This window comes from Aquarana catesbeiana, linkage group LG10, assembly GCF_042186555.1.
Source record: "Aquarana catesbeiana isolate 2022-GZ linkage group LG10, ASM4218655v1, whole genome shotgun sequence".
In the NCBI taxonomy this organism is placed as follows: domain Eukaryota; kingdom Metazoa; phylum Chordata; class Amphibia; order Anura; family Ranidae; genus Aquarana; species Aquarana catesbeiana.
This window is the reverse complement of record NC_133333.1, coordinates 145,562,053-145,706,231: the sequence shown is the minus strand read 5'-3', so window position 1 is coordinate 145,706,231 and position 144,179 is coordinate 145,562,053. Positions and strand designations below refer to the sequence as shown.

The window sequence follows — 144,179 nt, the reverse complement described above, 5'->3', positions numbered from 1 at the left end:
CCTTCCTCCGCTCACAGATCGTACGTAATACGCACGTGTGTCACGTTTTATACACACTGCGCATGCGTGTAACTCCGCCTGCCCCTGACGTTCTTTCTAGTCTATTCCCCGCCCCTTTTCGTTCAGCGCAGTGGGGGAAGAGCACATGGCGGATACACAACAGGTGCGTGCTAATTACAGCAATGAGGAGGAGGAAAGCCCGGAGCCGGAAACGTCCCGATCCAGAAGGAGACGATTTAAGGCCTCAAATATGTCCTTTGGGGAGATGTTGGAGATGGTGGACATCCTGAAGAACGCCGACTATGATGGGAAGTATGGACCTTACCCCAACCCCAATGTCAGAAAGGCCAAGATCATGGCGAAAGTGGTCAAGAGTCTGCACCGGCATTTTGGGGTACGTCAATCGAAAGATCAGCTCAGGAAGCTGTGGTCGGACCTCAAATTAAGAGAGCATGAGCAGTACAGAAAGATCCGGAGAGTGCTGCAAAAAAGTAAGTAGTTGTCCTGTGTTCTTATTCTTTATGTTTATTACGTTCGTGCTCCTCCATGTGCTTTTCTTACAAGTGTACATTTTTAAATGGCAACTTTCATGTTCATGGGCACATTATTCGTTCGTATCAAACATTTTTCTTTCGGCCTATAAAACACCATTGTTTTGGCCATATGCATTTGGCCACATTTTTTACGCCCTACTTGTATGAAACTAATTTGGTTGTGTAGATGGCTTTGTTACTAGAATGAAATGCTTCTGTGTAAGGAGAGGACACTGAGCAGCTGTTTTCACATCTGGACACTGGAGCACTAGTGTGGGACCCCAGAACACCCTTTTTATTAGGGGGGGCACACAGGTGCTCCAGTGTATACTATAGGGGGGTCTCCATCTGTGAAGCTTGTACCAAACAGGTAAAGTATTGCAGCTTGACAAAGGACACTGAAAATGCTACATTTCAATTGTACCCCACTTCCAAGCAATGTTTCCTATTTATAGTTCTGCCATCAAATATCTGTGTGCTAAGTATAGCATTTTTGTTTTACATAGGGGAGAAAAGACTCGGAGGACACCCCTCATCCGAGGAGACCACAGACCCCCCACCTCTGGAAGAAGGGGAAATACCCCCAACCCAAGAAGAGCAGGAGGAAGAAGACGTGGTGGAACTAGTCACCACAACAGGTGAGTGTCTGCGACCACAGGCTCAGGTAAGAGATGGATGCCGGCATATTTTTGATACCTGTTTTTTTTTGGGTTTCTCTCTTTTAAGGTGATCGTGATGTTGTGGATCCAGGGCATTTCACCTCTGAAAGTGCACAGATCCTGATCAGGGAGATCATGGGCTGTAATTTACAATTGGAAAACCTCAAGAAAAACATCAATGATGTTATTAAAAAAAATAAAAACATCATTGATGTTTTGGGGCGAGTTTAAAACCCCTCCAAATCCCTTTGTTTTTTGGTGTGCTACAATGTTAAAAATGTTTTAGCGATTTTTAGAAAAGCCAAATTTGGAGGATGCACACAGTGTGTCAACATGTGCTATCTGCCATCACGGGAGATCAATGGACGCGTTTTGGGGGTCCAACCCCTTCCTCAATAATAAAGTAGCTGAGAGGAAGGGGTTTCTCCCCCAAAACACGTCCCTTGATCCCCCGTGATAGCAGCTAGCACATGTTGACATTGGGAAATTTGTGTGCATCTTCCAAATTTGGCTTTTCCTGGGGTGACTTCACCCCATCTGAACGCAATATCAAACACAGTTCCTAAATACTCATGCCTGATATTGCCTTCAAGTTCTACCAAATGTGAACTTTGTAAGTTCTAGATTTGTGTCTTTCTTGTTGGTTTTACACATGCCTGTTTTATCTTAAATGGACATTTATCTTTTTTATAATGCTACCCCAAAAATTGTTATACAATGGTTTGTTTTAAAAACCTTTTCTAAATGCACATGTGATTGTGCAGGTATTAAAAAGATTGTTAATCAAGAATGTGTGGATTATTGTCTCAACGCTACAACACTTTTGTGGTGATGTAATTGCTGCTTTATGTGAAAATGGGGGTTATTTCCTAAGGGCAAATCCTCTTTGTACTACAAGTGCAGTTTCAGTGCAGTTTCAAGTGCACTTGTAGTGCAAAGTGTCTTTGCCTTTAGTAAATAACACCCAACAGTACTTTGTAAGGTTGCACAATCACGCCTTTTTCAGGACTCCCCATATTTCTGTCAGGGTCAGATAAAACAAACACAAGCAGTAAATGTCAACAAAGATTCGCTTTTTTTTTGGTTTTTATTTGATAAAGGCTTCACAAATTTGCTGGCATATTGATGGCCCCCCTACCCGCAAAGAACTCAAGGTATCTTAACCGGACATCACGGGCACTCAGGGAGGGCAAGCCAGGATGGCCACTTTCAAGCGCTGTCAGGGTTGTTTCATTGATCATTCCGGCCTCAGGCCCAACTGAGCCAGCATAGTTGGCAGAATGTTGGAGTAAAAAGTTATGTAGAACACAGCACACCAGGATTATATGATTAAGTTTATACTTCGCCATATGGATGGGTGTCAGAAATAGGCGGAACCGGCTGGCCAGGATTCCAAATGTGTTCTCCACCACTCTTCTGGCTCTGGCTAGCCGGTAATTAAAAACCCTCTGTTCCGGGGTGAGGGTCCTCATCGGGAATGGCCGCATAAGATGGTCCCCCAGCGCAAATGCTTCATCTGCAACGAAGACGAATGGGAGTCCTTCCACATTGTCTTCTGAAGGTGGCAAGTCCAAGCTGCCATTCTGGAGATGCCTGTAAAACTCCGTCTGGGCGATGACTCCACCATCGGACATCTGGCCATTCTTCCCCACGTCCACATACAGGAAGTCGTAATTAGCCGACATCACCGCCAACATCACAATACTATTGAACCCCTTGTAATTATAATAGTACGACCCCGTGTTGGGTAATGGGACTATGTGGATGTGTTTCCCATCAATTGCCCCTCCGCAGTTAGGAAAGTCCCACCGCTGGGCAAAGTGGGAGGCCACAGTCTGCCATTCCTGTGGCGTGGAAGGAAACTGTTGAGGAAAACAAAAAAAACTTAGTATTTTTGCACATAAACATGGAAAGCAGATTGGACACAAACATTCTTGGCCAACATCCAGATAACATTTATTTTAAGGGGAATTTTACAACACCAAAGTATAAGGTACACCTATCATATTCCCCCTCCCCCCTCTCATGGGCCATTTCTAACATTATAGGGGGGGGATCTTGGACAGGTAACCCTCTCCACTTCATTGAGAGATGAATGCCTAAATACAGGGTATTACTTGGAACTGCCCCTCCTTAGTTACACGATTGGCAGCCCATTGGACAGGTAAGAAGTGTCATAATACAAAGATATAAATACACATTGTACACATTTGAGCACATTTGGACATTCTGCTATTACCTATCAAGATAATAATATAATACAAAAACTTTAAACAGTACCATTTGAAAGTATACAGGCAGGCCCTTGCACTACATGCTTTGGGGAATTCATCCATACATCTGACCACAAAAGAGGTGGGTATAGTGTGTATGGGTTTGGCAAAGTCAGCAGATAGATGATTGAGGATAGATAGAGAATTGGTATCAGCTGACTTAGCAGTTGGGGGGAGGGAGGGTTAATAAAAATGATTTGGGGACACTACAAAAAAAGCCTCTGGCACTCTACCTGAATTTAAAGCACAAATCACATTTTTAAACATTTTAGGGGGTGTTTGGGGTAAAGCACTACTATGGAGCTGATAAAATACATTGTTAAGTGACTACATGAGGTGAATATAGGGGCAGGAGAGCATGCTGGGGAGGTAAGTGAAGGCAAATATGTATGAAGGACTAAAAAAATAATTACATAAAAATCCAGCATGAATGAGAACAAAAGGGACATTCACAGCATTATCCAATCATGGCAATTAGGGAATGAGGAAAGAAATAGAATATATTAGCAAACATTCAATACAATAAAATGTGATATTAAAGGATAAAAATCTTACCTTCATATACTCCTTCTGCAGGACCTGGATGATGGCAGAACAGGTCTCTGGGATAATGATCCCCAGAGCCTGGGGGGAGATGCCTGTTGAGAACTTCAAGTCCTGCAGGCTTCTCCCTGTCGCCAAGTACCGCAGGGTAGCGATGAGCCTCTGCTCCGGAGTGATGGCTTGCCTCATGCAGGTATCCTGCCTGCTGATATAGGGGGTCAGCGAAGCCAACAAACGGTGAAATACGGGGTCCGTCATCCTGAGAAAGTTCCTGAAATCATCAGGATTATTCTCACGGATCTCACGGAGCAAAGGCATATGACAGAACTGGTCACGCTGAAGCAACCAATTCTTGGTCTATGAACTCCTCCCCACCCTGTTCATGGACTGGACTTGTGTCAAGGTTAGGACCCCAACACCAAGCCCCCGCACAGCACGAACTCCACGAGGAGTACGTATACGCAACATGGCTAGAAAATGGTCGGCTGCTCAGAACGAAGCAACAGAACACACTGAAGAACAGCAAGGCCTGTGAAGAGCGACCTGAAAAACAGTAACGAACGAACAAGAACACACTGACAAGTCAATGGTACTCGCTGCACGCACTGAAGAGCAGATACACAAGCACAAACTGAACCGCAGAAAACGATCTAAAAGCCACGAGTCTGAAAAAGCGTGAATTGTCTCTCACCAAACTTTTACTAACACGAGATTAGCAAAAGGAGCCCAAAGGGTGCCGCGCTTGGTTCTGAACTGGCCTTTTCTAGTCTCGTCGTACATGGTGTACGTGACCGCGTTGTTGACAATCGGAAATTCCGACAACTTTGTGCGACTGTGTGTACGCAAAACAAGTTTGAGCCAACATCCGTCGGAAAAAATCCTGGGATTTTGTTGTCGGAATGTCCGATCAATGTCCGACCGTGTGTACGGGGCATTACTGTTTTACTGTAATGTTACTTTGTTTTATTGTTAACCATCATTTGCTTAGCAGGTACGCCATTCAGTTGCAGCGCGGATTTATATATCTTGACAGCAACAGCGTTTGCTCCCACGATACATAAAGCCGTGACTCCAGCGCTGTTACATACTTCAGCATATATGCCGAAGCGTGGGGGCAGCAGAGGGCGGGAGGATGCCCCCATGCTTCGGCATATATATATACGGTGCATGTATGCCCATCATTAGAAGTGGGTGGATGAAGGGAGGTATTCTAATGGTGGGCATACCCACCGATCAATCTCTTTTTTTCGTTCAGGCCACAGGCTGCATGAAAAAAAAGTTTACAATATATGCCCAACAAGGACTAGCAACGTACTGGTATGTTGCTGGACTTTGAGTGGTTATACCAGAATGATGCCTGCAGGTTTAGGTATCATCTTGGTATCATTCTTTTCAGCCAGCGGTCGGCTTTCATGTAAAAGCAATCCTAGCAGCTAATTAGCCTCTAGACTGCTTTTACAAGCAGTGGGAGGGAATCCCCACCCCACCGTCTTCCATGTTTTTCTCTGGCTCTCCTGTCCCAACAGGGAACCTGAGAATGCAGCCGGTGATTCAGCCAGCTGACCATAGAGGTGATCAGAGACCAGAGTGGCTCCAAACATCTCTATGGCCTAAGAAACCGGACGCTACGAGCATTTCATGACTTAGATTTCGCCGGATGTAAACATCGCCATTGGGAAATTGGGAAAGCATTTTATCACACCGATCTTGGTGTGGTCAGATGCTTTGAGAGCAGAGGAGAGATCTAGGGTCTAATAGACCCCAGTTTTTTCAAAAAAGAGTACCTGTCACTACCTATTGCTATCATAGGGGATATTTACATTCCCTGAGATAACAATAAAAATGATTAAAAAAAATAAAAATGAAAGGAACAGTTTAAAAATAAGATAAAAAAGCAAAAAAATACTAAAGAAAAAAAAAAAAGCACCCCTGTCCCCCCCTGCTCTCGCGCAAAGGCGAACGCAAGCGTCGGTCTGTCGTCAAATAGAAACAGCAATTGCACCATGCATGTATCCATGTACTCGGCCTAAGATCATCTTTTTTATTTCATCAAACATTTGGGCAATATAGTGTGTTTTAGTGCATTAAAATTTTAAAAAGTGTGTTTTTTTCCCAAAAAATGCGTTTGAAAAATCGGTGCGCAAATACTGTGTGAAAAAAAAAAATTAAACACCCACCATTTTAATCTGTAGGGCATTTGCTTTAAAAAATATGTATAATGTTTGGGGGTTCAAAGTAATTTTCTTGCAAAAAAAAAATATTTTTTCATGTAAACAAAAAGTGTCAGAAAGGGCTTTGTCTTCAAGTGGTTAGAAGAGTGAGTGATGTGTGACATAAGCTTCTAAATGTTGTGCATAAAATGCCAGGACAGTTGAAACCCCCCCAAATGACCCCATTTTGGAAAGTAGACACCCCAAGCTATTTGCTGAGAGGCATGTAGAGTCCATGGAATATTTTATATTGTGACACAAGTTGCGGGAAAAAGACATTTTTTTTTTTTTTTGCACAAAGTTGTCACTAAATGATATATTGCTCAAACATGCCATGGGAATATGTGAAATTACACCCCAAAATACATTCTGTTGCTTCTCCTGAGTACGGGGATACCACATGTGTGAGACTTTTTGGGAGCCTAGCCGCGTGAAGAGTGAATCAAAAATTTACGCCCTTAGAAATCCTGAAGGCGGTGATTGGTTTTCAGGGCCCCGTATGCGGCTAGGCTCCCAAAAAGTCCCACACATGTGGTATCCCCGTACTCAGGAGAAACAGCAGAATGTATTTTGGGGTGTAATTCCACATATGCCCACGGCATGTTTGAGCAATATATCATTTAGTGACAACTTTGTGCAAAAAAAAAAAAAAATTGTCACTTTCCCGCAACTTGTGTCAAAATATAAAATATTCCATGGACTCAACATGCCTCTCAGCAAATAGCTTGGGATGTCTACTTTCCAAAATGGGGTCATTTGGGGGGGTTTGTGCCATCTGGGCATTTTATGGCCTTCAAAACTGTGATAGGTAGTGAGGAGTGAAATCAAAAATTTACGCCCTTAGAAATCCTGAAGGCGGTGCTTGGTTTCGAGGCCCCGTACGCGTCTAGGCTCCCAAAAAGTCCCACACATGTGGTATCCCCGTACTCAGGAGAAGCAGCAGAATGTATTTTGGGGTGTAATTCCACATATCCCCATTGCATGTTTGAGCAATATATCATTTAGTGACAACTTTGTACAAAAAAAAAAATAAAAATTGGTCACTTTCCCGCAACTTGTGTCAAAATATAAAATATTCCATGGACTCAACATGCCTCTCAGTAAATAGCTTGGGGTGTCTACTTTCCAAAATGGGGTAATTTGGGGGGGGGGTTGTGCCATCTTGGCATTTTATGGCCTTCAAAACTGTGATAGATAGTGAGGAGTGAAATCAAAAATTTACGCCCTTAGAAATCCTGAAGGCGGTGCTTGGTTTTCGGGGGCCCCGTACGCGGCTAAGCTCCCAAAAAGTCCCACACATGTGGTATCTCCATACTCAGGAGAAGCAGCTAAATGTATTTTGGGGTGCAATTCCACATATGCCCATGGCCTGTGTGAGCAATATATCATTTAGTAACAACTTTTTGTAATTTTTTTTTTTTTTGTCTTTATTCAATCACTTGGGACAAAAAAAATTAATATTCAATGGGCTCAACATGCCTCTCAGCAATTTCCTTGGGGTGTCTACTTTCCAAAATGAGGTAATTTGTGGGGGTTTTGTACTGCCCTGCCATTTTAGCACCTCAAGAAATGACATAGGCATTCATAAATTAAAGGCTGTGTAAATTCCAGAAAATGTACCCTAGTTTGTAGGCGCTATAACTTTTGCGCAAACCAATAAATATACACTTATTGACATTTTTTTTTACCAAAGACATGTGGCCGAATACATTTTGGCCTAAATGTATGACTAATATTGAGTTTATTGGATTTTTTTTTATAACAAAAAGTAGAAAATATAATTTTTTTTCAAAATTTTCGGTCTTTTTCCGTTTAAAGCGCAAAAAATAAAAACGGCAGAGGTGATCAAATACCATCAAAAGAAAGCTCTATTTGTGGGAAGAAAAGGACGCAAATTTTGTTTGGGTACAGCATTGCATGGCCGCGCAATTAGCAGTTAAAGCGACACAGTGCCAAATTGTAAAAAGTGCTCTGGTCAGGAAGGGGGTAAATCCTTCCGGGGCTGAAGTGGTTAAGGAAGGATCCAGTTCATCCTGAAGCTTTGTATAGCACATAAGCATTCAGCAGAGCCAATTGGAATAAATATACAGACACTTTTTTATACCAGCGTCTTCACCCATGTTGGGGGTAGATGTTTTCGGCCCATGGTCAATCATCACTCTGAGAACTCGTGGTGGACCTGCCAATAGTAAAAGGTGGGCTGTATTGTTTACCTGTCTCAGAATCCGAGCAATACATATAGAAGTGATCGAGTCTTCCTTCACCTGTGCCCTCTTCTCTGTCTCAAGCAGCTGAAATCTGACTGTAGTACCAACTTTGTTGGAGCGTGTAAAGAGCTGCAGCTGGACAATTTCCTGGCCAACAATGGATGTACTTGGTTGTCAAGGTAACCAAGGGAGGATCGACACAAACCTTTTACTCGACCAATTAAAGATTTAGTACTCCTTTTGCCAGGTGAGTGACTTAAGCAAGGACTATCCATGCTATTGGCTTTGCAGGGAGTACATTGCTGCTAACTACAGGAACTACAGATTTTACTTGGAACTTTCACATTCTCTAAAGACGTCATATGTCGGACTACTAAATGTTCTTCAATTCAATAAACTTATGTTTATGTTTGCTTGTTGCATGTTTTTTTGTTACAGGTTCCAGGACATTTATCAGTACGGGACTTATTGAATATATATATAAAACTTAAGGTTATGATATCTAAAGATTTCAGACACGGAGTGTTGTGTTACACTATGTGATTTATTGTCATTTCATCTGTGTTACACTATTTGCATTATTATTGCTTTGTGTAGTTAAGCCGTCTGCCTCTGTCTAAACTGAACCCTCTCTCCCACCATACTTCTCCATATCCCCTCCCCTTTCTTCTATCTGGTTCATTGCTCAGTATTCCACCATGCTCTATTCATCCTTCCATGTGGCTAACAACATCAACGTTTTTCTACCTATGAATATCCTACATTAAACGGAGCATTCGAAAGCCTTCATCGTCTGTCTCCTCAACAGTGAGTTTATTCATCGAGTTAAGCTGTCTGAATTGATGCAAGCAATACAAAAGTTCACCAGGTCCTATAAGCCCTATATATCGCTGGAGATAAAGTTTATGGCCTTGTAGTTGAGTGAGAACAAGGAGAATATTTGATTGCTTTTAGGGCAGGGGTAGGCAACTTTAAAAAGGTGGAGATCTACCTGAACAAAATTAACTGCTTCAGCCCTGGAAGATTTTACCCCCTTCCTGACCAGAGCACTTTTTGCGATTTGGCACTGTGTCGCTTTAACTGACAATTGCACGGTCATGCAACGTTGCACCCAAACAAAATTGACGTTCTTTTTTTTCCCACAAATAGAGCTTTCTTTTGGTGGTATTTGATCACCTCTGCGGTTTTTATTTTTTGTCCTATAAACAAAAAAAGAGCGACAATTTTGAAAAAATAAGCAATATTTTTTACTTTTTGCTATAAGAAATATCCCCCAAAAATATATAAAAAAACACATTTTTTCCTCAGTTTAGGCCGATATATATTCTTCTACATATCTACAAATCGCAATAAGCGTATATTGATTGGTTTGCGCAAAAGTTAGAGCGTCTACAAAATAGGGGACAGTTTTATGGCATTTTTATTATTATTTTTTTTTATTAGTAATAGCGGTGATCTGTGATTTTTATTGTGACTGCGACATTATGGCGGACACATCGGACACTTTTGACACTATTTTGGGACCATTATCATTTATACAGCGATCGTGCTATAAAAATGCACTGATTACTGTGTAAATGACACTGGCAGGGATGGGGTTAAACACTAGGGGGCAATCAAAGGGTTAAGTGTGTCCTAGGGAGTGATTCTAACTGTGGGGGGGGTGGGCTTCAACTCACATGACTGCGATCACTGCTCCCGATGACAGGGAGCAGTGATCTCTGTCATGCCACAAGGCAGAACGGGGAAATACTTTGTTTACATAGGTACTTCCCCGTTCTGCAGCTCCGTGACATGATCACCGGGAGACTGGCAGACATCGAGTCCGCCGGTCCCACAGGCATACCTCCAGCGGGACGCGTGCATCCGCTAGCCACGCCCATTTTCCCACCGCTGCCATTGTGCCAACGTATATCGGCATACAGCTGTTGGCAAGTGGTTAAAGAGATCAGTGCAGTGTCCTTTTTGAAAAAAAAAATAATAACTAGCAAATCCTAACTAAATAGTAAAGGAAACTTATAAAAATATATTAACACAAATGTCACTTTAAAAAATATAAACTTAATATTAAGTAAATCTACCTTAAAAGTGGACAGCGTCACTTAGTAGAGCATTGGACAGTATCTGTAGAGCAATGGACAGTGTCAGTAGAGCAGTGGATGGTATGTGACGCGATCTACCAGTCACCTATCCACGATCAACAGGTTGTCAACCCCTGCTTTAGTGGATTAGGAAAAAGTTTTGTTTCCCCAGCTGAAGCAAATTGGAAAATAAGAAAAAGAATAGCACAACCAAAGGAAACTGAGAGGACTGCTGCTAGGCATAAAAAAACTCCAACTGCATGTAAATGACAGCTGATATAAAGTCCACACTGTAAAGTCCACCTAGGTGCGAGGTCCAGGGATGTCCAAGAACACATCAGTATTAACTCGATGGCCTGAGGAAGGAGCAGGCATGCTCCGAAACGTGTAGCCTATCTCACCACATCTGGAAGTGATGTCACATTTGCCCTTCCACTCTGCTGTGTGTTCCACACTGATCCAGGAAGTTCTTGGGGCCTCCAGGACAGTGGGCCCAGTGGCTCACAGTGCATCCATCCAGCGAGTTTGGGATTGATGTCAAGCCTTGCTCCATACCTTTGTGAATATAGGGCTCTGTATATGGAGATTTTCTATTTATTTAATTTTTTTATTGGTTGAATGGGATGGACTTGTGTCTTTTTTCAACATGACTAACTATGTGGCTATGTGATTGCTTCTTTTATGTAGAGCTTTTAAAACCCTACAATTACTTGCATCCTTGCTTTAAGTGCAGAGATCGGAAGGCCAAATTCTGCAAGATATGTAAGAAGCCTGTTAATGATTCAATCTGCCAGCATCTTCCTAAAACAAAAATATCAATATGAACTGACCCTTTAATTTTCTTCGTGATAAATTTATATCAGGTCATGTATATACTGTATGGTGGAAGGGCTTGTAATAATGTATTCAGTGATTGATTCTGTTTTCAAACTCCACATTAGCACGTAGCTCTTAGCAACTTCATTGAATAAACAAATCAATGTGATTTCTAGAGCCCAACACAAATTGATCTTGCACATTTTCCTGAAGCAAACTAAATATTTCATAATTCATTACCATGAACTATATTGAATAAACTGCTGAAAAATAAATAAGGAAATAAGTCACATCTAATATTTGAATGCCAAAAGAAAAAAAATTACATCCAGTTCCAGTATGGTAATACTAGAAAGATTCTGAAAGTCTCAATATTGTGTATCTCAAGCCTAAATAAAATTAACAGTTCAAATTTAGGCCAGCACAGCCCCTGCGAAATTTCACAGATTTTTTTTCATTACACTCAAACCCAGGTGGGAAAAGTGGTATTCTCCAAACAGGGGGTCGGTAACCCATCGATTGTGATCTACCTGACGATTGCGGGTAGGTAGCTGGTAGATCGTGTCCCTTTCTTGCCGACCCCTAGACTGCTCTTCCCACATATTCAGAGCGGTGCAGGGAAGGAACAACATAGTATGCTGTGCCACTGACAAGCAGAAGGAAGGAAAACCTGGACAGGATGGCAGGGGTGGCATTTACTGGAACTGACTCCCTGTAGGTCCCTGTTGCAGCATCTGAAAGCTGGCTCCTCTACCTCTCCACCCTACCACTTTCAGCTGCTGTAGGGGGAAACTACAGGGGAATTGGTTCAAGTAAATGCCACCCCCACTGCCTGTCCTGTCCAGGTTCCTCTTCCTTCTGCTGCCCGGGCAGCCCTGTCCCCCCCCAAAACCACCACACCCCCATACCAGTTTTCCCTCCTGTCCCTCCTACTGGCTGCTGCAGGTATCATTTCATGATTCATGATGGAGAGCAGGCAAAGGGGCTTGTGAATATGTCATGTACCAACCCTTTCTTTTTCTAAATGAAAAGGTACCGATCACTCACAGTGTTCATTCCTAACTCAAGATAGTAAACTGTGTTTACTATGCTTCAGTTTGTAAATGAGCAGAGAGAGTCTGTGCAGAGCTCTTCCTGTTCATTCATTCTGTGCAGCTCAGGCTGATATTTCACCAAATACACACACACACACACACACAAACAGGGTTGTAAAAAAAATTGTAGACAATAATTTTAAAAAATTGTAAAAAATGATAATAAAAATACAATAGTAAAAATAAAAACCTACTGTCACCATTCACTGCCCTACTGACACCATCCTCTGCCCTACCAACACCGTCCTCTCCCTACTGATTGACACTGCCCACTACCCTACCAACTCCAGCCGCTACCCTACTGACACCCTCCACTACTCTATTGGCACCGTCCACTGAACTACTGACACCATCCACTGCTCTACTGAACAGAGAACTGGACAGAGGAAGCCAGAGCAAGCAGCTTCAACTCTCCTGATCTCTGCACCCCCTATGTTAATTAGGAAGTTCTTTGTTAATTCCAATAATTGAGAATAGGAGAGGTCCAAGAACAGAACCTTGGGGGACCCCGACGGAGATAGGAAGAGGAGAGGAACAAGCAGAATTGTAAGTGACACTGAAGGTGCAGTGAGATAAGTAGGATGATAGCCATCGAAGAGCACCAAAGGAGTAAAGTTTTTTGAGGAGGAGGGGGTGGTCAACCATATCAAAGGCAGCCAAAAGGTTCAGAAGTAGGAGTACAGAATAGTGTTTATTGGTTTATGCTGTTGGTAAGTCATTTGTGAGTTTTAAAAGAGCAGTTTCTGTGGAGTGTTGAGGGCAAAATCCAGACTAAAGGGGATCAAGAAGGTTATTCTTAATAAGGTGGTCACTCAGTATGTTGTAGACCAGGCATTCAAGGAGTTTGGAGGAAAAGGGGAGCAAGGAGATGGGGCGTAGATTGTTAAGATTGGTAGGGCCCAAGGAAGGCTTTTTAAGTATGGGGGTGACTAGTGCATGTTTTAGAGAGTTGGGGAAGATGCCAGAAGAGAGGGAGAGATTAAAGATGTGGATTAGAGAGTATCCAAGATAGATGACCTCGAGAATAAATCTCGCAGATATAACTTCAGGATTAGGGGCCTTCCTGAAACTGTCACGGATGTGAATGCTGCAGTTCTCTCTCTCTCTTCAGGACCTCATTCCAGATATTCCCTCTCGCAGATTGGAACTGGACAGGGCGCATAGAGCTCTGGGACCCCCCTGCTCCGACGGGCTTCAGAGAGATATTGTGGTAAAACCCCCACTATTATGCGGTCAAGAAGGAGGTCATGCAGTGGGCCCGCTCGGCCACACAACTAAAGATCCAGGATCACTCTATCCAAGTCTTTGCAGACTTATCCCCATCCACAATTCAAAAAAGGAGATCACTCAAACCACTCCTCTCAGTACTTTCTCAAAAGGACATAAAATATTGGTGGCTGTTCCCATTCAATCGTAAATTTTCATTCAAGAGCAAGTCGTACACCTCCAAACTTCAGGAGGGAGAAAAACTCCTCTTCCACCTGGGACTCATCACTCAGACGCCGGCTTCTCCACCTTCAGGACCCGCCACAGTAGCCTCTAAACAACAAATGCCCACGAGCTCGCTTACTCCAGTATGGCAGAAACCTAAACCAAAGAGGTCCAAAGACTCAGCGCCTACCTGAAAAGGCTGTATCCTTCTGTACACATTTTGGTCTGATCAGACCAGATCAAAATGAGCACACTCATTTTTTGGACTCTTCATTTTTGAATGACTCCAGCACGGTCTCTTCAAAGCCCTTGTATCTCCCCCTCTTTTTTTTTCTCTATTTTTTTCCCCTCATTGGGGGAGGAGGAGGGGAGTTTTTGTTACCCCTCTCTTTACATATTGCAGACAATTTAGAATATTATACTTTATCTGAGGTTTAATTGTTAATGTTTTACGTAAGTTGTGAATACCCTGGGTGAGGGGCTCTTAGGCTAGGCGGCCACTGTTGTGGGGTTAATCCGGACCTCTTTAGGCAGGACAGGTTGCAAAATGGAAACTATTTGAGGTGAAAGGAAAGGAGTAACCCTAGTTCCAGCTTACAAGGCCGGAACAATCCATCACTGAAAATATCGTCCCCTCAGGGTACTTTCCAGAAGGGGGGAGGAGGGAGGACAAGGGTGGCTAAAAAGATAGCCAAAATAATGGGTCAGGCCTATCAGGGATACCCAGGTTATACTTGGGACTATCCTGATGGTTCACCTGACCACCACGTTCACCTCACTCTCCATCCACTATACCTTTTTCCCCACCCACTATCTAGCCTCTCCACACTTAATTCCTTTGGACCCCTTACTAGTCCAAACAGGTTATGCCCTTCACAGGGCTGTTATGTTTCAATTTTTGTGATTGTGTTGTTAATATATACCACTATTGTTCAGTTCTACTCTTTAATGTTTGTTATAATAGAAGGGCAGTGCAGTCGGAGCAGCTTACTTGTGCCTATTCCTGACCAGGCAACATGGATTTCCACTCTCCCCTAGACAGAGGTGCTTCTTCTCTGGTAGAAGAAGACTTTACTAATGTTCAATGCTCTGTGATTCCCTCTACCCTCTTTTTTGCTCACACTTTTCTTTCTTCTAGAAGTCCTGCCGGAAACTCTCACTTCTGCGTCCTGCCTGATATGAATCCTGAGCACCTGGGCAACTCAAACGACTCCCTATCACAAGACCCGCAGGTAAGTGGCTATATGTTGATTGAGCTCCTTCCCTATCTGCTCCATGGCTAAGGTTGACAAACCACCTCCCTCTTTACGAACAGCATCCCACAACACACAGGGTCTGAAGTCTCAGGTCAAAAGACAGAAAATTTTTCAATATTACCACAACCAAAAGATAGATGTGATCCTGCTTCAGGAAACTCACTTCCCAAGATGGTACAACCCTAAGTTCATCCACCCTAAATACCCTACTTTTTTCCTAGCTACAGCGGAAGATAAAACAAAGGGGGTAGCAATACTCTTTTCACACAACTCAAAATTTACACTCCAGACAGAATTTAAAGACCAGGACGGTAGATTTATCCTGCTCAAGGGGGTACTATATGACCAGCTCTACTCTTTTGTATCTTACTATGCACCCAATCAAGGACAGGCAAAATTCTTTGAGTACATGTTCAAGAAGCTGGGACCCTTGCTCGAGGGCACAATTGTAGTTGGGGGGGATTCCAATATGGCCTTTGACTCAGGACTTGACAAAAAGCGCCCGCTGGGAGCCCAAACAACTCATCCTCCCAAACAAAGCTTCCGAATAGCTAGACTCATTCACCAACAAAAACTAACAGATATCTGGAGAGAACTCAATCCCCAAACACGAGACTTCACACACTTTTCACACCCGCACCAATCCTTTTCCAGAATTGACCACATTTTCTTGTCCACTATGCACATATCCCTAGCGCAAAAATCACTCATAAGAGACTCAGTGTGTAGACCACTCTATAGTTTTCCTTCTTTTACAAAGACCTCGAGGCCCTAGAGGACACAGTCACTGGAGGCTTAATCAATCAATCCTTAGTGACCTGGTGAGAACTACTGAAGTTGAGAGAGCCATCAATGTCTATTTTCTCCTAAATGACATGGAAGGTGTAGCCCCAGAAACATTATGGGCGGCCCATAAAGCAACCATTAGAGGGAAAATTATTCAGATCTCTTCTCAAATCCGCAGAGCACACAGACTTGACATAGATAAACTAGAAAAGGAATTCCTTAATACTTGTAAGCAACATAAGAGGGACCGTAAATCCATGCCAGCAGCTAAACTAGACGAAGCTAGATTAAAGCGTTAAATCTAGCTCTTACCTCCAAGGCGGAAAAGAGTCTACAATGGAGTGGAGCCCGATTCTATCACATGAGGGATAGAATAGACTCGATGCTAGCTGCTGGTCTAACTCCCAAACCTCGCTCTCACACTCTTCCAAAAATTTACCTCCTTAATGGCTCGGGGATGCATAACCCACAGAGAATTATGGGCGCCTTCCATGATTTTTATATAAATCTTTATAGTGGAGGGGCACAGGAAGACCGCACTAGCACGAGTCCTTTTTAGACTTTCTACCTATCCCCAAACTAGAAGACAGCCATATAAAGGAATTAGAATCTTCAATAACGGCTGAAGAGGTAGCCCTGGTTATCAAAAACTTGAAACGGGGATTTGCCCCTGGACGTGATGGCTTCTCAAATCCCTACTATAAAACATTTGCACCCATCCTTTCCCCATACTTTGCACGCTTCTTTAATGCATTAAGAAAGGGAGCTGCTCTGGAGCGCTCATTTAATTCAGCCTTTATCACCGTAATCCCGAAACCAGGGAAAGACCCAGGGGAGGTTAGCAACTAGAGACCCATATCACTGATAAATAATGACCTGAAGATATTAACCAAGATTCTAGCAGACAGAGTTTCTTCCTTCATAAGCTTATATATTTACAAAGACCAGGTAGGGTTCATCCTGGGCAGACAAGGCCCAGATCAGATTAGACGGGCAATAGACGTTATTTCGCTGTTGCGCTCGTGATGGGATGGGAGGCAACCACAAGACAGACTTCTTTTATCTATAGATTTGCAAAAGGCCTTTGATTCTGTCTCCTGGCCTTATCTATTTAATATCTTACAACGCTGGGGGTTCGGCCAGAACTTCACCAACATTCTAAGAGCAATATACTTATTTCCCGAAGCCTGTGTACGGCTTCAGGGATACTATTCAGAGCCAAAGGAACAAGGCAAGGTTGCCCCCATCCCCCTTGATCTTCGTAATAGTGATCAAAACTTTAGCAATAGCAATAAGTAGCTACCCGGATATCCATGGTGTCTGTTGTGGCCAAAACACAAACAAATTTGCACTCTTTGCAGATGATCTGCTCCTCTTCATCACATCACCACTTATCCCCTTACCAAATGTCTGCCGCCTATTGGACGACTTTGGAAAAATCTCGGGACTCCTAGTCAACATGTCAAAGTCAAATGCCCTCAACATAAATCTTCCAGACTCATTAGTCTCCCGACTAAAAAGCTACTTTCTCTTTTTATGGAATGAGAATAACATTCCTTATCTGGGGGTATATCTACCACATAGTATAGATCAAATATATGTAACCAACTACTCGTCATTATTTAAAAAACTGGAATCCGATTTGCAGAACTGTTCTCAACTCAATCTATCTTGGCTGGGGAGAGTACATTCCATAAAGATGACATTGCTCCCACAAATCCTATATCTGTTTTGAACCCTACCCATACCTATTAAAACAGACCATCTGCAACGCTTCCAGGCGAAAATTATTAGCTTTGTCTGGGGTTCGAAGGGACATAGACTAGCTAAGGGGATCCTTTTTCGAGCCCGAAACAGAGGAGGGATGGTTCTACCTAACCTACTCAAATATTACCAAGCAGCCCAGTTAGCCCAGATATCGATTGTTTACTCTCGGCTTGCTAAACCCGATTGGGTGCATATGGAAAGAGAAGCAGTACCACAATTCACGCTAGACTTCTTCATGTGGAGTAACAAATCTCACACTTCCTACACTCCATTTGGGGAACCAAACCCTTACCACCCAGCATCACACCATATGAACGTTGGTGCAGCAAGATTACGGAGCAGAGGGGAGGGATTTCAATGATATATGAGTCACTTTCAGTAGTGCACACTAAAACAAGCTATATGCTGTTAGAGTTCCCCAGACGACGCCATTTGTGGTGAAACGTACGTCGGGAGGTTGACGCTCTGACGTCATCGCCATCCTAGTGTGGACGGGTGCTCGCTATGCCGGCCGGCTATTTGCTGTTTTTAATCTACTTATGTAAGTTTTCTCCTTTTTTTTACTAAACTGTCCTGCCAGTATTACACTATGGTCAGTTTCTTTTCATTCACATGCCTGTGAGACGAGAGTTTGGGGTCCTTGCTACATCCTCTTAGCCACGCTGTATGCAGTCAAGTCACACCAGCTGGATTTTTCCATACCAGGACGGAACATAGGCTGGTTTTTGCTTGCCTTGTGGTAAGCGCAATATTTGTGCGGTGGCGGATCACTGAGTGTGGTGTCTCTTTCATCTTTACCACCAAGTCTGGTTGTGTCCATTCATGAGCTTCTCTCTGTGACTGATTCTGGTCAATTATCATATATAAAGATTTCCATCTACCACATATGGACATCACCTTTTGATTCACAGTTATATGTATGGACTTATATATATTTTTCTGATTATCGCAATGTTTCACATACATACATGAATTTTCTAACAGGTCTTTGGGACATCGATATAAGAATATTTCACATATCTTATTCATATATATTTTAGCGCGATTATTTCTTTTTCTTTTGTCATTTTGGTGCACATCTCACTGTTTAACTGCTGCTTTTTGGGGGGTTTATCGATTTAGTGGTAGCGCAGTATTTTTTCTTGTTTTTTATGGTTCAAGCTATATGCTGGCCAGAGAGAAAGATCTTCAGCAGAAATGGGAGTTGGATGAATGGCATAGAGCAATAACATGGTCAACCGGAGAATTACTCAACACGTCCTTGATGGAGGCAGACTTAAAAGTTCTAACAAGATGGTACCTAGTCCCCACCAGACTAGCAAACTTGTATCCATCAACCTCCCCCCTATGTTTCAGAGGATGCGCACATATAGGATCCATGGTCCACGTATGGTGGGAATGTAGGGTTCTGGGATAGAATCTTTACGATAATCAGAAAGACCACTGGTCTGTCCATTCCTAAGTCCCTTCACATAGCATTGCTGAACTTTCCAATCGAAGGAACCACTAAAAGTAAGAGGAGTCTCATTCACTTCATCCTCCTAGCCAAACTGATGATAGAGAAAGCATGGAAAAAGCCCACTGTTTCAAGTACCCTGGCCAAACAAAAAATATCATGGATCATGGCCCGGGAAAAGATGGTCAGTATCCTCCAAGACACAGTTGAAAAATTTAAGGCCACCTGGGAACCATGGGCTGACTACATGCACGTATCCCTAACACCTTCGTAGGACCTGATTAAAATTTGTTAAGAGTAGCATTCCGACAGGACATCTTATTCTTTTCTTTTTCATTTTCCTCTCCACCCGATCTATTCCTACCCTTTCCCTTTTCCACCCTTTTTTCTCTTCTTTCCATCCTTTTCTCACTTTTACCGTGCATCGAGGGCTACCAAGTTTAGAAGGTACCATCCCCCCTAGTTCTATTTAAAAAACACATAACAGAGCCCACCTTGGTAGGGAACAAGACAGTCATCCGATGCACAAGGGGCAAAAGTGCAATGATCGGAACACTGTTCCATAAGGTATATCTAGACTTAACTTCCCAGCTGGAAGTCTACGGGACACATCCCTTGTAAGGATAACGTTGATGTATCGTTAAGTGATTGAAATATCCTAATTAGTAACATGCTTTACTGCCTAACCGATGTATGAATGTACCCACGGAAACCTGTACACTCTGTAATCACACTTTTGTAACCTTCACATTATTCTGTCTGCATTATGTTTTTTATTTGCTTCTTTTTTTGAAATCTCAATAAAAAACGATTGAAATAAATAAGTTTAACAACCTTGTCTATAGTAGCAGGGTTGAATAAGGGAAGTGTTGTTTGTACCTGTTGACATGGGGTTTAAGTGGAGGGGATATCTGTAGAGTGGATATTTCATCACAAATCGAATCAATCTTATTTTTAATTGGCGGTCTCCTGGGCAGTGAGTGAGTTAGTGAGTGGAGGCAGTGGAAAACGAAATAGAGAGTAAGGCTGGGTTCACACCTATGCGAATTGGATGGGGATTTCCCCCCATCCAATTCGCATAGCAGGAAAATATGACTGGCTCTCTATGGAGCCGGTTCACATGTCCCTGGGGCAGCTGCGGAGCTCACTGCACAGAAACGCTGTGCTTCTTTGCCTCCGTTTCAGGGCCAAATTCAGGCAAAGATTCTGCCCTGAAACGGAGAACAGGGACGGACAGCGTTGCTGTGCGATCCGCGGCCAGTTTAGGTGTGAACTGAGCCTTAAAAGTAGAGAAGAGTCGATGGGGACTGGATGAGAAGGTGTTAATGAGAGTGATAAAAAAGAGCTTGGCAGTGTGGAGGGCAGATTTATATTGGTTGAAATCTTTATGAGACTTACGCCATAGACACTCAAGAGTGCAGCTATGTTTTTTCGAGACTTCTGGTGTCATCTGTTTGCCAGGGTTATAGGGGTCGAGGGCTGATTCTGTGTGTAGTGAGGAGGACGAGTTCATCCAGGGTGGAGGATAGTGATCTATTGTAGACAGCAGTGGCTAGATTGGGGCAAGACAGGGGTGAGATTTTGTCAGAGTTCGTCACCAGCAGAATAGTGAAGAGAAGGGTTGGAGTGGCAAAGGTTTCTACAGGTGATTGTAAGAGGATTGGAGGGAAAGGTGGTGAAAGACAGGGACAGAGCGAAACTAATAGGGCGATGATCAGAAAGAGGAAAAAGATTGTTAGAGAGGTTGCATGGAGTGTAGGAAAATACAAGGTTGAGGGTGTTGCCATCAGAGTGAGGAGAAGCCTGTACCCATTGCCTCAGGTCAAATAAGAAGGTTAGACTAAGAAGTTTAGAAGTAGCAGGAGTGTTCGTATTAACAGGGATGTTGAAGTCGCCAAGAATGATTGTGGGAATTTCAGAAGAAAGAAAGTAAGGTTGCTTCACTATGCCCTGTGAGTAGGTGCAGCTGTGTCACAGGTTTCACAGAGCCTGCCCTCTAAACTACAGAGGAGCTGAAATGAGGGGTTTCAGGAGCAGAGTCAGTACAGAAATCACTGATTGCAGGCAGCAATATACCATGGGATACGTAGTCCTTAAAAATTGAAAGCAAACAGCAGAGGAGAAGCTACAAAGCATGCAGGGAGTCCAGGAAGTTGTGGAAAGAGATGACCAGCAGACAGGCAGAAATCACAATTGGACACTGAATTGTCTATAATAACTATTGTTTGTATTGTTAATACAACACTGATGTTATAAAATTAAAGTGTATTATGTGACCAAAGAACTCCTTTAATTTAAAGTAGTTGTAAAGGCTGAAGGTAAAAAACCTTCAGTATGCGCCCCCCCCCCCCACAGGTGTCCCTAATACTTACTTAAGCCCTATCCCGACCCAGCAATGTGCAGGAGAGGCTACTGCTGCTGTCAATCAGAGCCCGTGAGGAGGGAGGGGGCGGGGCCGAGCCCCATTCTGTGTGTCTTGGACACACAGAGCCGGGCTTGGGAGCGAGCATTTACGTGCTGGCGGGGGGACCCGAGAAGAGGAGAATTGGGGCTGCTCTGTACAAAACTGTTGCACAGAGCAGGTAACTATAACATGTTGGTTTTTTAAAAAGAAACTAGGCCTTTAGTATTACTTTAACATAAAGAACAGACAAAAGCCGGTTTACACAAAAATATTATGTAGAATAAATCATTTGAAAATGTAAAGAACACCAGGTTAAAAATGGCTATGAGACACAAGATGGCGGGTAAACTTCTGAAGTGCAAGGAACAAACAGGAAAATATATGGATATTAAAAATATAACAAACATTTAAAAAAAAAGACGTTAACAGAGATTATCTTGCTTAAAGGGATAGTTCACCTTTACCAGAAAACTGCCTGTGCAGGTAAGGAGCATCTGTAGATAAAAACAAACTGTACAGCTTTGACTAAAGTGGAATAAAGCCCTTGCTATACGTAGGTGTAGGCCATTTTCATACCTTATGAAGCCTGACTGGAATACTTCCAGGACGTGCAAAGTATTCCTAGGACATTGCTAAGTGAGGCCTAGTGGTTACTGCTCACCTCTTCCATTACAGGAGTAACTTCTCAAATGCTGAGCTCAGAGCTACTGCATCAGTGAAGGGAAAGAGTATGTGAGGGGTTTGAATCGGAGAAAGAGCTCATTCCTGCAGTACTGTCTTTTGGCCCAGGCTGACAAGGCCCAGGCCTAGGGCGGCACGAGAAAAAGCCCCTCCGACCCGTCCTACTGAGTCCCGGCTCCCGCGGCTTCAACCTGTGACTGCCTCCCATCTCCCGTCTTGATGTAGTGCAGCCCTAGTAAATTTTATGGGCAGCAGTTGTTTGGGCGTGCTTGGCCGAGGGGAGTAGAGCGACTGGCGTCCCCATAAGCAGCCGGTGACTGGCTGCATTCCATCTGACTGGCGGAGCCTAATGCTCCGCCTACCCTCCTCCTGCGTGCGGCTTTCGTTCACGGCTGCATCTTCTCCCGGCCCGGGTGTCTGTGATGATGGGAGGAGGGGGAGAGAGGAGCATGAGGGGAACCCCAGGCAGTGGACACGACAACAGGTGAAATTAATTTCTATTGCTATAGCAGAAATTAACAGTGCTCATTTCTGCTATATTTTTATGTTTGGATCTCATCTGGATTTTTTTTAGCAGCTGCCTATAGACTAGATGTTTGTTTGATTCTCACTCTATTATTTCCACTATTTCCTAAAGAAGTTTGTTCACGTCTATTTCAATTAATTTATATTACTATTGTAATGTGCGTGTGCCAAGCAACCAATCACTTATTGCTCCATATGTAAATATACAGTTCATGATGTTGCAAAGTGATCTATGCTACAAACTCATTAAATAATCCACATTCAGTGAAAGTTCATGCACTGCAAACTTTGCAGTGCATGAACTTTCACTGAATGTGGACTGTTTAATGAGTTTGCATTGATTTTAGCATGTGCAAAGTGTCCCATGCATGCTGCAATGATTTCAAACTCATTAAAGAGGAGTTCCGCCTCCCCCCGTGTTAAAATTTAAAAGGTCTCTTTCACATGGGCAGTCCTCCTGATGGACTCAGCTTTGCTCAGCGGGGAATCGCTCCGTTGATCCCCGCTGAGCAGGTAGATGACAGGTCCATCTCCACTCACTGTGCAGGGACAGACCTGTCAGAGCCCCGCTGTCCTCTATGGGGGGTTCCAATGAAAATGGATCCGCCTGTCCATTTTCATCCGATCCGATCCAACAGACGGATAGAAAATCAGGTCTTCATCAGTCTGAATTTTGCAGACAGGATCGGATGGTAGCGGGTGTCAGCAGACATGTCACCGCTGACATCCACCGCTCCATAGGAGTGAATGAAGCGTCCGATCACGTCCGCCTGAAAAAGTGACAGACTGACCTGATCGGACAGCCCATATGAAAGGGCCCAAAGTCAGCAGCTACAAATACTGTAGCTGCTGACTTTCAATATTAGGACACTTGCCTGTTCAGGGTTCCCACGATGTCAACACCCCAGCCAATTTGTGGATTGGCTCTCGGGTGCTGTTGCCACCATTATGTCCCGTTCCCTACTGCACATGTGCGAAGCACGCTGCGCTTTCTGAATGGTGCGGAGGAGGAGGGGGTGTGGTTTACAGATTATAGGGTGGGTCTTAAACAGGAAGAGGTGTGGCCTTGACAGCGAGGGGTGGGTCATATTTAAATTAGGGGGTGCACGAGTTCAGTCAGGCCTAGGGCAGCACAAAACCTAAATACACCACTGCACTCCTGTGTTGGAAGAGGTGAGCAGCGATGACTAAGCCTCCCTTAGCAACGTCCTGGGAGTATTCCAGTCAGGCTTTATAAGGTATGTAAATGGCCTACAACTATAGCAAGGATATTATTCATCTTTAGTCAGAGCTGCACAGTTTGTTTTTATCTACAAACAAGCACTTACTGACCGCCCACCGTGGATATACGTCGGCACTTTGAAGAGGAGAATCGTTGTTATGGCAGCAGCTAGCTGCTATAACCCGGTATCCTCTTCTTCAGTGGGCAGTTCGCTTTCAGTCTGATTTTATAATTGGCGGGAGAGGGCCCCCCTCCCGCAGCGCTCCGGTCGTCTCCGCCGCTTACCGGAGCCACCGGTAGCGGCGGAGACGATCTCTTCCCTTTCCACTGGATGCCTGGCTGCCGAGTGAGGGGAAGATGGCCCCCACCTGGCTCTATAGCATTGGAGGGCGGAAGCGACGTCAAACATGCTCAATGCTCTTAAAGGGGAAGTTTTATTTTTATTTTTTAATACATTTTAGTGTAAATATGAGATCTGAGGTATTTTTGACCCAGATCTTATATTTAAGAGGTCCTGTCATGCTTTTTTTCTATTACAAAGAATGTTTACATTCCTTGTAATAGGAATAAAAGTGAGTAAAATAAAAAATAAAATAAATAAGAAAAAAAACATTTTAAAGCGTCCCATCACGCCAAGCTCATGTACAGAAGCGAACGCATACGTGAGTCACGCCCGCATATCAAAGTGGTGTTCAAACCACACATGTGAGTGAGAGCAATAATTCTAGCACTAGACTTTCTCTGTAACTCTAAACATGTAACCTGTAGAAGTTTTAAAAACGATACCTATGGAGATTTTTAAGGGTAAAAGTTTGTCGCCATTTTTAAAGCGTGATATGTTGGGTATCAATTTACTTGGCGTAACATTATCTTTCACAATATTCACGTGTAAAAATAAAAAATAAAAGGTAAAATAAATAAGAAAAAAAAAAGTTTAAACCCGCCCCGTCCCACCGAGCTCGCATGCAGAAGTGAACGCATAGGTGAGTAGTGCCCGCATATGAAAATGGTGTTCAAACCACACATGTGAGGTATCGCCACGATCGTTAGAGCGGGAGGCACGCCCGTGTGCCCTTGATCCGGAACTGCGGAATCACGTACAGGTATGTGATTTTGCACAGGAGAGCTGCCTTGCCGCCATATATATACAGTATATGGTCGGCAAATGGTTAAACGGTATAGACACTTATATTTAACCACTTCAGCCCCGGAAGGTTTTACCTTCTTAATGACCAGGCCATTTTTTGTGATACGGCACTGCATTACTTTAACTGCTATTAGGAACTCACGATCTGCATCTCCTCTCTTCACAGAACAGGGATGTGTGTGTGTTTACACACACACATCCCTGTTCTGCCTCTGGTGCCCACGATCGCTCGTGGCTGGCAGTCGCGAGCATCGATGCCCCCACAGTGCAGTTATCCCGTTTAACTGCTTCCGGACCACCGAACGCCGATATACGTCCTTACTTTAAGGACGGATATCATTGTTATGGCAGCAGCTAGCAGCCATAACCCCCAGTATCCTCGTGTTCAGCTGGTGGTCCGCTACAAGATAAAAGTGGTCTCTACGGTGGATTCGCTGCGAGATCCCTTTTATCGGCGGCGGGAGAGGGGCCCCCCTCCCACCGCGCTCTAGTGCCCTCCGCCGCTTACTGGAGCCGTCGGCAACGGCGGAGGCGATCCGGTCCTCTCTGTGGCTGGGAAAGGAGACGAGTGAGGGGAAGATGGCCCCCACCCGTCTCCATGACATTGCAGGGCAGAAGCGACGTCAAAACGTCACTTCCACCCATAGCTCTTAAAGGGCCATTTTTTTTAATGATTTTTTTAAATGACAATTTTTTTTTGACAGGTCCTGTCATGCTTTTTTCTATTACAAGGATGTTTACATTCCTTGTAATAGGAATAAAAGTGACACAATTTTTTTTTTTTCTAAAGTGTAAAAATAAAAGGTAAAATAAAAAAAAGTTGAAATCCGCCCCATCCCGCCGAGCTCGCGTGCAGAAGTGAACGCAGACGTGAGTAGCGCCCGCATATGAAAATAGTGTTCAAACCACACATGTGAGGTATCGCCACGATCGTTAGAGCAAGAGCAACAATTCTAGCCCTAGACCTCCTCTGTAACTGAAAACATGCAACCTGTAGAATTTTTTTAACATCGCCTATGGAGATTTTTAAGGGTAAAAGTTTGTCGCCATTCCACGAGCGGGCGCAATTTTGTAGAGTGACATGTTGGGTATCAATTTACATAACATTATCTTTCACAATATAAAAAAAATTGGGCTAACTTTACTGTTGTCTTATTTTTTAATTTAAAAAAGTGCGCTTGTAAGACCACTGTGCAAATACGGTGTGACAAAAAGTATTGCAACGACCGCCATTTTATTCTCTAGGTTGTTAGAAAAAAAGTATAATGTTTGGGGGTTCTAAGTAATTTTCTAGCAAAAAAAAAATGTTTTTAACTTGTAAACAACACATCTAAAAAAGAGGCCTGGTCCTTAAGTGGTTAAAGGAGCCAACGTACAGCTACGACGGTTCGCGCCGACCTGCTGCAGTATAATGACTGCGGCTGGTCGGCAAGTGGTTAAGTGCTTAATGTTTATATAGCTATGCCTGCAAAAGGGGCCAGCCTGAAGTGATGTAGCAGGACTTAATTCTCTGACTCAGGCTGGGTTCACATCATTGCGAATTGGATGCAAATTGGATTCGGGCTGAAATTGTACCTGAAACGGTGAACCAACACGCACCGGACCCCTGCTGTGAGCTGCATGCAGGTCATATGCAAACTCATAGTTGCCAACATTGCACATAAAATATGTGGGACACTTTTTTGGCTGTAGGCGGAGCCGTACAATAATTAGGGGACGGGGCATTCATTGGAGGCTTGGCTTCGTGTGGCGAAAAATGGGCGGGGCTTACACAAAAGTGGGCGTGGCTTAAATGGGCGTGGCTCAAGAGGGTGTGGTTAGAGTCTGAGATGCGGGAAAGGGGGAGAGGGGGAGAGGGGGAAAGGGGGAGAGGGGGAAAGGGGGAAAGCAGGAAGAGGGGAATGACGGGACAGCAGCCCCAGATCCTACACAATAGAAATATGTGTATTCTAGAAAGTTTAACAATCAGCAGATAAAGATACTCCAAACGCCTGGTGTTAGCTCTTCAATCATCCTGGCACCATGGTTGTTATGGTGTCAGGATGATTGAAGCGCATTATTTCTATTATTACATTGTTATATAAAATTAAATCATTCAACTCACCATAATGCCGAATCAGTGGGATCTCTGAGCATGTCACTAGCCACGTCACCTGCCACCAGCAGAGTCTGTCCTTGCATCAGGTGCCCCCGGCAGAGTCTGTCCTTGCATCAGGTGCCCCCGGCAGAGTCTGTCCTTGCATCAGGTGCCCCCGGCAGAGTCTGTCCTTGCATCAGGTGCCCCCGGCAGAGTCTGTCCTTGCATCAGGTGCCCTCGGCAGAGTCTGTCCTTGCATCAGGTGCCCCCGGCAGAGTCTTTCCTTGCATCAGGTGTCACCAGCAGAGTCTGTCCTTGCATCAGGTGCCACCAGCAGAGCAACACTGTATCCTGGCCTAGGCCGACAAGGCCCAGGCCTAGGGCAGCACTTTGCAGGGGGGCAGCACGGAAAGAGTCCCCGCTGGCTTGCGCTACATTGTTAGTGCAGCGCCAGTCTTATAGGGCGGACTGGGCTGAGAGGCAAATTAGTCTAGCACCCCCATAAAGTGGCCGTACTGCTTCCGGTATGCGGGTGGCCGGTATTCCACAACTGGGGGGGGGGGGGGGCGCTTCTAATTTTGACTGTCCTATCATCCTGGACCACAAACCTTCCTCACTGTGCTATATGTTTTCTGCTGCACCATTGGCATGGTTATATCTTCTTAGTCCTCTCCATAAATTATCAGAAATTTGTGCTTAAAGTAGAACTATAGGCAACACTTTTTTTTTCATTTTGGATAGAATAAGGGAGGGTTATAACCCCTGTCAGTTTATTTTTTTACCATCCCTGTCCCATTGCAGAGATTTCCCTTCACTTCCTGCCCCATAGCCAAACAGGAAGTAAGAGGAAATCTATGCAAATTAGGGGAATCCATTGCCCCAACCCCCCACCCCCCCCAGGCCCTCAGAACTAGTGTCCCCACTCGAAATTTCAGGGCGTGTCTTAAACAGCAAGGGGTGTGGTCTTGGCAGGAAGGGATGGGTCATATTTAAATTAGGGGTTGCATGAGTTTAGTCAGGCCTAGGGCAGCACAAAACCTAAATAAATCCCTGCAGCAGAGTCTGTCCTTGCATCAGGTGCCCCCGGCAGAGTCTGTATAGACCCCCTCAGTGCAGACCCCCTCCATCAGTGCAGACCCCCTCCATCAGTGCAGATCCCCTCCATCAGTGCAGACCCCCTCCATCAGTGCAGATCCCCTCCATCAGTGCAGACCCCCTCCATCAGTGCAGATCCCCTCCATCAGTGCAGATCCCCTCCATCAGTGCAGACCCCCTCCATCAGTGCAGATCCCCTCCATCAGTGCAGACCCCCTCCATCAGTGCAGACCCCCTCCATCAGTGCAGACCCCCTCCATCAGTGCAGACCCCCCTCAGTGCAGCCCCCCCTCTATTAGTGCAGCCCCCTTAGTGCAGCCCCCCCTCTATTAGTGCAGCCCCCCTCGATTAGTGCAGCCCCCCTTTATTAGTGCAGACCCCCCCCCTATTAGTACAGACCCCCCTCTATTAGTGCAGACCCCCCCAATTGGTGCAGCAGCACCCCTCAGTGCAGCCCCCCCTCTATTAGTGCAGACCCCCCTCAGTGCAGCCCTCCTCTATTAGTGCAGACCCCCCTCAGTGCAGCCCCCCCTCGATTAGTGCAGCCCCCCCCTCTATTAGTGCAGACCCCCCCTCAGTGCAGCCCCCCCTCGATTAGTGCAGCCCCCCCGCTCAGTGCAGGAGTGGCCGGCCGGTGTTCTGCCGAGAAAGTTCCCCTCGGCAAGTAAGGACCCCCTGTACTGCGCAGGCGCAGTGCTTGCGCAGTACGGGGCTGGGGAACTTTTCGGCTAGACACGGCGACGGCGGCGCCATGTCTTCTGCTTCAGTGGAGAGGGGAGGGGCCATGCAGCTAAAGAAGCTGCTTAATTGGCTGCACGGATCGAACCCCCTTCTTCTCTCCACTGACTTACTCAACACTAGGGGGAAGATCGAGCGGCGGCGCCGGCCGTCATTTTGCTGGAGCCAGCTGCTCCAAAAAGAAAAAAAACATTCCCGATTTTCCTTTGGGAAAATCCCGATTCGGGACAGCCTCCAATCGGGACGAGGATCCCAAAATCGGGACTGTCCCGGGAAAATCGTGACTGTTGGCAACTATGCAAACTGAGCGTAAAGTTCCACTTTAACGACTTGCCGACCAGCCGCTGTCATTATACGGCAGGTCGGCACAATCCCGCGAGCCGCCATAGCTATACGTCAGCGGGATAGCAGGCATGCGCCCGCTGCACTCGGGGGTGCTAATGCTCATGACCGGCGGTCGCGATGACCGCCAGCCACGAACGATTGTGGGCACGAGAGGCAGAACAGGGACGTGTGTGTGTGTGTAAACACACAAATCCCCGTTCTGTTCTGAGAGGAGATGCAGATCATGAGGTCCTAATAGCTAGGAACCATGATCTGTCATCTCCTATAGTCAGTCCCCTCCCCCTACAGTTAGAACACACAGTCAGGGAACACAGTTAACCCCTTGATCGCCCCCTAGTGTTAACCCCTTCTCTGCCAGTGACATTTATACAGTAATCAGTGCATTTTTATAGCACTCATCGCTGTATAAAAGTGTCCGCCATAATGTCGCAGTCACAATAAAAATCGCAGATCACCACCATTACTAACAAAAAATAATAATAAAAATGCCATAAATCTATCCCCTATTTTGTAGACGCTATAACTTTTGTGCAAACCAATCAATATACCCTTATTGCGATTTTTATTACCAAAAATATGTAGAATCCATATTAGCCTAAACTGAGAATTTTTTTTTTTTTTAAACAAATTGGGGATATTTATTATAGCAAAAAGTACAAAATATTGTGTTTTTTTTTTTTAAATTATCGCTTTTTTTTGTTTATAGCGCAAAAAATAAAAACTGCAGAGATGATCAAATACCACCAAAAGAAAGCTCTATTTGTGGGAAAAAAAGGACATCAACTTTGTTTGGGTACAACATCGCACAACCATGCAATTGTCAGTTAAAGCAACGCAGTGACATATCGCAGAAAATGCTGTGGTCATTAAGCAGCCAAATCTTCCGGGGCTGAAGTGGTTAAGGACACGTGAATGAAAAGGGTTAATTGCAGAGTCAGAAGGAATTTAGGGCTGTGTTCAGTCAGGGGATAAATGTGTTCAGTCACAGACTTCATAATAAAGTTGAAAGGCGAAACCCTTGAGCTTCCCCGCACAACACATAGATTTTTATTTGAACGTTCATTCTGTTTAAAAAACTTTAATGGTTTGAGACAAATGTTCAGCACATCCATTACAGCCCACCATGGTAGGACGTCAGGCACACGCTCACACATCTTATCGTACGTAATGTTCTATGCTATTCTGACGTCTGACATTAGACGTAAGCACGCAGCAGTGTCCAGACGCAGGGTCGGAGGTCGCGTACTGCGCATGCTCGGGATCTCAATGTCAGCTTTGTGCTTCCAGAGGTTAGCGTTTGTAATGTTGTGTCGGTGTGAGGAGGGGGGATTGTTACTATGGCAGCAAAATGTTTGATGTGACGTATAGACAGAGACCAGGCTGTGTAATCACTAGTTACGTGAATTGTCTTCATTTTCCTGTGTGTAGGGACGTGCCTGAGATTCCTAGCAGGGGGAGAGTCCAGACAGCCCAGGCTTGTTTCTTGTCTATGGGGATTGGAAGTCATAGGTGTACTAGGCAGGAGGTGTGCTGGTACTTGTAGTCCTTTATAGTGGACCTTCACTTCTCCAAGGACTTCCTCTCCCCTCTTACACAATCACAGAGAGGTTGTATATTTTAGGAAATGTAAATGATCTGTTTTTCTTACAGTGCAGCTGCCCACTTCCTGATTCCTCACCTGAGGCAGGATGACACAGAGATCGGCACTCGTTGCCCCCGGGGGTGTCCATGTTACACTCCCCCGGGCAGATTTATTATCAACGAAAAAGAAACGAACATGAGAGGGGTGGCAAGGGCTGCTGCACATGTGAATAAGCCAATAGGATTTATGTGGCTTCACACCACAACGCTGGTGTCATGTGCTACATGTACGCATTTTAACACAATGCAATTCTATTTAGAGAATAAAGCTTTTTATTGCTTTGTCCTTTACGGGGACTCATAGCCATGTGATGCGCATAAAAACGCATGACAACACATGTTAAAAATTTGCATCAACACACATAAAATGCACGCCAATAGAAGGCAATGCACATATATTTTTTTTTTAGCATTTTAATGCTTTTTTTCTGCATGTTATTTATGAACAGGCTCTGAAGGATTGCATGAGTTCAGACCTGCATCATGTCTGTGTATGCATGGGATATCACATCAAGTGTGAAAATCGGAAAGCAAAAGAGACCGGAGTAGCAAAAGGGCGGCAGAGGGGTGACAGCGCAAGGAGAACTTTGGCTGCAAGGAAGACAACGCTGGACTCCATGGACTATATATATATATATATATATATATATATATATATATATTTTAAACTATACAGGAACAGTTAGTTATTAGACCACATGCTGGATACAGCCACTGTTTTATCAAAACAGTCAATTTGTCAAAATCTCCAATTGTGTCACTTCCGGTGACTCTCCAGTAGTGATGGGCTTGGGCCTGTTCGAAATCCCACGTGCTGACGCTTCACACGGCTAATCGCAGGCAGTGAGACTTTTCCCGGTTCGCGGCTGCACAGATCTGTAAATGTCTCTCTCCCTGTGATTAGCCGTGTGCAGTGTCGGCTTCCTGGCGGGATCGGGCACGTGGGATTTCGAACACATCTCTACTCTCCAGCAGCAGTAATTGGAGATTTCAACGACTTGGCAGTTTTTTACTGAACACCGGCAACATATACACTATGGTACACAATATAATGAGTGGACATGAGTTAGTCCACCCACTACTAACCAACAACATGGCCGCCTCCAAGGCAGCAACAATTTTTTTACTCCTTACCCGGTGTTCTGTTAAAACAGCTAACTTGTCGTGTACCGTAGTGTATACGCTGCCGGTGTTCTGTGAAAACAGCCAACTTGTCAAACTCTTCATTTACTGCTGCTGGAGAGTCACTGGAAGTGACGTAACTGGAGATTTTGCCGAGTTGGCTCTTTTGACAGAACACCACCAATACTAGTAAATAGCTGTATGTGGCCGCTCTTGGGAAAACCAATTGTTTTAGAATAAACGTTTACACGCTGCACTGCCGCTTACAACTATTCACTTGTATGGGTGGCTGAGCATTGCTTTCACCCCATGCAGGACTACTACCTAGCAGTATTGTTGATCCATTAGCTTCAGGAAATTTTAGTCACTCACTGACACTGAATATAGAATAAGCTTAAAACTCCACTTGTGAATAAAGTGAAACTCCACTCTTTTTTTAAAATCTTGTGAGCAGAACAGATTGAAGAAGAGACACAGTATGACTATGGGGTTTATTTACGAAAGGTGCACTTGTAAGCGCAGTCGCTGTAGATCGCTGTAGATCTGAGGGGAAGCTCTGCTGATTTTATCATCCAATCGTGTGCAAGCAAAAATGCTGTTTTTTATTTTCCTTGCATGTCCCCCTCAGATCTACAGCGACTGCACTTCCAAGTGCACTTGCAGTGCAAGATTTGCCTTTAAATATCCCCCTATGGCTCTTCGCTCTCTGTACACTAAGCTGCACAGCTCATTGTACATTGTCGGCACACCCCAGTGTGAATGAGCCTCCTGTGTTCATGTGCTGGAGTTGCATCTTCTTGGCCCAGCCAATCAAGGTGGCAGAGAAGGCCAAAGCTGGGGAGAGGATATTGGTGCTGGCAAGGAAACTCATGGACATCTCCACACTGGAGGAGAGGTGCAGTTTGGAGGGTTTAGTTCTAATTTTAATCTCTCTGATTTAAAGCGGAATTAAACATGATTTAGCGGTTTGCCAAAACATTTACATTCAAGACATGTCAGCAATGATAACTGTCGCAGGTGCTTGTGCTCATACCTGATCACATGTGCAACACTATGGCAGCTACGAATCAAACAGGCTAAGGTGGCAGCTGCCCTTGGCTATAAACGATAGGGGGTTTTTAGTTCCCCTCAAATTCCAAATAAAGTATTTTAAACGGTTACAGAAATAGTTAGTCTTTTCCTTTTTGGGATAAAAGTTTTTCATAAATAAAAGGTGACCATTGTAAGAACCTCTGTCAGTGTTTAGTGGTTTGTCTCAACCCTGTAACTGCCACTTTTGCTGAACAGATTGGTCTGATAACGTGGAATTAACCCACCAATTTAACAGTTTCAAAAAACAGTTACATTTCCAGCATGCCAGGAATCTTAACTGTCACATTTCCTTGGTGGTCAACCAAACTGTCAAACCATCAACAATTGGTGTCATAACTGATCACATGTGCAGCACCTTGGCAGTTGCAGATCAAACAGAGGCCAAGATGTCAGCAACCCAGGCTGATAAGAATAGAATGGCTCACTTCCATTTAAAGGAAGTAACAGGCTTAAAGTGGAAGTAAAGCCATCAGTTTCCAAAAGCAGTTACATTCCCGGCATGCCGGGAATGCTAACCGTCACATTGATTGTGCTCTAAACCAAACTGTCAAACCATCCAATGGCTGGTGTCATAACTGATTACATGTGCAGCATAATGGCAGTTGAAGATTAAACAGAGGCCAAGATGGCAGCTTCTTTGACTGAAAATGATAGGAGGGTTTACTTCCATATTAAAGCGGAGCTCCACCCAAAAGGTGGTTTGCTTGTTTCCTACCACCCCCCCCCCCCCCCTCCGCTGCCACATTTGGCACCTTTCCGGGGGAGGGAGAAGCAGATGTCTAACAAAACCAGGTACCTGCTCCCACTTTCTGGTAACATCGCCGCAAACGTTGTGCAGCGATCTACATAATTTCCGGGCCCTCCTTCTCCTCCCCCCGTTGCCTTCTGGGAGACACACAAGTCCGAGAAGACAGTGGGGGGACCACTCAGAAAGCGCATTGCGACTTGCGCATGTGCAGTGGGAAACAGGCTGTTTCTCTTAATGAAGATGCCAGAGCCGCTGTACTGATCGGCTCGGGGTGCCGACATTGCGGGCTCCCTGCACAGGTAAGTGTCCTTATTTTAAAAGTCAGCAGCTACAGTATTTGTGACTTTTAATCCCCCCCCCCAGGCTGGAACTCCTCTTTAAGCTGGGTACACTGACCAAAAATCGTCAGGAACTGGACAACTTTTGGCCCATGTGTACAGCTCCTCATTTAACAGAAGCCGTTCTCACGATCGGCTTCTGTTAAATTTGCATGCTGGAAAACCAGCATCCAATCAGCACTCGCAGCCAATGGCCAAGAGCACTAATCACTGTGTTCTGGCGGGGAGGCAGTCACCCCATCAGAACACAGTAGCTCACCGGGGAGATTACTGCACTATCAAATGTGTTAGCACAGTGATCTGTACATTTCTTTTTTTTTTTTTTTTTTGTGGGGTTGAATGAAAAAAAAACTTCCTGTGTGCACTGGGCATTAGGCTCTATTCACACTAATGCGTTTTTTTATGCATTTTGCAGAAATGCATGGGAATTTTTTAACATGGGTTCCTATGGAACATGTTCACATCAATGCATTTTTGTGTCTCTGCGTTTTTGGAAAGGGTCGAGGACTTTTTTTTAATGCAAAATGCAGCATTTTGCATGTAATAGAATTCAATGGACCCACATCCAAAACGCAAGTACCGCGTTTTTGCTGCGTTTTTGCCACGTTTTGCGTTTTTTTTCTTTTTGTTTTTTTTTTTTTTTACACTGTATACAGTATAAAAAAACTGTAAAAAAAAAAAACGCGGCAAAAACACATGTTCAAAAACGCGGCAAGCACCGCAAAAAGCACTGCAGAAATGCTCAAAAGCAACATGCATGTATGTGAATCGAGCCTTACTGGCTGTATCACCAGGTGAAAATAAAGGAAAAAAATGCTTTAAGTCTAAGTTCACCTTTTCCATAAAATGGCCTGTGCATTCAAGGGATTCCAGTAGAGTAGATGTTAAAAAATTGTTCAGCTTTGTAAAATGTTCATTATTTTATTGTCATAACAATAGTCCATTGCCCTTGTTAAAAGCTGCTGCAGGTTTGGATGGGTTCTGTAATGCTAAAGATCAGGTATAACATTGACATATAAATAAACCATGCTCCTTACAGGCCTTCATTATCCATTTACAAGCGGAAAATAGTCTGGTCTCAGATTCAGAGGCGGCTTTACACTGCCCTGGATGGACACCAATGGGGTATTTTCACTTCAAGATTTATAATTAGGGCCTGTGGGGGGGACATGGTTTGTTTATATGTCAATGCAAAAAGATTTTAGTAATAAATATTCCTATTGCTTGTTTACATTGGTGGGATGTGTAAAAACTTTACCTGCTTTATTATAAAGAGTCTAACACTTCCCACACATGCTTTCTCTACATCTCTACTGTGCTATTGAGACAATGCCAGACTGATCAGACTGCCCGTTAATGACATATATATACAGTCAGGTCCATAAATATTGGGACATCGACTCAATTCTAATCTTTTTGGCTCTATACACCACGACAATGGATTTGAAATGAAACGAACAAGATGTGCTTTACCTGCAGACTTTCAGCTTTAATTTGAGGGTATTTACATCCAAATCAGGTGAACGGTGTAGGAATTACAACAGTTTATATATGTGCCTCCCACTTTTTAAGGGACCAAAAGTAATGGGAAGGATAAACAATCATCCATCAAACTTTTACTTTTTAATACTTGGTTGCAAATCCTTTGCAGTCAATTACAGCCTGAAGTCTGGAACTCATAGACATCACCAGACGTTGGGTTTCATCCCTGGTCATGCTCTGCCAGGCCTCTACTGCAACTGTCTTCAGTTCCTGCTTGTTCTTGGGGCATTTTCCCTTCAGTTTTGTCTTCAGCAAGTGAAATGCATGCTCAATCGGATTCAGGTCAGGTGATTGACTTGCCCATTGCATAACATTCCACTTCTTTCCCTTAAAAAGCTCTTTGGTTGCTTTCGCAGTATGCTTCGGGTCATTGTCCATCTGCACTGTGAAGCGCCGTCCAATGAGTTCTGAAGCATTTTGCTGAATATGAGCAGATAATATTGCCTGAAACACTACAGAATTCATCCTGCTGCCTTTGTCAGCAGTTACATCATCAATAAATACAAGAGAACCAGTTCCATTGGCACCCTCTGTATTCACTCTGGTGAAGTCTTCTCTTGATTGTTGACTTTGACACACACACACCTACCTCCTGGAGAGTGTTCTTGATCTGGCCAACTGTTGTGAAGGGTGTTTTCTTCACCAGGGAAAGAATTCCTCGGTCATCCACCACAGTTGTTTTCCATGGTCTTCTGGGTCTTTTGCTGTTGCTAAGCTCACCGGTGCGTTCTTTCTTTTTAAGGATGTTCCAAACAGTTGATTTGGCCACACCTAATGTTTTTGCTATCTCTCTGATGGGTTTGTTTTGTTTTTTCAGCTTAATGATGGCTTGCTTCACTGATAGTGACAGCTCTTTGGATCTCATATTGAGAGTTGACAGCAACAGATTCTAAATGCAAATAGCACACTTGAAATGAACTCTGGACCTTTTATCTGCTCCTTGGTATATGGTATAATGAGGGAATAACACACACCTGGCCATGGAAGAGCTGAGCAGCCAATTGTCCCATTACTTTTGGTCCCTTAAAAAGTGGGAGACACATATCCAAACTGTTGTAATTCCTACACCGTTCACCTGATTTGGATGTAAATACCCTCAAATTAAAGCTGAAAGTCTGCAGTTAAAGCACATCTTATTTGTTTCATTTCAAATCCATTATGGTGGTGTATAGAGCCAAAAAGATTAGAATTGTGTTGATGTCCCAATATTTTTGGACCTGACTGTGTATGTATGTGTGTATATATATATATAGATATAGATATAGATATAGATATAGATATATATATATATATATATATATATATATATATATATATATATCTATAGATATCTATCTATAGATATCTATAGATATATATATATCTATAGCAGGACTGCAATATTGCGACAGACAATCTGACACTAACTGTCACTTTTGACACTTTGTGGGGACCACTTACACTTATACAGTGATCAGTGCTAAAAATATGCTCTGTCATTGTACTAATGACTCTGGCTGGGAAGGGGTTAAACATCTAGGCTAGGTTGATCAAAGGGATAAATGTTTGCCTAACCAGTGTTTTTGTGTTTTCTATGTGGTTTACTAAGGGATGTGCTGGATTTTATACCCTGCTTCGCAGGGAAACAAAATCCAACTTATCCCCATTGACAGGACAAAGTTCTGCCTTGTTTACATAGGCAGAGCTCTGTTCTGTCTTTCTCCTCGCCAGTCAGCGGGTTCCAGCGATCATCCATTGGCCGGCATCCACTGATCAGATTGTGCTGTGACTAATCTCGGCCCGTCATACTAGGTATGTAATCCGACACAGGGGAGCCACTTGGCGTTATGCGGTCAGCTAGTGAGGTTAGGAGACCCATTACTCCCCAGTTAACGGTGTATCTCACATCCCATGAAATTCTCATGACAGCAAAAATAAATAAAAGAAAACTTTGTATCCCAACTTTGGTGGCTCCAGAATACAATTTTTAAAAAATAGCAAATGAAGAAAAAATAATATGGCGTGTACAATTGCAATACAAGTCATATTGTATTTGAATGTTATTAAAAATTACCTTTCCTTTTCAATCTGCAGCTCTGTAATTTTCTGAGAATGCAATGCAATATGGCTACCTGGAGTTGTTCTGCACACAGAGTGTGTACTGACCACTCTCCAGAAACATACATCACATTTCCTGCTTGTGTGATTGGCTCACCAATTTTCTCAGAAGTCTGCCTAACATACAAGTCAGATTTCAGGCATCCCCTGCAACAATAATGTAATTTTTGGTGAGATATTTCCAATAGGAATATGTGTAAAGGGATGCAGGCCCAGCAGATTTCTTCATTAGTGCCCATAGGCTGCCACAGCTGACTGATAATTTTGAAACCCCTCCCATTAGACCCTCTCAGCACATACAGGGATTTCTTCAGAATAACAAAAGGTAGGAATCTGCAACAAAGGTTGTTATAATCCTTGCAATGTACATAGATCACCCAGAGGGGAATGTTTTTTTCTCAACAAAAGTGGAGTTACGCTTTAAGGGAAATACCAGGTTTGTATGCACTAGCTAGTAGAGCTGCACAGTTAATCGTCAAGCATCGTTATCGTGATTAATCGTCAAGAATCGTTATCGCGATCTTGACTAAAGTGTTTCACAATTCTTTCTATGCAAAGAATTCTCTCTGCTCTTTTGAAGCCACAGCCCTCAAAAGAAAGGAAGAGAAAAACCCGGGCAGTCTGCCAAGAAACAAAACATTCTTTATCAGTTGAACTTAAGTATAAACATTGTAACAATTTGTCAATGGAATAGACTTTGTGTGTAAGTGAAAAAAGTTTAACCACTTAAACACTAAACCTTTTTCTGACATTTGTTGGTTTCAAGTTAAAATATTTTTTTTTTGCTAGAAAATTACTTAGATCCCCAAACATATATATTTTTTTAGTAGACACACTAGAGAATAAAATGGTGGTTGTTGCAATATTTTATGTCGCACTGTATTTCCGCAGCGGTCTTTCAAATGCAATTTTTTTGAAAAAAAATTAACCAGTAAAGTTAGCCCATTTTTTTTTTTTCTGTATAATGTGAAAGATTTTACGTCGCGAGAATCGTGATCTTTTTATTCTAAGCAAAAAAATTGTGATTCTCATTTTGGCCAGAATCGTGCAGCTCTACTAGCTAGTGGCAATAACAACTCTGGCCTATCATTTACATATACTGTTTTTATTGGTGCTATACAAAGTTTACTGTTTAAAACACAAGAACCTTCCATATCTCTTACTGGCACTATTTTTGCATTATAGATTTTCCTTCGCTTACACGCTCTTGGATTTGATCCATTCTTCCGTGTATAATTTGTTCATTAGTGTTGGTGTTTTCTTTCTTCCCTAGGGACATTGCTGGCCTTCAACATGTTGCACACAACCTTGGGGGCTCTCCGCACAGGGATTGGTATAGGCCATTCATTAACCCGCAATATGGGCTCACTTGCCGCTAAAATGGCCGAATATAGAAAAATGTGGAAACCCAGTAAGCCCAAGGATTGGAATGTACAATATCAGGAAAGATATATTCCTTTTTCTAGGTGTGAACTAGTGGAATATTTGGCTCAGGTGAGTGGGAAGTTAGTTATTTGTAATCCTATACAGTTTGACTGATATGGCTTTCATTCTCTGAACGTGTCAGTTATTGTCATTTTTAAAAGTGAGTCTAAGGCAAACAAATAAATACGTAATAGTGCTTGTGTCAATGGCATCAGATGAGGTGGCATCTAAAATCGTTTGGAATTCATTGATGGGTGCATTTAACCTGCAGTTGAGCTCTTTATGACCTGCTTCAAGCAGGGTTTTCATTCCCATCTTTGTATAGGGGAATACAAAACCCATCTGATGTAAACGAAAGCCTGTTGACACAGTCCCATTCATATAGAGAAACTGTTTTATAAACCATGAGATTTATCATTTTCATCAGTCAGTCTTGTGATTCAGACACTCCAGGCAGGACAGCACAGCCAAGCATGGACCTCCATTATCTTGGCACAGTTTACTTAAGAACACCCTCCCAGGCTTCTGATTGGACAGCAAAGGAGCTGTACACTAACAGGTCATCATTCTGCATTTTCTTGATGCTGCAGCTGGCGGGTTTAAATGTTATTGAAGGTTAATAAACAGAGATGGGCTCATGCGTGTTCGGGATCGTAGTCCCAAACAACCTGCCCAATCCCGCCAGGAAGCCAAAACTGCATACCGCTAATCACAGGCAGTGAGATATTTCCCGATCTGTGCAGCTGCGGACAGGGAAATGTCTCACTGCCTGTGATTAGCAATGTGCAGTTTTGGCTTCCTGGCGGGATCGGCCATGTGGGTTGGGACTACGATCCCGAACACGCCTGAGTCAATCTCTAGTAGTGAAGTGATTTCTTTGGACTTAATACTTACACATTGACACAATCATTTTTCTGTATGTTGGAGAGAGTGAAGAGCTTACTTTGGATGTGGTAAAGCAGTATTAAACCCAAAAGCAAACATTTTATTATATTGCAGCTTACCAATTCTTAGATGTGATGCTTGCATTAGATTTATTTTTTAAGCTTTTTTCTCGAATCGTCTTCCAGGGCAGCATCTGAGAGATAGGCTCCTCCTCCCTGAAACAGGAAACACATTAGTCCACCATTATAAATTTCACAGTCTTACCTGCGTGCCTCAGTTGTTTGTGTTTCCTCCGTACCCACAGGAGCTGCAAAAGAAACGTTTGTTATTTTACTTCAGTCTCTGTGCTAGTTGCAGGAGACTCCCTGCCAGCATCCCATCCAGCCCAGCGGGCCTTGGGAGGGCGAGCAGGGGCAGCATATTTGAGCAGTATTGCTCTGCCTGAGATTTCACCCCTACAGAGGGGTCTGCAATCATCCCCCCAAGCTGCAATAATGCACTGACATTTCCCCCATGCCGCTGCTCAAGGGACCTGCTGCAGTTTTTTCACCAGGGAACTCCATGTGCAAACTCTGGCAACATACTCCAAGACATGAAGACCGTACAGTGGTGTGGGTGCATGGATGCCTTACCACCTGATTACAGACGCTGCCGCGCCGGACCGGTAGGTGCCTCACGGCTTATATTTTGTTCCTCTCCTACCCCCGTGATGTCCGCACCCGCCGCCCACTTGATTGACGTTTTTTTGCCGCGATCGGCGTCCTCTATACACCGCGAAACAAGCCTCTCCTCATGGAGGCTTGGTGGGGTGTACCAAGATGGCGCCAGAGACACTTCCGGGTTAGCGGCCATTTTCCTAGAGCCTGCTTCCAGGGATACAGAATGGGCTATGGTTACATCATATCCCGGGGCGGGAATTTAAAAAAAAAAAAAAAAAAAAAAAGATTTTTAATAATAGCAAATATATCAATATACATGCATACTGCAGCAGAGTCCCCCTCCCTATTGGGCCCAGAAGGGAGGATACCAATTGCAGCAACATGTGCAGGTATATCCACCAACCTGCACGGGGTCAGCTGGGGGCGGGGCCGGAGCTTAAGCAGGAAGCAGTTAAAAAGGCCCCTCTAAGCAGAGGATCCTGGTGGCTGACCATGTCTGACGCTTCTCCACCCTGCCCTGCAGATCCTGCAAGCCAGGATAGCTCCAAGGTAAGCCAGAATACTCAAGAGTCACCTCTGTCTTAACCTTACTGTAAAACTGCCTACTTACAGGCAGCCTTTATCCGCCTACCTCATGGGGACCTTTTTTGTGCTTGATTTCAGGCAAAGACCTCTGAGGAAAGGGAAGTGGAAAGCAACAAAACATGTGCTTTGTGCAGCCACCGGTTTTCCCCAGAATGGAAAAAAAAAACAAAAAAAAAAACCCCTATATCAAAAATGTATAGACAAAATGGTGGCCAAAGAATTGCAAGGGTATCTGAAAGATCTGCTCAGCTCTTTCAACAAAGAAATACAGAGCACCATGGTGCCTCTACGCTCAGCTATTAAAAAGTTAGAAGCGCCATCAAGCGTCAGTCAGACCAATACCCCGTCTACCACCAGATATGCGTTCCTTCAGGTAACAGGGAACAGACAGAACAAGAGGATTCGGATGAATCCGAATCGGAGAATGAACTTTGCTCAGATTCCGATGAGGAAGATGCGGTTTCAGAGGGCAACATTATTTCTATCAGAATAGGTATTAAAGAACATAAATCCGCAGAACTTACAATACATGACAAGATGTATAAAGAGCTACAACCCAGAAAGCCTAGTACATTCCCTGTACACCAAACTCATAAAGATATCTTTAAAAAAAGAGTGCGAAGACCCAGAGAAGAAACTCTCTTCATACCAGCCACAGTCAAACGCAGACCCGTTTGCAGAGACGGACACCAAAACCTGGGCTAAATGCCCCAAAGTGGATGGTTCTCTGGCAAAAGTCACAAATAAATCTGACTTGGCCTTTGACGACGCCGGTACCTTAAGTGACCCCATGGAAATCCGGCAATAGCTTCCACCTGCACAGCCCGGACTTTATCAATCTGGCTAAAACAGCTTCAAGAACTTCTGGAGAGTGACACACCTAGGGAGGGCAGCACAGTGGTGTAGTGGGTAGCACTCTCACCTAGCAGTAAAAAGGGTCGCTGGTTCATATCCCAACCACGACACTACCTGCCTGGAGTTTGCATGTTCTCCCTGTGCCTGCGTGGGTTTCCTCCAGGTACTCCGGTTTCCTCCCACACTCCAAAGACATGACATCCTTCCACGGGAGACATTTATGGCGACAATAGACCTATAGGATGCCTACCTACATGTCCCCATAAAGGAGGGTCATCCAAAAATTCCTGAGGTTCGCAGTACAAGGGCCAGCAACTACGCCGCACCCTCAATACACAGCTCTCCATTTCGGCATCTCCTCTGCACCAAAAATCTTCACAAAGATAATGGCAGAAGTGTTAAAAGGTCTAAGACAACTAGGTATTGGCATAATACCATATTTAGACGATTTACTGTTCTTTGCTGACTCAGCAGAGGCCCTAGAAAGCAACCTGTGCACAAGTATGGCCTATCTGCAAAACCGGGGATGGATAATAAATGCAGAAAAATCACAGATGACCCCAAGCCAGTGAGTTGTATATTTGGGCTATATACACTGGACTCCAGACTAACGAAAACCTTCCTAATGGAAGAAAAGAACGAAAAAATCACACAGGCAGTAACCTTCCTAATAAGGACCAACGCCATAACATTCAGACAAGGTATGACTGTACTAGGACTGATGACGTCTTCTATTCCAGCTATCACATGGGCACAGATTCACATGAGACCTCTACAGAACTACATTCTGTCCCAGTGGGATGGCAGCCACTCATCCCTAGACAGGTCCTTTCCTGTTCCAACCACAGTCAAACTAACACTACAATGGTGGCTCAACCTACTTCGATACATCGAAGGACGCAAATGGGCCCAATCCAAGCCAATCGGGGGGGCACACTTGGAGGGCCTCTGCTCACAGGGAAAATTGACCTCCAAATGGTCCCAAGCCTCCTCAAGCATGAGAGAGCTAAAAGCCGTGGGGGAAGCATTAAAAGCGTTCAAACCAGCAATACAGGGGAGAAACGTAAAGTTACAATCGGACAATGTCACGACTGTGGTATACCTAAACAGGCAAGGTGGGACAAGTCCCGAAGCCTGATGAAGCTGACGGAGAAAATCCTACTATGGGCAGAATCAAACAAAGTCAATATCAGGTATCTATCTGAAAGGAACAGACAATACGCTGGCAAACTTCCTGAGCCGGAAGACCATAAAACAGACGGAGTGGTCTCTGAACCAAGCGACCTTCGCACAAGTCACTCAAAAGTGGGGAGTACCCGAGGTAGATCTATACGCCTCCAAAGCGATTGCAAAATCACCAACATTCTTCTCTCTGGACCCCATAGATGGCAACAGCAGTGTAGACGCCTTCTACCAGAGCTGGGTATGGCAACTATGCTATGCATTCCCTCCAACTGCCATAATACCAAGGGTGATTCAAAAAATAAAGGCAGAGAGAGATCAATGGTGATACTAATAGCACCGCACTGGCCACAAAGGGCATGGTTCAGCCACTTGAAAAACCTCAGCATCCAGCCTCAGCTGACACTGACGGACCAGCCAGATCTCCTATCGCAGGGCCCAGTCAACCACCCGAACCACAGAAGCCTGAAGCTTCCGGCCTGGGTACTGAAGGGGTGAGACTTCAGAACAAAGGATTGTCAGACAATGGGATCGATACCATCCTAAAAAGCAGGAAGCCCGGAACTAGGCCGATCTACGAGGAAGTGAGGAAAAAAAGTTTGTCTCCTGGAACAGAAACAAACCATATTCCAAAAGAGGAATAATCCTAACAATCCTGGATTTTCTACAAGATGGAGCAGACAAAAATTTTTCCCCAAGTACGCTGAAGGTACATGTTGCAGCACTCTCTCCTCGTTCATAGACACAAGACTAGCAGAGGACCCGCTGATAAAGCGATTCCTGATGTCACTCAAAAGAGCTAGACCAGCCAAAATGAATAGAACTCCAACTTGGGACATGCCCACAGTACTTAGAGGATTTCTTTTCCCTCCATTTGTACCGATGGAAGATAGCTCAGACAAAAACCTCACCTTAAAGACTGTACTTTTTGTGGCCCTAGTATCAGCCAGAAGAGTGAGCGAAATCCAAGCACTGTCTATAATTGAACCATACTGCCTAATACATTTAGACAAAATAATTCTCTCTCCAAACCCGGCCTTTCTGCCCAAGGTCCCCTCAACATTCCATAGAACCCAAAATATCATCATACTTTTGCTTCCAAAAACTATGGCTAGCGAAAAGAGACACACTCACAACAAACGCGATGTAGGAAACATACTTCGAAAGAACGAAGGATTGGCGAAGAACGATCTCCCTTTTTTGTCCTTTTATGCAGGAGTCAACAAAGGGAAACAGGCTTCCAAGAATACCATCAGCAGATGGATAAGAATGGCCATACAGACGACCTATGAGGCACAAAGCCTCACTCCGCCAAGCGGGATCAGAGCACACACAACCAGAGCCTGGGCTACCTCGGTCGCAGAGAAAGCAGGGGCAACTCCGAAGCAGATCTGCAGGGCAGCGACATGGTCGAGCTTCAGTACCTTCGCAAGGCACTACCGCATAGACCAGCTGTCTGACCAAGACCAGGCACTTGGTCGCAAGGTGCTCCAGCTTCTATCCCCACCCTAGTAAGTATTGCTTGATACATCCTCTCAGATGCTGCCCTGGAAGACGATTCGAGAAAATAGAGTTAGGTACCTGGTAACTCTTTTTCTAAGAAGTCTTCCAGGGCAGCACTAGTTCCCACCCTTGAAAAGACAAATACCAGGAACAACGGGGGAGCTTTTAAGATTTACTGAGATTTCCTTCTGTGCTTTAATACAACTGAGGCACGCAGGTAAGACTGTGAAATTTATAATGGTGGACTAATGTGTTTCCTGTTTCAGGGAGGAGGAGCCTATCTCTCAGATGCTGCCCTGGAAGACTTCCTAGAAAAAGAGTTACCAGGTACCTAACTCTATTTTCTTCTATTTGGTGAGCCAGCCAGCAAGTCTGTTGCTTTTCAAAAGCAGAAGCTCCCCAGCAGAATGTATAAGTTTACATGGACGAGACAAATCATTTAACATTGACAGGGGACTTAAAATGATCTTATTCAATGTAATTCAGTAATAATTCTCTATTGATATACATTTTTTAGGTCAGTTATCTGAATTATTGAAGCCAGAGAATCAGCATGGCATCTCAGCATTGCAGACTTTAGTTTCTTAGCTGTTTACACTCCTTTGGTGTGACTGCACCTGAATAGGCAACAGCCAATTTACTGAAATCTGATCTACATACCCTTTCTTGTTCTGTTACTCCAAATGTATTAAAGCCATTGGAATATAACCGCCTGGAAACTTGCGTTTTCAGAAGAGAGAGCTCAGCAATGGCAGCCTACTTTTTCTCAGTACATTATGATTTATTTGGATTTATTCTATAAAGCTGAAATCCAGGCAGATATAAAAGACACAAATTAGTGCAGTTCTGTAACAATGAATGCAGCATTAAATGTGTTTTGTAAATCCAAGCAAAATATGTATCTGACTTCGACTTTAGTGCCTGTGCCTCTGAGCTCAGATTAGCTGAGAGAGAATCAGCACAAGTAAGACAAGCCGGTGTGTTGCAGTGCAAGAAGCATACTAACAGAAAGAGAGAGCAGAGTGATAGAATAATGAGCTCATCTGTCTGCTGCTTCTCCTTTCACTGTCCAGTCACAGCTTGAGTGTAGAAGGTGTGGTGCAATGGTGCTTGATCTCAAAATGTAATGATTAGATCTTAACGAGATCTACAATTGCCTGGCACTGTTCATCTCAAACAAATTTTTAATGACCCCAGGGTAACTGATTATATAAGCAATTCAAGTCTTTCAACATAGTACCAGTGAAATAACACACATAATTCAAAATAATAAAAGCGCGTTTACTTAGATTGTAAAGTCTTGTGTTTTTTTTTTTGGTTAAAAATAACAAACGTGTTATACTTACCTGCTTTGTGCAGTGGTTTTGCACAGAGTGGCCCAGATCCTCCTTTTCTTGGGTCCCTTTTCAGCTCTCTTGGCCCCTCCCTCCTGTTGAGTGCCCCCACAGCAAGCAGCTTGCTATGGGGTCATCTGAGCGGAGCTGCAGCTCCCTGTGTCCACTCAGACACGAAGCTGTGGCCTGGCCCTGCCCCCTCTCTCTCCCAATTGGCTCACTGAATTTGATTGAGAGCAGCGGGAGCTAATGGCGCCACGCTGCTATCCCAGCCAATCAGGAGGGGCGTTCCGGGCAGCCAAATCTCTCGTGCAGCATCGCTAGATAGAGATGGGACTCAGGTAAGTATTAGGAGGGCTGAGGGGGGCTGCTGCACACAGAAGGCTTTTTATCTTAATGCATAGAATGAATTAAGGTAAAAAAAACCTTCTGACTTTACAACCACTTTAACTGAATATAGGCAGCAGAAAATAGCTATCTTTGGCCTTGTCCCTTCCACAGTAGAGAGGCTAATCCTGCAGACAATTTTTTTTCAGGCTTCTGATTTTTGATGGCCATGATGGCTGTTCTCTGGCCAGGGTATAATTTGGTTAAATGCTCAAAAACTTCTTCTTTGAAAAATAGCTCAAGCTCCGTCAGATTAAAAGGAGAGCGTCTGTGAACAGCAATTTTCAAGTCATGTCACAGATTCTCAATTGGATTTAGGTCTGGACTTTGACTGGGCCATTCTACCACATGAATATGCTTTGATCTAAACCATTCCATTGTAACTCTGGCTGTATGTTTAGGGTTGTTGTCCTGCTGGAAGGTGAACCTCCGCCCCAGTCCCTTTTGCAGACTCTTAACAGGTTTTTTTCAAATATTGCCCTATTTGACTCCATCCATCTTCCCATCAACTCTGACCAGCTTCCCTGTCCCTGCTGAAGAAAAGCATCCCCACAACATGATGCTGCCACCACCATGTTTCACGGTGGGGATGGTGTGTTCAGGGTGATGTGCAGTGTTAGTTTTTCTGCCACACATAGCTTTTTCTTTTTAGGCAAAAAAGTTCAATTTTGGTTTCTTCTGACCAGAGCACTTTCTTCCACATGTTTGCTGTGTCCCCCACATGGCTTCTCGCAAGCTGCAAATGAGACTTCTTATGGCTTTCTTTCAATAAAGGCTTTCTTCTTGCCACTCTTTATATAAAGGCCAGATTTGTGGCGTGCACGACTAATAGTTGTCCTGTGGACAGATTCTCCCACCTGAGCTTAGAATCTCTGAAACTCCCCCAGAGTTACCATGGGCCTCTTGGCTGCTTCTCTGATTAATGCTCTCCTTGCCCGGCCTGTCAGTTTAGGTGGGCGGCTGTGTCTTGGTAGGTTTGTAGTTGTGCCATACTCTTGCAATTTTCGGATGATGGTTTGAACAGTGCTCCGTGAGATGTTCAAAGCTTGGGATATTTTTTTTATAACCTAACCCTGTATTAAACTTCTCAACAACTTTGTCCCTGACCTGTCTGGTGTGTTCCTTGGCCTTCATGATGCTGTTTGTTCAATAAGGTTCTCTAACAAACCTCTGAGGGCTTCACAGAACAGCTGTATTTATACTGAGATTAAATTACACACAGGTGGACTCTATTTACTAATTAGTTAGGGGTATCAGAGTAAAGGGGGCTGAATACAAATGCATGACACACTTTTCAGATCTCTATTTGAAAACCATTTATCATTTTCCTTCCACTTCACAATTCTGTGCCACTTTGTGTTGGTCTATCACATAAAATCCCAATAAAATAGATTTACGTTTTTGGTTGTAACATGACAAAAGGTGGAAAATTTCAAGGGGTATGAATATGTTTTCAAAGCACTGTATCACTGAACAGATTGTTTAGAGTAGCTCTTACTAATTGTGTTGCTCTGTAGCAAGTAAGACAAGTAGGAATTATAATATTTGCTTAGTGCTATCAAAGATAACGTAAAATGAAGATTATATCAATCTAGTAGGGGCACAGTAAGTGAAAGTGAACCTGCAGCAGAGAAAGATCGTGTCTCCTCCCCTGCTAGGCAGGATTTCACTTTGTGGCTGTGCTGTGTAAGTTTCGGGACTGCATGGGCAGAAATTTAAATGTCTTTGACAGGTAAAACAGTTCTGTGTTTAGTTGTTTGCCTGAAGTTCAGCTTTAAATGGGAAGTAGATCAGAACTTCCTTTGTTCAAAATCATCCTTTTGATATAGAAATCCACTGTATGCTTTTTCTACTCACAAGCAAATTGTATTCCTAGTTATATAGAACACAGATACTCGGGTCTGGCAAGAAATCCATTAATGAACAGTGACCTTTCTATTTTTCCGAGTAGCCAGTTGCTTATTGCAATTTCTCTCCGGAAAAACCCTCCTAGATGAAACTATAAACTATGGCCAGGAGCACTTGTCATATTTCGCTGATTTACCTTTTGATCAGCCAGGCTTGGTGAGAACCATTACTGCTAAACTCATTAATTAATAGGAATCTCCTGCCTTAGAGCCATTCTTCCCCAACATGCAGGTTAAAGGCCAGATAGAGTTGGTTGTGTGGAATCCCTCAGGTCCATTTATTTATCTATATTAATTTCCAGAGATAGCCGTGTGTCCATCCACATCATTGTTAATGAGAACACTCATGATGGATTGTTTACAAAATTCTTCATTTTAGATCTGTTCACAGCTGTGTCATTGTATCCATCCGGTGTCTTTAGTCAGTTCATTGCAAATTAATAGGCGGTCATCGCTAAAATTTTATATGTAATTAAAGTTTTATTATATTGGTTTCAAGTCCCCTCTCCGCTGTTCTAAAAGTTGGCTAGTAGAGAAAGATGCAGGTTGCTACTGCTAGTGGCTTATTCACAATTACAATGTGATTACTTGTTCTTTTCTTCAGCTGACAGTGAAATTGATGCTTCTTGCACAGTACTTATGGAGAAATCTAGGTGCCTCTTAAAGGAGAAATGTGGGAAAAGAAAAAACACATACACCCCTCCCTGCTGCAGCTGTCCCCCGCCGACTCTAAGCACAAGAACTGAGCGATTACAAAGCTGCTGATCGCTCGGTTCTCGATCAGCCTGAAGCAGAGCGCGGTGACTGTTGGTCACTGGCTGTCCGCTTTGCTCCTCCAGCGCTTAATGGAGTGCCGGGCTGGAGAGGGGACAAGAGCAGCTGGCTCAGGGTCTCAGTGGCATGCTATGAAGCTGAGCCAGCTGCTGATCATGGATCTGAGTGGATCCTGTCATTATTGTTGGGAACTTTTCAGAGTCTTGGAGCGGCTCTGTGTTGTCAGCCTACAGCGGATTTTAGCTCGCTGTCAGCTGATTCTGGGTAACGAGAGCAGAAGTGCACTCCTGTGACCCAGAAAAGAAGTATGGCCAAAAAAGATTTGGCCATAGTTCTCTTTTAAACTAAAATTGTACAATTTAGCAGCAGGTAGCTGATGGCCTAAGAATTATTAAAATGCGCATGTGCGGCAGCCTGAGGTGAAGGTAATGTTACCTTAGAGCTCCGCTCCTTGGGAGTTTTCATCGGAGGACTACAGGTCCCAGTGAATCAGCAAATATTCCAAAACTGCAGAAAATCCTACCTAATACTGTCAGCTTCACTGCCAATGGTCTTGAGAGCTCCTAAAATGAAAATTAAAGCAGGAAAAACGAAGGAAACGGCACACAGGCTGGCGGCTGGAATGGCGGCGGCTTCCTCTTCCCCACAGCACAGCGGTAAATACACTGGAAAATCTTTACCTCACAGTCAGCACAGCGGTAAATACACTGGAAAATCTTTACCTCACAGTCAACACAGCGGTGAATACACTGGAAAATCTTTACCTCACAGTCAACACAGCGGTGAATACACTGGAAAATCTTTACCTCACAGTCAGCACAGCGGTGAATACACTGAAAAATCTTTACCTCACAGTCAGAAGACACAGGCTGCTAACGGTGAGTCTGAGTCTGAAAATGAATACTGTGAATTACAAGCTGCTACACAGTCTGACATCTTCAAAAAAATTGAATGTATGCTTCAGAAAGCCCTCAAACAGACTTCTGATCATATAACTGACAAACTGACTAAAGAAATTAGAGAACTAGGTCAGAGTACAGCTGACTTAGAACTGAGGGTTAATGAAATTGATAATTTTACACAGAACTACATGTCTGAGATGAAGGTACTAAAAGAGGAAAACCTTACATTACAAAATCGTTTAGAGGACCAAGAGAACAGAGATCGTCGATCGAAACTGCAAATCAGGGGAATCCCTGAATCTGTTCTAGACCTGCAGGCTAATATCACGGCGCTCTTTCAAGAATTATTACCTGGAACCCCTATTGACAGGTTCGAAATGGATAGAGTGCATAGAGCGTTAGCCCCACGCAAAATAAATGGTCCCCCGAGGAATATTATAGCTAAATTGCACTTTTACAGAACCAAAGAACAGATACCAACAGCTGCCAGAGGGAGAGAATCTCTTAGCTTCCAGGGCAATACCTATCAACTCTTCACAGAATTGTCCCCACTAACGGTTGCAAAAAGACGTGCACTTAAACCTCAACTCCAAGTACTCCAGAGAAATCAAATTTCCTATCAATGGGGATTTCCTTTTTGTCTCAGATTTACTCATTTGGAAACAAAATATGTTTGTCGCTCTTCAGAGGACTTGAAGTCAGCCCTATTTGATATGGGCCTAGCCGAAGCAATCTTACCAAATGACCAGTCTCATAGGCGCTCAGCTTTTCGTTCTACACAGCAAAACAAAGACCCAAAACCCAGCTATTCCACATCTTCCCATCAAAATCTTAACAAGCGAGGTCGATATGAACATTCACCACCAAACAATGAGGATTCAATGGACTTACAATCTAAGCCAGACTAGTTATTTGTCCTTGCTACTTTTTTCCAGCACAGTATGCTGACAGAGTTAATTAACTGGCCATATTCATGACTAAAATGAGTTATGGCTACATACTACTGTTATGTTACAAAAACATTTTTTTTTATATATTAACTTTTTTCTGTTTTTTTTTCCTCAAGTTTTTGAACTTTATTTTTTCTTTTTTTGTAACAATTTAAGCAAATTTTTTCCATGATAGTAATGGAATAGTTCCTGTGGTCCTCCGATGTTATACATCCCTTAGGAATTTCTTGTTGCCCTTTATTCCACCTAAGGACTCCTACCATTGTTATGGGGGTCTCTATTGGTGGTCCCGGACCCTCTCAGAGAGTTCTAAAAACTCTCCTGAGATGCTCCTACATCCTATTATTTAGCCTTTATATACTGCTAAATTGTCTTCATATTGGGTTTGTTCGATTCTCCTCTCCTTTTTTCTTTTTCTATTCTATTGCTTCTTTCTTTAATCTTTGCTATTCCCTCCTGACTCTCGGGTTGGTGATCCTGGCTCTCGGTGAGTACTCTGCTTGTTATGCTATAATATTCGCATTCGTTGTTTTATGGCTCCTATAAATATCTTGTCATTAAATGTACAGGGGTTTAATACTCCACATAAGCGAACCAAGGCTTTACGCTCTTTTGCTATGAAAAAAGCTAATATTATATGTTTGCAGGAAACGCATTTTACTGACAAAGTTTATCCCAAATTTCTTTCATCATTGTCACGGAACGCCCCACACTCCGCTTGAGTGCTTCCGTCATATACCGATTCCTAAGTTCTGGAACACGAGTCCAATGGATCTGGCTATAGGAACCCCAAGAACTAGACAACACCAGTCTTGGAGTACATCAGAACTACTCTTTATTTGAGATCTCCCACACATTTATACACCAGGATGACTCAAAGCTAACCTAATTAACATGAGCTCCAATAGGAGTCGTCCCGTCTCCTACATTGTATAGAGGACAATGTGATCAGCTCATTCAATTTACACACATTACCATAAACATCAACACAGGGTTAATTAGAACAAACAACAATGATTTGAATACCCTTAGAACCTAGACTAAACTTATTTACATTAAACCCATTATAGCTGACATCAGACAGGTGAGTGGAGTTGATGAAATTAGCATCTCCTCACAGTATGTGTCCCAACAGTATAATTCAGTCTTATCATTCCAATATGGCATATAACAGATTCCAGAGTCTGTGTGTTTTGGGGGGACATGGAGCTGAATCCAACGTAACACCAACCCCAGGGTCCCCAGGCATACAGCTCACAGAGAGCACCATTCCCCCAAATGCTAGGGCCCATAATCAAAAGGCAACAGGCTTGCATACAATCCTCTCCAACAGCCTCTGTCCCGGCCAGGTCCATCACATTTCTCCCCTTTCGGCAGGAGACTAACACAGGAGGAGACCCCAGACGGGTTGACTCCGAAGTTAGTCCATAGTTCCAGTCCTCTACTGCCTGTACCCACACAGTACCCCAAACAAATTGTTCCAAACAGAGTATTACTCACCCAGCCAACCTCTGCCTCTCTCAGAGAACATATCTGCCGCTGGGGAGAGGCCTGGACTGGCTCTTCTCCCTGGAATCCTTTCTGCCGCTGGAGAGAAGACAGGGTGTCTGGGCTCACTCTGTCATGCTGTTGGGGATCGGGGCCCACTGCCCAGCATCCCTGGGGTATACAGGTGGAGACTGAAGTCCCATCCACCTTCACAGGAAATCCATCCTCTGTTAGTTGAGGGCAGAGTATAGCAGTCCTCGGCCCTGTTGCCAGCCCTTCTGCTGGAAACCCCACACCATCTGTTCCGGCTAACTGTTGGAGAGGGAGGCCGACTGCCCCGCCTCCCTGGAACTCTGTAGTTGTTGCCGGTGCTGGGCAGAGGTTGGTAGCACTCTGCCCTGTTGCCAGCACTTCTGCTGGGGACTCCGCATCCTCTGCTCCGGCTAACTGTTGGGGCAGGAGGCTGGCTTCCTCCACTCCCAAACTGTGTAGCTGCCATTGGGGAGGTGAGCCGGCTGCTTCCTTTTCCATTCCCTCATCTGGCTGCTGGGACGACATGTCGATGGTACTGTCTCCCAGGTACACGGATCTTTGCTGGGGAGGAAAGCCCACTTCCTCCACCCTGGCCAACTGTTGGGGAGGGACAACACACACCTCCTCTCCCTTCTCCCCCTGTATCTGCTGCTGGGAAGTGATTGCCATCTTCTCAGCCTGAGCCTCCACAATTGCTGCAGGTGTGGGGCAGAGGTCTTGGACCCTCTGTCCGGTTGCCAGCACTTCTGCTGGGGGTTTGCCAGGTGGTTCCTCCTCTACAGAAATGTCTATTAAATCCCCAGTCTCTGGAATTGGTAAAAGTGTGGGACAGAGGTCTTGGACCCTCTGTTCAGTTACCAGATCTTCAGCTGGAGAAGTTTGTTTTAACTCCATAGATGCTGCTGGCAGAAAATCACATGTCCCTGTCAGTGTTGTGGGAGAAAGGCCGACTACCTCTTCTCTCAGGAAGGCTGAAGCCACTGTTGGTGCTGGGCAGAACACAGTGAACTTTGGCCCTGATAACAGCTCTTCTGCTGGAGGCTCATCAGGTTGTTCTTCCTCAGCAGAAAAGTCTATCAAATCCCATGTCTCTGCAACTGATGTCTGGGGATAGAGGTTCACCATCTCCTGTCCATGGAACCCAGAAGATGCTATCATTTCTGGGCAGAGATTAGCAGAGCTCTGCCCTGTTGTCAGCACTTCATGTTTGGGGACGGCAATCTCCGGATTTTCCACTGCCGATTCTCTGGCATGCTGCTGAACTTGTTCTAGCAGTTTCCTGTATGCCCTTTCCAGATGCTGTTCCTTCCTTAGCAAATGGTCCAGATCAGGTTTGAGCTCTGAAACCCCTGCAAGACCGAGCATAGACTCTCTATAGTCTCTCAGGTCCTCAAGGTCAGGTTCCCCTTCATCGCCAAACATAAAAAGATCTGTAAGGCTCTCCCACAGCAATCCAGGGCCGCCAAAGTCATATCCCTCCGGAGAGCATTCTGTTGTCTCCCCTAAATATCCCTCCTCTGCGTGCCATTGCAGAGCCCGATAACGATTGTCCAGCTCTATCTCCTGCTGGACCAACCTGTCCAACTCAGTCACCCATTGCTCCTGGGGCTGCTCTCCCAGGAATGCCATCCGCAATGCCCGTTGGTCACTGGCCCGTTGCTCTTGGGTTGGAAAGCACTTGCCCTGTTTTATACCAGCGAGACGGAGGGCTGCAATCCAGAGCTCCACCCGAATTTGCTGCCTAAGCTCCAGGTATTCATCCTCAGACACAGTCCTGGTGTATGTTGAAAGGATGATCCGCAGCAGCCCCGGGAATTCTGATGCCAGGTCCATATCTCCGCTGGGGTGACTGAAGTCTGCTATGCTGATCTTGGATCCAGTTGGAGGTTTGGATGTCCCAGACTTCAGGAAGCTTTCCCGCTGCTTGCCACCAATGTCACGGAACGTCCCACACTCCGCTTGAGTGCTTCCGTCATATACCGCTTCCTAAGTTCTGGAACATGAGTCCAATGGATCTGGCTATAGGAACCCCAAGAACTAGACAACACCAGTCTTGGAGTACATCAGAACTACTCTTTATTTGAGATCTCCCACACATTTATACACCAGGATGACTCAAAGCTAACCTAATTAACATGAGCTCCAATAGGAGTCGTCCCGTCTCCTACATTGTATAGAGGACAATGTGATCAGCTCATTCAATTTACACACATTACCATAAACATCAACACAGGGTTAATTAGAACAAACAACAATGAGTTGAATACCCTTAGAACCTAGACTAAACTTATTTACATTAAACCCATTATAGCTGACATCAGACAGGTGAGTGGAGTTGATGAAATTAGTATCTCCTCACAGTATGTGTCCCAACAGTATAATTCAGTCTTATCATTCCAATATGGCATATAACGGGTTCCAGAGTCTGTGTGTTTTGGGGGGACATGGAGCTGAATCCAACGTAACACCAACCCCAGGGTCCCCAGGCATACAGCTCACAGAGAGCACCATTCCCCCAAATGCTAGGGCCCATAATCAAAAGGCAACAGGCTTGCATACAATCCTCTCCAACAGCCTCTGTCCCGGCCAGGTCCATCACAATCATCATATCCACAATTCTATACTGCTTCAGCTACGGTTAAACAGCGCGGAACTCTCATTGTTTTTCACCGTTCCACTCCGTTTAACCTTGTATCCAAAATAACAGACCCTGAAGGACGATATGTTCTCCTAACAGGATTTATTTCTGATAATCCTATTACTATTGTGTCTTATTATGCCCATAACAAAAGCCCAACTGCTTTCTTATCCCACCTTTTTCAACTTATAGAAGTACATAAGTTTGGTACTGTTGTTATTTGTGGGGATTCTAATGCTACTATTTTCCCGTTCTTAGATAAATCTCCCCCTGGACCTACCACAAACTCAATAAACCTAACTTTTCAACATTTACTCACCACTCATAGCCTGGTAGATACTTGGCGAGAGATGAACCCTATTAGTAGGCGCTTCACTCATTATTCTTATCCGCATAACTCTTTTTCACGAATAGATCATATTCTAATCCCGTCAAGTATGCTACCAGAAATCATATCATCCAAAATCATTCCTTTTCCATGGACAGACCACTGCGCAGTATTCATTACCATTGCTTCCACAATTCCTAGATCACACGATACCACTTGGTGTATAAACGATTCAATTCTGACCCACCCTTCTCATCGTGTTGAGATTGAAAAAGCACTTTCTGATTACCTAAAATCCAATGATACAGACGATGTCTCTGCTATTACATTATGGGAGGCGCACAAGGTAGTCATTAGGGGTAGACTGATACAACAAGCAACTAACCTTAAAAGAGAACGCAAACTGTTGTTTGCAAAACTTGAATCTACCTTTAATGACTGTCATCAAACTTTTCAAACCTCCCCGAATGCTACCAACAGTACCAAACTAGAAAAAGCCCACCTGGATCTAGATCTTTTTCTTACTGATACCGCAGATAAACTTATAAGTAAACGCCAGCATGTTCAATATCGCAGGGCAAATAAACCTGATACACCTATGGCCAGAATGTTAAAAAATTTACAACATATACATACGCCTATCAGATTGAAAGTATCCCGGGAATCTTACACTAGTAACCCAGTGAAAATACTTGAAATTTTTCGCTCTAAGTTATCTAAACTATATTCTTCTGCCTCAAATTTTGATAAAACTAAAGCAGACACATTGTTCTCCAATATCACGCTTCCTAACCTTGATCAACAACAGAAACATCTTCTTGAATGTCCAATTACAGATACTGAAGTGCTTAACGCAATAAAATCTTTAAAATTGCGTAAAAGACCAGGCCCAGATGGATTTTCGGCAACATATTATAGACAATTTGCATCAATCTTAACACCTGTCTTAACTAAAGCCTTCAATTCGATCCTTAAAGGTAACTCATTTAGAACAGAGACTCTCACCTCTATAATAGCAATGATCCCCAAACCACATTCTGACTCCACCTCCTGGACTAATTATCGTCCTATATCCCTCCTAAATCTCGATATAAAATTAATTGCTAACATTTTGGCCACTAGACTGAATAATATTATTGGCCTACTAATCCATAAAGACCAAACAGGCTTTATGCCTAAACGCCAAGCTGGAGATAATATCAGGAGAGCACTCTTACTTATTAATGCGGCTAAAACTAGATGAATCCCAGCTTGCCTTGTATCCTTAGACATAAGGAAAGCATTCAATTCGGTTACGTGGCCTTATATGGAATATGTCCTTGGTAAATGGGGATTTGGAAACAATTTTTTAACCTGGGTCTCATCCTTATACAATAATCCTAGAGCATATATCAAATATGCAGGCTATAAGTCAACAATGATTGATATCAAAAGAGGCACTAGACAAGGATGCCCTCTTTCCCCTCTACTTTTTGCCCTAATAATAGAACCCCTGGCACACCTTATTAGAACCAATCCTGACATTAAAGGTATCGAACTAGGTGGTTATCACCATAAACTGTCTCTTTGCGGATGACATTCTCATATTTTTGTCTCATTCCCATATATCCACCCCTAATCTACTAAAAACACTAGATAATTTTGCCCAAATATCAGGACTACATGTTAATCCAACAAAATCAAATGCATTAAATATTTCCTTATCTCAATTAGAACTTCGGCAGGCACAAACTTCCTTACCCTTTACTTGGGTTCCAAAGCAGCTTCCATACCTAGGAATAAAACTCACAATCTCTCTTAAAGACCTTTTTGCGACAAATTACTTACCCCTCCTTAAACAAACTTCCGGCTTCCTGAAACAATGGGCTCTTCTATCATTGTCATGGTTGGGAAGGATTAATGCGGTAAAGATGTCAATCCTGCCGAAATTCTTATATTTATTTAGGGTACTCCCTATTTCTTTACCATCTTACTTTCTTAGACTTACTCAACGTAGAGTTATGTCCTTCATTTGGGGTACCATCAAACCTCGTATACCTAAATCTACGCTTTACCTTAATAAATTGAGTGGTGGTTTGGGATTGCCCAACTTTTCCTCCTATTTCTACGCCGCACAGCTAGCACTTATACCCAAGTATCATACTTCTGTAGAAGCTCCCCTATGGGTAGCTATTGAATCAGTGGAAAGTGACCCTATCTCAGTGGCTAATATGTTTTGGCTCTGTCCTGCTGATAGAATACATCTTTCTAATCCTATCACGAAACAGACCCTAGCAGTATGGGATAAATGTAAATGTGCACATAATCTTCAATCAACACATAATCCCTTGCTTTCATTTCTTAATAATCCAGCCTTTTATCCTGCCTGGAAATTCCCAAAATCATTCTCTGCATGGACCTCTACGAACCTGACTCGTTTATACAATCTTTCCTCGACTAAAGCTATTTATACATTTCCTGTACTATGTGAAACCTTTGGGTTACCTAAAACTGAAATATTTCGATATTTACAAATTAAAAATTTTTATGAACCACTTCTTAGTACAGGCTCAACTCTTAATCAAATGACTCAATTTGAGCGGATTTGTATAAGTGATCCACACATTAGAGGACTTATCTCAATATTATATTTCCAACTTAATATGATATCTAGTGAGTTTCTACCCTCATACACAACTAAATGGGCACAAGATATGAATCGAGTGTTTAATAAACAAGATTGGTCGAATATATGGTCAGCCACCAAAACTTCCTCTCCAAATTGTTTTGCTGTAGAAACTAATTACAAGGTTCTAGCACGCTGGTACCTTGTACCAGCTAGAATAGCTAAATTTGTCCCCACATATTCACCTAATTGCTTTAGAGGATGTGACACAGCAGGAACACATTTTCGCATATGGTGGCAATGCCCCGTAGTTGAAGAATTCTGGAAGAATATATTTCTTATGGCTTCTAAAGCCCTGGAAATCACGATTCCTCCAGATCCTGCAACGGCACTCCTAAACCTTAAACCCACAATACTCACCCATACTCAATTCCAATTGTTTATCCAACTTAGTACTGCAGCTAAACAAGCGATTGCCAAGGCGTGGAAGTCCCAAAATCTAATACTTGCTGAAGCTAAACACAGAATGAACAGAGCACTTTTCTACGCCAAGATGACAGCTATTGAAGAAAATAAAATAAATACATTTCGCAAAATTTGGCAACCATGGGTTAAAAACTACCTCCCTACAGATTTTGACCAATCTCTGTTGTTACCACACTAAGATATATATCATATTATTACTGAAATATATATTATATTTGTATACCTAATGAGAGCTGGATCATCATCCCGGGAAACTATCCTTCTTTTTTTTTTTTTTTTTTTTCTCTTCTTTCCTTCTTTCCATTTTTATCTCTCCTCCCTCTCCTTTTCTTTTATTATTTCCTAAAATATTCCTGTGGATACTTAGTCTAATAACTTGATTTATTTCTCTAATCTTACATCTAGAATCCCAACTAATGTATAGTAAATATGGTTGTAAGATATCTCTAAAATTACTTTATTTTATTAACTTATTTATTTATCTTTTTTATCATACTGCAAAGATCTTCTGACGATTGATATGTATCCATGTATTGTATTATTTTATTTCTTCTTCTGTGAAAACTCAATAAATATATTTAACAAGAAAAAAAAAAAAAAAAAATTATTAAAATGACCCTATTTCTTGTAGGAGATTTGTGAACTAGCAACTCCCTGAAAAATGATGTTGAATACTTACCTTTGTGGTGGGCGGTGAGCCCATTTTTTGCTTTCTGACAGAGCTGCTATATATGTATAGGTATCCCTTGTCTCTTTGTTGTCAAAAAGTGTGTTCCCTTCTGTGCACTTTGGTTACTCCAACTGGCCGCTATGCCACTACAGGACACAATAGTGATATAGCAGCTGGTGGTTGAAACCACAGCACAAAGGGGAGAAACACACTATAACATGCACCGAGGTGTTGGAGAGCCATGGGGCTTGCAGATTGCTAGATGCCAAACAATGGAGTGCCAGAGCTAATCACAACAAAACAAACTGAATTGATTTCATTCAGTAAAATGCTTGGTTATAGCAATGCAATTCACTGCTATAAGCAGTTGTGTAAAAAAATAAAAATCCTGATCACTTCTCCAGAGTAGTACAATGTTACTATGGTAACAATATATTGCTCTGGTCACAGTGTGTTTAACCACTTGCCGACCGGGCCATAGCCGAAAGACGGCTACAGCATGGTTGGCTTATTCTGGGAGGACGTCCATGAGCGTCCTCCCAGAATCTTGCTCCCGCACGCCCCCTGGGGCGCGCTCCCGGAAAAATCCTTGACCGCCGGGGGATCACGGTAAATGGCCGCTGGTAGCCGCCATTTACCACGTGATCACTCCGTCAAATGACAGAGCGATCACTTATAAACAAACCGCCGGTTCCTCCCTCCCCTCTATGTACCAATCTGTACAGTGCGAGGGGAGTGGGGGGAGATCGTTTGCAGCAGCGCTGTGGGATGGATCTGTAGTGCCCACAGCGCTGCTCAGTGCCCATACTCTGCCCATACTCTGCAGTACTCTGCTCATACTCTGCAGTACTCTGCCCATACTCTGCAGTACTCTGCCCATACTCTGCCAATACTCTGCATTACTCCCCAATACTCTGCCAATACTCGCCAGTACTCTGCAATAAATTTTAACAGAAACATTTTTTTTTTTTTTTTTAACCGAATAATTTTCAGTCTTTTTTTATTTATAGCGCAAAAAATAAAAAACCCAGTGGTGATTAAATACCACCAAAATAAAGCTCTATTTGTGTGAAGAAAAGGACAAACATTTCATATAGGTACAGTGTTGCATGACTAATTGTCATTCAAAGTGTGAGAGCACTGAAAGCTGAAAATTGGTCTGGTTAGGAAGGGGATTTAAGTGCCCAGTGGTCAGGTGGTTAAAAAAAATCGTAAAAAAAAGTAAACAAGTTTTTTTTTTTTTTTTCGTACTGTCACCAGTCATTGTCCCTGATCATTGCCACATCAGTTATATGATAACGGGGTATTGCATTGGTGACAGTATGTAAAAAAAAATAAATTGTGAACATTTTTATTTTTTTATTTTTATAATTTTCAAAAAATGATGACAAAAAATTATAACTTCAAAAAACATGCCATGCCTCTTACTTAATACCTTGGACTGTCTGCTTTCCAAAAATGGGTCATTTGGGGGGGTATTTGTACTGTCCTGACATTTTTGGGCCTCAAGAAATGAGATAGGCCATCAGTACATCAGGATTGATACATTTTCAGATATATACCATAGTTTGTGAACTCTATAACTTTCCTAACGACTAAATAATATACACTGATTTGGGTTATTTTCACCAAAGAAATGTAGCGGAATACATTTTGGTCTAAATTTATGAAGAAAAATTATTTATTGCAAAATTTTATAACAGAAACAAAGAAAAACTGTGGTTTTTTTTTTTCCAAAATTTTCAGTGTTTTTTTGTTTAGCAAAAAAAACCCCAAAAAACACTGGAGATTAAATGCCACCAAAAGAAAGCTCTGTTTTATGTGTTATATGTTTTTATGTGAGCAAAATGATAAAAAGTTAGTTTGGGTGTTGTATGACCGCACAATTGTCTTTCAAAGTGTGACAGCGCTGAAAGCTGAAAATTGGCCTGGGCAGGAAGGGGATAAAAGTGTCCAGTATTGAAGTGGTTGAAAACCTTTTTTAGGGTTGTACAGAGCATAAATTAGAACTATACACAGGTTTAAAAAAGGATAAGTGCCACAGTATATGTACAGCATGTGGAGATTGAGAAAGGATGAAAACAGTTTTTTTCACAGAGTATGGATGTACAGAGCAAGGTGACATACCCAGCTGTGGATAAGCACCATACAACCAAATTTTTTTCCCCCATTTGTTCATAAGAGATCTGTATGGCAGGAAATCCAATAATGGGTAAGTATCTATAGTTGATGTAAGCAGAGAGGTTCCCATTATGAAGATAAGAAAAACCTGGTTTTCTTTCTTGTTTTGTGAGAAAAGAACCAAGTCTTCCATTTTGCTGATATGCTCAACCTTAGGTATTCACATGGAAATTAAAGCGGACGGCGGTTAGAGTCCTTCTATTTTAAAGGAATACAGGCTGTAGCTCTTTATTTGTCTTTTTGCCTTTTATATAGTAACCCATAAAAACCAAGCTCTAGCTGGCTCAAAAAAATAGTATAACATTTAATATAGATACAGTTTTGCATGAACAAGTAATTGTTGGTCAAATTATCACATCACTGAAAATGGAAAGCATGCAAGTACTAAGGCAGTTAATGTCTGAACAAAGATGCTTCTGTCCTTTTGAGGCGAGAGACAGATGAATGTGTTATCAGTTGGAGTTCTGTGGGAGGTAAATAAACACACACTATTTAGCATATTTACGCTTAACATGAAAAGTATATCTTATGCTAAGTTACATTTATTTCTATTGGGTATGACATGTATTAACCACTAAGCGCAAATCGCCCTCATTGTATGTTGGTACTTTGATGCTAAATACTGTTGTTATGGCAGCAGCTAGCTGCCATATCCTCGGTATTTTCAACAGCGGCGAGCTGCTGGATTTCAGGTAAAAGTGGTCTCTGCAGCGGATTCGCCACAAGATCACTTTTATCGGGGGCAGGAGAGGCCCCCCCTCCCGCCGCATGTGTGTGTGTGTATATGTATATATATTCTTGGTTATTTCTCAGAGAATATAAATGATTACAAAAACTTTTCTTTCACTCATGGTTAGTGTTTGGCTGAAGCCATTTATTATCAATCAACTGTGTTTACTCTTTTTAAATCATAATCACAACAGAAACTACCCAAATGACCCTGATCAAAAGTTTACATACCCTGGTGATTTTGGCCTGATAACATGCACACAAGTTGACACAAAGGGGTTTGAATGGCAATTAAGGGTACCATCCTCACCTGTGATCTGTTTGCTTGTAATTAGTGTGTGTGTGTATAAAAGGTCACGGGGAAAGCAAAATAATTGTCAAAGGATCTGCGGGAAAAAGTAGTTGAACTGTATAAAACAGGAAAGGGATATAAAAAGATATCCAAGGAATTGAGCATGCCAATCAGCAGTGTTCAAACTCTAATCAAGGAGTGGAAAATGAGGGGTTCTGTTGAAACCAAACCATGGTCAGGTAGACCAACTAAAATTTCAGCCACAACTGCCAGGTAATGCAAAGAAAAGCCCACAAATAACTTCAGGTAAAATACAGGACTCTGAAAACATTTGGTTTGGTTATTTCAAGATGCACAATAAAGAGGCACTTGAGAAAGATGGGCTACATGATCGAGTCGCCAGAAGAAAGCCATTACTACGCAAATACCACAAAGTATCCAGCTTACAATACGCGAAACGGCACAGAGACAAGCCTCAAACCTTCTGGCACAGTCATTTGGCGTGATGAGACCAAAATTGAGATTTTTGGCCACAACCATAAACGCTACATTTGGAGAGGAGTCAACAAGGCCTATGATGTAACGTACACCATTCCTACTGTGAAACACTGAGGTGAATCGCTGATGTTTTGGGGATGTGTAAGCTACAAAGGCACAGGAAATGTGGTCAAAATTGTTGGCAAGATGAATGCAGTATGTTATCAAAAAATACTGGAGGAAAATTTGCATTCATCAGCCAGGAAACTGCGCATGGGATGTACTTGGACATTCCAACATGACAATGGTCCAAAACACAAGGCCAAGTCAACATGTCATTGGCTACAGCAGAATAAAGTGAAGGTTCTGTAGTGGCCATCTCAGTCTCCTGACCTTAATATCATTGAGCCACTTTGGGGAGATCTCAAACATGCAGTTCATGCAAGACAGCCCAAGAATTTACAGAAACTGGAGGCTTTTTGCCAAGAGGAATGGGCAGCTTTACCATCTGAGAAAATAAAGAGCCTCATCCACAATTACCACAAAAGACTTTAAGCTGTCATTGATGTTAAAGGGGGCAATACACGGTATTAAGAACCATGATAATGCTAGAACTATGATAATACTACGGTATTAAGAGGTATAATAACACAAAAACGTTTCTTTCACTCATGGTTAGCGTTTGGCTGAAGCCATTTATTATCAATCAACTGTGTTTACTCTTTTTAAATCATAATGACAATTATTTTGTTTCTGTCAGTAAATTTTGTAACTAAGTAGAAATTTTTTTTTTTCAAAATGTTGTTTTTTTTTTGTTTTTGTTTTTAGTAAAAAATAAAAAACCCAGCAGTGATTAAATACCACCAAAAAAAAAAAGCTATATTTGTGTGAAGAAAATGATAAAAAATGTGTTTGGGTACAGTGTAGCATGACCACACAATTGCCATTCAAAGTGCGACAGCGCTTAAAGCTGAAAAATGGCCTGGGTAGGAAGGGAATGTTAGTGCCCGGTAGGCAAGTGGTTAAAGATTTACTACATTGTAAGTGAGATATTCTTATTGTGTTTAAAGTGGTGTTCCGGCCGAAATTATACTTTTTAAATAAAAATACCCCTATAATACACAAGCTTAATGTATTCTAGTAAAGTTAGTCTGTAAACTAAGGTCTGTTTTGTTAGTTTATAGCAGTAGTTTGTTATTTTATAAACTTACAGCAGGCCGTGGCCATCTTAAGCGTGGGCATCTGAAGCCAGACTGTATTTCTTCCTGAATTTCATCCTTGCAGATCTCGCATGCTCAGTGCAGCACAAGCAGTGTAATAGGTTTCAGGTCAGGTTTCCATAGCAACGGCAGTGTCAGAGGAAGTTTACGCCCGTTCCCAGAAGGCATTGCAAACAGGAAATGATGCGATGGGCCACGGCCAGGGAGGAGGAAGTGAAAAATGAATACAGCAGATATACAGTAGGTGCTGAGAAAAAAAATATCCAATTTGTTTACAGTGCACAGTTTAGTGAGGGATGCTGAATAGTTGTAAAAGTGGGTGGAACTCCACTTTAAATAAGTTACCTACTGCACTATGAGGAAAACTCACTTTTCTCCCTGATATATGTAATTGACTATATCCTCGCCCGGTGGGCATACATTGTTCTGGCCTGTTTTTACTGGAGAATACTGTAAATCTCTGTCATACTGCATATTATGACTACCTATGATGGGTGTCATATATGTCCGGTGAGTAGGATGTTTGCCAAGAGCAGTGATGGTGAACCTTGGCACCCCAGATGTTTTGGAACTACATTTCCCATGATGCTCAACTACACTGCAGAGTGCATGAGAATCATGGGAAATGTAGTTCCAAAACATCTGGGGTGCCAAGGTTCGCCATCACTGGCCTAGGGGCTGGTGAAAAAAGGCACCTTGTTTTTTCCACATATGAATTGTTAAGAAGATCTACTTCACTTTCACTTGATTGGAGACATCTGGTGGCGGTGTATGGACATTTTATATTCAACAATCTATTTTTAGCATTTTATTTATGTTGGTTTGCACATTTAATATGAATAGGAGTGTGGTATGAAAATGTATTGTTATTGTTTTCCTTTTTATATTATAGACATTGAGTCTTACTACGGGCTGCTCTTTTTTTCTTATGATCTATTTATATTCATATATATATATTTTTTTTTTTACATATATTTCTTTTGTACATCCATTTTGTACTGATTGAAGGTTTTGCATAAATCTTGTTTTTTACTAATTCAAGACCATGTTGCATAAATTAATACACGGCAATGAAAGCTTTAGAAGCAAAGATATATTTTGGACAGCAAAATCCTAATTAACAAGAATTCAACTACAGGTGAGTGTAATTAGTCATTAAACAGGTGTCAAACAGCCACTTGATTATAAAAGGGCATTACTTAACAAAGAAAACCCCTTCCCATTTCATGCTGTCAGCAGTGGCACCACATGGAAGAGAAATGGCACAAGGCCTGAGAAAGAAAATTATTTCTTTACACAAGGAAGGTGAAGGCTTCAAGAAGATCAGAAAAGCTTTACTTATCAGTCAGAATACTGTAGCAAAAGTGATCCAAAAATTTAGCAAAGATTAAACTGCAACCATCTCACAGAGATGTCCAGGCTGTCCACCAAAGTTAACACCTCGACAGGAGCGTCTTTTGATGAGAAGGGTTGAAGAAAATCGCCATGCAAGTTCACTGCAGTTAGCTAAAGCAGTAGAAAGCTAAATTGGGGTGATTGTTTCCTGTGACACAGTACGGTGTACACTACAGAGGAATGACATGCATGGGTGTTGTCCACGAAGGAATCCTTTCCTAAAGCCCATGCACAAAAAGTCCGCCTAGAATTTTCCAGAGCCCATGCTGAAAAAGAAGACTACTGGGACTCTGGAGTGATGAGACCAAGATAAATGTTTTTGGAACTGATGGCTTCAAAACTGTATGGCTTCAACAAAGGTAAAGAGTACAAAGAAAAATGCATGGTGTCTACAGTGAAACATGGTGGTGGCAGTGTCCTTCTGTGGGGGCTGCATGAGTGCTGCTTGTGTCGGGGATCTGCATTTAATTGATGGTATCATGAATTCACAGATGTATTGCTCTTTACTGAAAGAGAAGCTGCTACGATCACTCCTTGCCCTTGGTCGCCGTGCACTTTTTCTACATGACAAAACGCACATCTAAACGCACATCTAAGGCCACTGTTGTATTTCAGAAGAAGAACAGGGTGAAAGTGATTAAGTGGCCACGTACTGTATGTCTCCTGATCTGAACCCAATCAAACACCTGTGAGGAATTCTGAAGAGACAAGTTGAGCATCACTCTCCATCCAGAATCCAGGCTCAAAAAGAGGTCATTGTTGAAGAATGGAAAAAGATATATGTTGCAATGTCACCAGCTTGTTCATTCCATGCCTACAAAACTTGGTGCTGTCCTTAAAAACCATGGAGGTCATACAAAATACTAAATGTACTAGTTTTTGTTGCGGGTGTATTCATTTTTGTATCAACTAATTTGAGTAAAATTGAAGATTTTGTAATGTTAAGTTTTATATTATTAACCTTACTTTCATGCAATGAGCTAAACAAATGTTTAGTTTTGTCAAAATTTTGGAAATTGTTCCTGTGTTCTTTGAGATATCGATTAAAATCTTACTCTTCAAAGGGGGTGTACTCATTTATGCTGAGCACTGTAAATAGAGCTGTTTCCTCAGAACTATCAATCAGATTCAAACCATCATGGCAGCAGGTGTGAATATGATTGGTGAGATTATGGAAGTAATCCATTGTTAGTACTGACCCTCTGATATATGAGACTCCTAGATCGCTGATGAAAATACTTGCTAGCACCACAAGTTGACTGTCCTAAACAAGTAGTTACAGTTCAAAAATGCTGCTCTTTTTGAGTACACCACAAGGTGACTGTCCTCAGCAAAGAGCCATCACAAGTGTCCACATCTCAAGAATGCTGCTTTAATAGAATACCCCACAAGGTGACTATCCTAAACACAAAGCCATCACAAATGGCTACATCTCAAGAATTTTGCTATTATAGAATACAGTGTTTTAGCTCAGTAGGTGATTATAGAACACAGTTGCAGAAATCCTGTTCTTTGTTCATTCCCCCCCTCACCTCTTTAGCATCACATAGTCCTCTTTTTCCTTCACTCTCCTGCCAAGAACGAGGAAAAGGAAAGCATTACCACAGATCCAATGAAACTGAATTAATATTTTTATTTTGTTTTACTTTATGTAGTCAAAACTGGGCTTGTACAAGATTTTATCTTATTTCTCTCAGACCCTTTTTACATATATAGTTTTATTTGTATTGATATCTTGTTTTATCCTATATATCATATTTATATTTGTACTTTTTATGTTGAGTTATTTTTTACTAACTAGGATGCAACACTTTAATACTTTTCAGGAATTCCACTCCTCTAGTGAGTTTGATAAGCAGACGTTTCTTTCCTTTGTCAAGCAGTTAGAAGGGACTCTCCTCCAGCCTTACCATGCAGTACTGGAGGAACTTCAGGTGAATGTTCTCTCTTTTTGGTTTGTTGCTAAAACTTTGAAAAATATATTTACAGGTAAATTTTGTTAAACTTCTACCATTTTTTCCATAAGCCCTGTAACCTGGGGGACAGGTAGTAGGTACAAAAGCTCCCTGGGATGAGCAGTCTTTCAGGCACAGATACCAAATCCAGTGAAATAGTGACAAACAGTGCAGTGTTTATTTGTGATATATACAAGTCTATATACAGGTGCTGTACAGTGTTCCAAAAAACAAATAGGAACAAAAATAGCCAAAACAAAACCTAGCCGTGTCTCGGCACTAACTAAACAATATTTACAGATCCTAACTACCAGGCTGAGCAAGCCTACAGCTTGTCAGCTTCCACATACCTTTTTGCTCTCCTACACAGAAGTTGTCTGAGTATCCCAGGCCAAGAGCAAAGGCTGTCTGCTCAGGTGAGCTTAAATTAGCCTGGGGGAGAGGACCAAGACCTGAACTGGACCATGGATCAGAGATCCCTGAACGTGTATGAGAGGAGCCTGGGAGATGTATAAACCCCGAACAGGACTTTTCCTGGCTCTCTCTGGGACGCTCTGCTACAGCCCCTTTTAGGCTTTCACAGATTCTGGCTAATCCCTGTCTTTACTTACAGTATATGGTGTTTGCCACAGGCCACATTTATGTTAGAAGTCTTCATATCTGACATTAAAGTGACTCCGGCAAAGGTTTTGGACATGCACTCCTCGGCTTACCTCTATACTCTACTCCTCTCCATGAGAGCTCAGTTTTTTTGCTAGTGCCCTGTAGGTGATGGGCTCCCTATGGACAAGTTTCTATACCTAACTAGCTCTCACTTACTTTGAATTATTCAATCAACTCTTCACCAACTTCTACTATAACTACAGAAGCAGTGCATGTGGATCATTGCAACCTCAGTAATACTTTGGTAACCATACCTGGGCCCAATACTGTGGGGATGGTCTGTAATGTTGCTTCGGACATTAGATCCTGCTTGGGCGTTCACCTCAGCACTTGGTGCAATGCATGTAATCAGCTGCAGGGTGCTATACAGGTCCAGAGCAGTGGTCCATTCCTGTGGTTTCCAGACCCTGAAGACCCTCACCGTGGTGACCAACATCTGGACCCATACAGGGACCAGTAAAGTGAAAAGGTAAGACAAGTTTGACCTGTTGTCTGATCGTTACTGTGGTCTTATAGCAAATATGAGACTAAATATCTCCACTGCTTGCAGTACACTTATTAGTGTCTGGGAATTGTGTTTGACTTAATTACTTATTGAGTGTTAAACTTTCATACTTGGTAGTAAAATTTTCACTATTCAGAGCTTAGTCTCAAGTTAGTCTTAGGTTGATGGCTAAGTGGTACATCATGTTGGATATGCAACAGCTTTTACTGTGCACTACAGCTACACTATTTGCTTCCATATACTGCTCCAGCCTCTCCACCCAGGAGCTCCATGATTCAGCAGCAGGATCAAATGGTTGAAAAAACCCTATGAAAGCCATGTGTGCTAAAAATCCACAATCCTCTTCGCCACTGTTATATTCCTTCGACACAGGGTCTCTCAGGGTGTTGCTAGCAATGCTGCCAGTATCCGCTCCGCTAGTTACACACAGGCTGGATGCACTTCTTAACCAGGGAAGGGTTTATTACTCACTTGGAAAGCAATGTACATTCTTATGGAGGAGTCATAATACAACAGGTCTAAGTATCATGCTGTTGCTTTCCAGTCCCACACACACTGTGATTGACGTCCTGGTACAGCCTCTCCCCCAGCATACATCAGGAGAAAGGGGTTAAGGGTCACAGTGATTCTGCACAAACATTACACAACCCAATAATAATAAAAGGCATCTATGACTTCACTCACCTTACACCCGTAATTGCAATAAACACACTTTATTAAATCCAAAAAGTAGTGAAAAATTACACAGATTAAAACATCCTTCATACAAAGCAATTGTGCTGTAAAAACATATAGTGCACCTCTGGATGGCTGTTGTATGACCATCCGGGGACAGCAACAGCAATGAGCCTCTGAAGCAGCCGACAGAGATCGTCGAAACTGGTCAGGCCACTTAGGTCCACCTCTGAACGATGACCTGCAAACGTTTACAAGGTTGGCAATATCAATTGGATGGGAGGATCACACCTCAGGACACTGGTGTCCTATGGACTTGAATTAATCTGATAAGTATCTTTACATTCAGAATGCAACAATACACTTCTGTGTGATTTTGCTGGATTGTATAATCACTTGTGATTAGCAACATGGGAAGTCTTCATAAGAGGACTTTCCATCTTTCCATACAGCAGTGAGAACAAGGCTATGAAGAACTGTGTATATATATATATATATATATATATATATATATATATATATATATATATATATATATATATATATATTTCACTGGTCAAGTGACCCTGTCTACTATATCTTATTTATAGAGACCCTGCACATTATACCTCCTCTGGACCACTGCTATCACAGCTAGTGTCAGGAGATTAGTAGACCAGACTATGTGGACTGCACAGAGATAACCCAAACGCATGTAAATGAATAAATAATATTTATTAAAAATAAGTGATAACTCAGAAAATACAAACAGTGCAAAACCAACACAACAAACCCACAGCAAACAATAGTATATACAGCAAGGGGCAATACCGGAATCACAGATGTCAGCCAGGCCAGGGTCATACACAGCAGGTAAGCAGGAACAAGGGATAAACCAGAAACATAAACGTTAGCCAAGCCAGGGTCATACACAGGAGGTCAGCAGATGGGTAAGGACGGGAAACCAGCAGGAAGGGGAGAGGATGGATGGTAAAGCTGCAGGGTAGGGATCCAAGGGAATCAGGAGGGACAAGAACAGGATGGGCCTGGGATAGGGATCGGATCAGAGCAGAGCGGGACAGAACAGGTTCACAATCAGGATACAGGCAGCAAGGTCAAGGCACAGGGAGAAAGATACCAAGGCGAGCATGTGAGGGCTTGCTGGGTATTTATAGGGCTGACTATAATTGGCTTCAAGTCACACCTGAGCGCAGGGAGTGTTGTCTGCTCCATACTGCCAGGATCCATCCGCTGGTGGACATCAGTACTGCGACCAAAAGATGAAATGACACCAGCAGGGAAATATTCTCCTGACAGTTCAACACTGCCAGGAGACACCTGCTGGTGGACCCCAGTACTGCATGCCAAACGATATATCTTACCAGCGGATGGACCCTTTCCTGACAGTACCCCTCCCTAAAGGAGTGGCCTCCGGACGCTCCAACTGGTCTTAATTGTCCATGGTCTATGGCATCAGGCAGAATGGTGGAAGAAGGCATTTCAGGCTGGTCATCAGGCACATCCGGGCAGACGGCTGGCATGTCAGAGTCATTGAGCTGGGCAGCGGACAGGAACAAGCCGAGCTGGGCAGCAGACAGGAACAAGCCGAGCTGGGCAGCAGACAGGAACAAGCCGAGCTGGGCAGCAGACAGGAACAAGCCGAGCTGGGCAGCAGACAGGAACAAGCCGAGCTGGGCAGCAGACAGGAACAAGCCGAGCTGGGTAGCAGACAGGAACAAGCCGAGCTGGGCAGCAGACAGGAACAAGCCGAGCTGGGCAGCGGGCTCCGGGTCATCGAGCTGGGCAGCGGGCTCCGGGTCATCGAGCTGGGCAGCGGGCTCCGGGTCATCGAGCTGGGCAGCGGGCTCCGGGTCATCGAGCTGGGCAGCAGGCTCCGGAACATTGGGCCGAACAGCGAGCACCGTAAGGGCAGGCCGGATTACAGGCACCGGCTCAGCAAGCTGGGTAACGGACCCCGGCCCAGTGGGCTGGGTAACGGGCCCCGACTCAGCGAGCTGGACACCGGGCACTGGTTCGGCAAGCCGGATAACGGATACTGGCTTGACAGGCCAAGTGACGGACTTCGGTTTAGCAGACTGGGTAACGGGCACCAGTTCAGCAGACTGGGTAACGGGCACCGATTCAACAGACTGGGTAACGGGCACCGATTCAGCAGGCTGAGACACGGGCACCGAAACTCCAGGCTGAAACACGGGCACCGAAACTTCAGGTTGAGACACGGGCACCGAAACCTCAGGCTGGGATACCAACATCACGACATCAGGCTGGAAGACAGGTACCAGGATATCAGGCTGGAGGATGGACACATCAAACCGGAAAGCAGGCTCATCAGGCTGAACAGTGGGCACATGAGGCAGAACAGCAGGTACTGGCACAACAGGCTGAACAGGTACATCGGACTGGTCAGTAGTCGCTGGAGCGTCAGACTGGAACATGGACACTGGGATTTCGGGCTGAGCAGCAGGCACTGGGACCTCAAACTGGTCAGCGGACACAGGCATTGGCACAACTGGCTGAGTAGCAGACACTGGCACATCAGGCTGGAAAGCGGACTGGAAAGCCGGCACCGAGACATCAGACCAGGCAGCGGGTACTGGAACTTTAGACTGGGCAGCAGACACAGGCGCTGGCACATCGGGCAGAACAGCAGGTGCTGGCATACCAGGCTGAACAATAGGTACATCGGACTGGACAGTAGTCACTGAAGTGTCAGACTGGAACATGGGCACTGAGATGTCAGGCTGAGCAGCAGGCACCGGGACCTCAAACTGGACAGCGGGCACAGGCATTGGCACAACAGGTTGAGTAGAAGACACTGGCGCATCAGGCTCGGTAGCAGGCACTGGACTGTCAGGCTGGGTAGCAGGCAGAGGTTTGACAGAATCAGGTGGGTTAGTTGGTGTGGAAGCAAGTTGGGTTACTGGCAGGATCGTGTGGGTAGGAAAGAATTTTTGTTTCTTTTTTGGTTTAGCCCGTGCAGTTTTGTATGTAGGTGCAGGGCTGAAAGAAAAGAAAGTAGCTGGATCGAAGGAAGACCAAGGAACTGTAGCTAGAGAGGGGTTTTGTGGGACTGTTACAGGTGGAGGAGAAGAGACAGGTGGATTGAAGGCGGGATAGGTGCTACACTTGGAGACTGGGTAGTAGTATTTGGTAGGGGGTTGAGTAAACTAGGCTGTAGCTGAGGTTGCCATAGGCGACGGGGAGATACATTTTTGGGGAGACAGATGATTAATGGCAGGGCTGGAATATTGTGGCTTAGCTAAAGACAGGAGATCTGACCATGCCTGCAGCACAGGTTGAACAAACGCTGATTCACACACAGCCTGACTAATCAAGGATTGCACCGACTGGATGCAATTAGACAACACTTGCTGTGAACAGGAGGAATAATGTTCCATAAAATAGGCTGGATCATCCTCTAACAACCAAACCAGGGATTCAACTTGGCCATAATTGAAGGGGGGCGAAAAATCATCACTTCCCTCAGGAATGCATGACAGGGCTGGTTTTGCACATAACTGGATCAGGGGCTGAACATCCTCAAAAGACATATACCCCTGATCCACTAGGGAATGAGCTGATCGGATAGTTTCCGTCAGCTGGTCACTAGTCCACCCTTTTAAAATCTGGCGACAATATTCACCATCCTCTTCTGCTAGCAGAAAATAATAAATGATTTCATCTAAATCCATATTAGCAGACCCGATAAACCAGGATGGTTTCCTCAATGCAGCCACGTCTGGTCAGGGATGGCCTTGGTATACTGTCAGGAGATTAGTAGACCAGACTATGTGGACTGCACAGAGATAACCCAAACGCATGTAAATGAATAAATAATATTTATTAAAAATAAGTGATAACTCAGAAAATACAAACAGTGCAAAACCAACACAACAAACCCACAGCAAACAATAGTATATACAGCAAGGGGCAATACCGGAATCACAGATGTCAGCCAGGCCAGGGTCATACACAGCAGGTAAGCAGGAACAAGGGATAAACCAGAAACATAAACGTTAGCCAAGCCAGGGTCATACACAGGAGGTCAGCAGATGGGTAAGGACGGGAAACCAGCAGGAAGGGGAGAGGATGGATGGTAAAGCTGCAGGGTAGGGATCCAAGGGAATCAGGAGGGACAAGAACAGGATGGGCCTGGGATAGGGATCGGATCGGATCAGAGCAGAGCGGGACAGAACAGGTTCACAATCAGGATACAGGCAGCAAGGTCAAGGCACAGGGAGAAAGATACCAAGGCGAGCATGTGAGGGCTTGCCGGGTATTTATAGGGCTGACTATAATTGGCTTCAAGTCACACCTGAGCGCAGGGAGTGTTGTCTGCTCCATACTGCCAGGATCCATCCGCTGGTGGACATCAGTACTGCGACCAAAAGATGAAATGACACCAGCAGGGAAATATTCTCCTGACAGTTCAACACTGCCAGGAGACACCTGCTGGTGGACCCCAGTACTGCATGCCAAACGATATATCTTACCAGCGGATGGACCCTTTCCTGACAGCTAGCTTACTACAATTCACCATCTACCAACCTGATTATCAACCTGCTTTTTAGCATGGACTGAGAGATTATCGGTTCACATTTCCCATTATACCAAACTGTGGAGTGACTATATCCAGATATCTCACCATTGATATGTGAAAATGAGATTTTAACCAGGTCATTTACCCCCCTTTTTGGATAGGCTACTGCAGCCTGCGGATGATATCATGATATAACAATTTCCCCCATTTACTGTGGGTTTTTTTTTTTTTGGGTGGTCATACAATAGCCATCCAGAGGTACACTATATGTTTTTACAGCACAATTGCTTTGTATGAATGATGTTTTAATCTGTGTTGTTTTTCGTTATTTTTTGGATTTAATAAAGTGTATTCTTTGCAATCAGGGGTGTATGGTGCGTGAAGTCATAGATACCTTTTATTATTATTATTATTGGGTTGGTTGAGCTACATCAGGTTTTTACTTTTGAGTTTCTATTCTACATTCACCGTGCGCTCCCATCCCCATTCTTCTCTTCCTCCTCCTTACCTTTTGAAGGTCAATTATATATTCTTTTGCACTATAAATATTATATTAGGAAGCACCTTGAGGGTCCTGTAACTTTCAGTGTATCAAAGATGACTTGTGGCAAGTACTGAATACAGACAAACCCACTAATGGACCCACAGCAGAATGGGACAGGAAGAACAGACAAGCAAAACCAACCATGAGTCTGCAAATGGAAGATGATCAGCTCATCCACATAAGGAAATAGAATACAGCTAAAGGTATGTAGATTGCACTAAAAAAACTGCATACGTGGTCAAACCTAAACAGTAAACTATATCTGCTATGCAAGCTATATAAGATGAGGCTAGAAAAAGACCAGGAAATGTGTGAACATGCAAATACCATGCTAGAAATCATAGATCAGCTATGTGCAATTAGAGAGGAAATTAAGATAACCATATGGTGAAGCTACTGCTATGCAAGCCTTCCAGAGTCATATACTACCCTTATAAATGCTGTAGAAGGCAGACATGCCAAAGGAAAATTTATTGATAAATATACCAGACAGAAGGAAAATATTCACAATGAAGAGACTGAGAAAGTTCTTGAGGTGCATGAGAGTGCAAAACAAAGAAAGCCAAACATGTTTGGAGAGAGTTAAAGCAGTCACAAAGGAAACTGCAGGCGCATCATGAAGTGGTACATTTAACATAGCTCAGAGTGGTATGCCACATGGTTGATGTGTGTAGCCACATAGCCAGCAACAAGATCTTCTTTATAGAAATTGATTTCAGTGCAAAAGACAAAGTCTTCCTAGCAAATGGGAAAAGTATTAATGCAGAAGGTAATGATCAAGGGTTCTTGAATTTTATCACACCATCAGGGGACAAGCAAAGTATTCAAATGAAAAATGTACAGTATATCCCAGACCTAGCAAGATTTTTCACTGTTAGAAGGCTTTTTTCTAACAGTGGTATCAGTTCAGTTCCAAGGTAATGAATGTACAATTCGAAATAAGAAGCAAATCCTCAGAAAAGGACGATTGGATGAACACCTATAAAGGCTCATCACTGCAGACAAGCAAGCCAAGACTGCCACTCAGAATCCCCGAAGTAAATGCATTCTCCTATTGCACAGAGGATTGGGACACCAAAACCCAGAAGCCATAAAGGAATTTATAAAGAGAGGGTTATCGGAAGATGTGACAATGCTGCTTTGCAAAATGCTCGTGGAATGCAAGTGTTGTATGGAAGCAGAGGTCACATGTACAACACTTTCACTGACCACTCAAAGAAAAATCACTGCCCCATAGACCTCAGACACTGTGACATGTGCAGACCAATGAAAACTCCCACATCAATGGGGGAACATATATCTAAAGGATACAGAATCCTCTCTCCAAAGACTGACAAAGTAACAATAAACCACAGTGTTTTTGGGTTTTTTTTTTGATGAGAGACCTTCATCAGAAGAAGTTATCCCTGAAAGCTGTACAGTGAATCTGCCAAGTAAACCAGCAAGTTAAGTTCCTCACTAGATCCTGCTGAGCAGTCTGAAATTAGAAGCTTCACTCGGGCAACTGAGGGCTACCACCCTGCAAGGTGTCATATGCTGCTAAGACACATACTTGAACTAGTTGGTAACACTGCATTCTGCCATGCTTTGCTAAGCTAGGACAAGTCATGACACAAGTTTCAAGAATGGCTTTTTTTTCTGTCCATTTGAAGAATCTCAAAGCCATACAGCTAAAACTTAAGCCGACTAACACATTTCAACCCAGCGAGGGTCCTTAATTATATCACAGTGACTCATGGTTTCAGTGGGTGGTTTCAAAAGCGCACAAAAATGATTTTCAGATTCCACTCCTTTATCAATTTCTTCTCTCAAACCAACCAAAATCTGCCCAAAAACAATCTGATTTACCGACTGCCCTCCCTGGACCACCTTCTAACCCCAGGGAAGAGTTCCAGTCCCTCTTGAAGACAGATGCTAATTATTCTATTCAAACCTGTACAGTGTACCAAAACCAAACTGGGCTGTTTGACCTATCCTAGACCTAAAATCCCTAAACAAATACTTACCTTCCCTCCAGCAAACAAGCTCCTCCCTATAAGGTTACAGGCTCGTAAGAGACCTCCCTCAATGAGAGTCCTGGGTTTCATGGTTGCCTCATCTAAGGCTATTCCCTTTGCTCAGTTCTGCTCAAGGCTCCTCTAACACAACATTTTGCTGGCTTCTCTTCAGTCAAGCAAGCAGCTCCCTATTCTGGTGGATTGCCAATCCAGCCATGGATGTAGGAAACTTCTTTCTCCCACCTCGATGGATGGTGATTACAACAGAAGCCAGGCTCACAGGCTGGGGAAGAATGTTTCAATCTCTCACAGTTCAGGAAACGTAATCACCCAGAGAAGCAAAACTCCCTATCAACATCTTAAAGTTTATTTGACTTTGAACCACTGGACCTTCCTTCTCCAGAAACCATCCAATCAGGTTGCAATCAGACAATGCCTCTGCAATAGCCTATATCAATCAGGGGGAAACCATGAGTTCAGACAGCCTTGAAAGAAGTAAGTCTGATAATTTCCTTGATGGAACAGTACTGTCCAGCAGCAATCTCAGCTTTTCACATGGAGAATTGGAAAGCAGAGTTCCTCAGTCACTACCTGGACCAAAGGGAATGGTCCCTTCTTCTCAACCTGTTCAATCTGTGTCAGAAATAAGGATGTGGACATCCTGGTCTCCAGGTTCAACAACAAGTTACCCCTGTTTGTAGTCAGGACCAAGGATTCTTTAGCACTGCCATTTGATGTTCTCATAATTCCCTGGACTCTATTCAAGGTAATAAGTGGCTTCCCTCCAGTGCAGTTTCTCCTTTGACTGGTCTGCAAAAGGCATACCAAGAAAATTAGTGATTCTTGCTGCACCAAACTGGCCCAGAAGAATCTGGTACACAGTCATATTCAAACTAGGAGGTCCTCCCCTGACCCCTCCCAAACAGGCCAGACCTGCTGTCTTAAGGCCTTCTGTATCATCCTGCTTCTCAGTCACCGGCATTAATATGGCTGTTGAAGCCCAGGTATTGAAGGACTGGGTTATATCTGACTTGTTTTTGTTCCCATATTACTCAAAGTAAGAAAAGCCACTTTGAGGAAAATCTACTCTGTAGAGTCTCCTCTCCTGGGCATGCTGACATCAAATGTCTGTTGCCCACCTTTGTAAGGCCACCACTTGGTATTTAGTTCATACATTCTGCAAGTTTTACCAGGTGTATTTCCAGCCCTCTACGGATGCAGCTTTCAGCCACAAGATTCAGTGGCACTCTGAGTGGGTCCTTGGCTCTTATCTATTTTGTTGGGGTCATTGATTGTTGTTGCCCACCTCTCTGATTTGTTGCTTGGGAATGTCCCAGGGTCTATGAATATCTAGCCTGTGTCCTGAACTGTACAATTAAATAAATTAAAAAAGTTGACTTACCTTTTAGATTTTTAAATGTTGAAGTACAGTACAGGTCACTCGATCCTTTGTTCCTGTGTTAGTCTTCATTGCTTGCTAAAAAGAAAAACTGAGATCTCTCAGGGCAGGAGTAGGGTAGGGTTATAGGTGCATGTCCAAAAGCTTTGTTAGTGTCCAATCCCCTGAAGGTAGCAGCCTACAACCCAGGGTCTATGAATATCCAGCTTGTGTCCAGTACTATATGGAAACTACAGGCAAGTCAAAATTCCCTTTTAAAACCCTTCTATGCAAGGACTTTTTTTATAAATTATGTAACTTATATTTTGTGACTTTCTCAGTGGTATATCATTATTTATTGTGTTGTACTACATTTTCCAAAAACAGTATTTTTTTCTTTGATAAGCTTATTATGGATCTCTGCACTGACACCTTTACGTTGCTTGGTGTAGTGGCTGGTTTGATGAAACACAGATTATTACTGACATAGAGAACACTTGTCCAGTGTACATCAATAGAATTTTGGGCCCACACAGCAGCTGGGTAGATACAGAACCGAAAAGTAACAGTATTGTAGTTGGTACTAAAATATGGTTCCCCCTGTAGAACAAGCTTAATTTTTTTGAGCATATTTGCCAAATACCATTTTTGCTTTATATACTTTTTTCCCTTATTTGCACATGTAATGGAACAGCGATCTGGAAAATGATGCAAAGCTATTGCAACATAATGAGCACTTGCAATGATTTCTTGAAATTTGTTTTTTTTTTATTAAATATACTTTGTCTCTCTTTAGACTTTGTATGATCCCATCAATCCTGACCGTGACGCTGTGCTAGATTCTAGCAGCCTTACAGACAACGAAAAGCTATCCAAAGAAAAACAGGTGTTGGAGCATCTGCAGCCAGTTCTGGATCAGGCTAACTTTAATGTTTTGTCTGAGGATGCTTTGGCTTATGCACTAATTGTGCACCACCCTCAGGATGGAGTGCAGGTATTTGATCTGTAATTTTATGTATGAACACAATGGGGGTTATTTACGAAAGGCAGGTCCACTTTGCATTACAAGTGCAGTCGCTGTAGATCTGAGGGGGACATGCAAGGAAAATAAAAACCAGTATTTTAGCTTGCACATGATTGGATGATAAAATCAGCAGAGCTTCCCCTCATTTCAGATCTTCCCCTCATTTCAGATCTTCCCCTCAGATCTACAGCGACTGTACTCACAAGTGCATTTGTAGTGCAAAGTGTATTTGCCTTTCGTAAATAACCCCCAGTATGTCTGAAATGTGTATTTGAATGCTTATCTCTAGTTTGCTTTGTAATGGAATCTATGTTGGCTCTTATGTGAAAGGTTTGAGTTGTGCAGCAATTCTCTGTTTAAAGAGCATATCCACATTCCTACACTGCATATGTGAATGAAGCGTCCTATCACATTTCATGTTACAGTGCAGGCATTAAATGTGTCCCCAGAATCAGGTGATCTTTTTATGAACACTGATCTTTGGACATGAGGAGGGGTGTAGAATTGACATTCCTATTGACAAAAGCTTGGAATTGCAGATCATGGTTATGTAAGACTATAAGCTAAATCTTCTAGTACATCATGAATAATACTGTCTTAAAGCATTCAGTAGTTTCCTGTGAACTAAGTGATGAAGTAAGAATTTGTTGGAGCTGTATTCCATCACTCACCGAAGAGAGCACTGTTAAAGTATAACTAAACATTTTATATATTGCAGCTTGCCAGTCCAGTGGCTGGATTATTTTAACCTGGTAATCCTGCCAGTAACACACTTCCTCGCTTTGAGTGAAAATGATCACTCACTGCGCTTTATTTATAGAGAAGCAGCATTGTTACCCTGGGACAGGCAGTGTTTTTGGACCATAGTACGTTCCTCTCTCTTAGCTAATAACAGTGCAGCAGAGGCAGAGAGCACAGGAATTGGTTAAACTAGATGGACTTGTGTCTCTTTTCAACCAGACTAAAAATGTAACTATGACGAACTATAAAACGGGAATATATCAGCAGAATTGGGTTTCTGGGAGGACCAACAGATATTGCTTGCACTTATCAAAGAGAAATAACAAACAGACCAAAAATTGGCAAAAAAGAGAATTACATTTTTAGGAATTTCATACAGTTCAACTGTGTTGTTATGCTGGATGCATAACTACCTTCATCTGATATTTGTGGTCACACACGGGCTGAAAATTGGCTAAAATCAACTGGTACAGTAAAAACATTCTCGCTGGAGAAAAGACGCTTGAGAGGAGAATTAATAGCGATTTACAAATACCTCAATGGCAATCCCAGCATAGGAAAGAAAACTATTCAGTTTTGAGGAGTGTAAGAGGACAAGGGGGCCACACATTGAGATTGGAAGAGAAGCGGTTTAACCTTAAACTGCGAAGGGGGTTTTTCACTGTCAGGGCAATTAGGATGTGGAACTATCTTCCACAATTGTTGGCTGCAGGGAGTATGGATATTTTAAGAAACTCTTAGATGTGCTTCTTCAGGAACACGACATACAGGGATCTGGGAAATAATTATAGACACTGACATGTATGCACCTACACAGGTTTAACTAGATTGACTATTGTCTTTATTCAACCTTACCTACTATGATACTATTATTCAGCCTGTGTACAGGTCCCTGTTTGACAGAAGCCGATCTCACGACTGGCTTCTGTTGAACGAGCATGCTGGAAAACCAGCAGCCAGTCAGCATCCAATCAGTGCTTGCAGCCAAAGGCTGTGAGTACTGACGGGTGTGGGCGGGGGGCAGTCCCCCTATCAGAACACAATACCAGAGATTGCTATACTAACATCGCAGAGTTAGTACAGCGAGCTCCTCCCTTTTTTTTTTTTTCCTTGTTTTGCTTTGTTTTTGTTCAGCCCGCCGCCTTGAAGGGAAAAAAAACTTGGCATGTATACCTAGCATAACACTACCTAATGTTGACAAAATTTGGTGCAGATTCCTGCAGACAATACAAAGTTGTAGTTTTTCCCCAGTATACATGTGCTACTACCTGGATGTTTTTTGTATTAATTTACACACACACGTACAGTGCCTTTCAAAAGTATTCACCACCTTGGCTTTTTACCAATTTTTTTATATTACAGCCTTTAGTTCTATGTTTTTTTTTAATCTGAATTATATGTGATGGATCAGAACACAATAGTCTAAGTTGGTGAAGTAAACTTAGAAATATATATATATATATATATATATACATAAAACTATTTTTCAGAAATAAAAAACTGATAATTGGCATGTGCGTATGTATTCACCCCCTTTGTTATGAAGCCTATAAAAAGCTCTGGTGCAACCGATTACCTTTAGAAGTCACATAATTAGTGAAATGACGTCCGCCTGTGTGCAATCTTAGTGTCACATGATCTGTCATTACATATACACACCTTTTTGAAAGGCCCAGAGGCTGCAACACCTAAGCAAGAGGCGCCACTAACCAAACACTGCCATCAAAACAAATTCCAACTCTCCAAACAAGTAAGGGACAATGTTGAGAAGTACAAGTCAGGGTTAGGTTATAAAAAAATATCCAAATCTTTGATGATCCCTAGGAGCACCATCAAATCTATCATAACCAAATGGAAAGAACATGGCACAACAGCAAACCTGCCAAGAGACGACCGCACACCAAAACTCACGGACCAGGCAAGGAGGGCATTAATCAGAGAGGCAGCACAGAGACTTAAGGTAACCCTGGAGGAGCGTTCCACAGCAGAGACTGGAGTATCTGTACATAGGGCGACAATATGCCGTACGCTCCATAGAGTTGGGCTTTATGGCAGAGTGGCCAGAAGAAAGCCATTACTTTCAGCAAAAAACAAAATGGCACGTTTTGAGTTTGGGAAAACGCATGTGGGGGACTCCCAAAATGTATAGAGGAAGGTGCTCTGGTCTGATGAGACTAAAATTGAACGTTTTGGTCATCAAAGAAAATGCTATGTCTGGCGAAAACTCAACACATCACATCACCCAAAGAACACCATTCCCACAGTGAAACATGGTGGTGGCAGCATTATGCTGTGGGGATGTTTTTCAGCAGTCGAGACTGGGAAACTGGTCAGAGTTGAGGGAAAGATGGATGGTGCTAAATACAGGGATATTCTTGAGCAAAACCTGTACCACCCTGTGTGTGATTTGAGGCTAGGACGGAAGTTCACCTTCCAGCAGGACAATGACCCCAAACACACTGCTAAAGCAGTGGTTTAAGGGGAAACATATAAATGTGTTAGAATGGCCTAGTCAAAGCCCAGACTTCAATCCAATAGAAAATTTGTGGTCAGAATTAAACATTGCTGTTCACAAGCCCAAACCATCCAACTTGAAGGAGCTGGAGCAGTTTTGCAAGGAGGAATGGGCAAAAATCCCAGTGGTAAGATGTGGCTCATAGAGACTTATCCAAAGCGACTTGGAGCTGTGATAGCCGCAAAAGGTGGCTCTACAAAGTATTGACTTTAGGGGGGTGAATAGTTATGCACATAACTGTTATTTTGTCCTATTTGTTGTTTGAAGATTTTTTTTTTTTTTTGTGAAGTGAAGTTGTGGGCATGTTCTGTAAATTAAATGATGCAAATCCTCAAACAATCCATGTTAATTCCAGGTTGTGAGGCAGCAAAACACAAAAAATGCCAAGGGGGGTGAATACTTTTGCAAGGCACTGTAAGCAAATTTATTAAATAAACTACTTCTTTTACTAAAATAAAGCATAATTTATATAACATGAGAGCTTGCTGTGGCTTTTTAGGTTCATGTGAATCTTGATAAATACGAATATATCCAATACTGGGCACTTGGACAGAGACTTGGACCCTTAACCATCCAGCTGAACCCCAAGCACCAGGAATCGCTCTTCTCCCGAAGTCCTCGCACCCCACCAGAAAGGCAAGACTTGTTTCTGGGTGGTCGTCATGTACAATGTAAATATAGAACATTGCAATAACTACTAGTATACAGTACAGAACACATTGTATGACTTTGTGGATATACTCTTCCTCTGTTCTGGGAGTGTATTTATATTGATGCACTGGGAGTTATGTCAGGGAAGGGCCATGCCACACAAGCTATTTCCTGGAAAAGATTTGAAGCTGCTACAAACCTCCTCATTATATTTATGCCAACTTGTGGTTGGCTGTGGTGTTGCTACTGCTGGCTTCTGTAATATGCGAGCTGCATATCTTCAGGCGTGCCATGATCATTATCAGCAGCTCTGGATCATGTGCACTGATGCTGACAGTTTTTGTAAGGCTACTTTCACACTGAGGCGCTTTACAGGCACTATAACACCTGCAAATCGCCTTGAAAGAGCCTCTCCTCTCATTCCAATGTGAAAGCCTGGGGGCTTTCACATTGGTGTGGTGCGCTGGCAGGAAAAAAAAAAGTTCTGCAAGCCACATCTTTGCAGCGCTGTAGGAGCAGTGTATACACCGCACCTAAAGCGCCCCTGCCCATTGAAATCAATGGGCAGCACCGCCGGCAATGCGTCACCACAGCAGCGCTTTGCGGCTGGTTTTAACCCTTTTTCGGCCGCTAGCGGGGGTTAAAAGTGCCCCACTAGCGGCCGAAAACCTCCGCAAAAACTACGGTAAAGTGATGCTAAAGATAGCGGAGCTTTGCCCCCAATGTCCCAGTGTGAAAGTAGCCTAACTAATTGAAAATGTGGCTGAAAGAGAATTATTACAGGAATCATCTAAACCGGGTGTGTCCAAACTTTCGACCTTCCTGGGCCATATTGCAAGAGGAATTGTCCTGGGCCATGCAAAACATACACAAACAAACAATAAGGATTGCTGATGAACAGAAAAAAATTTAAGCAGATCACAAGTTAAAGATTTATTACAAAAGTAAAAGAAGGGAAGTAAAACTAGTGCAAAATTTGACACTGTTTTTGCTAAACTAATGCATCAATATCTGGTTCGACAGCTGTAGTAGCAATTCTTAATGAATTCTCAAGGTGCTCACCAGTAGGGATGAGCCGAACACCCCCCTGTTCGGTTCACACCAAAACATGCGAATAGGCAAAAAATTCATTGGAACACGCGAACACCGTTCAAGTCTATGGGACACGAACATGAATAATCAAAAGTGCTAATTTTAAAGGCTTATATGAAAGTTATTGTCATAAAAAGTGTTTGGGGACCTGGGTCCTGCCCTAGGGGACATGGATCAATGCAAAAAAAAGTTTTAAAAACGGCCGTTTTTTCGGGAGCAGTGATTTTAATAATGCTTAAAGTGAAACAATAAAAGTGTAATATTCCTTTAAATTTCGTACCTGGGGGGTGTCTATAGTATGCCTGTAAAGGGGAGCATGTTTCCCGTGTTTAGAACAGTCTGACAGCAAAATGACATTTCAAAGGAAAAAAAGTAATTTAAAACTACTCGCGGCTATTAATGAATTGCCGGTCCGACAATACACATAAAAGTTCATTGATAAAAACGGCATGGGAATTCCCCACAGGGGAACCCCGTACCAAAATTTAAAAAAAAAATGACGTGGGGGGTCCCCCTAAATTACTAGGCCCTTCAGGTCTGGTATGGATAATAGGAGGAACCCCGGCCAAAATTTTAAAAAAAAATGGCGTGGGGTCCCCCTCAAAATCTATACCAGACCCTTCAGGTCTGGTATGGATTTTAAGGGGAACCCCACGCCAAAATTTTAAAAAAAAGGCGTGGGGTCCCCCCAAAAATCCATACCAGACCCTTATCCGAGCACGCAACCTGGCAGGCCGCAGGAAAAAGAGGGGGGGACGAGAGAGCGCCCCCCCCTTCTGAACCGTACTAGGCCACATGCCCTCAACATTGGGAGGGTGCTTTGGGGTAGCCCCCCAAAACACTTTGTCCCCATGTTGATGGGGACAAGGGCCTCATCCCCACAACCCTTGCCCGGTGGTTGTGGGGGTCTGCGGGCGGGGGGCTTATCAGAATCTGGAAGCCCCCTTTAACAAGGGGACCCCCAGATCCCGGCCCTCCCCCCTGTGTGAAATGGTAAGGGGGTACAAAAGTACCTGACTTGGTTAAATTGATGATAGTCAACTGCTATCCTCATATTGATTAGTGGTTCCAAATTAATAATAACTACTGCAGTAGGGAACAGACACAAAAGATACGCTCAGCATCTTTCCAAATTACTGTTCTGCCTTATTATGACTCAATTGTAGGTTTTTATGCACATGATTACGTAGGTATCACATTAATATTACAGTTGTACGTTTATGGTAACAAGGGGCGTTACATAGGCAGGCTAATTCTAATCAGGACTCGAAAGAATGTAAACATTTACTGAAAACATTATTAGTGCTGTGTGCACGGTGAGGGCAATGTGCAATACATACAAAATACAATACAATTATATACAGAACTTACAAATTTCCATTACAGTCTCCCCTCTTTTGATCAATATTTTGATCATTAACCATACCTGCTATAACCTTTAACCTGGAACCTCCACACACTTAGGTGGAGGTAGTCCTGGCCAAAGAGGCAAAAAAACTCCATTGTGGAGAAAATAATAGCTGAGCAACTTTTTTCATTACCAAATGACTTTTCATTGTGAAAAACAAATGATTGATAAGACATATTTACAGAGTACTGGCTGTACACTCCTGTGGCCAGAATGGCCTTCTAGCTTAATTGTGAGCATGCTGACTTATCAGAAAATGTAAACACACAATTTTACATAAAATGGAAAACGTACAAAAGACAAAATATGACTTCAACATGGCTAAACTACTTTTCAAATATATATCCCTTACAATTAAAGTAATTGAATCAAAAAGTACCCTAGACTGTGATCGCAAGAGGGAAACAAATCAAACACAGAGATTTCTTTAAATAAGTCATTTTTGCAGTGTCTGGTGTGGATCCAGGTGACTTTTCCTTCAAGTTTTGCAAAAACTGTACATGAAATAGATGCTGTATTGAGTCTTCAAACATTTCCTTATATATAAATGTCTCTTAACAATCCAAAAGTCACCTGGCTTTAGTTTTAGATCCTTCCAAACTTTTAGGATCTGGAATTGGGGAGAAAACACATAAATTAGTTTGTCAAAAACCTTAAAAGATCAGCAACAGTCTCTGTGAGATCCGAATGGAGGACTTCAGCTGCTGAGACAAAATATAAGCAAGTGAGTAACACACTCCCAAACCAAATCCCATAGGGAGAGAGTCCAACATCCCCCTTAGAGGCTTGATAAAATCTAAGAAAACATTCAGGCAAAAGTTTTTACTCTACTTTGTCCGCTACATTGTAGACAGTAGAGGGTGTAAAAATAAAACCTCAAAACTTCTAGTAAGGACTCTCCTATAAAAATTATTTCCTCTGTTACTCTCTGTACTTTCTGGCACTCTGTACTTACAAACTACTTCTGATAACACTTTTTACTGTGGCGTTTGCAGTAGCATTTGCCACTGGACATCCAAAAAACATGTCCATACAGACAAAATGCATACTCGTAAAATCCTGACTTGGGCATCTGGATATATCTTTTTTGTAATCTCTGGAAGGGATGTTCAGCTTTTGGTAACACCTTTGGTAACAGGTAAAACAAGAAGTGGTATGTTATAAAAACAACTGTGGAGAACCCTGGCTCTATCCCATGCTCATTTACTAAGGCAGCCATAACTGCTTGTGACTGTTGACACAGTCCATGTGTCAGCCTGGAGGGAAAAGAGTAGTTGGCAGACATAAATGATCACCTTTTTCCAAAGTCCTGTTTCATAAGAAGTTGCCCCCTGTGGACCACTTGTTCTTCTCGTTCTGGGGTCCTTAAAGTTGAATTATTAATCCCAGCTATACTGGGCCAGAACTAGGATGGAATCTGTGAGTTGCACAGACCCATCAAGTGTCCGGGGCTGTAATGCAGCATCCTTAGAGTCGCCTGGTCTGCTTCCATGTGTGAGTTTTAACCCTTTCATGACTAAGCCTATTTTTGAAATTTTGTGTTTACAAGTTAAAATCCGTATTTTTTGCTAGAAAATTACTTAGAGTTCCCAAACATTATATATATTTTTTTAGCAGACAATCTAGAGAATAAAATGGCGATTGTTGCAATATTTTTTATCACACGGTATTTGTGTAGCTGTGTTTTAAATGCAAATTTATGGAAAAGGGACACTTTCATGAATTTTATAAAATCCAAACAGTAAAGTTACCCCAATTTTTTTGTATAATGTGAAAGATGATGTTACGCCGAGTAAATAGATACCAAACATGTCACCCTTTATAATTGCACGCACTCGTGGAATGGCGACAAACTACGGTACCTATGAATTTCCATAGGCGACGCTTTAAAACTTTTTTACGGTTACCAGGTTTGAGTTACAGAGGAGGTCTAGGGCTAGAATTATTGCTCTCGCTCTGACGATCGCGGCGATACCTCACATGTGTGGTTTGAACACCGTTTACATATGCGGGCACGACTTCCGTATGCGTTTTCTTCGCTGCGCGAGCTCGCGGGGACAGGGGCACTTTAAAAAAAAATTTTTTAATTTATTTTTTTACTTTTATTGCTGTCACAAGGAATGTAAACATCCCTTGTGACAGTAATAGGTGGTGACAGGTACTCTTTATGGAGGGATGGGGGGGTCTAAAAGACCCCCCATCCCTCCTTTACACTTCAAAGTATTCAGATCGCCGAAAACGGCGATTCTGAATACGGTGTACTCTTTTAAATTCGGCGTCATTGGCAGCCGAGTAAACGGGAAGTGACGTCATGATGTCACTTCCGTGTTTACAACGAGAAGGCTGGAACGAAGCCGCTCACAGCTTCGTTCCAGCCCGCCCCCAGCCGCCGAAGGTACCCGATTGGACACCGGGCCTCCCGATCGCACGGGAGGCCCGGTAACAGCGGCGGGAGGGGGGGGTTGTCCCCTCCCGCTCCTCCGGTATAACAGCCGAGCGGCTTTTAGCCGCATCGGTTGTTATACACGGGTAGCCGATCGCCCGCTGTAAACAACGGTACCGGGATGATGCCTGCAGCTGCGGGCATCATCCCGGTATAACCCTGGAAAGCCGAGTACGCATTAACTTGGCATGCTTGGTTGGTTTACTTGCCGAAGCAAAAACAAACTTCTGGCCCTTTAAATGGAACCAAAAGCTCTCTATATCTCAACTATCTATATAAATATACACTTTTTTTTATAGCTCACAGGCTTTGCTAAAACATGGAGCTCTTGAGCTGGGGAAAAAGGATCTAATGGCTTTGAATACAGAGTATCCTTCTAGGTGATAAACTTCATACTCAAATCTACAAAAACTTTAATATCTGGGTCTTCAGGGAGTGTGTCCCGCACTGGGCTCACAGCAGCTGATTCCTACACCATCAATTTAACACGTGTCTTCCTTTGTCTCCAGCCTCCTCCAATAGAGGCAATAAGGTTGCTGGATTCAAATGTACGCATTTTTCATTGTTAGATTTGTACATAAACAAACTCATATTTTAAACCTTTCATTAGACAAACATTTAGTTAGCTGTATATTTGCTGTACAGAATGTCGGACCATTAAAAATTAAATGTTTGACCAAAACAATATCTAACTTTGTCAAATAGCACCTTTGCATAAAAGCTACAGCTCTGATATATCGGGGTGAACCCTTCATTACTGGGTCCAGCTTGCATAAATATATTACAATGGCTTGTTTTCTATCATGCTGTTTGTGTAAGAACTCCAGTTTCATGTTTCAAAAGACAACTTCTTCCTGGCAATAATATAATAAATGATAACAATACCCTGCGGTCATGCAGAGATGTCCATAAATCCAAAATATTCTTCTGCTTATACCACTGTACTTACAAGGAAAAGGGGCAAATCAATTCACAATCCACACATTCTGCTTTGGATTTCAAAAATAAAAATAAATAAAACAAAAGGATCAACAATCTGTATGATGGACCAGAAAGCCATCCATCTTGGCTTTGTTAAATATTATGGCAGCTGTATTACAAATGACAACCTCATCTTAATCTTTTTTTCTCTCCATAAGGGCTTATTGAATAAATGTAAAATTACAAAATTGTTATCTTAATCTAAACTAATCCCATTTTTTCCCCAATAACCTGGATTTTATTTCCCACCAAAGGTTGTCCAAATCAGTTTCAATATATCTATATTATTAATAAAATTGTTAAACTCATATTAGAAATGAATACTCATTATTACTTAATTTTACTTAATTTCCCTTTTTTAAATGCACTGTTAACACTATCAAAGGATATTCAATTTGTGTAATACACGGTTAAATGTAACTTTCATTTTACCATGTTTGGAAAACAGATTAAAAAAATAATTGTGATCACATTGTTTACCATTAGATTCGTTAACCCGGCACATTTGGTTATACATGTTTTGTCTAAAAAACTGGAATTGGCATGGTGTCCTTCCAGCTTATCACTGACCTCTCATCTCAGCCACATTCGTTCATGAGAGCACAAAGGAGGGGGTCACATCTGCGTACATGACACACACAAGCAATAGAACTAAAGGTCCCAGCATTCGCACACACATACACCAATATCTCTCTAAAATTGCTTACATTTTTCCCATTTGTACACAACACATGCATATCATTCTCTCACTTTCTTTCTTTTAACTCTCATTAATATTTCCCTGCCTTAATTCTGCATTCCTTATTTTGTTCAGATATCTTTTATTTCTAAATATATATGAAACCCTGCGAGCCACTTACGGATAAATGCCTACAAAATAATAAGTGAACAGTGGAGACCAGCTGCAAACACTCAGTCACGTTCCATATTCGTGCAAAGTATTAAAATAAAAAAACAATGTGTCTGCGCTAGAAAAAATCGCTGCACTCAAAGTGCAGTACTGGTAAACATAAACAACATGGGTGTTGATATATATGTGCATGCGTAAAAATACCCCTAGGTGCTAAAGTATAAAGTGCACAGTGCTATGTGAAACACAGCAAGTGAGTGATCAAACAAAACAACATATCCATTAAAATATCAAAATAAAATACAAGAGGATATAACAAACAGTGAATAAATGAAGTCCAAAAACGTGTATATCCAATGATATAAAAGTGCCCAAATAAATTAGTCCAAAAATTTGGTGAATTTCACATATCCTATCTTCCAAACTGTGCCACCAAAAAACATGCTGTGGTGTCTTCCAGCCGCCCCCACAGGTGTATATGCTCACCTTCCTGTGTGTGACACAGCGATTAGACTATGTCAAACAAAGCCTTGGAGCCACTCCTGTGCTCATTAGGAACCAGCTGTGCAGACTTCCAATGTTCTCAAGTGGAGATGGTTTATGCAAGAGGAAAAAACTCCATAGCGCAATATGTAGGTATAAAGGATTTTAATCAAATAATCAGCTCCCCTCACATATATGTGCATGCGTAAAAATACCCCTAGGTGCTAAAGTATAAAGTGCACAGTGCTATGTGAAACACAGCAAGTGAGTGATCAAACAAAACAACATATCAATTAAAATATCAAAATAAAATACAAGAGGATATAACAAACAGTGAATAAATGAAGTCCAAAAACGTGTATATCCAATGATATAAAAGTCCCCAAATAAATTAGTCCAAAAATTTGGTGAATTTCACATATCCTATCTTCCAAACTGTGCCACCAAAAAACATGCTGTGGTGTCTTCCAGCCGCCCCCACAGGTGTATATGCTCACCTTCCTGTGTGTGACACAGCGATTAGACTATGTCAAACAAAGCCTTGGAGCCACTCCTGTGCTCATTAGGAACCAGCTGTACAGACTTCCAATGTTCTCAAGTGGAGATGGTTTATGCAAGAGAAAAAAACTCCATAGCGCAATATGTAGGTATAAAGGATTTTAATCAAATAATCAGCTCCCCTCACTGGGGTACTCACATATTGTGGGTGCGTGAGTGCACCATCCTTAACAAGCATAAAACGGTCAATCTCTCGGTGTGGTGTGCGGTGCGGCGTGTGTAACGAAAATCTCCTGCTCTCTCTCTGCTGACAGCTCCGTCCAGGCCCCTCCCCTACGCGTGTTCGGCACCGGGACCACGTGCCTTCTTCAGGGGGAATCTGATTGGACGAGAGCTCCAGAGTGAATATATATAGCTCCGGCGGCCATTTTGCCTAAGACCGCAGACACATCTGTGTCTATAGCGGCCATTTTCCCTTAGGCCATGGATCAGGCTGACACCAGCCGTGTCAATCATGGCAGCCATTTTGCCTAGGATCACAGATGTAAATCCTAATGGGCAGTAAAGGTAACTACAGCGGCCATTTTCCCTGAGACTACAAATCTGCTAAATAGCAGAATGTGTACTATTAATAGCAGGATCTCACAATAAATGATCTAATCAGATGTTGTGCATAAAAATAATCTACAATGATAATGATATATAACCATGTATTCTATCTTAATATAATAATATTATACAGGACGGAGCGGTCTCGCAAAGAGAGCACCGCCACACACCACACACGTTTAGATCGCCGCAAACGATAAAATATCACATAATAAACAAACGTACAGCATTCCATATATGATTAATCGACCCCAAGATTGGATCAACCAACTTAAAATTAAATATTACTAAAATATTAAAAACAAACATGACATACTTTATTATAAAAAATTGTTATTAAAAATATTTGAATCACATAAAAAATCATAAAAAAATTCTTTTTAAGATATTAATCTAAAAAATCTATTTAAAAAAATATTCCAAAATGGATAAAATTTATACACCCAACATAGAATCACTGTGGGGAGGTAATTGAACTATCAAGGGGAACATCACAGTATACAATCTATAGTGGATGCCCTAGCTGAGCCCAATAGATAAGGCATCCCTTTCAACTCAAAACGAGAAAGAACAGAAATGGTAAAAGGTATATCGCCAAAGCAAACAGTATCAATAGTTACTAAGAAAACATCTCAAATCGAAATCTCTATTCAATCCTCCAGGGACCAAAGACCCAAGCTGGTGTATCCACCAGGATTCCCTTTTGCTTATCTCTCTGACAAAATTCGAACCCCTCCAGTGGCGTTTGGGCGCCTCAATCCCCCAAAACTTCATGCCTACGGTACGGTAGATTATGGAATTCCTTATGAAGAGAAAACAGCGTAAACTAGATCTTTTGGAGAACCAAATTAAGGATATTAGGGATAAACTTAGCTCCCTCATTAATCACCCTGAATACACTAAACTCATGGGGGAGCTACAGAGGAGTATGCAGAAGAAAGACACGGAAAATAAAAATGTAAAGAAGAAGAAGTACCAAAGGGACTTCGAAGACTATCAAAACAAACAAGTCTTTCGTTGGCAATCAACATTGGCGTCCACCACTGTGGTTAACCCCCATTCACAGATGGGGACAGTTACCAATAGGGTACCACAACCACAGGGTCAGTCTCATTCACAGCAACAGAGTAACAGACCAGGTAACAGAGGGTTTCCACCGCAACGTCAGGAGGAGGTGTTACCTCATACGCCTTATCGCCAACCCCCTAGAAAATCGCAACAAAATCTGTCGAGGCGACCTAATAATGAGGGGAGAAATGGCCCGCCGCCCAACAATGGGAATTGGAGATATGAGGCACCCGCTTATCAAGATAATGGCTATAGGGAGAGGGAGCATCTTGATTTGGATTATCCTCCGAATCCTGCCCCTCACTACAGAAATGGCCAACAGTACTCATATGGCCATCAAAGGCCATATGGATACCAACACAGTACTCCATATCATCATTATAGGAGTTATGGGAATCAGCAGAATACACCCCAGAGAGGAAATCGTGCACCTTATAGGGGCCCCTTACCGTATCAACCTCCTTTTAGGGGACACCCCACACATACAAGAGAAGATGCACGTAGAGGTGGAGTTTACTATTCCCCTAAACCGCAGAGAGTCAGATATGAAACACATCAGCAGGACCACTATGGGGTACCTGTGGCTAATAGCTTCCAGCCTTTGAGCGACAATGACAATTTTCTGGATGAATCTTTTTTAGGGGGGACCAGGGGAGGACCCTCCCGAGAAGTACGAAATCCAGGAAGAGAGGAGGGAGAGCTGGACGAAGAGTTCAACAGAAAAAGAAGGCGGGAAGACTAGGACGGGGAATCTATAATCTGAGCGGAGCAGAACTATCAAGGGAGGAACTACTAGTTTTAGATAAGGGAATCAAATATGCCCCTAAAAAAGGACTCAACAAATTCGACACCTATGTTGGTGTACAAAAATTGGTCAGGAAACTTAATATCAAAAAGTATTATGCCCTCAATCCTGTTGAGAGAGCTGTCACTGATCATAGGTTCACTAACCTAAGAAATAACTCAGTGTTTAACCCCTATATATCCAACAATAAATATGTCGATTTATTCAAAAAATTGGTTACCTCGGAGTTAGAACAGTTACCGGTTAAGAAAGTGTATGAACATATAGATATTAAAAGAGGAATGGATTCACTGGAGAAAAGGAAAGACATAGTGATTAGACCGGCGGACAAAGGGGGAGGTGTCGTCGTCCTCTCACTACAACAATATAAAGATGAGATGGGAAGGATACTGAGCGACATGGACACTTATCAACCCCTTAAGGATAACCCCTCCAAGATGTGTAAAAGTGCATTAGAGGGCATTATCAAATATGGAACCGATAAAGGCTTGTTGAACAAGCATGAAGCCAAATACCTAGTCCCTATGGTCAGTAAAATGCCTGTAATCTACTACTTACCCAAAATCCATAAGAACAGCCTAAATCCACCCGGAAGACCGATAGTGAGCGGTATTGGATCCCTTACCTCCAGATTAGGAGAGTATATAGACATCCATCTACAGCCCTTAGTGAAGAAAACCAACGCCTATCTTAGGGATACCAAGCATACTTTGCAGTTGCTTGGGGGATGTGCTACACATGAGAATATAATTATGGCCACAGGAGATGTGGCCTCATTATATACTAACATCGACCATGAGGGTGCCCTGAATGCTGTCAAATGGGCCTTGGATAAGGAAGATTCAATCGATGAGGACCTTACATTCTTTCTTTTGAAATGTTTAGATTTTTGTTTACAGAATAATTTTTTCTGGTACGATAACAAGATCTACTTACAGAAGAAAGGTGTCGCGATGGGCGCCAAATTCGCCCCGAGTGTAGCTAATCTCTATATGGCCAAATGGGAGGAAGAGGAAAACCTAAAGGACGACAATGGAGATATCGTACTATACAAGAGATTTATAGACGATCTCTTAATTATTTGGAGAGGGGATATGGAAGGTCTGATGGGTTTACTGAACTCCATGAATGTCAATGATCGAAACATCTCCCTCACCTGGAATGTTAGTACAGAAAATATACATTTTTTGGATCTAGAGATCTCCAACACCAATGAGGGTATCATCACCAAATCCTTCTTCAAAGCTACGGACCGGAATTCGTATATTCCGGTTACGAGTTGTCATCATAAACCCTGGTTAAAAAACATCCCGAGTGGACAATATATGAGGATGCGAAGGAATTGCACCAGGATGGTTGATTATGAGACCCAGTCAGAGAGGTTGAGTACCATGTTCTTGGAGAAGGGATATCAGAAGGAGTTTTTGGAGAAAGAAAGAAGTAGAATTGGCAACATGAGTAGGGCGGATCTTCTAAAAGATGCTATCAAAGTAACCGGTAATGATGTTCATGAGGGTATTAGTGTAATACTTGATTATTCAGCACAAAGTTATGAAGTAAGGAGGATCATATGTAAATATTGGAGTGTGTTGAAACAGGACTCCCAGCTCAAAGATGTTCTCCCGGATAAACCGAAATTTGTTTTCAAGAGAGCTCCTAGCTTGCGGGATAGGCTGATACATAATGTGGTAGATCCCCCCCCTCCAAAACCTAAAATGTTTTTGGACCTAGAAGGGTTCCATAGCTGCGGCAGGTGTTACAGTTGCAGGAGGATCCCGGACAACACTAGGAGGTTAAAGGAATTCTCGAACCCTAGAAACAACTTTTCATATAAGATTAGGGATTTTATATCTTGTGATACAGTAGGGGTGGTCTATGCCTTAAAGTGCCCATGTAACCTGTTGTATGTGGGGCGCACCACCAGGGCCCTTAAAGATCGCATAGAAGAACATGTGAGGCACATATGCAATGGGTCCGATAAACATGGTTTATATGTGCATTTTAAGAGGGTACACAACCAAAGTACCGTAGGCATGAAGTTTTGGGGGATTGAGGCGCCCAAACGCCACTGGAGGGGTTCGAATTTTGTCAGAGAGATAAGCAAAAGGGAATCCTGGTGGATACACCAGCTTGGGTCTTTGGTCCCTGGAGGATTGAATAGAGATTTCGATTTGAGATGTTTTCTTAGTAACTATTGATACTGTTTGCTTTGGCGATATACCTTTTACCATTTCTGTTCTTTCTCGTTTTGAGTTGAAAGGGATGCCTTATCTATTGGGCTCAGCTAGGGCATCCACTATAGATTGTATACTGTGATGTTCCCCTTGATAGTTCAATTACCTCCCCACAGTGATTCTATGTTGGGTGTATAAATTTTATCCATTTTGGAATATTTTTTTAAATAGATTTTTTAGATTAATATCTTAAAAAGAATTTTTTTATGATTTTTTATGTGATTCAAATATTTTTAATAACAATTTTTTATAATAAAGTATGTCATGTTTGTTTTTAATATTTTAGTAATATTTAATTTTAAGTTGGTTGATCCAATCTTGGGGTCGATTAATCATATATGGAATGCTGTACGTTTGTTTATTATGTGATATTTTATCGTTTGCGGCGATCTAAACGTGTGTGGTGTGTGGCGGTGCTCTCTTTGCGAGACCGCTCCGTCCTGTATAATATTATTATATTAAGATAGAATACATGGTTATATATCATTATCATTGTAGATTATTTTTATGCACAACATCTGATTAGATCATTTATTGTGAGATCCTGCTATTAATAGTACACATTCTGCTATTTAGCAGATTTGTAGTCTCAGGGAAAATGGCCGCTGTAGTTACCTTTACTGCCCATTAGGATTTACATCTGTGATCCTAGGCAAAATGGCTGCCATGATTGACACGGCTGGTGTCAGCCTGATCCATGGCCTAAGGGAAAATGGCCGCTATAGACACAGATGTGTCTGCGGTCTTAGGCAAAATGGCCGCCGGAGCTATATATATTCACTCTGGAGCTCTCGTCCAATCAGATTCCCCCTGAAGAAGGCACGTGGTCCCGGTGCCGAACACGCGTAGGGGAGGGGCCTGGACGGAGCTGTCAGCAGAGAGAGAGCAGGAGATTTTCGTTACACACGCCGCACCGCACACCACACCGAGAGATTGACCGTTTTATGCTTGTTAAGGATGGTGCACTCACGCACCCACAATATGTGAGTACCCCAGTGAGGGGAGCTGATTATTTGATTAAAATCCTTTATACCTACATATTGCGCTATGGAGTTTTTTTCTCTTGCATAAACCATCTCCACTTGAGAACATTGGAAGTCTGTACAGCTGGTTCCTAATGAGCACAGGAGTGGCTCCAAGGCTTTGTTTGACATAGTCTAATCGCTGTGTCACACACAGGAAGGTGAGCATATACACCTGTGGGGGCGGCTGGAAGACACCACAGCATGTTTTTTGGTGGCACAGTTTGGAAGATAGGATATGTGAAATTCACCAAATTTTTGGACTAATTTATTTGGGCACTTTTATATCATTGGATATACACGTTTTTGGACTTCATTTATTCACTGTTTGTTATATCCTCTTGTATTTTATTTTGATATTTTAATTGATATGTTGTTTTGTTTGATCACTCACTTGCTGTGTTTCACATAGCACTGTGCACTTTATACTTTAGCACCTAGGGGTATTTTTACGCATGCACATATATGTGAGGGGAGCTGATTATTTGATTAAAATCCTTTATACCTACATATTGCGCTATGGAGTTTTTTCCTCTTGCATAAACCATCTCCACTTGAGAACATTGGAAGTCTGCACAGCTGGTTCCTAATGAGCACAGGAGTGGCTCCAAGGCTTTGTTTGACATAGTCTAATCGCTGTGTCACACACAGGAAGGTGAGCATATACACCTGTGGGGGCGGCTGGAAGACACCACAGCATGTTTTTTGGTGGCACAGTTTGGAAGATAGGATATGTGAAATTCACCAAATTTTTGGACTAATTTATTTGGGCACTTTTATATCATTGGATATACACGTTTTTGGACTTCATTTATTCACTGTTTGTTATATCCTCTTGTATTTTATTTTGATATTTTAATGGATATGTTGTTTTGTTTGATCACTCACTTGCTGTGTTTCACATAGCACTGTGCACTTTATACTTTAGCACCTAGGGGTATTTTTACGCATGCACATATATATCAACACCCATGTTGTTTATGTTTACCAGTACTGCACTTTGAGTGCAGCGATTTTTTCTAGCGCAGACACATTGTTTTTTTATCTTTTATTTCTAGCTTCTATGATCAGACGGGCAGCCAGAGTGCTCATCCCATCTTCCCTCTCTGACAACATATAAAGTATTCTGTTTTTCCTCTCATTTCTCTGTTTCTGATTTTACTAGTTGTAGTACCTGACCCCAAATTCATCCCACAACTTAACATGAAAATGTCCCTTTCTGTCTAGTGTTAATGTCACCCTTGATCCATCCTGCTCACATAGATAACTGTTTCTCTAGCTGTTTACTCTGCATGATTCTTAGGGCTCTTTCACACGGGGCGGATCAGTGATGACCCCGTGAACACCCGCTGGCTCAGCGGGGATCGCTCCGCCGATCCCCGCTGAGCAGAAAGATGACAGGTCCATCGCTGCACGCTGTGCAGCTACGGACCTGTCAGAGCGCCACTCTCCCCTATGGGGGATCGGATGATGACGGACCGTAGTGTCCGTCGTCACCCGATCCGATCCGAAAACGGATGGAAAAGTAGGTTTTTCCTCCGTTACACTTTTCGGATCGGAGCGGCGTCGGATGTCAGCGGACATGTCACCGCTGACATCCGACGCTCCATAGGGATACATGTATGTCCGTTTTTCATCCGAAAACGGAAGGATGAAAAACGGACATACGGATCCCCCGTGTGAAAGAGCCCTTAGTCCCTGTGGACCTTGGTAACCCAGTTACCCATTGTGGATCCCTGTCCACTTTAACCATTTATCTAGGGGCTCAGAATAGGCGGAACCGCACCTTCGTTTCATATATAGCGCTCCTCTTGCGCTGGGCATTTTTGAGGGTCTCTTACCCTTCATTCCCTTACTTAATTCCATGCCCATTATGACTGGCCAGTCCTCTCTACATGTGCCTATACCCTCTTGCCTCTAAACTACTTTATCTAGCAGATTTACTACATATACCTGTGAACAGCACTATTCTTCCCTTTCTTATCTATAACACTCCGATGGACAATAGACAGGGACAACATAACATATAACCACCAATCAATACAGTTCGATTAAGGGGAGTAAAATAGGTACCCTTTGTCCCGAAAATGCCTTACCGATCAAGGAAGTCTGATAACTCAAATGTAAGCAAAAGGCTTACCTTAGCCGGCTGATTATCAGAAATTCCCGGATCGTCTCAAGCTCCTCGTTTTGGATACTCAGGGTCACCTGGAATCCCCTCCTGGCTGGCTCGCCATGCTGACTTGGTTAAATTGATGATAGGCAACTCCTATCATCATATTGATTTGTGGTTCCAAGTTAATAATAACTACTGCAGTAGGGAACAGACACAAAAGATACGCTCAGCATCTTTCCAAATTACTGTTCTGCCTTATTATGACGCAATTGAAGTTTTTTATGCACATGATTACGTAGGTATCACATTAATATTACAATTGTACGTTTATGGTAACAAGGGGCGTTACATAGGCAGGCTAATTCTAATCAGGACTCGAAAGAATGTAAACATTTACTGAAAACATTATTAGTGCTGTGTGCACAGTGAGGGCAGTGTGCAATACATACAAAATACAATACAATTATATACAGAACTTACAAATTTCCATTACAGTACCCCTACCATTTCACAAAAAAGTGTTAAAAATGACAAGAGACAGTTTTTGACAATTCCTTTATTCCTTCTTCTGTCTTCTATCTTCTTTCTTATATCTTCTATCTTCCTTCGGTTTCTTCCTCCATCTTCTTCTTCTGGTTCTTCCTCCGGTGTTCTTGTCTGGTATCTTCCTCCACGGCGCCGGTGACCCCACCCCCTCTGACGCGCGGTGACTTCCCTGTCCGCCCCTCTGACGTCACAGGGAATGTCACAGGGAAGTCCTCGTCAAGTCCCCATACGTCAGAGGGGGGCGGGGTCACGGGTGGCCCCGCCCTCCATTATTTAAGAACCGTCAGAAGAGGAGAAGCGTCACACAGCGGGAGCCTCCCATCATGGTGGATGCGGAGCGGCCCGAGAAGAAGGCGGTGCCGCGGAGGAAGATGCCGGACGAGAACACCGGAGGAAGATCCAGAAGAAGAAGATGGAGTAAGAAAGAAGAAAGAAGAAGCATTTAAATAAAGGAATTGTCAAAAACTGTCTCTTGTCATTTTTGACACTTTTTTTGTGAAATGGTAGGGGTAAGTACCCCCTTACCATTTCACACAGGGGGGAGGGCCGGGATCTAGGAGTCCCCTTGTTAAAGGGGGCTTCCAGATTCGGATAAGCCCCCCGCCCGCAGACCCCCACAACCACCGGGCAAGGGTTGTGGGGATAAGGCCCTTGTCCCCATCAACATGGGGACAAGGTGTTTTGGGGGGCTACCCCAAAGCACCCTCCCAATGTTGAGGGCATGTGGCCTGGTACGGTTCAGGAGGGGGGGCGCTCTCTCGTCCCCCCCTCTTTTCCTGCGGCCTGCCAGGTTGCATGCTCGGATAAGGGTCTGGTATGGATTTTTGGGGAGACCCCACGCCATTTTTTTTTTTTAATTTTGGCGCGGGGTTCCCCTTAAAATCCATACCAGACCTTAAGGGCCTGGTATGGAATTTAGGGGGACCCCCCACGTCATTTTTTTTTTTCATTTTGGTTTGGGGTTCCCCTGTGGGGAATTCCCATGCCGTTTTTATCAATAACTTTTATGTGTATTGCAGGACCGGCAATTCATTAATAGCGAGTAGTTTTAAATGACTTTTTTTCCTTTGAAATGTCATTTTGCAGTCAGACTGTTCTAAACACAGGAAACATGCGCCCCTTTACAGGCATACTATAGTCACCCCCCCAGGTACAAAATTTAAAGGAATATTACACTTTTATTGTTTCACTTTAAGCATCATTAAAATCACTGCTCCTGAAAAAACGGCTGTTTTTAAAACTTTTTTTTGCATTGATCCATGTCCCCTGGGGGAGGACCCAGGTCCCCAAACACTTTTTATCACAATAACTTGCACATAAGCCTTTTAAAATTAGCACTTTTGATATCTCCCATAGACTTTTAAAGGGCGTTCCGTGGCTTTCGAATTTGCCGCGAACACCTCAAATTGTTCGCTGTTTAGCGAACGGCCGATGTTCGAGTCGAACATGAGTTCGACTCGAACTCAAAGCTCATCCCTACTCATCAGATATTTTGGTTCTAATTTTGCCCTTTCTATGCCTAATCCTTGAAAATAGTTGCTTGCATATATAGTTGCTGCTGAAAACTGATGACATGAATAAGATGTGACTGTGCAGAGTGGAATGTTTTTCTTTGGGAAGATAAAACTTATAACAGTCCAGCAATGAGACACTGTCATGTTTTGCTTTGGCCGCATGTGTGTTAAAACATTTTACAACATTTTTAACCACTTCAGCCCTGGAAGGATTTACCCTTTTAATGACCAGGCCGTTTTTTGTGATACGGCACTGCGTTGCTTTAACTGACAATTGCACGGTCTTGCGACGTTGTACCCAAACAAAATTGATGTCCTTTTTTTTCCCCACAAATAGAGCTTATTTTTGTTGGTATTTAGTCAACTCTGGGGTTTTTATTTTTTTGCGCTATAAACAAAAAAACCCGACAATTTTAAAGCAAAAACAATATTTTTTACTTTCTGCTATAATACAGTAGGAGACCGCGATATTGTGTAAAACTCGCCGCTGTTATCTGCGAGATTTGACACTTGTGAGCCCCGTCGCGGAAGCCAGCGCCGAGCTGGCTCGCTCATCGGAAAAAGGAAAACTGTGTTTTTTCCTTTCCCGATGAGCGACAAGCATTGCTGACAGGTGTCTGGTATGAATCATGAGGGGGAATGCCGCGCCAAATTTTAAATAAAAAACCAGCATGGGTTCCCCTCCAGGGGCATACCAGGTCCTTAGGTCTGGTATAGATTTTAAGGGGAAACCCCCAACCCTGAAAAAACAGCGTGAGGGTCCCCCCAAAATCCATACCAGACCCTTATCCGAGCACACAGCCCGGACGGTCAGGAAAGGGGGTGGGGACGAGCCAGTGCCCCCCCTCCTGAACTGTACCAGGCCGCATGCCTTCAACATGGGGGGTGGACCTGCGCCCCCCCCACCCCAAAGCACCTTGTCCCCATGTTGAACCTTGTCTCCCATAGGGTGGGGGGCTGGGATCTGGGGGCCCCCTTATTAAAGGGGGCTCCCGGATTCCGATAAGCCCTCCCCCCGCAGACCCTGACAACCAACGGCCAGGGTTGTCGGGAAGAGGCCCTTGTCCTCATCAACATGGGGACAAGGTGCTTTGGGGTGGGGGGGCCAGGCCCCTGCCCCAAGGGCCCACCCCCCATGTTGAGGGCATGCAGCCTGGTACGGTTCAGGAGGGGGGGGCGCTCGCTCGTCCCCACCCCCTTTTCTGACCGTCCGGGCTGCGTGCTTGGATAAGGGTCTCTTATGGATTTTGGGGGGACCCCCATGCCGTTTTTTCGGCGTAGGGGGTTCTCCTTAAAATCCATACCAGACCTAAGGGCCTGGTATGCCCCTGGAGGGGAACCCATGCCGGTTTTTTATTTAAAATTTGGCACAGCGTTCCCCCTCATGATTCATACCAGACGCCTGTCAGCAATGCTTGTTGCTTATTGGAAAAGGAAAAAACGCAGTTTTCCTTTCCAACCCTTGCCCGGTGGTTGTGTTTAGAACAGTCTGACAGCAAAATGACATTTCAAAGGAAAAAAAGTCATTTAAAACTACTCGCTATTAATGAATTGCCGGTCCTGCAATACACATAAAAGTTATTGATAAAAACGGCATGGGAATTCCCCACAGGGGAACCCCAAACCAAAATGAAAAAAAAAAATGACGTGGGGGGAAAAAACGCAGTTTTCCTTTCCCGATGAGCGAGCCAGCGCAAAATGTACAGTACCCTGTCGCCAACATTCTTGCGGTCAGGTACTGTACATATCCAAAAAATATATATATAAATAAAAAAAATTTTCAACAGTTTAGGCCATTATGTATTCTACATATTTTTGGTAAAAAAAATTGCAATAAGCGTATATTGATTGTTTTGCACAAAAGTTATAGTGTACAAACTAGGGGATAAATTTATGGACTTCTTTTACTTTTTTTTGGTTGTTTTTACTGATAATCGCGGCGATCTATGATTTTTAGCGGGATTGTGACATTTCAGCAGACAAATCTGACCCCAAGTGACACTTTTTGGGGACCAGTGACATTATTACTGTGATCGATGCTAAAAAAAATGCACTGATCAATGTATAAATGACACTGGCAGGGAAGGGGTTGACACTAGGGGGGCGATCAAAGGGTTAACTGTGTGTTCCCTGGGTGTGTACTAACTGTGTGGAGGATGGGCTTACTGGGACAACACAGAGATCGCTGTTCCTGATCACTAGGAACAGCTGATCTCAGTACTGTCTCCTGTCAGAACGGGGATCCGCCTTGTTTACATAGACAGATCCCCGTTTTGCCTCTCTTTACCGCGATGGCTGTATCTCTCATGCACGGACCGACATACAGGTCAGTCGGTTCGTGCAGCCAGGTTGCCCTGCCATAGTATATGTGCGGTGGGTGGTCTAGAAGTGGTTAAGTAGTGATTTTGTGTTGTGGCGGCATTCATAGCTGTCTCGGGACGCAGGTTAGACACCCCTGCCTACAAGCATTTGGTGTAGGCCCTAAACTCTAACTTAAATCCTTGAATTCGGGCCTCTTACATGTTGAGGGATAAGATATGTTAGGTCTAGGAAGAGCTGAAGGAGAGAGCTACACCTTATTACACACCTTACCCCCACTCCAGCGAGGTCCAGCGCACCCTTCCTTTCCCTTCAGTGCTGTTGACGGTCCCTCTGCATCATCACATATAGTACAAGGCTATTAACCCTGCATTGCACAATGAGTAGGCAACAAGTGTGTATGTATCTGGAAGCGCCTTAGAGAGCATGACACTGCTGAAGGGATTCTGCTGGAATGTGGGGAGGGAGGCTTAGTTTTACACTCTGAATATACTCAAAAGTGTGCCCAATCGAAACTGCATAGCATTCTGGTGAACCCAGATGATTATGAAAGCTGTTAGAGGTATGATAGAGGTACCTACCTTTTATACCTGTCAGAAGCTTTCAGTATTCTGTAAGTTCTGAAAGTGTTTTTTTTTTTTTTTCTAGCAGCATCATGAGAGGTTTTGCAGCTGCTTCAAACTACGGATAAAACAATGCTCTTGTGACAGCCCTAATAGAAATTAAGTTAAAAAATTCAGGATTATGAAAAAGTAAACCTGTCACAGGTAGGAGCAGTTCAGACTGGTAAACAATTCAAAATCTGCATATGAAAACAATCAGTAGACCTAGAGCTATAGGCAGCTGAAGCTAAATCCACTTTCCCTGGAAGAGCTGAGTTTATTCCTCCTTCCTCCTTGGTCAGCTAGGCGGGCCACTTTTTTTTTTTTTTTTAGATTTGAATAGGGTAGTGAGGTGTTTAGAACCAGGGTCAGGTTGTTTTTTTTGCTGTCTGTGTTCTCGTTGAAGAGAAACTGCAGTCTGCTCACATATTTTGTAATAAAACATCTTTGTCATTCTGAAGCTTCCCTCCAATTACTTTGCATATTATTTTATATATACTGTGATTCTGTACTTGCCAAATATGCTGCAGAAATCTCCCTCCTATAAGTCTGGCTGCAGCCATTTTAACTGTGGGCAGCTGGATTTACACAGAGGCACACCTCCAGCTCTGCAGCTGTCATTGGCCCTCTTATGACTCATCCCCCCTCCCTATCTGGCAAACTTGTGAGAGAGAGAGCTGTGCATGATGTCATAAGCCTAGGCTTTTTTCCAGACAGAAAAACAGGAAGTGGGCTGTATAAGGAAAAAAATGTTTTACTATCCAAAGTTAAAACAACAAGGGCAGATTTAACAAGATTTAATAGATGGAAAAATGACTGAAGTTCCGCTTTTAGAAATTCACTTTCTCAAATTTGTCCTTATCACCAATGTCACCATAAAGTAATCTGAGGGTAACTCAAAATTGTTGACATTTCACCAGACAATAGATAGAGGGGAAATCCTCCAATGGGAGCACATTTTTTGTGGCATCTGTCTAAGAGGTGATTTCCCCTCACATTGGAAAGATATCATTTCAGTTTCTGCTGAGAGGGAGAGGAAGTGAAGAGAAATCTCTGTAATGAGACACAGATGGGAAAAAAATCATTCCCTATTCTAGCCCAAAAAATTTTTTTTATAGCTTTATGTACACTGACAGCGTTTTTAACCCTTCCCTACTCTGTCCAGACTGAACAAATAGTTTTGGCTTTAGCTGCAGTCTAAATCGTCCAGTTCTGTAACTTTAAGAAAAAGAATTTATCTACCGTATATACACAGTTCAACTTATTCCTAATTAGCGCTGCTTATTATGTACTTATAGTGCCCTTCAAGTTAAAGAGGAGTTCCGCAAAAAATTAAGTCAACAGCTACACATACTGCAGCTGCTGACTTTTAATATTAGGACACTAACCTGCCCTGGAATCCAGTGATGTCTCCACCCCAGCCGATGTTTCCAGAGGCTCTCAGGGGCTGCCGCCGCCATTCTGCGCTTTCTGAATGGCCAGAGGGTGGAGGAAGGTGCCAAATGTGGAACCGGAGGGGGGTAGGAGGCTTATAAGTGGAGCTTTCACTTTTAGGTGCAACTTTGCTTTAAGCACCCTGAACCACAACCTATGGGCTATATATGAAGTTATTCGAACTTGAAAAACCCTTTAGGAATATTCAGGGATTTTTTTGGATCTTCCATACATTATATATTTTATTTACTATACACCTGTACATTTAATAAGAAGGGCACGCATGGTGAAAATTTCTAGTAGTTGACAGCAATTACCTGTTATTCGTTTATTTACCTGTCATTCGTTTATTTTTTGCAGTTATAACTTCTAATGGTTTAATTTTTCTTTCAACAGGCGTTACTTTAAGCGGGTTCTATTAGCAGCTCGACCTAAAAACTCCCATATGATTTTAAAATGCTTTAAAGATATACCCCTGGAGGGGTTAGAGCAGCTGCTTCCTGTGATAAAGGTGCGAACGTCCAGCTTTGATCGCACTTTATTAAACATTATGCTGCTAGTTAGCGGAGGCATTGTGTTTGTCAATGTGGGGATGGTGGTCCTTTCAGACCTGAAGATTGAAAGTTCCTTGCTCTTCTTCTTGTTTGCTGGATTCATGACTTTCCGCACTTGGAAGGTGAGTAGTCAGATAAATTCATATTTATTAATAAAGTGTTCTGAATCTACAGCATAACCTAACAGATTATAATTTTCATATCAAGCTATAAAAATTTGACAAGACATAGTATCACAATACTAATATTTTGGTAAAAATCATTCAAAAACCAAAATGAAAATTGTCCGCTTCCTGTAAGAGAAAAGGTAGTATACTCCCTCTCTTCAGCAGCCCATGTGCCCTACTTGCACTTAGACCCCTTTCACACTGCAGGCAATTTTCAGATGCTACAGCGCTAAAAATAGCACCTGAAAAAAGCGGGTCAATTCACTCCAGTGTGAAAGCCCGAGGGCTTTCACACTGGAGCAGTGCACTGGCAGGACGTCACAAAAAGTCCTGCCAGCAGCTTCTTTGGAGCGGTGAACTCACCACTCCTCCACTGCTGCTCCCCATTGAAATCAATGGGGTAGCGCTGTGATACTGCCAGCAAAACGCCGCTCCGGCGGTGTTTTGCGGCCGGATTTAACCCCTTTTCGGACACTAGCGGGGGGGGTTAAAACCGCCCCGCTAGTGGCCGAATAGCGCCGCTAAAACGATGGTAAAGAGGCGCTAAAAATAGCGCCGCTTTACCGATGACGCCCTAGGCGGCTCGGTGTGAAAGGGGTCTTAGTCATCAACCTCATGTAATCTCTAATGACATCAGACACTGATCTTATACAGGGTTTGGACTCCTGGCTCCAGCAGAGGAACGCATGCTTAGCCGTCCCTTGGTGTTATTTAAAGTGTATGTATAATTGTATTTTTCTAATTTTTTGAGGGGCACAGGAAGTCACAAACTATTGGGTTATACTGCTGACTTTAGTAGATTCAGACACTGTCAGACAAAAAACTGGCCAGCCCAGTTTACCTTTCCTACTTCCAATAAAGGCTTTTTTTTTTTTTCCTAGCATCCTAGGAGATTTCATGTCTTTTCTCTGCTCTGTGGTGAAAACCTTTCTCGTTTGCCATTTTTTTCTTACCTTTTTCTCTAATCAAGGTTTCCTGCTACATAGCTGCTGAGCTATTCTTTCTATGCAGCTATCTGGATTGGACTTTCCTAAAGCAAGCCCTGTACGCACGGGCGGAATGCCGGCTGACATTCGCTGGTTCAGTAACAACTGGGCAACATTTGGCCAGTGTGTAATGTGTAGGCCAGCCAGTCTGACAGAAGCTGGTCGTTTGGCCGGCTTCTGTTGGACGAGCATACTGGAAAACCAGCAGCCGACCGGTTCCCAATCAGCGTTCTCAGCCAGAGGTGGAGAGTGCTGATTGGATTGTTTTAGCGGGGAGGGGGGGGGGGCATCCCCTTGTCCAAACACAACAGCTCAGGGGGGAGATCACTGTACTAACCTTGGATCGTTAGTACAGTGGCTCTGACCAGAGCTGACAGTTTTTTTTGGTCAACCCGCTGGGTTGAACGGTAAAAAGCTCATAGTGTGTACCAGGCCTGACTTTGGAGTGATATATCCGAAACTTGTGGACAGGATATGCATGGCAAGCCTGAAGCTAGCCTTCCTACTCTGGGTTCTGCAGTTGCCACTTTCCAGACTAGAGTGTGCTCTTTTAGCCACGGACTGCTCTGCGCCTGGTGTGACCCTATCTATGAAGACTCAATCAGATTTACCACGAAAGTTTAATGTTTAGGGATTGAGAACTGCCACTATCTGCTTGTCGAAGTATCACACGTGCTCCACACTTTTACCCCTCATGCAGTATTAACCTCTTGACACCGGCTGTACACGTATATGTGGCTGCACAGTGGGCCTTAACACCCACCACATGCCTGACGAAGGGGTCCTGCGTGACTCTGAAACATTGCACTACCTATTCTGTGATGTGATCATGCTTCAATAAAAAATCATTTGGCTGCTACTTGTCGATCTGTGGTGTGGTGTCAGATATCCTCTTTGTGGCTTTCTGATTCAGTTTCCAGCTGGTGGTTGCTGCAGCACCCAAATCTTCTAGAGCTTTATCCAGGAAAGTGTGCAATGGGAGTATTACCTAACTATGCAGACTCATTCATATTTACCACGGAAGTTTAATGATTAGGGATTGAGAACTGCCACTATCTCCTGGGTGGAGTTTCTCATGTGCTCCGCACTTTTACCCCTCATACAGTGTTAACCTCTTGACACTGGCCATACACATATATGCTGCTGCTCGGTGAGCCTTAATGCTGAGGCCGCATATATGCATACAGCTGGTGTCAATGGGTTAACACTGAATAAGGGGTAAAAGTGCAGAGGATGGCTGAGAGCGCGGTCCCTGCCCACTCCCAGCATGGTAGCCAGCGGGGATCAGTAAGTTCCTGATGAATATTTGCGATCAGGAGCTTTCTGATCATGTGACAGCCAGTCAGACACCTGACCCAGATGCCCGCGTCCGCCTCCTAGCTTTTAGAACTCTTAAAGGGCCGGGAAGTGGTCAGCGCGAATTGGTTAAGGAAGACCTTCCTGTTGCTGCTGCTCTGGAGTGCAAGTGACACGTGGCATTCTCTTCGATCCATTTCTGCTTCTACCCACAGTGACCTGCTCACCTTCAACTCCTGTGGTTGGAAGCTCTTTCTAGAGCTCTGTTCCCACTGGCTGACCCTGCAGTGCAACCCATTTTGGCAGTAACCTTAGTTTGCCAGACGCTAGCTGACTATTCTAATCATTATGGAAGTAAATTCTTTGATCATAGAACACTCGGAGCTCATCACCGCAGCCTTGAACTATAATGTGGAAGGGTTGTTGGAAGTCTCTAGCCTCCAGGATGGGTCTCCTGTCAGTGAATATGAGGAGGACCCTCTGGTTTAAGCTTTGGGCTGTAAAACCTGCTTGCAAAATGTTATTGCTTTGCATGCCCTTTGAGGGATGTTTTTTCATAGCTGTCCTGGATACTTTCATTAAGGATGTTACAAGGGGAAAGAGTACCCATCTTTCTTGGTAAAAGAATCTTAGAACTTAGGGAAGACCGAATCAATGTTGGGGATCAAAAAGAGTATCTTTTGGTACTCCCAAGCCTCCACTTCCAAAGCCAAACCCAAGTCTGCTTCCCAGTCCATCTGCAAACCCTTAACTTCCCTTAAAGTCCCCCAAGCCTTTCTACAAATCTTTTTTAGCAGAAGAGTGCACCCTCACTTGCTAAAGCATGGGGGGGGAGGGGACATCTTTTGGGGTGCTTAGGTGGGGGTGCTGGTTTTCAGGGGCTACAGCTGAGTTTCACTCCCAGCACCCTCCTCAATTCATTGCTTCCCAAAGTGGGGCAATGTCTGTTAACCTTTTCAGATACTTTGACAGACAGCATATGAGAAGCTTGGGTAAGGAAGATGGGTTTTAAGTATAGAGTTTCAGTCAAATACCCCTCCCAAGTTCATGGCTTCCAACCTGCCTGTGTCGCTCCACAGGTTAGCAGATCTCCATACAGCCCTGGTGGGTCTTTTGGAGAAGGGTGTCATCGCCTCAGTCCCTGCAGCAGTATGGTCCCAGGGGTTTTACTCCAACCTGTTTATAGTTCTGGGGGCATCTGCCCCATCTTGGATTTCAAGGCGTAAATGTCTACATTCAGCCTACTAGGACAAATAGAGATGGTGAATCTACCCAGCAGGGACACAGACAGCAGTAAAAAACTTGAAAGGGGTACGAACCCTTGCCCCTCACATCATCCAAAACTAAAACAAATAGTTTTAGCTTTACATACATTTTAAATATATGATGCCACTTGCTGATCCTTCACTGGAGTTTTTATAATTGGTATACTAATCACTAAAGGAGTGCTATGTAAGTGCAGCCCTTGCAAGGATTAACACTGTTCATGCAGAGTTATCCTACTTGTTTTCATTTGAGTTTAACCATTTGAGTTCCAGGTGCAATTTTTTAAAATGTTGGAACAGCAGATATTTGTACCAGCGCTGTTGGTTTTAGGACCAAAAGGTTTTTGAAGGTGCTGACCAGCTTCTGCATTGGAACCGCCAGGTGTGACATCAGTGACAGCTGGGGTCCAGTATTAAGCCAGGGAGCTAAATTAATCAGCTTCTGAGCTTTTGTTCCAGGTACTCAGCACGCCATAGGAACGCTCTGGAGCAGCCAGTGATCTTTTCCTAATGTTATGCTAAAAAAATATTCTAAAGGTATTTTTGCCTTCCCCTTTTGATGCACTTTGGCATCAAAAGGGGAATCCTAAAATAAAAGCAAGCCTTACCATTTCACTGTGTTTCTAAAAATCACATTTTCTTTATATCTTTTTAATCAGCCAACTTTTTGAGCTATATTTTGGGAATGCATAACTGGAACTATGCAAATTTTGTAAAAGCTACGTTGGAAAAAAACGACAAGAAAAAACTTTTTTTTTTATTTTCTAATATGTTATGCTAGCATTCAAGCGTGTGGAACTGAAACAGCTTTGAGAAAAAATACCATTGTGACTTGTCTTGTATAGGAGTTTACAGTGAGTAAAAGGTTTGGGGACTCTAATGGTTAACATGCCTGATGTATTTTATCACATAGGAACTAACCTTTTAACAGGGGATTGTGTTAAAATTGCATCTGTAATCGGTTGCAACCTTAATGCTCATTAGGCTGGCAAAACATGGATCAGTTTTTGGATCAGCCATAAAGGCTGATCAAAAAAAAAAAAAAACTAAACATATTTCCCCATCCACACAAGCAAGGTGGATGGAGGAATGCTCCTCTCTGTGTTAATGTATTCTGATAGCAAGACTCCCCTGATGTCAGAGCTGCAGTGATAATCAAAGGAAAATTTTCAAACAAGCTAGTTTGAGAGAAGTTGATCATTAGATTGACTTCTCTGAAACAGGGACAGCCATAGATGGATCAAAATTTGTCCGGTTCCTGCTGAACCTGATGAATTTAAGTCCATCTGTGGCCAGCTTTATACTGTGCTGAGTAGTTATGTGCCTTATTTTATATTCCCATTATCCGTGAATATTAGGTTTTCTCAGTTCACTCATTTCTTGTTTTTTGTGACCATTCCTTTGGATATATTCCAACAAAGCAATGGCAGTGCGAAATCCTCCATTAGAATGATGAAGCTTCATCACTCTAATGAGGATCTCGCACTGAAATTTTTTTGTTGTTTAAGCTCCTTGGATCTTTCCGGATCTTTATCTGGCAAGCTTCAGGACCCTTGAATGTTGGACTGAACATTTGTCCTCACCATGCTGATACCATAGACTGCTGTCTGTTGGGCTGGACATTGTAATGTGTGCTTTACTGGTGTGTGTTTTTTTTTTTTTTTTTTTTTAATATATTCCAGGCGTTTGCTCAGAGGAGAAGAGCCCATTCACTGGAATTAGCTCATATGTTGTACTACAGGAGCACATCTAACAATGCGGAGCTGTTGGGTGCCTTGACTCTCAGAGCACAAGAAGAACATGCAAAAGAAGTCATCTTAGCCCACAGCTTTCTAAAGCAACTTAACATACCAAGCCACGGGTATAACACAGGTATGTCAGAAATATACAGTTTTTTGCTTTTTTTGCTGGACCTGCTGCACAACTTTGCAGCACTGTGTCTTAGTGATTAACACTATTGACTTATAGCACTGCTTGTTGTAATTCCTATCAGGGTACTTTCTACATTGAGCTGGTATATTTTCCTCCAGCTATCCAAAAACCTTTTGATGCTGTCAAGTAAAAATGGTGGTAGATTATGTATGAATATAGTAATGATGTTTAGAGGGTATGAATCTGTGTTCCCTGTAAAGTACGTAAATCAGAATTCTAGCTCAACAATGCACTGTGTATTTCCCACAGAGGATAAAGAGTTTTGGATATGCGCAAAGCTACATTTGTTGGTTACTGATGTCAACAGGTTCAGCTTAAGTGCGCATAGGACACAATGGGGTTTATTTACTAAAACTAAAGAGTGAAAAACTGGTGCAGCTCTGCATAGAAACCAGTCGGCCTCCAAGCTTTTTTTGTCAAAGCTTAATTAAACAAGCTGGTTAGGAGCTGATTGGCTACCATGCCCAGCTGCACCAGATTTTGCACTCTCCGGTTTTCGTAAATCAACCCCCATGTTTCGCAAAAGACTCTTTCCAACTGACTTTTAGGGTTTTTTTTTTTTTTTTAAATCAGAAAAAAAAGTTTTATTTTGTTTGCTCATTATGTCAAATACATAATATACAGGATGGTACATAACTTAACAGAAATGCAATTATTGATACATATCATTTAGTTAAGCTTTGTATCAGACATTCCAAATATATGGCAGAACTTATAGGTAGTGTACAATAATGCAGAAGTAGAAGTACAAAGGAGCAACCCATTTGGATGACTAAAAAAAAAAAAAATTTTCAGTATATTAAAAAAAAAGTAAAACATTTTAATATTTTGGATGGGGTCCGCATGCCCCCAGGTCCTTGGGGACAAGCCGCTCCCCAACATGCTATCCGACCCACCAGATCTCATGAATGCCATCACAATTCACATTCGAGTAAGTATTTTTTCCACCGTTTAAATCTGTAAAAGTCTATCTTTAACTAATTTATGTGGTGCTAACCCAGGTACCTCCAGCCAGGCCTGCCACATCGTAAAAAATTTGCGGGTGCATTTCTGTTCTGATATGTCAGTTTTTCCTTGATTAACATTCGATTAACCTGCTCAACCCATTGGCGCCTAGTAGGAACCCTGGGAGTTATCCAGAGTTGCGCAATTAGTTTGCGAGCAACATGTAGCAGGCGAATAATCGCTGTATGTGCTGAGGGAAATAAATACTCGTCATCCAGGGCCCCCAGTAGGCATATCGTAGGGTTTCTTGGTATAGTGAAAGTGTATACCTGAGAGATTGTGTCAAGGACTTCTTTCCAATAGCAGAAAAGCTTAGGGCACTTCCAGAGCATGTGTAAAAGATCACCATGGTCCCTCTGGCATTTTGGACATAGGGGTGTGTCACGTACTCCCCACTTGTGGAGGCGTGCCGGTGTTCCGTATACCCAATGTAACAAATAAAGGTGGGACAATTTTTGAGAGATGGACACTGAAACCAAGGGGGCAGAGGCGAGGCAGAGATTCCATGTCTCTCCATCTATAACACTCACATCTTTCTCCCATTTGCGTCTGCAAGGCAGACTGGCTGGGTCCTGAATTGCATTGAGAAGGATGTGGTAGCATCTAGAAATCATACCTTTCTTTTCACTTTCCATTAGTATCCCTTGTATCAGTGGATGATCAGTCAAACTAAGCGCTGTTTGCGCCTGGTGGCGCAACTGTAAATACTTGTAGAAATTAGTGCGTGGTATATTAAATTCTGATTATATCTCTAGAAATAATTTAAGGGTAGTCCCGTTATATAATTGTGTAATGTATTTTATGCCCACACTTTCCCAGTTCCCAAAGCCTCTGAGTTTCTGCAGTTCTCTGTAGTTCAAGTTTTGCCACAAGGGAGTATTGGATAAATAACCCCTTATTTCCAACAGCCTTTTAACATAAGACCATAGTGTTTTTAAAAGGAGTATAGTTGGAGCCCCAGGATCTAAATGTGAATAGCCCGCCTCCAGGCTCGCCAGAGCTGTAATTTCATCACTGGCTGTGACATGAAAGAGCCTGCGGATCGGATCTGACGTATCCATTAATCCTCAGCCTCCCAGCTGTGAGGCAAGGTAATATGCTCTAGAGTGAGCTATCACCAGTCCCCCTTCATCTTTATTGTATTGCAACGTTGATAAACTAATTCTTGCTGATTTTTTACGCCATATTAGTTCCCGAAACTGGGAATCAATCCTATCAAACCAATACCGAGGAATCCAAACTGGGGAATTATTAAAAATATACAGCAATTGGGGTGCCCACACCATTTTATGAGATTAATTCTCCCCACTACAGATAAAGGCAGTTTGCACCAGGCCTTAGCCTTATCCCGAAATTTGGCAAGCAGAGGAAGCAAATTAAGGGATAAGTATTGGGAAACATCCGGGGATATTTGGATACCCAAATACCGAAAGGAGGACACAACCTGTATCGTTCCGCGCACTCCGGCAGAGGGACTGTAATGGGGTCTACTGGCATTAGCACCGACTTGTTCCAATTAATGGAAAAGCCAGACAGAGCACCGAAGGCTTTGATGAGAGCCATCACAGCACTCAGCGAGTTCTGCGTGTCACCTAGATAAAGCAATGTGACATCTGCATACAATGATACTACATCAGTACCCGTCACATGCCGAAATCCAACTATGTCACTGTCACACAAGAAAAAGACAATTCCATAGCTCAACTCACCAACCAGTCTGCTGACCAACCAAATTTACCTGTCTAACCGTATGTTAAAAGCAGGGGTTTAGTTAGCACACATTTGCAAACGCATGTGAAAGCTGCAAGGCCTCGTCAAGGCACCCTGTATTACTTGCAGTCCTAACACTAAATTTATAAGTGTCTCCACAGTGGAAGCACATGCATTGAATGGATAGGTGTGAGACAGGTGAGCCAGGAGGCCGCCCTAGCCCCCTTAAAGGGACAGGACACACACTGGACACCCAGCAGTAGCAGCAGAGGCGTCCAGTGTGTCCCCGACCCAAATATACAAACGGTAACAAGACACTGGTCACCGCCCACACCCATAACTGGCCTTCACAGTAAGGAGCACATGGAGGGCATATACATACAAGAAAAAGACAATTCCATAGCTCAACTCACCAACCAGTCTGCTGACCAACCAAATTTACCTGTCTAACCGTATGTTAAAAGCAGGGGTTTAGTTAGCACACATTTGCAAACGCATGTGAAAGCTGCAAGGCCTCGTCAAGGCACCCTGTATTACTTGCAGTCCTAACACTAAATTTATAAGTGTCTCCACAGTGGAAGCACATGCATTGAATGGATAGGTGTGAGACAGGTGAGCCAGGAGGCCGCCCTAGCCCCCTTAAAGGGACAGGACACACACTGGACACCCAGCAGTAGCAGCAGAGGCGTCCAGTGTGTCCCCGACCCAAATATACAAACGGTAACAAGACACTGGTCACCGCCCACACCCATAACTGGCCTTCACAGTAAGGAGCACATGGAGGGCATATACATACAAGAAAAAGACAATTCCATAGCTCAACTCACCAACCAGTCTGCTGACCAACCAAATTTACCTGTCTAACCGTATGTTAAAAGCAGGGGTTTAGTTAGCACACATTTGCAAACGCATGTGAAAGCTGCAAGGCCTCGTCAAGGCACCCTGTATTACTTGCAGTCCTAACACTAAATTTATAAGTGTCTCCACAGTGGAAGCACATGCATTGAATGGATAGGTGTGAGACAGGTGAGCCAGGAGGCCGCCCTAGCCCCCTTAAAGGGACAGGACACACACTGGACACCCAGCAGTAGCAGCAGAGGCGTCCAGTGTGTCCCCGACCCAAATATACAAACGGTAACAAGACACTGGTCACCGCCCACACCCATAACTGGCCTTCACAGTAAGGAGCACATGGAGGGCATATACATACAAGAAAAAGACAATTCCATAGCTCAACTCACCAACCAGTCTGCTGACCAACCAAATTTACCTGTCTAACCGTATGTTAAAAGCAGGGGTTTAGTTAGCACACATTTGCAAACGCATGTGAAAGCTGCAAGGCCTCGTCAAGGCACCCTGTATTACTTGCAGTCCTAACACTAAATTTATAAGTGTCTCCACAGTGGAAGCACATGCATTGAATGGATAGGTGTGAGACAGGTGAGCCAGGAGGCCGCCCTAGCCCCCTTAAAGGGACAGGACACACACTGGACACCCAGCAGTAGCAGCAGAGGCGTCCAGTGTGTCCCCGACCCAAATATACAAACGGTAACAAGACACTGGTCACCGCCCACACCCATAACTGGCCTTCACAGTAAGGAGCACATGGAGGGCATATACATACAAGAAAAAGACAATTCCATAGCTCAACTCACCAACCAGTCTGCTGACCAACCAAATTTACCTGTCTAACCGTATGTTAAAAACAGGGGTTTAGTTAGCACACATTTGCAAACGCATGTGAAAGCTGCAAGGCCTCGTCAAGGCACCCTGTATTACTTGCAGTCCTAACACTAAATTTATAAGTGTCTCCACAGTGGAAGCACATGCATTGAATGGATAGGTGTGAGACAGGTGAGCCAGGAGGCCGCCCTAGCCCCCTTAAAGGGACAGGACACACACTGGACACCCAGCAGTAGCAGCAGAGGCGTCCAGTGTGTCCCCGACCCAAATATACAAACGGTAACAAGACACTGGTCACCGCCCACACCCATAACTGGCCTTCACAGTAAGGAGCACATGGAGGGCATATACATACAAGAAAAAGACAATTCCATAGCTCAACTCACCAACCAGTCTGCTGACCAACCAAATTTACCTGTCTAACCGTATGTTAAAAGCAGGGGTTTAGTTAGCACACATTTGCAAACGCATGTGAAAGCTGCAAGGCCTCGTCAAGGCACCCTGTATTACTTGCAGTCCTAACACTAAATTTATAAGTGTCTCCACAGTGGAAGCACATGCATTGAATGGATAGGTGTGAGACAGGTGAGCCAGGAGGCCGCCCTAGCCCCCTTAAAGGGACAGGACACACACTGGACACCCAGCAGTAGCAGCAGAGGCGTCCAGTGTGTCCCCGACCCAAATATACAAACGGTAACAAGACACTGGTCACCGCCCACACCCATAACTGGCCTTCACAGTAAGGAGCACATGGAGGGCATATACATACAAGAAAAAGACAATTCCATAGCTCAACTCACCAACCAGTCTGCTGACCAACCAAATTTACCTGTCTAACCGTATGTTAAAAGCAGGGGTTTAGTTAGCACACATTTGCAAACGCATGTGAAAGCTGCAAGGCCTCGTCAAGGCACCCTGTATTACTTGCAGTCCTAACACTAAATTTATAAGTGTCTCCACAGTGGAAGCACATGCATTGAATGGATAGGTGTGAGACAGGTGAGCCAGGAGGCCGCCCTAGCCCCCTTAAAGGGGACTGCAAGTAATACAGGGTGCCTTGACGAGGCCTTGCAGCTTTCACATGCGTTTGCAAATGTGTGCTAACTAAACCCCTGCTTTTAACATACGGTTAGACAGGTAAATTTGGTTGGTCAGCAGACTGGTTGGTGAGTTGAGCTATGGAATTGTCTTTTTCTTGTATGTATATGCCCTCCATGTGCTCCTTACTGTGAAGGCCAGTTATGGGTGTGGGCGGTGACCAGTGTCTTGTTTATGTCACTGTCACCCCTTATTCTGGACACAAGAGGTTCCAGGGCCAGGGCAACCAGCAGGGGCGACAGTGGGCACCCCTGTCTGGTGCCCCGAAACAATGGAAAAGGCTCCGAAAGTTCCCTATTTACCCTAATCTGGGCAGAGGGTTGGGCATATAACAGTTTAACCCAGTTAATAAAGTTGGTGCCTAGCCCTAAATGGTCTAACACTTTCCACAGGTAAGGCCACTCGACACTGTCGAAGGCCTTAGCTGCATCCAGTGAGAAAATCGCTCTATTACCTGTATTGCAGGTAGGGATCTGTAAATTTAGAAAGAGTCTCCTTATATTTTGGGCTGTAGATCTAGTGGGTATAAACCCTGACTGGTCTCTATGTATAAGCTTGTGTATCACTTGTGCCAATCTAGTGGCCAATACCCTGGCCAGTAGCTTGACATCAGTTGTGAGAAGAGAAATGGGCCTGTAAGAGTCTGGCAGAGTCGCATCCTTGCCTGGTTTCAGTAGTAGGATAATGATAGCTTCATTCATAGAATTAGGGAGTGTTCCCTCTTTCAGTGCCTCATTGTATACCTTCAGTACCGTGGGTAACAGTGTGCCTGCATATCGTTTGTAGACCTCGGATGGAAGGCCATCAGCCCCCGGGGATTTGTTATTGTGAGTTTGTGCAATTGCAGTAGCCAATTCCTCTTCTGTTAGTGGGGCATTAAGTAAGGCCGCATCCGAGGCCAACAAACGAGGTAATGTGCATTTTTCTAAGAAGCCTTCTAGTTCCCTCTCTGTAGGTTGCACTTTAGATGAGTAAATATCCATATAGAATGTTCTAAAGGTTTGTACCACTGTGGCAGTCTGTGTCTGAATGATACCTTGTGCATCGCGTATGCCCGAGATTGTGGAGGTAGAACTCTGCGCACGCGCCAGAATAGCCAGCACGTGCCCAGTAGACACCCCCTCCTCAAAATGTGCCTGTTGCAGGAAAAAACATTTGTTTTCAGCTAACTGCAATGCCAGTTGTCTGGACATAGATTGTGCTCCTAACCAAATTATTTTTGTATCTTCTGTAGGGTTGGCAATATAATTATCTTCAGAATCCCGAAGTGTCTTGCAAACCTCAGCCTCCCAAGCTTTTGTATTAGTTTTAATCTGATTAATTACGGTAATAAATTGCCCTCTCATAAATGCTTTGGCTGCATCCCAGATCACATTCAGATGCGTTGAATGAATGTTGTCCTGAAAGAAGTTTTAGTTGTTCCCTTATGGGGTCCGGTTCGGGAAGCAGTGAAAGCCAGAAGGGGTTAAGCTTCCAACCTTTACGTTTGGTCACATTAGGTAATGGTATCGAAATCCACAGTGAGGAATGATCAGATACATGTCTAACATTATATTCTGCATCCACTAACAATGGGATTATAAGATTGTTACCCAGACCTAGATCATTTCTGGATAAACTCCCGTAGGAGGCTGTACAGCATGAGTAATGTTTTACCAAAGGATGTCCCAATCTCCATAAATCCGTTTATCCGAGTTCCTCAAGTAGGCCCGCGAAGGAAGTCTGTCTCCTTTACTTAGGGGTAGATGGAACAGGTAGTTTATCTAGTTAATGATTCAGATAGTTATTATAATCGGCCACTGCCAAGAGTGGTACATTGGGGAACTGAGGACCTCGGATGAGTAGGGAGGTGGGATGTAAATTGCAGCCAGTATACAAGATAAACCCGAAACATTACATAGCAGAAAAATATATCTACCCTCCTGATCCACAAGATTTGGTATACAGTGGAACTGAGTGTCCCGACGTATCGGGACACTCACTCCCCTTGAATAAGCCGAGTGCATGGAGTGGAATTGTGTACAATATACCCGAGGGCTAAAGCTAGGAGCCGGATCTGGTGAAAAATGAGTCTCTTGCAGGCACACTATATTGGCCCCTGTAGACTTAAGGTGTCTGAGGACTGCCAATTTTTTCACAGAGTTGTTAAGTCCTCTTACATTCCAGGACACTATTGTTATTTTATCCGCCATTTGGGTTAGTAGAGAACAAAAACGTGGTCTTGCGAGACTTGGGAGAGTGGCGCACAACACTCTCCATTCTGGCATCATAGAGTGCATGTAGGACGTACCTGGCAAAAATATTACCTGCATCACATGTAGGTGGTTTGACATTGTCTGTGTGTGTGGAAGTCCATGGCTGGAGGCCCGGTGGGTCAGATAGTGAACACAGATGGGAGCCTGTGCTTAAAGAAAAAAGAAACAAAAAAATCAAAAGCAAATTAAAGAGTAGAACCAACAGGGCTCTCAGCCAACGGGGCTGGATGGCATTTTTCCCCTTTCCAGGGGGGGGGGTATCCATTGGAAACACCCGCAGAAGAAAAGGTCTCTGGATGGTGAGTGGGGTTTCCCTATTGCAGGGTGATTAGCATAAATCATACAGTGGAATATGGAAAGTTCTCCTTTTTCCCCGCCTGACCAAGATGGAACGGTTGGTGAAAAAGAAGTGGTGAGGGGGGGGGAGTACAGCCTCTACCTTCACCCCCCTCCAAACCCCTCACATGTCAGGATGAAGGACCCTCATGCTGGAGCCAGGCGTTGCAGTCTGGCAGCTTTGAGTGCTCTATCCTCATGATCCAGCCATTGTGCGGCTGCATTAGGGCGATCAAAGAAATGTACTTCTCCCAGTGCGACCAGTCTGAGGCGTGCAGGGTATAACATTGCATATTGCAGTTTATGTTCTCTAATGCCGTGTACACACGGGTGGACTTTTCGACCGGACTGGTCCGACGGACCGAATCCGGCGGACAATCCGACCGTGTGTGGGCTCCGTCGGACCTGCAGCGGACTTTTTTCAGTAAAAAATCTGACAGACTTTAGATTTGAAACATGTTTCAAATCTTTCCGACGGACTTGAGTCGGGTCGAAAAATCCACTCATCTGTATGCTAGTCCGACGGACGAAAATCCACGCTAGGGCAGCTATTGGCTACCGGCTATCAAGTCCGTTCGTTCGAAAGTCCGTCGGACCTGTCCGGTCTAAAAGTCCGCCGGTGTGTACACGGCCTTTTTTTAACATCAATAAATTTTGCATGTTGTTTTTGCGGCTCTGCAGAAAAGTCCAGGAATAGGACACTTTGGAGTTATCGATCGCCATGTTCCCACTCATGGTTCTGGCCTTAGATAGGATTGCATCTCTATCTTTATAATTTAGCAACTTGAAAAGAAAGGCGCGGGGGTGATTGCCTGGCAGGAGAGGGCGTGAATGCACCCTATGCACCCTTTCAACAGCGAATAGTGGGGAGAGGCGTCTTTGCCAAACGTGGAAACAAACCATTGCTCTATAAAAGCTATGAGGTTTTTACCCTCCGCTCTCTCAGGAATGCCCAGGGCGCGCACATTATTGCGCTTCATGCGATTTTTTAAAATCATCTAAACGTGCAGCGTGTTGTTCAGTGAGATGGCAGGTAAAGTTTAAGTCCCTTTGCATAGGAGCTATGTCGTCTTCTATTGTGCTCTTTCTGCCTTCTACAGCAGGTGTCCTCTCTCACAGTTTTTGCATATCGTGGCGTACATAAAAGATCTCTGCCTTCACTCCTTTAATCTCATCAGAGAGTGCTGTGATGGACAAATTACATGTCGTTACAGCTAAGAAAATGTCTCTGAGAGTGGGTTCTGGCTCCTCACTGTTAGAGGATGCTTGAGGCCCTGTTAAAATGTCTCTAGGAGTACTCACTGTGTTCCACTCCGGGGACAATCCGCCTGCATCCTCCAAAGGAACGGTGTCATCCGCTTTCGAAAGGCTCCCAGGAGCCTCCCCTGAGTCAGGTGCAACACCCAGGGCGTCTTTGTATCATCTTCCCCCAAATAGGAGCTTCTTAGCGGCCTCTTTATATTTCTCCGTGGAGGAGCGCTGCGGGCCAGCGCCATCTTGGTGCGCTTCATTCACAGCTCCTTTCGCTTCCTTGGGCTTTCTAGACATCACAGCGGCAGGCAAGGGGTATCGATCGAGCGGCGATATCCCCGGGATACCGGTGCTTTGATTTATGGGTCCGGTTCAGTCCGATAACGTGGTCCACAGGATCCATGTCAGGATATTCGGCAGAGCGGGAGACAAACTGGTCCTGTTACATCAGCTGCTTAGCCATGCCCCCCGACTTTTAGGGTTTTAAATATTTGGTATTTTTTTTAGCCTTGAGATCCAGGCAACCTTGCCAGACAGCACCAGCCACATCATTGACCTTTACTGTGGTAGCCCCATTGCTGAGTCAAAAATGCATTACAGTCTGGTAATCGGACAGTGAAGGAACAACAGACCACTGATAAGTCATCGCTCTGCTCTCCCTTCTTGATAACAAATATAGTGGTTGTACATGTGTCCTGTCCCGGAGCCTTATTGGCTCAAAGTGACACCCCTCCTTCTCATATTCTGAGTCTTGGTGTGAAGTGGATTACAGGAAGCTAAAATCATGTCAAATTCAGGTATGTGTTCTATTTGCATTCAAAGGTTAATTCCATCCAACACTAATATGCCCGAGTGTAATACCCCCCGAAGACTTCTGCTGTCTTAGGAGCTTGTTGATTTAATCTCTGCGCTGGAGTACTTGGGTCCTGATGTGGCTATTATGAGGGGTTTCACTCATTGAACTTATTGATACTATATTATAATAAATGCAACAGAAGATACTGGAATATGCCAATCTTGGTGGGAGCTACCAAAACTCCCGAATAGACAAGAACATAGTCGGGGAGATTTGAGCGTTGGAGTACCTAAAACACTGAAGAAGACAGGGGCCGATTCAGTCCACCAGACATAATTTTTAATTAAAATATAATTTATTGTAGGGGTTTACCCTTTAATACTATCACTGCCTGGCTGTTTTTTCCCTCCACAAGTGTGAAAATGTACAAATTTGACTCAAAAGTTTTCAAAGACGCACAAAATGATATATTTTCTTCAGGTAGAAGAATTCTAGAATGAAAATACGGTAGTCTGTTTGTTTTGTGCGTCACAATATTTTGCGTAATTGTTTACAAGTTACATATTTAGAGTAAAAAAAAAAATACACACTTTATTAATGCACAGAAATGCAAGAGAGTCTCCAGATGTTTCACTAAACATAAAAACTGAGACTGGATTGAGTTAATTAAAAATTAAATATAAACAGCTTTATAATTGGAAATGCTTGAAAAAAACCTTAGTACTCAAAATTGTAAATAAAGGCCACATTTTAAATGTTTACAGCTCACCAGTTTACAATTAAGTCAAATTATGAACCTAACAATTTACTTCCACGTCTGGCTTAGATAGAAGAGGCACTAAGGGAGCCTTGAGCCTGCATGAGTCTGGAAGGGGCAGCATTTTGCCAGTCTGTAGAATTGAACAGGTGGCTTTATATCCATTTGGAACACTTTTCCTAAAAAGAGGAAGACAGATTAATTAACCACTTCAATACAGGGCACTTAGACACCTTCCTGCCCAGACCAATTTTCAGCTTTCAGTGCTGTCGTAGTTTGAATGACAATTGCGCGGTCATGCTACACTGAACCCAAACTGAATTTTTATCATTTCCCACAAATAGAGCTTTCTTTTGGTGGTATTTGATCACCTCTGAGGTTTTTATTTTTTGCTAAACAAATAAATAAAGACCGAAAATTTTGAAAAAAATAAAAGTTTTGCTTTTGTTTCTGTTAAAAAAAATTGTAGATAAGTAAGTTTTCTCCTTCACTGATGGGCACTGATAAGGTGGCACTGACAGGCACTGATACAGCGGCACCGATGAGGTGGCACCAATGAGCGGGCACTGACAATGGGCACTGATATGCGGCACTGGTAGGCGGCACTGATGAGTGGCACTCATATGCAGCACTGATGGGCACTGATAGGTGGCACTGATGGGTGGCACTGGTTGGCACTGATAGGCGACACTGATGGGCAATGAAAGGCGGCACTGCTGGGCACTAATAGGGTGGCGCTGATAGGCGGCACTGCTGGGCACTGATGGGCACTGATAGGTGGTACTGATGGGCACTGATATGTGGCACTGATGGGCACTGATACGAGGCACTGATATGAGGCACTGATGGGCATCCCTGGTGGCAGTGGTAGGCATTGAAGTGGGCACTGACTGGCAGCTGCCTGGGCACAGATTGGCAGCTGCCTGGGCACACAGTGGCATTTCCCTGGTGGTCTAGGGGCATACCTGGTGGTCCAGTGTGGATCACTTCCCTGGTGGTCCTGGGCGGCTTCCCTGGTGGTCCTGGGTGGGATCCAAGGGGGGGGCTGTGCTGATAAACAATCAGCACAGACCCCCCCTGTCAGGAGAGCAGCCGATCGGCTCTCCTCTACTCGCGTCTGTCAGACGCGAGTGAGGAAAAGCCGATCACCGGCTCTTCCTATTTACATCGTGATCAGCCCTGATTGGACACGGCTGATCACGTGGTAAAGAGTCTCCGTCAGAGACTCTTTACCTAGATCGGTGCTGCGGGGTGTCAGACTGACACACCGCAACAACGATCGCCGCGATGCGCGCCCCCGGGGGGCGCGCAGCGGCTCAATATCCTGCGGACGTCATATGACGTCCAGTCAGGATTTTGAAAGCACTTTGCCGCCGTCATTCTGCTATATGGTGGATGGCAAGTGGTTAAGAACAAACCCAGGGGAGCTATGTTTTAACTCTTTCACTTCCATGACATATACTATATGTCCTTGACACTGGAAGTGTTATTTACTCATATTTAAGTGCATTCATTTTTTTAACTTGCCTGGACTTCAGCTTTAACATTTAAAAACAAATCTGCACTCTTACCTCTCTAGATTGTCACCAGTTTCTCTATGCCTAGAGGTAACATTAGTTTCTTTTTAGAGCCCCATAGAAACGCAGAGAACACAATTATGCAAGTACCAGCTTTAGCCCAGTCAGCGTTTTGATCGCTTTTTCATCAAACCTCCAATTTTTTATTTATTATTGCTGAAGTTGATGTTTGCATAATGAAACATAGAGACTACATGATCTGTTTCAACTTGGTGTGCCACATCCAAAGGAATCATATGAACTTTTTTTTAGATACTCAGGAAAGACACAGGAAAAATAATTCTAAAATATTTTTGTTTACAAAGTTTATTATTAAAATTGGTGCAATGGCTGATCATGAAATGTTGGGTCTGAGGTGGACTGTTAATGATCTCACAGCACATAAACCGAATATATTGAATTTCACTCTAACTTTGTAGATCACTGATGGGTACGACCATCCATCAAAATGAACCACTCTTACGTGAAGAAAACTATGTACGTTAAACATCACTGATCCACTGACTAATCAGCAAGTAGGTAGAGAGTAGATTAAGTAACATTATGTCATTGACACGTACCTTGGAGGTGAGCCTGACCTGCAGAGGGAGATCTCTCATACAGCCCTGGTTCCGGGATCACTGGAGTGGGGACAGTGATCGTCGGAGCACAGTGAGGTATGAGTGCCTGCAGGGTTCATTTGGCTGGAGATGATGTCAGCTGACAGAGACAGGAACAAACTTGATTGCTGTGGATGCAGGTAAGCGGATGCAGGTGCGCTGAGGGGCAGCAGATGCACACAGAGCAGGGTCAAGGCAAGCCAAAGGTCAGGACTGGAGACGTCAGCGAGGTCAGGAAGCCGGGTAAGTACTGATTCAGATGCAGGTTCAGGATCAGGTCACAGGATAAGCTTCAGATCAAACAGCAAGGATCCATACAACAGAAGACCCTTTTAAAGGTCACTGGGCGCCAAGGCAGCATCACCATTTGTCCGTGCACGATCTCCGCGATCTGCACATGCGCATTGGCGTAAGTCTGTGCACCGCTGGATGCCTGTGAGCTGGAACACATCTCAGGGAACCTGTGCGCCTGTGATCAGTTGCAGCGCTATGCACAGTGCGTCCATGACAGTCATATTAGATGAAACTTACTTGAAGGCTGCCCAGTAGAGAATAACAGTAGATACTAAGCACCAACGTGTTTCAATTACACATCTTCCTCAGGGGGAGATGAGTGAAAATTCATGTATAAAATTTTTTTTTAATGGAAACAAACTGAATTCTATGAACTGATATGAGGATGTTATGAAGAGAACCACTTACATACAGTGTCTTGAAAAAGTATTCATACCCCTTGAATTTTTCTACATTTTGTCATGTTAACTAAAAACGTAAATGTATTTTATTGGGATTTTATGTGATAGACCAACATAAAGTGGCACATAATTGTGAAGTGGAGGGAACATGACAAATGATTTTCACAATATTTTACAAATAAATATGTGAAAAGTATGGAGTGCATTTGTATTCAGAGAGTAAAATGTTTGCCTATTCTTCTTTGCAAAATAGCTTAAGCTCTGTCAGATTGGATGGAGAGCATCTGTGAACAGCAATTTTCAATTCTTGCCACAGATTCTCAATTGGATTTAGGTCTGGACTTTGACTGGGCCATTCTAACACATGAATATGCTTTGATCTAAACAATTCCATTGTAGCTCTGGCTGTATGTTTAGGGTCATTGTTCTGATGGAAGGTGAACCTTTGTCCCAGTCTCAAGTCTTTTGCAGATTCAAACAGGTTTTCTTATAAGATTGCCCTAGATTTGGCTCCATCCATCTTCCCATCAACTCAGACCAGCTTCCCTGCTGAAGAAAAGCATCCCCACAACATGATGCTGCCACCACTACGTTTTACGGTCGAGATGGTGTGTTCAGGGTGATGTGTAGTGTTATGCTCCGTACACACGGTCGGATTTTCCGATGGAAAATGTCCGATCGGAGCGTGTTGTCGGAAATTCCGACCGTGTGTGGGCTCCATCGGACATTTTCCATCGGATTTTCCGACACACAAAGTTGGAGAGCAGGAGATAAAAATTTTCCGACAACAAAATCCGTTGTCGGAAATTCCGATCGTGTGTACACAAATCCGATTTTGTTGTCGGAATGTCCGAACAAAGTCCGACCGTGTGTACGGGGCATTAGTTTTCCGCAACACATAACGTTTTTGCTTTTAGGCCAAAAAGTTCAATTTTGGTCTCATCTGACCAGAGCACCTTCTTCCACATTTGCTGTGCCCCCACATGGCTTCTCTCAAACTGCAACCGGGACTTCTTATGGCCTTATTTCAACGATGACTTTTCTTTCTCGAACATCACGGGACACAGAACCACAGTAATTACTGATGGGTTATATAGGTATCACTGGTGATTGGACACTGGCACACCCTATCAGGAAGTTCAAACCCCTATATAATCCCTCCCTCTTGCAGGGATACCTCAGTTTTTACGCCAGTGTCTTAGGTGATGGACGTGTAAAGATGTCCTGTGCTGAGCTCCAAAGGGAATATCCTAAGATCCTATACTGGGGCAAGCCAGGCGAACCGGATCCATTCAAAGTGTCTTTTCATGGCTGAATTGAATGGTACCCGGGCCTCGTGGTTTTACCCGTAATGCTTCTCTTTTTAGAGAGCTGGACCCCGCAGATCAGAAAATGGCTGTAAACTTCCTAATTTCTGGCGAGGTGCTTTACGGTCCCAGAACTGTTGGGTCCCCCTACTGATGGGGGCCCCAGTCTCTGACGGTTTTTTCAAACGGAGCCCACCGTGAGAGGTGAAGATTGGGTCTGTGTAAACAGCACCCTGCGGCTGGATAAGGTAAGAGGAGATTCCACAGAATTTTTGAGTTCTAGTGGCTTTTCTCCTTTAAGGTAAATGCATGCTATGCCTATTGTGACCACCGGGGGCTGCCAAGAGCACAAACCTACACATGCTGACTGACTGTCTCAGGTGTTCAGTGCTGATTATGTCCCAGCATCTCAAAGCAGGCTGCAAGCAGGTAAGGTGGAAAGGGGGATTTCTCATGTTTGAATGTTCCCCCCAGGCTAGAGAGGGGCCACAGGGGTCTAGAAAGTGGTTAATACCACCCGGGCTCTGCGGCCTAATGGCCACCATCTCAGAAGATAGCCGTTCAGGCAGATCTTGTTACCAGCCTCCCTCCCTCCCCCCCCCCCCCCCCATCCCCAGCCTTTTCTCCAGAAGCATGACAGGAGAGTCGGCAGTGCGGGAAGCGCTCGTTTTTTTCAAAACTCGAGGGGGGGGGGGTAGAGGAGGGGGCGGGACGTCAGCACAGAGTGTTTAGACTCCCACTCAGGCCAGCTGCAGGCTATTAAAGGCACTCTGTACAGGTGCACTCAGCCTTCTGAGAGACACAGAGCTGACGGTCGCATGTAAGGTGGGACACAGGCATTCTCCTAGGCAGCATTTACTGAAGTAACACCAGACTGAGCATTGGGTAGCAAGGCTTTTAGCCAGACTACATCGCTCAGCGGGCAGTGTTCATTTGTATACCTCACACCTTGTTGCTTTGCACTATGGGTAGAAGAGGTTCAAGCACCCCAGGAACCAGAGACACTAGGGGATCTCGTTCAGGTTCTGAGGGCCCCCTGTCGGCAGCATCCTCCCCCCCTAAAGATGGGCCAGGGACGGCTAGCCAGGGAGAGCCATCGGGGTCAGGGGCTACACCTGCTTCTGGCACTTCAGCCCCTGTATATATTACACAAGAGGTTTTTTCCTCAACCATTAATGGTCTAGAGGAAAGATTAATGGCCGTGATTACGTCTTCACTCAGTGGAAGAAAACGCACTAGGCTTTCCTCTGTTCCCCAAGACCCTCAGACAGAGGAGCTCTGGGATAAAGGAGATGAATCCCTTTCGGAGGATCGGGATGGGATGGATGATTCCTCTTCGGAGGATTCAGGTGGAGAGGGACCCTCTGCGACTTCCCAAGAGGAGAAAGTCTTAGTGCAGATCCTCACTGGATTGGTCCGCTCCACATTTAAGTTGCCCATACCTGAAACTGCTAAAGAATCCTCTTCTGCTTTGGGGTCACTGAAACCTTTCCAAGCAGCACATGCTTTTCCTGTTCATACTTTACTTGAAAAGCTTATTTATTCTGAGTGGGATCACCCAGACAAACGTTTTTTTCCGCCGAGAAAGTTTTCAACACTTTATCCGATGGAAGAAAAGTTTATTAAAATGTGGGGAATACCAGCTATTGATGCCGCCATTTCCTCCGTAAATAATAGCCTGACTTGTCCTGTAGACAGTGCTCAGGGATCCTGTAGATAAAAGGATGGAATCCCTATTGAAGGATGTTTTCTCCTTAGCAGGATCAGTGGCCCAACCTGCAGTAGCAGCGATTGGAGTCTGTCAATACTTAAGAGACCATGTTAAGCAGGTCATCAAAGTATTACCTGAACAGCAGGCCCAGGGGTTTGCTAACCTTCCAGCGGCCTTATGCTTTGTGGTTGACGCCATTAGAGATTCTATCGTGCAAACCTCCCGTCTTTCACTGGGGTTGGTGCATATACGTAGAATCCTATGGTTGAAAAATTGGTCAGCCGAAGCACCATGTAAGAAGCTACTGGCTGGGTTTCCATTTCGTGGTGCAAGGTTGTTTGGAGAGGACTTGGATAATTATATCAAGAGAATCAGAAAAGACAAATCACCGCGCTGTAAACGGAAACTAGTGCGTAAAAAACATACTGAGAGAAACAAAATTGAAAAAACAAAAAGTGACAATTCACTGATCAAAGCCAAACACAATAGCAGCCGCTGAAAGTGGGATACACACATTACATAATAAATACAAAAAGAGCAGCGCTGTGACAAAAAAAAAGGTGTATATGATATAACCAAATCAGATAAGTTAAATATTAGACCCAAATTTGAGATAGGCTTCAAAGTTCATAGAAAAGTACATAATAAACAAAGGTAAAAAAGTCCTATCCAAAATCGATCATAAATAGTGGATAAAGTGGGAAGCGTAGATAGGTGGAAATACAAATAAATCAATATGTCCTTCACCGCAGCTAAACTTACACTACATGTTCAGAGGAAATCCTAATCCTTCTGAGGTTTATCCCTAGCCAGGGGTCACATCTCCACAATACAGTGATAATTGGTGAACAGCGTGCTTAATCCAAGCGAAGGTGGTGTGCTTTTCCTTTGATGGTTCCACCCTGAAAGGCCCCGACCGGGTTAAGGTCGCAAGCTTCTTTAAGCTTGCCGTTTGGTAAGCGTGCATTCTTATCAATACCACAGTGGTGCGGTGAAGGACATATTGATTTATTTGTATTTCCACCTATCTGCGCTTCCCACTTTATCCACTATTTATGATCGATTTTGGATAGGACTTTTTTACCTTTGTTTATTATGTACTTTTATATGAACTTTGAAGCCTATCTCAAATTTGGGTCTAATATTTAACTTATCTGATTTGATTATATCATATACACCTTTTTTTTTGTCACAGCGCTGCTCTTTTTGTATTTAATATCAAGAGAATCTCTTGTGGGAAAAGCACTCTCTTACCTGTCAAGAAGAAGAGTAAGCGTCCCTCTTTCAAACGGACTCTTTCCCCAGCGCCGGGGGCTTCAGCCTCCAGGCAGTCTCAACGGCCGCCTCCACCGGGGTCCAGAGACAAGAGTCAACCCCAGGGACAAAAGAAGTCCTGGGGAAAGAAGCCTACTAGGCAAAACACTAAGACCTCTGCATGAGGGGGCGCCCCCGCTCACTCGAGTGGGGGAAGACTGCGACAGTTCTCAGAGCTCTGGCACGAGGACTTCCAGGACAGATGGGTAGTCTCCACGGTAACCTTAGGGTACAAGCTGGAGTTTCAGGAATTCCCTTCTCCTCGGTTCCTCAGATCAAATGTTCCCAGAGACCCAGAGAAGAAGCAGTCGCTCCTTCTAGCGTTAGAGCGACTTTTGTCGCAGGAGGTCATTATGATAGTTCCCGCAAAGGACCAGGGATTGGGCTTCTATTCCAACCTTTTTACGGTCCAAAAGCCAAATGGGGATGTCAGGCCCATTTTGGACTTAAGGGATCTGAACCGATTCCTAAGGATTCAATCCTTCCGCATGGAATCAATTCGAACAGTAGTTCCCACCCTGCAGGGAGGAGAATTTCTGGCATCAATAGACATCAGAGATGCATATCTGCATGTGCCCATTTTTCCTGCTCATCAGAAGTTTCTGCGCTTCGAGGTAGGAGGGCGCCATTTCCAGTTTGTGGCTCTGCCTTTTGGGATAGCCACTGCACCTCGAGTGTTCACAAAGATCTTGGCTCCTCCTCTGGCCAGATTAAGGGCTCAGGGTATAGCTGTCATAGCATACCTAGACGACCTGCTCTTGATAGACCGGTCGGTAGCCTCTTTGAGTGGAAACTTGAGGACCACGGTCAGGTATCTAGAACACCTGGGTTGGATCCTCAACTTAGAAAAGTCTTTCCTAAAACCAGTAAGAAGACTGGAGTATTTAGGTCTGATTATAGATACAAGCCAGGAGAAAATATTTCTACCCCAGGCAAAGATCACTGCTTTGAGAGAGCTGATTCTGACAGTAAGGACCAAGAAGGGTCCCTCAGTCCGCCTTTGTATGAGGCTACTAGGGAAGATGGTGTCTTCATTCGAAGCAGTTCCCTATGCTCAGTTTCACTCAAGAATGCTGCAACACAGTATTCTGTCGACCTGGAACAAGAAGGTTCAGGCATTAGACTTTCCGATGCACCTGTCGCATGCGGTGCGTCAGAGCCTCAATTGGTGGCTCATACCCGAAAACCTGCAGAAGGGGAAATCCTTTCTACCGGTTACCTGGACGGTGGTAACAACAGATGCCAGTCTGTCAGGTTGGGGAGCAGTTCTGGAACAGGCTGCGGTCCAAGGGGTATGGTCCAAGACAGAGAGGACCTTACCCATCAACATTCTGGAGATCCGGGCGATACATCTAGCTCTAAAAGCCTGGACTATCAGGCTACAGGGTTGTCCGGTCAGGATCCAGTCCGACAATGCCACAGCAGTGGCTTATGTCAATCATCAGGGAGGCACCCGGAGCCGAGCTGCTCAAAAAGAGGTGAACCAGATCTTAGTCTGGGCAGAGATGCATGTGCCATGCATATCGGCAGTTTTCATCCCGGGAATAGAGAATTGGCAGGCGGACTATCTAAGTCGCCAGCAGTTACTTCCAGGGGAATGGTCTCTGCATCCCGACGTCTTTTGGGCCATATGCCATAGATGGGGGGTTCCAGATGTAGATCTCTTTGCATCCCGATTCAACAAAAAGATAGACAGATTTGTGGCAAGGACAAAAGATCCTCTTGCATGCGGGACGGATGCGTTGGTGATTCTGTGGCATCGGTTCTCACTGATTTACGCATTCCCGCCTATTCTGCTACTACCACGACTCCTTCGCAGGATCAGGCAGGAAAGGAAGTCGGTACTTCTGGTGGCCCCCGCTTGGCCCAGAAGGACTTGGTATGCAGAAATAGTAAGGATGACGGTGGGTTCCCCGTGGACCCTACCGGTACGCCCAGACCTGTTATCTCAGGGTCCAGTGTTCCACCTGCCTTACAAACGCTAAATTTGACGGTTTGGCTATTGAGACCCACGTTCTGAAGAGTCGTGGGCTCTCAGGTCCTGTCATATCTACCTTGATTAATGCAAGGAAGCCAGCTTCCAGGATGATTTATCATAGAGTCTGGAAGGCTTATATAACCTGGTGTGAATCCAGAGGTTGGCATCCCAGGAAATATGTCATAGGTAGAATCCTTGATTTTCTACAGATGGGATTAGAGATGAAGCTGACCTTGAGTACCATCAAGGGCCAGGTTTCTGCTTTATCAGTATTATTTCAGCGGCCACTTGCTTCGCATTCTTTGGTCCGAAACTTTATGCAGGGGGTGATGCGTCTTAATCCTCCGGTTAAAGCGCCCCTAAACCCCTGGGACTTGAATTTGGTCCTGGCTGTGTTACAGAAACAGCCCTTTGAACCAATAAGTCAGATTCCTTTGGTCTTGTTGACAAGGAAATTATTTTTTCTGGTGGCCATCTCTTCTGCTAGAAGAGTATCAGAATTAGCAGCTCTTTCCTGTAAGGAGCCTTATTTGATTATACACAAGGATAGAGTGGTACTACGCCCTCATCCTAGTTTTTTACCGAAGGTGGTTTCTGATTTTCATTTAAACCAAGACATTGTTCTACCTTCCTTTTTTCCAGATCCCTGTTCTCCGGAAGAGAGATCTCTACATTCGTTGGATGTAGTAAGAGCAGTTAAGGCCTATCTAGGGGCAACTACTCAGATCCGCAAGACGGATGTTTTGTTTGTGCTGCCAGAGGGTCCCAATAGAGGACAGGCAGCGTCAAAAGCTACCATTTCTAAATGGATTCTACAGTTGATCATTCAAGCTTACGGTTTGAAACAGAAGATTCCTCCGTTTCAGATCAGGGCACATTCCACAAGGGCTATTGGTGCTTCTTGGGCAGTGCATCACCGGGCCTCTATGGCTCAAATCTGCAAGGCCGCAACCTGGTCTTCAGTTCATACATTCACCAGATTCTATCAGGTGGATGTGAGAAGGCATGAGGATATCGCCTTTGGGCGTAGTGTGCTGCAGGCAGCGGTACAGGGTCCCCAGGTCTGATTGCACCCTATTTGGTCGTGGTTCCCCCCCCTCAGGTAGCATTGCTCTGGGACATCCCATCAGTAATTACTGTGGCTCTGTGTCCCGTGATGTTCGAGAAAGAAAATAGGATTTTTTAAAACAGCTTACCTGTAAAATCCTTTTCTTTCGAAGGACATCACGGGACACAGAGGTCCCGCCCCTCTTCTAATACACTATATTGCTTGGCTACAAAAATTAGGTATCCCTGCAAGGGGGAGGGATTATATAGGGGGTTGAACTTCCTGATAGGGTGCGCCAGTGTCCAATCACCAGTGATACCTATATAACCCATCAGTAATTACTGTGGCTCTGTGTCCCGTGATGTCCTTCGAAAGAAAAGGATTTTACAGGTAAGCTGTTTTAAAAAATCCTATTTTTTCTTGCCACTCTTCCATAAAGGCCAGATTTGTGGAGTGCATGACTAATAGTTGTCCTGTCGACAAATTCTCCCACCTGAGCTGTGGATCTCTGCAGCTCCTCCAAAGTTACCATGGGCCTCTTGACTGCTTCTCCGATTAACGCTCTCTTTGCCCGGCTTGTTTAGGTGGACAGCCAAGTCTTGGTAGATTTGCAGTTGTGCCATACTCTTTCCATTTTTGGATGATGGATTGAACATTGCTCCATGAGATGTTCAAAGCTTGGGATATTTTTTTTATAAGATAAAATAGCGTTTCACCAGGCCTGCAGAAAACACTACTCAGCGCCAAACACCCAAAAGAACCCAAGGTGTGGATATCTTTAAAAGAATAATCCAAAGTGTGTACCATAAACACACAGCAGTATACACTAAAAAGCTAAAAATACGATTGACCTCCACTGTGTCTGTCTAGGCAGAGAGACAATCTAATAAGCAGCAGCCGTCTTAAACCAAAGAAAAAGCAAAATAAAAACAGTGTTATAAAGTGGTCAACATTTAGACTAAATTATCCCACTAGACAGCGCTATGTTGAGCAATTGAAACTTGTGGCCAACAACACATATAGGGACAGTCTTATTACAGAAAAGAGTCCTTTAAAAGAAAATCCCTTATAAAGGGAAGTGATGAAAAGTCCAGGGTGTAATTCAGAAAACCTACAGGTGATCTTGAGAAAAGAATCCTCCACATGCACCTTCCACCAATCTCTTGATCGTATGTGAAATCCACCCGGTGACAGGCACTCACCCCCTAGGGGGTTAAACTCACCAGAAAAGGGGAGTAATAAAGCCTTCAGCAGTAGTACGTTGTCATCATCACTTTAAACAGGGTCACAGGCTAGCAGGGCTCATAATGAATCAAAGAACAGAAAAAAGAAAGGTGCACATAGCGTAATCCCGTTTATTGATTCAAACCCCTTATACAAAGACAGACATCGGACCCCCCTTCAATAAAAATACGTACATCAGATAAAATATACAGCAAGCAATCAATCAAACAGGCATAGAGTATGCACACTTCACCCAGAGCCGTCAGCGCCGCTACTCAGGAAAGACTCGATACTTCCTGGTTGTGCAGGTGACCCAGGTGGAGCGCACACGTCACTTCCGGCGTCGTATTGGCCACGCCCTGACGCGTTTCGTCATATCCTTTGACTTCAACAGAGGGCGTGGTCATACGACGTAATGGCCAGTTTATATACACCCCCACACGCCGCTCAGCCAATCACAGCACAACTGTAGGGACGGCAGATGCACGTCACCAGCTCCAGCTTCACTGATAGCTTTATGCAAACAGCGTGTAGGGACACAAACGGCATTGCACTAATCTAATATAATATAACATGATTGTAAAATAGGCAAAAGCAGCCTTGACCACAATACATTGATCAGATAGTATCCACATATGCATCTCAACATTATGGATTACCTTTCATAGGCTGCAAGTGCTAATTCCAAAGTCGCATTAAAATAATAGCATTAATAAATAGTACAATCATTATCCTAAAATCTAAAATTGAGCACATCAATTAATATGCATATTCAGAATATATATGCAAAGAGAAAATCCCATGCAGTTAAATATCCGATCTTCCTACATTTTTTAGCACATATATTCAGAATTCTACTAAATCGGCATAAAGAGGGACTATCAAAACAACAAAATGTTGAATATAGTTCCCAACCCACAAGGATAATGCTAGTCTTCATAATAACAACAAAACCAGCAAATAATTAAAAAAAAAACATGACTTTAAAATAGAGAGGCAACAAAGTCGCACACGACTAAAAATCGCACAAAAATTGAAAAATTAAATAATTATAAAGATAAATACATCTACATTTAATTATTTAGGAACAAATATTATATCAAAAAATTCCTATCAAAGAAAGCAGGGATATGCCATAAACAGAGTGACTTGAAAATCGCATAGAAAATGGAAATAAAATTAATCCCAATCTCCATGCGAGAGTCAAATAATTTTACACTCTGTACTATTAAGCAGAAACAGGACTTATGTCATATAGAGAAGCCAGAGATGCACCATATATAGGTAGGTCGAAAATAATCGCATAATAAAATAGAATAAAATTAATCCCAATCTCTCAATAAGGATCCAGTGATCGTACAAACTATATAGAGACCAGATATATAACATAAAGAGATAGGCCAATATAACCTCACCAGCGCAAAATCAAACCGCTAATAAAGCTGATAGCAAAAATCAACCGATAATCGCAGATGTTAATAGTCGCTTATAAAGCAGTTGATATCCAGGTCCACATTGAGTCCTCGTGGTGACAAAGTATCAGCCAAGAAGATCCACTGAGTCTCTCTTCTTGATAGATCACGGACCAGATTGGACCCTCTCCACTTTGGCCTCAAATGATCTATACCCCAAAACTTGAGGCCTGAAGGATCTTGGTTATGCTTAAGTTTGAAGTGGAGTGATACATTATGGTCCTTAAAGCCAATCTTTATGTTCGCTATGTGTTCTGCAATCCTGACCCTCAAAAGCCTTTTTGTGCGCCCTATATACATAAGACCACAGGGGCATTGCATAGCGTACACCACGTAGGCCGTATTGCACGTAATAAATTCATTAATATTGAATTCTCTACCATTAGAAGGGGATGTGAAACTTTCAAGAGCTCTCATTGGTCTACCAACTTCCCTACATGCCCGACATCTCCTACAGCTATAGAACCCTTTTTTGTCCCAGAAGGTTAGAGGCCTGGAAGGGGGGTCGAGTACCTTCCGCACTATCTTATCAGCAAAGCTGTCAGCTCTTCTATAAATAAATTTCGGTCTACATGGTAGAGATGGACCCAGTGTTTTATCCATACATAACACATGCCAGTGGGTATTAAAAATGTCTTCCACCTCCCTAAATTGGGAGTGGAACCCTGATAGAAAGCTCCACTCATGGTCTTCATTATTCTGGACCTTAGGTTGATCTGTTAAAAAAGAGTCTCTGGGCCGCAAGGCCAATTCCTGAATGGTGGAGTCCAAAGTCTCCCCCATATATCCTTTTTCCAAAAACTTTTTTCTAACAACTTGGGCCTGTCTTAAAAAATCTACATCATTAGAACAGTTTCTCTTCACCCTAGTGAGCTGACCCTTGGGTATGTTTCTCAGCCACTTAGGGTGATGACCACTATTGATAGGTAGGTAAGATTCCAACAGTTACCTACCTATCAATAGTGGTCATCACCCTAAGTGTTAGAAAAAAGTTTTTGGAAAAAGGATATATGGGGGAGACTTTGGACTCCACCATTCAGGAATTGGCCTTGCGGCCCAGAGACTCTTTTTTAACAGATCAACCTAAGGTCCAGAATAATGAAGACCATGAGTGGATCTTTCTATCAGGGTTCCACTCCCAATTTAGGGAGGTGGAAGACATTTTTAATACCCACTGGCATGTGTTATGTATGGATAAAACACTGGGTCCATCTCTACCATGTAGACCGAAATTTATTTATAGAAGAGCTCACAGCTTTGCTGATAAGATAGTGCGGAAGGTACTCGACCCCCCTTCCAGGCCTCTAACCTTCTGGGACAAAAAAGGGTTCTATAGCTGTAGGAGATGTCGGGCATGTAGGGAAGTTGGTAGACCAATGAGAGCTCTTGAAAGTTTCACATCCCCTTCTAATGGTAGAGAATTCAGTATTAATGAATTTATTACGTGCAATACGGCCTACGTGGTGTACGCTATGCAATGCCCCTGTGGTCTTATGTATATAGGGCGCACAAAAAGGCTTTTGAGGGTCAGGATTGCAGAACACATAGCGAACATAAAGATTGGCTTTAAGGACCATAATGTATCACTCCACTTCAAACTTAAGCATAACCAAGATCCTTCAGGCCTCAAGTTTTGGGGTATAGATCATTTGAGGCCAAAGTGGAGAGGGTCCAATCTGGTCCGTGATCTATCAAGAAGAGAGACCCAGTGGATCTTCTTGGCTGATACTTTGTCACCACGAGGACTCAATGTGGACCTGGATATCAACTGCTTTATAAGCGACTATTAACATCTGCGATTATCGGTTGATTTTTGCTATCAGCTTTATTAGCGGTTTGATTTTGCGCTGGTGAGGTTATATTGGCCTATCTCTTTATGTTATATATCTGGTCTCTATATAGTTTGTACGATCACTGGATCCTTATTGAGAGATTGGGATTAATTTTATTCTATTTTATTATGCGATTATTTTCGACCTACCTATATATGGTGCATCTCTGGCTTCTCTATATGACATAAGTCCTGTTTCTGCTTAATAGTACAGAGTGTAAAATTATTTGACTCTCGCATGGAGATTGGGATTAATTTTATTTCCATTTTCTATGCGATTTTCAAGTCACTCTGTTTATGGCATATCCCTGCTTTCTTTGATAGGAATTTTTTGATATAATATTTGTTCCTAAATAATTAAATGTAGATGTATTTATCTTTATAATTATTTAATTTTTAAATTTTTGTGCGATTTTTAGTCGTGTGCGACTTTGTTGCCTCTCTATTTTAAAGTCATGTTTTTTTTTTAATTATTTGCTGGTTTTGTTGTTATTATGAAGACTAGCATTATCCTTGTGGGTTGGGAACTATATTCAACATTTTGTTGTTTTGATAGTCCCTCTTTATGCCGATTTAGTAGAATTCTGAATATATGTGCTAAAAAATGTAGGAAGATCGGATATTTAACTGCATGGGATTTTCTCTTTGCATATATATTCTGAATATGCATATTAATTGATGTGCTCAATGTTAGATTTTAGGATAATGATTGTACTATTTATTAATGCTATTATTTTAATGTGACTTTGGAATTAGCACTTGCAGCCTATGAAAGGTAATCCATAATGTTGAGATGCATATGTGGATACTATCTGATCAATGTATTGTGGTCAAGGCTGCTTTTGCCTATTTTACAATCATGTTATATTATATTAGATTAGTGCAATGCCGTTTGTGTCCCTACACGCTGTTTGCATAAAGCTATCAGTGAAGCTGGAGCTGGTGACGTGCATCTGCCGTCCCTACAGTTGTGCTGTGATTGGCTGAGCGGCGTGTGGGGGTGTATATAAACTGGCCATTACGTCGTATGACCACGCCCTCTGTTGAAGTCAAAGGATATGACGAAACGCGTCAGGGCGTGGCCAATAAGACGCCGGAAGTGACGTGTGCGCTCCACCTGGGTCACCTGCACAACCAGGAAGTATCGAGTCTTTCCTGAGTAGCGGCGCTGACGGCTCTGGGTGAAGTGTGCATACTCTATGCCTGTTTGATTGATTGCTTGCTGTATATTTTATCTGATGTACGTATTTTTATTGAAGGGGGTCCGATGTCTGTCTTTGTATAAGGGGTTTGAATCAATAAACGGGATTACGCTATGTGCACCTTTCTTTTTTCTGTTCTTTGATTCATTATGAGCCCTGCTAGCCTGTGACCCTGTTTAAAGTGATGATGACAACGTACTACTGCTGAAGGCTTTATTACTCCCCTTTTCTGGTGAGTTTAACCCCCTAGGGGGTGAGTGCCTGTCACCAGGTGGATTTCACATACGATCAAGGGATTGGTGGAAGGTGCATGTGGAGGATTCTTTTCTCAAGATCACCTGTAGATTTTCTGAATTTCACCCTGGACTTTTCATCACTTCCCTTTATAAGGGATTTTCTTTTAAAGGACTCTTTTCTGTAATAAGACTGTCCCTATATGTGTTGTTGGCCACAAGTTTCAATTGCTCAACATAGCGCTGTCTAGTGGGATAATTTAGTCTAAATGTTGACCACTTTATAACACTGTTTTTATTTTATATTTTTTTTATAACCTAACCCTGCATTAAACTTTTCCACAACTTTATCCCTGACCTGTCTAATGTGTTCCTTAGCCTTCATGATGCTGTTTGTTCACTAAGGCTTTCTAACAAACCTCTGAGGGCTTCACAGAACAGCTGTATTTATACTGAGATTAAAATACACACAGGTGGACTCTATTTACTAGTTAGGTGACTTCTGAAGGCAATTGGTTACACTTGATTTTAGTTAGGGGTATCAGAGTAAAGGGGGCTGAATACAAATGCACGGCACATTTTTCAGATATTTTTTGTAAAACACGTTGAAAACCATTTATCGTTTTCCTTTCACTTCACAATTATGTGCCACTTTGTATTGGTCTATCACATAAATCCCCCCCCCCCCAAATTTTTTTTTTTTTTTCTTTTTACGTTTTTGGTAGTAACATCACAAAATGTGGAAAATTTCAAGGGGTATGGATACTTTTTCAGTTCATTCAGTTCATTGCAATACAGATTCACTCAGCCAACATTAAAAATAGAGGTGCGGTAGTTTCCTGCACATGTCACCCATCGTAGCTAGAGCGCACACGGATCATAATACATCTCAGCTCAGCATAGAGTCACCAGGGCTAGCGTGAAAAGTCATGGGATATAAGGTGCTGGCAACACAAACCGTGATATACAATAGGTCACTCATGCCAGACCATATAAGAGGCAGCAATATTTCTAAGGCAGTAGTCTCCAAACTGTGGCCTGTGGGCTAGATGAAGCCCTTTGCTTGCTTTTATCCAGCCCTGGAGGCACTATCTTATCCACTGATACCACCAATGGGGAACAATCTGTTCCAATGACACCAACGATGGGGCACAATTCCTCTCAATGATGCCAATAATAATGGGGCATTATTTTTTCTCTCTAATGTCTGAACATTTTCTACTCCCAAAAGTTCACTCCCCCCCTAAAGTCTGAAGGTCAGTTAACTGACCCTTTGTTTATAAAGTTTAGAGACCCCTGCTCTAAGGGGGTACCAAGGCAGAAACTTCTAGGGAGGCTTCTAAATCCTCAAAGCATGTGCCAAAAAAGTATAAATAGAACAGGACTTTCTGGGACTCTGTAAATAAGCTGATATTAATTACAAGCACCTAGAGGAGCCTATTGTTTCTTCAAATACCATTTATGAAGGAAAGCATTAGCGAGGATACATTCAAATTGAATTTTAATTTTGGGTCCTGAGACATACAAATGCTAGTTTCTACCCTACTCCTAACAGTTCTTCAACCTAATCTCCACACTCTAACCTTGGTTGACCTCTTAGATTACCATTCCAAAGGAATGGGGTGCAATATCAGTACGGGTAGAGGTCTTGACCTGCGTTCATTTCAGTGTAGCACACAGGTTTGGATAATTTGCTGAGTGCTCATGCATATTTAGACATTGATAATGTAGACAATGACATCAGAAAGTGCTCAGTATGCATCAAGAATATATGCACCAAGTGCTAGCGTATAGAGGATCTTATAACTGACGATACTTAATCCTGATTTCACAATACCCCATTTATTCAATTATTTCATTTTCTTTTGTAAACAAAGATTCAACATTTGTGTAATTCAATATGGTTTCAGTCTGAATCCTTCAACTGTTGTATTGTCAAGGAGACCAACCTAACACTTTTATAGTCTGCAGCCCAGCATACATGATACATCGCTTGGGTACTGCATAAATTCATGACTATAGCTGAATGCCAAAGTTTGCTGCATTTGAAGTTGTACATTATTAACAATTTATTTTGTTTTTTTATTCACCAAGATTCTGAAACAGTTCTACAGATGAAAAAGCAGGTTGAGTCATGGCTGCATGAAAAATCTGGACTGGAGATAACATTCTCTGCAGATCGAGCACTTGAGAACTTGAAGAATATGAGTAGCAAAGAAGAGAAAGGTTCTGAAGAACAGACCGTACAGTTGCACAACTAAAGATATAAGGATGCCTTCTACGGACTAACATTTGTTTTTGTAATGCAAAGCAGATTGCACTCCATGTCTCTGGCTTATTGTGCTTGTTCTGTATGTGTATAATGACAAAGAGACAAGTTACTACTGTGTTCATTGGCTTGTCTTGAGCTTGAGAATATTGATTGTATATTTAAATATGCTGCTGAGTTTTCAGAGGCCGACATCATTGTATTTCTGCTTGATATATTTATAGTTTGGTGGCAAAGCTTTCACTACAAGCAAATATATACATTTTTTACTGCAATGTTAAAAGAACTCCCAAATTCCCCAAAAGTGTCTGGAAAACCTGTGTCCGTTCGGGTGTCTGCTACCCTGGAATATGAAAGTTGGAGAATTAAATTGGGTGCTTCTGAGCAACACAGGTATTTCTTATTTCAGTTACTTTGGGAGATAAGGCCAAGTAATGAATTTACTGGAAAGGAAAAGTAGAAGTTGTCCACAACAACCACAGTCCAATCATCATTTGTTCTAGTGCACAGTCATTTTTTATTTCAATTCAATAAACTGCAAATAACTGTTGCCAAAATAACTTTAAAAAAAAACTAAAACATGCAAGCTGTCAACTGCATCAGAATTTATGATAATCAGTTATTTTCAACACCACAACTCCATTGACTGAGATATTTGCACATAATGCTTTAATACAAATAAATGTAATAATATGGAGTAAGACATTCTTGTTAATTGACCTATTTAACAAAACTAAATAAGCAAAAGAAAAGATGGGAATGGAAAGGTATGAGCTGTGTGTTCACATGGCCCTCCCCTTCAAAGATTTCTTGCACTTATTGTCAAAGAAAAAGTTACTGTATGTTTTTCAAAGTTTAGACCCTACCAATGAGTTGGGCGTAACCCCCTATACACGTGTGATGAATTCAGTGGGTTTGCCATTTTGCTGGACATAATCACAAGCTAAAGCATATCTAAACACAACAAAACTGTAATATATTGCAGTTTACCAAACCTTAGATGTGGCTGAATTAATTTTCAGGCTTTTTTTTTCTTTTAGTTTTCACCTACTAACCCTGCAAATAACATCCTTTCAGTTCTAGGGTTACTTTTTTATTTTGTTTTGGCTAGGGTAGGGAATCGGTCTCGAAATTTTATTGGTCTATTCCCACTGGATAAATTCCCTCTCGCTTCCTGTCCCTGTGATCTCCCCCCTATTTATTAGAGAAGAGGAAAGTATAAAGAGGAAAGAGTTTCTGTATGTCTATCTAGGAGCAGTATTGTAACTTTATTACAGAAAATGTTTTACACTACAGAACGCCTCACCCTTTCCTCTTCTCTAATAAATAGGGGGGAGGTCACAGGGACAGGTAGTGAAAGGGAATTTCTCCAGTGGGAATAGACCAATAACCTTTCGAGACCCATTCCCTACCCTAGCCAAAACAAAAAATGCCTGGAGTTGGGCTTGACAGTGTTTTCATCCTTTTCAAATATAACTGTCCAATAAAATTAAAATTTCAAATGTCTGCATTAGAGCAGCTGGCAGTTTCTAGTTAGGATGCATTCATACAACTTTAGGCCTAAGAATGAAATATGTTCTTCCTTGCGTGAACTATGCATCCCTAATGTGTCCTTGATGTGAACCCCTTTGAATTTCAAAATACAGTACACCTTTCATACAAATGACATTCATCGTCTGTTTATACAGAACGCCCATGTGGCACTCGTTAAAAAAAAAAATGTAAGCAGATATAAGAATGGACAAACAAAAAAGGACTGCTCTAATGATCCTATCACTGACATCAGCCAACAAGGCATTGAATGAACTGGTGCAGATCATATAAAACAGCTTGTCAGGCTACAATATGCTACAGAAAAATGGCAACTGACTCACTGTGACCAAAACTAAACCAGGTAATGTAAGATGGCTTCAGCTCTGCTCTCCACCCACAGGAGAGGTCCTGCATGTGATCAGTTGCCATTTTTCTTTAACAGTTATACATAATAATCTACAGAACAGACACTAGTAGCAGTCTGCAATGTATTGGTAATATGAGGCTGTTTATTAACAAGGAAACTGGATTTTTTTTTCTTCCCGTCATGTACTGTACTAGAGAAAAAAAAATCAGATATATTCCTAACTCACTGAGCATATACTGTTTCCAGTCCAGGGAGCGATGGTCTTTGATAGATTAATATATCTGATATATAACAAGCTAATGGTACATATCCATATTCCCTTATATATTACTTTATTCTATCTAAAAGATTATCCCAGAACTGCATCTATTTACCTAAGGGTCTTATCCTCTCTGTATTATCTGTCTATGTAATCTCTACTAAACTTTTGCTGGCATATTGTTCCGTTGCACATGTCTAGACATCAGGGCCCTGGAAGTAAAACACTCACTCAAGAGTATGGTGAATGCTCACTTAGCTTTTATTCCACGTCTTAGTCTTTTATACAGTATGTAACAGGAAATTCCAGTATCCTGTTTTTATTCCACACACGTCATATTCTATATATCATGAACATACTGTACATAATCAAAATATTAGCCTTACACCTATGATTTTACCCTTCGTTGTACTGTTATCAATGTGCAATTGCAAGTTTCTTAAAATTGATAATGTTACCTGATCAGGTTCCTGAGGAGAGGAAGTAGCTGCAAAATGTTTAGGTACCTTGGAATACATAAAATTTAGAAATGACGTCATATTTTCAATTTCCCATTCAAATTAAACAGGTCTTTTGGTTATGGGCTCAACATGTGATAATGGCAACTATATTTGAAAAACAAACTTAGGCAAACCAGAACAGTGGCAAATATACTATAGATCTATGTACACATTGATGACCATACATTTCCCTATTATACAAACCTACAAGAGAGCAGCATTAGTAGCATCAGCACTGCCAGCTATGCTGATGGAACTCCATGCAACTGGCCATAAAACAAAGGCTATTGTTAATAACAGCATATCCTAAACAGTGTTTCCCTTCTAAAAGCAATAGCTGAACTAGTAAAGAGAGCAACAAGGTGGTTTGCAAGATCTTGCACCCATACTGCTTTCACGTGGGGACCCCACCCTTCCCCATGATCATCTGCCCAAAATGGTGTAGTCAATATTACTAACTCTGCTCTCGGATCGGAAGTAGAAATCAGAAGAAATTCCTCACTCCCTAAGGGAGGCTCAGGACAAGGGGGCCTTACCGTACCTGTGTTGCTTATGAAAGGTTCTGGTACTGGATGGATATCGACATCCTCCTGTACGAGAAAGTAATCCGTATCCAATAGGATTTGGGGCTCTCGTATAAGTTCCCTTTCGTCAAGAGGGAGCACTCTGTCAAGAACCATAAATTCTGGAGGTGGGGCACTAATTGGTCTATGATATTCCTGTGCACTGAGATGTGGGGACAACATCCTACTTAAAGTGGGAGAAGACGAGCAATTATGCTGCACAGTTTCTGGCATGGGGAACTGTTGAGGGACATGCACAGTATTCCCAAACTCAAAATCATCTAAATTTAGTGAGGGGGCAACAAAAATCCCTATTTCTGGAGTAATGGGTATATCAGCCTGGTGTACATTTACAAAAGCGGTAGGTGTGAGGGCTTT

General features: G+C 43.1%; 1 protein-coding gene across 2 annotated transcripts; it reads left to right on the top strand.

Annotated features, from left to right (window-relative positions):
* The first annotated feature begins 30,520 nt into the window (after positions 1 to 30,520).
* TMEM143 (transmembrane protein 143) lies at positions 30,521 to 142,242 on the top strand. Of its 2 annotated transcripts, XM_073602752.1 has the most exons (8): positions 30,521 to 30,635; positions 39,200 to 39,420; positions 67,643 to 67,750; positions 78,870 to 79,067; positions 82,853 to 82,989; positions 105,425 to 105,704; positions 110,979 to 111,168; positions 140,405 to 142,242. In XM_073602752.1, the coding sequence occupies exons 2-8, from the start codon at positions 39,220 to 39,222 to the stop codon at positions 140,569 to 140,571; spliced, it is 1,281 nt and encodes a 426-aa protein (XP_073458853.1). In that variant the 5' UTR covers positions 30,521 to 30,635; positions 39,200 to 39,219; the 3' UTR covers positions 140,572 to 142,242. The 2 variants fall into 2 exon arrangements, with proteins under 2 accessions (XP_073458853.1, XP_073458854.1); XM_073602753.1 differs by lacking the exon at positions 67,643 to 67,750.
* The last annotated feature ends 1,937 nt before the right edge of the window (positions 142,243 to 144,179 follow it).

Coding starts and splice junctions, on each gene's coding strand:
- TMEM143 (XM_073602752.1), top strand. CDS start 39,220: ATGTTGCACACAACCTTGGGGGCTCTCCGCACAGGGATTGGTATAGGC. Junction 79,068..82,852: donor ACCCTCAGGATGGAGTGCAG/GTATTTGATCTG, acceptor GTGGCTTTTTAG/GTTCATGTGAATCTTGATAA. Junction 111,169..140,404: donor AAGCCACGGGTATAACACAG/GTATGTCAGAAA, acceptor TTATTCACCAAG/ATTCTGAAACAGTTCTACAG.